This window comes from Atractosteus spatula, chromosome 13, assembly GCF_055471065.1.
Source record: "Atractosteus spatula isolate fAtrSpa1 chromosome 13, fAtrSpa1.hap1, whole genome shotgun sequence".
Taxonomy (NCBI): domain Eukaryota; kingdom Metazoa; phylum Chordata; class Actinopteri; order Semionotiformes; family Lepisosteidae; genus Atractosteus; species Atractosteus spatula.
In genome coordinates, this window is record NC_142718.1 from 9,222,135 (window position 1) to 9,366,313 (window position 144,179).

Sequence of the window (144,179 nt, forward strand, 5' to 3'; positions counted from 1 at the left end):
CATATAGGTCATTAAGGATACAAAGTGGTAATGACTCCCAATGGGATGCATTCAATATTGTTAAGTGCAATAAACAAATCACATTGTCAATGTAAGAGGAACAATAAAGAACAGTAGTGCAATACAACGTAATTGTGACTTAAGAAAGTAGCCGAAGGTTGTAATTGATATCTAAATAGATGAGTTTTGAACAATTGCTGAAAGGTGATCAGGGACTGAGAACTTCCAATTTTTGCATACTTCAGACCAAAGGGTACTGTATTTAATCCCAGGTTGACTGCTGTACTTTTGATAAGTATTTTGCTCAAATTTCTCCAGTAAATGCCCTGCTGTATAAACTCTTATGTTTGTTGTAAATAAGACTTGATTCTCTGATGACATAGCTAAATAAAAACTTAAAAGTTGTTTATGCCCTCTTGACTTTTTCAGCAGTACAGAATATGACAAGTTTAACTGTTCTGCATTAATTTTGTGTTAACCTTCAAAAGAAATGCAACAGCAAAAGACTAATTTGCAATGAGAGACAATTATTAGAGTATTCTTTTTCTTGTAAAAGAAATAACCTCACATTTGAAAATATGTGGTTTTATTGCATAGATGTTTTACGTTTATTCTGTTGCTGCTGAATGTGTGGGTGAATAATGACAGTGATAGTAGTCAGCAGGTGTACATCCATTTCCTGACCGGTTTATCCAATATAGGGTTGCAAAGTATATCTTTTAAAACAAAATGTTAATATAAAAACCAACATGCATTTCTGATGCACACAAGTAGGAAAAGTCTTTTTTTTATGTGAATGATGGCTGAATACTGAAACAATGAACAGCTTCAAAAGGACCTGAGATCTAGTTTTTGAGTTTCATGCATATCTCATGACATAACTACTGGATTAAAAAAGGCCTTCAGCAGTTTTTTTGACAAATTACATTTTTTCTTTTAGACACCGCGTTCAGGCTGGTGTAGTAACCAAAACAATCTGTATTTGGCATAGCATTAAATAACATTTGGATTATGAAAGGTTTTTTTTGGGCTCTACAGACAATTTGACAGGTGCACTTCAGATGATAAATATCCAATATTGGCTAGTCAATTCAGGAAGCAATTGGTGCTAACACATAGGGAAAAAAAGATATAAAGACTAGCTGGCACTACAATGAGAGTGTTTCTTTAACATGCCAGAATATCTATACATACATACAAGAATTTTCAGTAATTATTCAATTTAATCCCCATCCTCACAAAGATGCTGGGAGGTCTTTTTAATCCCATCTTTTACAGTGTAAGTGATGAATGTTTAACAGGGTTCTTTATTAATGCAGTCTTGATGTAATTTAGAAATCTTAAATTATTGGTTACGTCAAAGTAAGAGCACTCAAATGATTTTATGAGTTAAGAGCATATTTACTTTTGACCAAAAACATTTTTATTTTATACTATGAAAAGGCTTATTTTACTTGATTTAATATTGTATTGATGCTCTGCACAAAATAAACTAGAATAGTGAATGTCCTTAAAGTATTAAGCTTTAAGGGGAAGGCATAGAATAGACAGCTTGACATTGTGCAAATTAGTCTGTATTAGCCCTGGCAATGATGAGATTTAAAAAGAAGGAACTAAAGAGCAAAAAAGGATTTGTAGATGGCTAACGTTTAACTTGTCCTACAGTAGACGGTGGCATAGCACTACAGCTGGAGAAACAACTACAGGTATCTGAATATCTGCATACCTTAAAAAAGGAGTCTCGATTCCCAAAATGTTTTTTTCTTAAATTCTTTTGCAGAGGAATTATAATGACAACTTGGAGATATCTTTATTACAAATAAAAATATTCACAGTTGTTTTTGTGCAAACCATGAGATATGTGCAGAGTGTTACATAGTAGAATATCTATTCGAGTTTGAGAAACAGTCTATACAAACTTGCAGTGTTTCAATTTTTAAAAAGTAACAATTCAGAAAAATTATCTATTGCAGGTATGCAAATTAACATCCCAATTAACACTGGTATGAACCCAAATGCATTTCATGGGTTGCTGACATTTTCAAGGTACCATACTGAAGTACTCTTTCATCTTAAAAGTGTAGCTCTTTTACTTAGGAACTGTTTTATTCTAATTACAATCTGCATCAGGCATGAAGGGGATACCCATATTATGTTTCAAAATAAGACCAACTTTCTGTATTTTAACTATAAATGACTAGGACTCATAGTCATTTGACAAATTTTAGTATAACACTTTAGACCAGCCTAGTAAAGGGTCAAAAGCAAATAAACATACAACCTGTATGGCGTCTGCATACAACAAACTTAAATAATCAGAAGAGGTTTGTCAAGTTCATGTAAGGTACATATCCAACAATAAAACAATATATTTTTAGTAACGTATTGTTGGCAGACTTTGTTATTGAGTGTAATTGTGGCACACTCTAAAGCACACTTAAAGTTAGCAGAACACATGGAATAAGCACTATTTCCTGAGAAATTTTCTTCACGGGGGAACATCTGGCAATTTTGTAGGTAATACTCAGAATCTTACGCCTTACAATACCAAAGCACCGTGGTATAACCATAATACCTATTTCTACCCAATTCTAACCAAATTATCTGATCTTTTATGCCAGTTTTTAGAAGAGGTTACCATTTCAGACTATAACTACTGATGCTTAAAAACTCAGTAATTTCATAAGATATTGGCCCCTGTTGTAAAAAAAAGAGTAGCTCTGGAATCAGTCCATAGAAGACTGACCAGATTTTTAAAGGTATGTCAAAAACCAACAAACATCAAACAGTTATGACTACATGGGGATGTGTTTCAAGTATCTAAAATCCTCAAAGGCAACAACAGCCAACCTGATGGGCTTCTTCACATTTAGCAGTAGGTAAGTGAACCAGAAGACACAAATTGAAACTAAGGGAAAGTGTAATTAAAGCTAAGAATAGGTTTCATTTCTTAACACAGCTGTAAACAAGCTACCCAGCCACACAATTGAAGCAGACACCCCGGCTTCTTTGAGAAAATGGTGGCATGAGACTCCCAGATCAACTAATAACTGGCAACCAAACAAGGCAAATGGCCTAGAAGGTCTCCTCTTGTTTGTGACCTGTGCTTCTCTTGAAACTCAAAAGCAATTCCTAACAATAGTCAAGTGATACCTTGTGACACATGTCCATGTCTAGAGTTAAAAAGTGTAATGATGTCATTTCCGGTAAGTTAAAAAAAATGTTGATGTATTAGTCTTCACACACCACATTTTTAAACCATCCTTATAATTTTTAGATTATTTTCTAAGATTAATACAAGGTACTACAAGCAGGTTGCTTTTAAAGATTTTAATTTAAAAATACTGCTAAATTATTTCGTTTTTTTTTCTCTATACATAAACAGTCTCACTTATTTTACAGTGTAGTACTAAACTATTTTGTTAAAAAAAGTGCAAAGAGGTGTTTGCTACAATTCTGGACAATGCTGCAGGCAACACTGAAAAACACAACAGTGTTTTTTAACAAAGCAGACAGGTACAATGTAACCCTACTATGGTACAGTGGCAAGACAATGTCATTGCAGAGACCATGGTGCGCTTTTGACTTCAGGTTTGGACCTAGACCTGGCGCCAAATAACTATAGACTCTACCATTATGATTACATTTATGAAATTGGAAAAGTGGGCCATGATTTTAGTCGACTTCAGGTATAATTTACATCCACGTCACGTGCAAGTAAAAAAAAAACTTTTAAAACAAGCCATCCATTTAGATTCAGTGAAGAATAGTATTATCAGGAATGTCCCGACACTGTCACAGTGCTTTAATAAACTCCTAAATATAAATTGTCAGGCTACATTTAGAATCCAGTAAGAAGCAGCAAACATCAAACAGGGCCAGCCCGTTTAATAGTAATAATGCATTTTTGGTTAAACGTCGATGACACACAGCACCCTCTAAACACCTTGCGTGCAATTAACCATACTGCCACGGAGTCTTAAAAGCAGTAATTTTGTCGTTAACGAAAAAAAATCGCTGCAAAGTAAACATTTCAATTTGGGTACGTTAAGATATTACCCGAAAAGTATATATATATAGTTCGTTAGCTTCTTGAGAACAGCGACAGGGAAATCGTTATCGCTTCTTTTTCTGCTTTAAGGATTTCCTCCTTTTCACAATCATTTCATACAATTTGTCCATTCCCTCGTGCAGTCCTTCTCCAATAATGGCACAAGCTGGTTGGATATGGTATGTGGTCGCCGGGGTTAGCTCATGAAGTGCTAGCTGTTTTTCAATATCAGCTACTGGAAGAGACTTCGGCAGGTCCTGCTTGTTGGCAATCACCAAAAGCGGCGTTCCTTGATTCTCCGCGAACTTGGTGACTTTGTGAAGTTCTGTTTTGGCTTCCTCTAACCTGTCCACGTCCACAGAGTCCACAACATAGATAATGCCATCCGTACACCGACTGTAGGATTTCCAAAGAGGCCGCAGCTTTTCCTGCCCCCCAACATCCCAGAAGTGGCAACTAATACCTTTGGCCGTCCCGTTGCTTAGTTTAATCTTCTCCGTATTGAATCCAATGGTGGGCACGGTGTTGACAAACTCGTTGAATTTAAGTCGGTACAAAACGGTTGTTTTTCCAGCGGAGTCCAGACCAAGCATTACTATATGAAGGGACTGAAAAGCGGATATATTGGAAAAACTGTTTCCCATTTTTAAAAAGTATTCGGGTATTATATTTATGCCTTAACTGTATATAGCACCTCACTTAAAAATCATAAGTTTTCAATTAAATGCATTTGAGCTCAGTGAAGATTCGAAAATGGATCTGGTTTTCAGATGTTCAGAACAATGAACTGAATATTATAAATACAGCTGAATATAAAACGTGTGCTCATTCAATGAAGTGTTCCCTTGCAACGTCCTCATGAGAAGACCATACCACTGCTTATATGGTCGCAGTAGAGACAGTCCAGCGCTCTGCCATACAGCTCCCGTTTCAAAAAGCAAAACAGGGCAGATTGCGTCCCAGTTCTCCACACTGCGAAATACTAAAATCCCATTTTGGTTTCTTCCCAACCGACTGTGCTGTTGCAGAGCTTGTTCGGCGGGTATTTTTCTTCAGACGCTTCAGCAGAATCCCCTTCCTTTATCACCCTTTATCATAAAGGATGCAGTCGATCCAGTCTTGAGGATTCTAGTTAATGTAATGAGGAAGACAGCACCCAACAGAAAATTCAAATCCAGTCAATACTGTACAATGGAAGATCCTGCTTCCCCCTTTTAATCCAAAACTTGCGGTATTAAGATTTTATGTCACTTATATATTAAAACCGTAGCTTTCAAATTTCATTGCAAGAGGCACTCCGTACTCTTTAACAGCTGAGTACAAACTAACACGCTCTACCCTCTAACAAAGCTGCTGTTGCGTACATCACATCACTCCCTAGCCACGCCTCTTCTCCTTTGCAATTTTGATTTAAAGAACCAAGAAGGTGTTTTTGACACAAGGCCACACAGACAGGGGTTCTTAGAATGTAGTTAAGTGAACTAGTACACAATCCCTAAAACCGGTATGTACCGGTCTTTCACTATCGTGCACTACAATGACCATTATCTGTAACGTTTGTTTGATTCAGGAGTGAAGAGGATGCGTGTGTTTGTGTATGTGTGGGAGGTCTGTATCTGTTTGTATTGGGGCGGGGAATTGGGGGAGATTTCCTCCAAAATCCATTACCCTCTGAATGATCAATAAACAATAAACAAACTGCCTTTCCTATCTATTTTGCTGATGGTTGGATTGATTTCTTTCTGCATTTGGTTTGATAAAATTTGTAAAGGTTTAAATGTTTGATATTTACATTTGAACAGATTAACTGAACAGTTTGAAATAGAATTATGAGGCTAATTACCTTTTTAAAAAAAACTTCTAAAGCCCAAATCTGCCAGGAATTAAGTTGTAGCAAGCAGGATGCTGGTACTATATGAAGGAAGATGCCTGTGCCCGTGATAGTTATGTTTTTATTTTAGTAAACAAACTGAATTTTTTTAAACACCTAGACAAGTGAAAATGCACATATTTTTGTAAAGGCTACATGCAGCCAACTAAATATATTTACAGCCAGCAATACAATTTAAAAAAATATATTTTTCAAACGATAAGGTTTCAAGCCATGATATAAACAAGACTGCCATCTGCTGGTTGGTCAAGTAAGCGCTTTTCTGGATACTTCACTTAAAGTGCTTTAAGGGTAATAGGGACTCCTCCACCACCAGCAATGTGCAGCCCCACCTGGATGATGCGATGGCAGTCATAGTGTGCCAGTACGATCCCCACACACCAGCTGTCAGTGGGGAGGAGAACAGAAGCCTTCGGTAAAGTAAATCATAAAAGGTATCTTAAACTGTTTAATAAAACAGTGGGACAAAAGAAAATGAATCAAAACAAACAAATTAGACAAAATACCATAGACAATAAAGACCTATAACAACTCCTGGGAAACCACATACATACTATGTTTTGCTCCACCTGAGCAATCAATTAAATAATCAAACCTTTAATAGACATTTTAGTAGGTTTAATCTGAACTCTTTAATTGCTATTTATTTTAATTTCTAAATACAGTATGTAGAAAAAGGTGGTAAGGTGGGCACAGTGGTTAGCAATCTGCATGGAGTTTGTATGTTCACCCCGTGATTGCATGAGTATCCCATCCAAGGTATGTCCCGTCTTGCACATGCTGCATGCTGGGATAGGCTCCGGCTCCCCTGTGACTTTGTGTTGGATAAACTGGTTAGACAATAGATGTGTATGTAGAAGGGTGCCTTTTAACCATTGTGTTTCTTTACGCAACTTAAAAGCTTTAAGTGGAAAATTTTTTACAAAGATTCAAACTAAGCAGTCTCGGCTGTAATGAAAACGGGTAAGTCTGGAAGTACTCAGCACGAGGACTGAGCACCCCGTTGACCTACAACATAAAAGTGAATTTAGGTTTGAATGGAGTTTAAAACAAGTTTTTATTTGCAATTTGAAAACAGAGTTCCAAAAAATTGCTGATCTTTAAATTAAGAAACCCTAAGATCAATTTTTACTCATATAGCCATTTCTTGAAAGAAGCTAGCGTATCAGCTTCAGCAATATGGCTGGGTAGCTTGTTCCATACTCCCAAACTCATCTGGGTAAAGAAGTGCCTCCTGTTCTCAGTTTTCAGTGCACTTTCATGTAGTTTTCATTTGTGACCTCTGATCTGTGTCTCACTGTTCATTCTGAAGAAATCTGCTGGGTTAATTGTCAATGTCTTTGAGGATTTTGAATACTTCTACCAGGTCCCCTTGTAATCTTCTCTATTCAGCACTGCCAGTGCAGGACATTCCCTTAAGCCCTAGAATACATCTGGTTCTTCTCTGGACTGATTCCAGAACAGCAACAGTATATCTACACTTCAATGGGACCAAATTGTATACAATATTCTTAATAAAAACAACCATAGAAAAAAATGACCTACAAAAGCACTTTATCTGAAATCTCATTAAAAATGATCCACTATGATGATGACACTAGAAGGTTGCCATCACCTTCCGTTTGTAGTGTTTTTCAAGGGATAAATAAGAATGTCATAAAACCATACAGAAGAGCTTCTCTTGTCTTTCTCAGACTCATAAGATTCAACCATTAAGGGAGATTAGCCAGGGAGATTAGTTTTATGACAAAGAAGACACTTTAGTTTTTCTCAGATTTGACTTTATATTACAATTTCATTACAAATTGGTGTAATTTGATCCAAAGTAGCCTTTTTTTGTGAGTGTTTCCATGTTTCTGTTTGGAGAAAAGTATAAAAAAATTGAAAAGAATGAAAGTGTTAAAACACCCGTATGTCTTAAATTTGTAATGTTCTTTTTAAACAATGGCATAGAAAATTATAACAAGTACTATTTCTGACATTCACTAGAAATGTAATGTTTTTATGTATATAAAACATGACATAAGGGTAATATAAAATATATAAGTTACAGTAACATAAAACATTAAGAACCATATTGATTATTAATAAGCTATTGCTATTAACGTAATGATTATTGATTAAAATAGCCATTATGAGTACAATTCCATACTATTAAATAGCACATAAAAGAAACATTTACATTATAAGAACAGAAACTTCTCCCATCCACATAACTCAAACACCATAACACCTATCTTCCCGGTTCAATACTGGCTTGGAAATACAGATTCTGTATAACAAAGATTTTTGAGACATACAGTATATAAAAATAAAGAAACAAAATCAGTTCAGGAAATGTAATCATTCAAATTATACAAAGCTCCTAGTATAATAGGACTATGAAATGTATTATCACAATTTGAAAGTGCACTTTATTTATACATGTTGAAGACTGTATCACTTTGTGGATTTTAGCATAATGTGCTTGTAGGTTTTAGCAAAGCTTTGTATTTTTACAGAATATCCTTTTCATTTTGAAAAGACATAATATTTAAGATGGGCACTGGCTCTTTATGAATGTGTGTGCATTAGTAACAAGTCAGAAAAATCCCTACTTTAGCTTTTCAGCATGCACATTTCCATGCTAAAAACCCTGCAGGGTTATAGAAAGAACACATAGACAAATGAAAAAATGATAAAAACTGGAACTCAGACGAAGTGGGAAAACAAGTCAGGAAGAGAAAAGACATCTGACTACGTTCCAGCATGACGTAAGACAGCTTACATCTTTCCATAAGAACAATTGTCTGTTAATAAACACAACCAACTGTGATGCAAACCTATCTTTCTGCACACCGAGGTAGAAAAGCTTGCCGTTCCACTCTCGAACATAAAATGTCAAGATTTAAGTCAAAGTAGTTTTTAAAATCTACTTGGGGGGGGGATGGAGAGTAATGGGTAGGGGGTCCCCATTACCTGTAAAGTGCTTTGAGTGGAGTGTCCAGAAAAGCGCTATACAAGTATAAGGAATTATTATTAATTAATAATAGAACTATATAAAGGTACACCGGTTTGTAATGCTTGCACTTGATCTTAGTAACAAATTTGGGAAATGAACTTTTCGAGTATTAGGTCAGTTTCTGCTTTTCAGGAAATTGTTATCAGCATGAAACTATTTTGTACATGTTAGGAGGGGAGGTAAATGGGGACAGGTGATTTGACAGAGAGAAGTAAAAAATATTTAAAGGTATTGGAATTGTTTGTTTAGTATTGTTTAGGAAAATGTTTAAAATATTCCAAAATCCTTCTCCTCATTATAAATATATTTATAATGTTCCTTATCATAATAAAGATCCTGAAAATATAATCACAAAGCAGATTGCATTAGAGACCATTGCTTTGGGAAACTGGTTTCTGGTACCGTCACACTAAAAACGGCTTTGCTCTTCTCCTGTGAGCAGAGTGTCACTTCACAGTTCTTGTTCTGTCCTCCTACAGTAGATCGGTTAATCTGGATTTTAGTTCCTGGTTCAAACAAGATATTTTGTTTGTTTTTAACCCCATAAAAAGACTTGTCTGAGGTAGTTGTTTGACTTCAGGATCAATTCGATTTTGTTTTACAAAGATTTTAAGCCTTCTAGTTAAATAAAAATAATCTATTAGTGTTCTGTGTGTGCCAGAGGACAGAGCTGATAAATAATCCATATCCAGGAGAAATTTTTTGTTTCTGTTGGGTACTCAAACACTTATTCATACATTAATTGTCAAATTTTAATATTTTTCAATATTATTCTTTAAATAGTTTTATTATTATTATTTATTTATTATTATTATTATTTCCCCGTTCCAAAATATTCAACCACTAAATCTTCACAGAATTCTTAAAATCTCCAAAAGTTATTGACAAAGTCCACCCAAGGGATTTCTTCAGAATGAACAATGAAACACAAACCAGAGAGCATGAGTAGAAACTGTGAGCAAGTGCATTAAAAACTGAAAATAGGAAGCACTTCATTGCCCTGTGAGAGAAGGCCATTTGGACCATCTAATTCATTCCATAGTTAGTAGTTAAATTGATCCTTAGATCAATTTTTACTCATCCAGCCATTTCTTGAAAGAAACTAGTGTATCAGCTTCAACAATATGGCTGGTTAGCTTGTTCCATACTCCCACAACCATCCGAATAAGGAAGTGCCTCCTGTTCTCAGTTGTCAGTGCACTTCCATGTAGTGTTCATTTGTGACCTCTGATCTGTGTTTCACTGTTCATTCTGAAGAAATCTGCTGGGTGGGCATTGTCAATGTCTTTGAGGATTTTGGATACTTCTATCTGGTCCCTTCATAATGTTCTCTATTCAGCACTGAAACGTTTCAGTTGCACCAGTGTAGGACATTCCCTTAAGCCCTGGAATACATCTGGTTCTTCTCTGGACTGATTCCAGAGCAGCTTTATCTTCTTTTTAAGGAGACCAAATTGTATACTATATTCGTAATCATAACAACCATAGAAAAAGTGACCTTAGAAAGTTCTTTATCTTAAATCTCATGGAAACAACTTTATCTTACCTTAAACAATGGCTTAAATGATTCTTAAACTTCTACATTTGTCCTATGGTTAAGAAAAATCTCTTTATATATAAGTCAGTTTTGATCAACTGATATATTATTATAAACACCAATAACCTATGTAGCTTGTATAACATTTATAAAATGCTCATAGAGAACATTAAACACGAAGTAAAAAATGTGTATAAGATATTGTAGATTAATAAAAACATTTTTTGAATGTGTTCAAACTGTCATTTGGGCCTGGGTGGTCTGAAGGACCGCTTTAGACTACAGCATCAGACTATTTAGACTACATACATTCAGTGGGACTAGTGTGATGCAAGACATTGCTTTTTATTCTGCAGCTAATTAGAGTAATTTATTTATATAATAAATTCTTACTGAAGACAAACCAGATATGGGGATGTGGTTTTGACGCAAATCTGAACTAGCTGGCCCATCCCATTCACAAATACCGAATGAGAAAAAAAGTTTTCACCTAAATGAACTAGATTGTCTGGTAAGACTTGTGCTGACAGGCCTAGTAGGATTGTGTGCGTGTGTGGCTTTCTCAGGGGAGACAGAAAGAACTTGTTCCAGTTACAGGCCAATTCCAGAAGAATGTTCCAGTCACAGGCCAATTAATTCTGTACAAAAGTCAGGTTTTGTCATGTTATTTATGGAAGAACACACCTTAAAAAGTTTTCTCCCTAGGGCAGTACGTTCGTTTTATTTTTTCTAAACAGTAGAATGCTAAAATATCCAATTACCTTAAACTTGTTTCTGAAACTTCAGCCAGTTCTAAATGGTAAAGGATTGTAATTAACGTGGTTATTTCATGTCATATACCATTTATTCACATCATTAAGTAGAATACAACTCATAATCTAGATGCCCAAAGTTAAATTTCACAAAAAGGATAAGAAATGTTGGCAAAAAAGGCTTAAAACAGAGAGTTGGAAAATGAAGAAGGAAAGATTGATCACTACAAAACTGACTGATTTTGATTCTCTAGTATAGTTTTAATGTTGGCCTGTGTGGAGAGTTCTTCCTTTCATTGCAATTGAAAAATAGGAGGTTTGAACAAAAGTAAAATTCAATGTAAAATTCAAATTTTCATGCATTAAAATGTATTTATTATCTATATTCACAGCTTTGGAATTTATATGTATACTATCAACACACATACAAATAATATTAGCATTAGCCTGTAAATTACACAGTATCAAATGATTGCTTAATGAATTCATTAAAACTCTGTCTGAAATCTTCTGAACAGAAAATCAATAGCTGTTTTGTGATTGAAATTATGGGAATCACTTAGTTGTAAAATATGTTCATGTACAGTAGGCCCCACTGGACTTCAAATCAGTATTTGATCCTTGTATTCAGAACTTTGAAATTTACTAATCACTCTGACAATCTCAATATATGACAACCAATATAGATCCATGTAGATAGCATAGCTCTATTGTTAAATTGAAAAACACTAAATTTAGTAGTGATAGTATTTCCTTTGTGTTACAGAGCTAAAAAATGCATTGAATGATAAACCATTTCTACATTAGATATTGTCTTTATGAACCAAGTGAAAGCATGTTTTCTGTGTCATATAGTGGGGTGTGCATTATTAAGTATTCTCCATTGATCGGAAATGTTCTTCTGTTCCTGTTTCTGTTCTGTTTCTTCTGTTTCTGTTACAGAAACTTGATTGCACATTCTAGTTATTTGTGTAAAAATAATTTAATATTTATATATCGAGTATTTTTATTTTGTTTTCCATCAGAGTTCCTTAGAAACGAACTGTGACTTTTAGGAACCCTGAGGCACAAATGTAAGAGGACATAATGAACTCTGTGTTTCATTTGCCTGTGGAGTAGGAGTTCATTCCAGTACATATTAGAATGCTGAGACACCACCTCTTATCTAACAGGCAGGATTAGCAAGTTTTGTGAGACCTGCAACTTGTTCACTACAACTGCTTGTACTTTCCTTGTAGGTAATGCTGCCACCATCTGGACAGCCTTAAAATGGTCCAGAAAGCATCTTGCCTCTTCATACCATTAAATCAAATCAAATCAAATCCAAGTTTATTTATCAAGTGCACAACAATACGGCGTGCAGCAGTAGTTGCTGGCAATGAAATGTCTTTTCTGCAAGCTCACAAAAATCACACGAATCACAAAAATCACAAAATTCGCAAAAACACAAAAATCACAAATCACAAAATTGAGGTTACATTTTTTTAATAATAATAATAATAATAATAAACTTTATTTTATATAGCGCCTTTAAAGGTGGCTTCTCAAAGCGCTTTACAGGATGACAATAACAATAAATAAGAAGACTACAACAATAAATAAGAAGATTTCACAAGATAGGACACAATTATAATTACAACAATACAACAATAACAATAGAGGAGACCGTGGAAGGTGGTATTAAGAAGAGCAGAGGGGTGAAGAATGGAACCAGTTAAGTAAAGGCTTTTCTGAAGAAGAAGGTTTTGAGTCTGGATTTGAAGGAGTTTAGAGAAGATGACTCTCTAATATCCTTGGGCAAAGAGTTCCAGAGCTTGGGGGCATAGCAGGAGAAGGCCCTGTCGCCCATACAATGTAGACGGGCTTGGCGGACAGTAAGGAGGGCAGAATTTGAAGAGCGGAGGTTGCGAGGTGGGGAGTAGGGCGATAAAAGTTCAGACAGGTATTGAGGTGCCAAGCCATGTAAAGCCTTATAGGTGAGCATGAGGATTTTAAAGTCTACGCAGAATTTGACCGGAAGCCAGTGCAAGGACTCCAGGATAGGAGTAATGTGAACACTTGCACTAGACCTGGTCAGGATTCTGGCTGCCGAATTTTGGACATACTGCAGCTTGTTCAGAGTAGATTTAGATACCCCAGGGAGTAGAGCATTGCAGTAGTCAATTCGAGAGAATACAAATATGTTGATCAGCTTTTCAGCCACAGTTAATGATAGCATAGGGCGTAGTCTTGCGATATTTCTAAGGTGAAAAAAAGATGTTTTGACAGTATGCTGTACATGTGGGTCGAATATTAAGCCAGAATCGAATATAACCCCAAGGTTTTTCAATTTTGATTGAAGCTCAAGTACAGAGCCATCTACAGACAGGGTTACAGGACTGGCTTTACGAAGTTGATGGGGGGTACCAATGAGCATGACTTCAGTCTTGTCACAGTTAAGATGAAGGAAGTTTTGAGTCATCCAAATTTTTATGTCAGAGATGCAATTAGATAGAATAGAGACAGCCACATCAGTGTCGGGTTTGGTATGGATGTATATTTGAGTATCGTCAGCGTAAAAATGAAAGCTGAGGCCATGTGATCTTAAAAGCTGACCAAGTGGGAACATGTAAATGCTGAAGAGCAAGGGGCCCAGTATTGAGCCCTGGGGGACACCAGACTTGACAAGACCAATTTCAGACCTGTACCCATTGAGAGAGACAAAGTGACAGCGATCAGTGAGGTAAGACTTAAACCATTTGAGGGCAGTGTCAGAGACTCCAAACACAGTCTCGAGACGAGAAAGTAAGATGTTATGGTCAACAGTGTCAAAGGCAGCACTGAGATCAAGAAGGATGAGTATGGAAAGAGAACCAGAATCAGAAGCTATTAGGAGATCGTTGGTGACTTTGACTAGGGCGGTTTCTGTGCTGTGAAGTTGACGGAAGCCAGATTAGAGGGGTTCGAAAAGGTTGTTTGTCATGAGGTGGTTATGTAACTGAAGTGTGACAGCACGTTCTAGAATTTTAGAGAGAAAGGGTAAGTTGGAGATGGGGCGAAAGTTGTTAAGATTGTCGAGAGCCATGTTAGGCTTCTTTGGCACGGGGGTAATAGCAGCAGTTTTGAGGACCGTTGGTACAATGCCGGTGCTCAAGGATTCATGTATTATATTGAGGACAATGGGACAGAGAGAAGAGAAACAGGACTGGAATAAGGTGGTGGGAATGGGATCTAAAATAGATGTTTTTTAAATTGAATAAAACTCAATATGAGTAGAGTTGCTATGTGTCCATGGTGTATGCAATATATACAAGTAGTGCAGTTATGCTGAATACAATGAAAACTGTGTGTCCATGTAGCCATTACAGGTGATTTGCTAAAGGAGCTGCAGGTTGGCTATTTAGGAGTCTTATTGCCTAACATTACTACACTGCATCATTAGGTGTTAGTGGTTTGAGTTACAAGATGTTACTACAAATTTCCAAATTATAGCAGTAGAAAATCTGTTTGGGACTGCTGGGACTGAAGAGAGGCTTAAGACAACACTGAGTGTTGTTCTTCCTCCAGTGTGACAGAAAGAGGCACATCAGATCTGATTTTGAGAAAGTAATACTCTTGGATTTTTTGGACTGTTACTAGGGACTATGCTGTTCATTTGTTATTCTGTATGTGTGTCCCTTGTGGATACTTTTTTCCTTGTGTTCTGTGTATTAGGTCTAGAGTGATAACTGGTCATAGCTGTCAGAGGAAATAAACTACAATTCTGTACTGTAAACTAAGTGTCTTCTGCTGATCTGTGGATGCATTGTTGGCTCTGAGGGATACATGTATCTGTTGCAGGGAGAAGGGTCTCAGTTTCTTAAAACTGTTAGACGGCATAGGCAGCTACAGTTCCTGCTTGTGACAGTTTCTTTTTTTGGTTTTCCTTTTCTTGAACAAGCTTTACAGACATTTTCTTTCATATGTGAGGTTTCTTTATTTCATGCTCTGTAGCACTGTAGAAAATACATCTTGTGGGTTTTAATGCTGTGTCCCTTCTCTAGATACCATGGTTACTCACACAGTAAAAGAGCCTTAATGCTTTTGAGAACCCCCAGATTATAAAGTTAAAGTTAAGTTTACCCACTAGAAATGTTATTCCAGGGCTTTGTCTGTTGTTGTTTTAATTTTTGTGCTTCAGAGCTATTATTCAGTATTTAGCTCATTAATGCCACAGATCTCACCAATATTATGCACTTAAAATAATCTTTCAAATATACAACACCATCATGTGGATACAACAACAGTAGTATGATTTACTTTATTTATCTTTTGATACTGTTAATTATTTGACTGGACCAGGTTGTAAATCATGTTCTTCATTTGTGTCAGGCCTGTGCAAGGGTGTCAGCCTCAAATCGAATGATCATTTCAAACATGCTCTCATGTACTTATTATTATTATTTAATCAATTATATGTTTAAAATAATATTATTTTAAATTAAGAAATAAAAACGAAGGTAACAGCACTGTACAATAATGAATACAAATATAAGCACAAAATAAGATGTGCTTAATTTCTTAAGAAAATAGTATTTTTTTCTCATTGTTTTCTTGAGAGCATATAAAAAAAGAGAATAATTTTAAACATTTAAAATATTTAAAGCCAAGCAAAAGTAAAGCTCAAGTGGCTTTCTTTTGTATCTTAAATGCCAAAAAACAGAATCTATTAATTAAATCTTTTGTATTAATCATGCCTATAACTCGAAAATGAAAATGAATCAATTCTATTATATCAAACAAGAAAGAACAGATAGGCTCTATATCAATATAACCCATATACTGATCTGGATCTTATTAATAAAGAATCGTCTGTCTTCCAGAAACTTGAAGAAGACATTAAGATACAAATGGGGTAGAGCTTTGACTCTGGCTAAGGATCTGTGCTTGTGGCTGAAAGGTTGCCAGTTCAAATCCCACGGCCAGCAGAGGAATCCTACTCTGTTGGGCTCCTGAGCAAAGCCCTTAACCCCAATTGCTCCAGGGGTGTTGTACAATGGCTGACCCTGTGACCCCAAGCTTCTCTCCCTGCCTGTGTGTCTCATGGAGAGCAAGCTGGGGTATGTGGAAAAGACAATTTCCTAATGCAAGAAATTGTATATGGCTAATAAAGTGACCTTATCTTACATATTTCTGCTAAATTCTGAGCATGATAAATAGAATTGTCCTCTGTTCCCTTTCAGGTTTGACCAGATGGTGACACCTTATGAGACTGAGTTAGAAAACATGTTTCTGAGTTACGTTAACTTTCACTGTGGGAACTACATCACCTAGGCATTTACCTTTAAAGGTAATATAGTTAATTAATGAAAATTAAGAAAAGGAAAATGTTTAATTGTGAATTTTCTTTGTTGTTTCTGTGAAATACTATGTTCTACATTGCAATTTTTGAAAGGCTTCAAAAATAGAACATGAGAAGCATGTATAAAATCCAGAGTGTGTCCTCTTTACTTCTCCTGAATTAGCTAATCCTAGTATAATGCTCTAGATTGGTACTTATGATATTGGGGCTGAAAGGAAATATATTTCTAGGCATTTTCCTTCTCTCACTAACATGATTATGATTCTCAACACAAGTATGAGCAATGTCAAATTTATAAATCCTTCCAAATTGCAACCTTGAACTTATTATTTTGCAATGGTGACATAGGATAAAAGGCACTCTTTCCTGACATTCCCAAGTCAGTCAGGAAAGGGACTAATGCGGTCCATGCATTGCTAGTTTAAGCTAGTTCAACTGCTAGTTATTGCTAGTGAATGTGCAAGTCATGGTGCCTAACTGGTAGAATACCACTAGGGTAGGATGGATTAGAGTCAGTATAACCTCAGTTTGATACACAGAAATTCTGGTTTGCCAAGCACTTGTGAATTTACAGTACAGTAACATCAGTACAGTACAGAGACCTGCACTATTGCTCTACTAAGTACTAACTCTCCAGGAAGGCTCTGTGAAATTTGTAATGTCAAATGTGTCAAATAAAAAAGTCGTTTGTTGGGGGAATATAAGGACAGGTCTTCATTCTTCTCAATGTTGTATGAGGGTTATAGCTAATTGCACTTTGATTGATCTTTACATGGTTGGGATTTGACATATAAGGAATCATAATGCAATATGCACAATGGTTTGCATTGCTGCCTCACAGCACTGGGGCCCTGGTTTCAATTTTCGACCTGGGGTGCTATCTGCATGTCTGTATACAGTTTGTATGTTATCCCTCTGTTCATGTGGGTTTTCACCAGGTGCTCTGATTTCCTCTCACAGTCCAAATACATACTGATAGGTTATTTGGTTTCTGGGGAACTGGCCTGGTATAAGTGTGTGCGTGCTTGTGTCTGTGTGTGCACAGAGGCCGACTGGCATCCTGTCAAGGGTGCATCCTGTCCTGTGCTCGTTGCTTGCTCGGATCCATTTACCCTGTGACCCCCCCCCCCCCCCCCCCATGAATCCATTTGAACTTCAGTATAACACAATAGCTCATATAAAACAGTCACTGCAAAGGAACAAGTAATAGGTTTATATCTTGCTGAAAAGAGAAGAAAGGAAACACAACGTTTCGACTGTGGAGCCTTCATCGGGTGTGAGGGTGTGAGAGTAAAACTCAATGTTACACACGTGCAAGATAACTGCTTCTGTCACACCCGATGAAGGCTCCACAGCCGAAATGTTGTGTTTCCTTTCTTCTCTTTTCACCATGGAATAAACCAATTACTTGTTCCTTTGCAGTCTACGCATGCTGACACAGCTACCCACCTGAGCTGAAACAGTTACTGTGCAAATCCCATGACAACTCTGTTAACTAAAGCCAAGAACCTGTATTTAAAGAAAGAGAGAATTCTACAGAGGATAAGTCTTTTTCTAAAGATGAAATATACGATCTGTTTTATTTCATAAGTCTTTCATTAAATAGATCAAAATTATTCCACGAGTCAGATTCAGTGTTTGCTGCATAAACATTGTGTGACAATTAGAACATATTTTAACAAAACTATGCCTTCTTTCTCTTTTTTACTTTTGTAAACAACAAGACAGTGACTTTGGAAAGACAATATTTGTCAGCACAATTTCCATTTATGAAAATGTAGTCTCACACTGACAGATCAATTAATAATGTGTTTTCATAGCACAATCCCTTTGATATCACAAAAAAAATACAAAAAAATGACATCAGTGTCCAACCAAGAAGAAAATAATCTGTGAACTTACTTCCTTGTGAAATTTCAGACTGCTTCAGCTTCATACAGGACTGAGGGACAATAGCTTTTGTATGTCCATGCTCAACACTTCTTGGAGTTTTGGTGCTGATAATCGCATGCTTTAGAGTGTGTTATACATGCATGCCATTCAAAAACATTACATAATTTGGATTTATTTTGAGTCTTTACTTAACAAGCCAGAAAACATTTAAACTGTCATAGGAGCCTGTTCCAACTGCTGTGAAATGTGTGGTTAAACACCCTATGTGAGAGGGTATAATCCGGAAGTGACTGGAGTAGGACATTAGGGAAGACACAGTAGGATCAGGTCGGGTAGAAACACTAGGGGTGGTGACGGCCGTGATCTGGTGCATGGGGGGAGCGCAGGCGAACGAGTCCAAAAGGAAGTCCAATGGGGGAAATCAGGGCGCAGTCCAAGGTCCAGGTGCCAGGAGATCCATCCGAGACGAACACAGGGAACAGGGAACTAGGAATACGGATAGTTAAAGCCTTGACAAGAGAAGGCGCTCCGAGCCCCGGACTCAGTAGGTCAGGACACCGTGACAAAGCCTATGACCTTGGGACACTCCTGTGCCCGGTGGTAGGCGGGCTTCCGAGCGTCCGTTTTCCAAAGCTGAGCCCAGAACTACCCAGGGCTCAAATAGGGAAAAGGGGATAAGACACAACTGGGACAAATAAAACTGGGAACACAACGAAAAAGGTAGGAGAGCCCTCTAGAGGAGGGATGATGACCGTGACATAGATATGCCTAGAAAAAATCAGAAACAGCAATAGCTGACCAAAAATCTGATCAAAATGATATCGGAGAGCCCAGGTGCACCCAATAAAATAAATCAGATTGAAGAAGAAGACCTGAATGCATGAAATAAGAGAAACAAAAAAGAAGAGCAAAGAGATAAATCGGTCAGTTTAGTTTAGAAATTCTGTGGAAAAATAAAAATAAAGTGACCTTCTCTGACTGATATAGAAATCATACATTAATAAATGATACAAGGTACTGAAGCTTGAGTTATTGTATTTCAAGTTCCACACTTTGATATAAAACTAGAGGACATTGTGATATTTATATTCTATATTTGCTATTTTTAGTGGGCATTAATTGTTAAAAAGCATTAAAATAATGAAAAGAAATAAAAAGTGTATATAGTGTATATATGCTTGTTTTTTTTTCACTGAACAGTGCAACTCTTGCAAGAGTCTGCAGGATGCAGTAATGGAAATGGATTCGCCGTGATGTGTTTCAGTTTTAACTTATTTCTCTGATGGAACATTTTGCATCTCTGCTAATGGAGTGAAAGAGCATTGCAAAGCTCCTGTAATTAAGGACTCCAGGGTCTGCTTAGCACCCACAGAGAACATTTAGAATGATGGAAAGTGATGACACTTCCTTCATCAACCTGTAATTCACAGTGATTATTAAAAAAATAATCACGCTTTGTTTATCTCACTCCTTTTGTGCTAAGTGTAGCCCAGCACACTGCATATGGAGGAAAAAATACAGAAAAATTCAGCAGCTAAAATACACACTCCACAGTGAAAAGAATAATATAATATAACAGAAATATATAATGACACAAAACAAATAAATAGAATACAGTATAAAAGCAAACTAAACCTAGAAAACCTAAAAGTTAAGTACAGTAGTTTGAGTGAAGCATATAACAAAATCACAACTTCTCCTTGTCTTGAAAGGAGTTCTATAAAGAAAGATAATTATTTTTGCTACTGTCTGCAATTCACCCAGGAATTTAGATTTAAGTGATATCGACATAAACTTTCTTGACAAACCAAATTTACTGGCTAGCATTTACATTATAAATTTAGTGGTATGCTGTTGGATGACACCATGATACTTTGAAGTTGCTTCAGACAACGTAAAAGAACAAAAATGAGGCCTGGATCAAGAAAAAAAGTTGTTTTTGGAAATTTGTGATGTACAAGATGGGATTGCACAATGGGTGTTTTTGGATGTACTATAATTTGAGTGTAAAAACATCTTAAATTTGAGCAGGTTTATGATTAAATCTTTAGGAACTGAATGTGTGTTTTTGAGAAAAACAAGTTGTAATTAAATCTAAAAAATGCACATTTCTGATTTTTTTTAAATTGTTCTTTATCTGTACCAAAAATATGTTATTAAGCCTTATGTAATCTAAATATCAATTCCAGACTAGAACAAAGTACTTTAAAAGGGCTCACACCTGAAGAGTTTCCACGGCCAAAACGTTGTGTTTTCTTTCTTCTCTTTTCAGCATGGAATAAACCTATTACTAGTTCATTTGCAGCCTACGCATGCTGGCGCAGCTACCCACCTGACTTTAAAAAGTAAGACTCTTTTGTACGTTTTATTTTACAAAATCTGCATGATCCTTTTCCTGCTTCTTGTATATCTGTTCTACGTATATTATCACACAAAGCTCCATGGAAACAAGTACTATAACTCAATGTAGTTGTAAATCTGGTGTTTTTTCAAACCTTTTCTACAAGACATTTCAGATTATTTCAGGAATATTTATAATTGCAAACTGAATTGAATGAATGATGTCAGTGGTTATGAGGTAAATTTATTGATTCATATCTGTTAAATACAACATATCAGCAATTTACTAGGTTTCTTAAAATATTAAGTAAACTATTTTTAGAAGGCAGAATATAGGTTCAAAACACTTTAAATATTTTAATATATATTTAAACATAAACAAACTGGATTTTTATGGAGAATAAAGGGGACAAAATGCAAGCATAAAGGTACCTTAAAAGTTTCTCACATTCATGATTAATTGACAGTCTAATGGCTTGTGTATAAATAGAAAAAAAGGACTGTGAATGGTGGTGAATATTTGTTCTTTAAAATTAAAGTTTTAAACTTTAGCTTTAGTTGCATCTTTTCAGTAGCTTATCTACAGTATGTATGGTAGCTGCAACAATTGATTTTTACCTCTAGGTGGCACAAATGATTTTAAAACAAAAAAGAGGACACAATTATGCAGAAAAAAGAAATATCTTGGAAAGAAAGCATTCCACATGCTAGAATAATGATAAGAAAGTAGTTCTCTGGGTCTCATAATGGTTATCCCTTATTCAACAAACACTTGATTATTATTACAGGAAATTCCTTTCTATAGAGCATTGTTTATAAATAGGAAATATTTGGTGTGTGATCTAAATTATAAGGACTAGAAATGTGAGTCATGCCTCTGTGTTATTCTTGGATTTAGCTTATGATGAAATACATTTTGTAAAACAAATAACACAAATAATAATACAAATACCATCTACAGAACTAGCCCATTCATTTACAACGTGAAAGACAGAATTTATTTCTGTCCAGGTACAGGAAAATACAAAGATTTTTTTTTTTTAATTTGTAAGGCTAAATTGATGCAAATAAAGTTTTAAAATGATTTTTCCATACTATATACTCTCTCTAAATGGACTGTAAACCACACATTTTTCTTTTTGTATCTCATAAAGTGAAGTGCTCCTTATCAGTGGTGTTGTAATCCCTCAGACCTGGTAACTATGCATGTTGGCACTGTGAAATACTTTTATCAAAACTCAGAACTTAAAGTGCCCATCCCGCATAACAGTTGAGATGATCTGCCTCCAGATTCTGGTAAACCTCCCAATGTCTTCACCTTCGGCTGTGCTGCTGATGTGAAGGTGATAATACTAGATGAACGAAAGTGCGAGATTTTTTTATTGTTAATAGCTGGTTCTACAGTATGTGGTAAAAACAAGCAAAAAAGAAAGAATCACCCTGTAATAAGTCGTAAATCTGTTCGGTTTCAGTTTAGTTTTCTGAAATGTCATTCTGACATTATATGGGCTAGATAATTCACGAACTGATTTTATTTTTAAAAAGATAGAAATAATGTAAACTAAAAAACATTAGAACATTCAAACATTTAAAGGGAGCTACAAGAGCTACATTGCTGATAATGTTTAAGAGAGTCTGATAATGACTAGAATCATTTACCAAGAAAAATCCTGCTGAAATTTTCCAGTTTAAGGGAGCATCTTACACTGACAGGCGTAAGGAAATGAAACTTTTCAGTATTGAACAGAGCTAAACAGAGCAGAAGATTATGAATAACCTAATCCAAGCATTCGAAATTCATAAAGGCATTGACATATTCAATCTAGTTTGACTTCTTCCAAAAAAAAAATAGTAAGTACAGAACATTCAAGTGGGAACTACATGAAAGAACTTTTAAAACTTTAAACAGCTCTTTGGGGGTTAGAACAATCTCAGCCATGTTGTCAAAACCAGCACTCTGGCTACTGCTGGATGAGATTCTTGGATACAGTAGTTACTAAGTACTGTAACGCTACGGGGTTCACGTGGGCACCCTCACCTGCTGCCGCATCAGGTCGGCCCCCCACCGTCGGGGACTTGAACCTGGGCCTCCGGCATCACTCAACAGGGACCCAGCCTGTTGAGCTAAAGAGAGATCTCCCCCTAGCCCAGCGGCTGTGGGCCCTGCTATTACAGGGAAGGGCAGTGACGTCACCGCTCTGGTAAGCCGGCTCTTACACACTCACCTGTGGCCGTATGCGTTACAGTACAATATGGTATAATAATAATAATAATAATAATGGTAGAAGGATAGAATTGAAATTTACTTGGGTCTCACGTTAATTCAACGTCAGTGGAGCTCATTGACTATCTTCACAACCCAAACCAATATTAGTTAATATTTTGGGCTGCTCTAGACAGCCAGACTGACTACTGAAATTCCTCAGCGTTGTTAGAGGGACAAATAAATGCCAAGGCACGGAACAAAATAATAAATGCAAATCCAGCTTTGAAAAGTATGCTTCTTTCGTTTTTATTGCATAAGGAATCCATTAATGTACCCTTAGAGAGATGGAAGTTATCATAGCACCAGAATTATACAGAATTAAGGGTAAAATTAACATTCTAAACTGATAGAGTAACTCAGTTATTGGATGAAGGGTCCTATTGTTCCTTTTATTTCATATTATGTTCATGCACGTCTTTTAAAAACAAAATAATGGACTGATTCTGCACTCAGTGGCCTACTTAATTGTGCAGATAACCTACAAAGATGCTTTTTACATTATTTGCACTTTATTCCTTAAGAGCAAAGAAATATTTCAGGCTTTGTATTTTATGCCTACAATATAAAACGATCAAAATTGATTATGATGAAGAGAATTGTTGATAAGAATTAAACAGATCTGTCTGTATAATTATTATTAGTTATTAAACTGCTCATTATGGCAGATGAAACCAAAATAGGAAGTGTGCTAGCAGCCATATCACCCTGCAACTCACAACTGACAACCCACTAAAGCTCAGCAGATCGAGACTTCCTGGGCAAAAACTAAGGTTGCTCCTGGAAGGGGTGTTAGTGGGGCCAGCAGGGGGCGCTCACCCTGCTGCCTTTGTGGGTCCTAATGCCACAGTATAGCGAGGGGGACACTATACTGTAAAGAGGCATCGTTCTTTGAATGAGACATAAAACCAAGGTCCCGACTATCTGTGGTTATTGAAAATCCCAGGGCGTTTCTCGAAAAGAATAGGGAAGTTATCCCGGTGTTTATTTTGGCCTTTATTGATCATGACCTCCTAATAATCCCCATCTATGAACTGGCTTCATCACTCTGTTCTCCTCCCCACTGATAGCTGGTGTGTGGTGAGCATTCTGGTGCATCATCCAGGTGGGGGCAGGTGCAGGGGAGTCCCCATTACCAGTAAAGTGCTTCAGGTAGAGTGTATAGAAAAGCGCTATATAAGTGTAAGAAATACTTCTATTAATTATAACAATATTTTTATTATGTGTGTTCTTAAACAGTGTAAGAAAAGTACACAATGGTAATTTTGAATTGTATATCTCTTTTCCATTCTATTTTGTGAAAGAACAATTTTAAACTGCACCACTGGGTAATTAGGTCAGTGAGCGGAGGTTAGTGCCTCCTTCTCCTTTTCTTTATAGTACAGGTATTTCTTGGGGTGGCAGGGGGTGAAATCAAGAAAAGGATGTGGTTGCTAAGTGGCTTTTTAATGGGACGACTACCAGCAGAGGTGTAAATATGGAGCAGAAGTGAACTTGTCACTGAAACAAATACTGGCCAGACTCTGGTATCTGTCCTGGGAGCTGAAAGGCATGATTACAAGAGCAAAGGGCATATTAACGATGTACTGTAGTCCATGCTTTGTTTGTATTCTGAGATGAAGTAAAACAGTCACTGAACTGAAGATTTGGAAGACAAAGAAACAGTCCTAACTCTTATGGATTAGGTGTAAATACGTAATGACCAAGCTGAAGAGGTATAAATAAAGTTGACAGAGCAGAAGTACAGCAAGTTATTGGCAAAGTCTTATTGGGTTGCTCAAGCTTCGAGCCTGACAGACACATATTTAGAGACACATCTCTTGCTGACACACTGAAGTCCTTAAAGCTAATGCAATGTAGTCATTCTCCTTCTAGAAAACACAAATGCTGTGAAACCAGCATGTTTCTCCCCAGAAATCAAAACTACCATGTATCTGCCCCATTTGCATGAGAAGAGAATCACTTGGCAGGGTTGTAAATGTTGAATTTTAGTCTGAGAGTTGGGATCTGAGAGGGTGCCTAGTGTCCATAGTAGAAAACAAGTAATAAATAGTAATTCTGACATAGGACTTGAAAGTAAGCACATAGTGAATAAAATAGTTAATAGTGGATGGAAAAATGTTCAATTAAGGAGAACAAATAATCTGCATTTTTATTTTACAGCATTAAACTTCTTATGTCTCATATAATTTTGCTATATACTGCTACATACTCATATAATACTGCTATATACTGCTAACATAATCATTTATCTAATATCCTGGATAATAACTTTAATCACTAACTTCAATAAGTCTTTTGCAGGGAGCAAAAGCACTGATTTCTCAACTGAAGCAGGACTTAAATACAAAACCCTTCATGTGCAGGAATGCAACTATGAAAAGGGCAAGCTACTTAAGAAAATACAAATGATTGATCTAAGGGTCTTATTCGTCCATTTTTTCAAAGAATGCAGGATATTGACCTCTACAATATGGCTTGTTCCATACTTCCACAAATCTTTGCGTAAAAAGTGCCAGCTGTTCTCAGATTTACACATTTTTTCCACTTGTAACCTCTGGTTCATGTTTCACTCATCATTTGAGTGCAAGACCGAAGAGGTTCAGTTCTTTAGCCTGTCAGTGCAGGACAATTGTTTTAGTCCATGTGGTTGCTGTGTACAGTATGTACTGGTTCCAGAGCAAAAGTGTATTTGTTGTAACAGGATGGCCAAACTTGTGCATAAATAAATGTACAAGTTTGGTCACCCAGACCAGTTATAAATGTGGTCTAACTTTGTATTCATTCTACAATTTTAACATTAAATCTTGTCACTTACATTATAAACTTTTAATTCTATATCATAATATTTTGTTTGCCTTTTTATGAATCCCCCTGATTGTAAAAAAATATCTAAAGGCTGTGACAACATAAAAACCTACATCATTTTATAAAAATCAGCTTTATTTTCGATTTTTTATTAACAACTCATGGCTTTGCTGTCTGCATGTAAAATTCTCCATGTCTACAAAAAATACCTGCCAGTTTTTTTTTAGTCTTGAAATTTATCAAAATCTGTTTGCATTTTATTTGTGAATCATTTTGTTTTGATATAATCTATAAACCTGATTGTTTTACTAAGTATAACAGAATCTAGATAATTGATATGCTGCATACTAGGAAGAGACATAGTTCTAGTACATATCCCTGTAGTAATCTGCTAATTACCTGACCCCAGTCTGAGTACTCTTTCCTTATCTGTACTGTTTTGTTAACCAATTTTGAATCCAAACATGGTCAATTCCCCAAATGCCTACTGCCTGAAATTTGAGATGTAATCTTTTTTATAAAACACCTTGTGAAAACTGAAATATACCATATCATATATTCTGTGTGTGTCCATTTCTGTTGTTTATTTTTATAATTCCCAAACAGTAACACATATATATGCAGAATCAAATCTGTAAATAAATAACACAGTGCCCATGGGGCACAACTTTATCTTTTGTGAAAAACGTACAAGTTCTGTGTAATGTTGGAGAGAGACTACACGTATGGATCTCAGGAAGTAGATTGGTACATCTGACAGCTTTGTCAACTTAAAAACAATGAATATAAATTCAAAAATTAGCTTTGCACACTTAAAGTACATGCTCTGTTTTTTCCTGTATATTTATGTATTGATGTCTACAAGTGGTAATCAATCTGCACTTTTCCATGGTTTTCAACAATTTTTTTTCACTGAATTATGTTTGAGTGAATTAAATTTTAGTTGTGCCTTTGTATTTGTTTTTACATCTCCTTTATATCAAAACATATTTTAAGTGAGATATTAGACAATCATAGACAAGGGAATATGTAACATGAAAATGGGATGAACATATAAGCAAGCAAAACATTTTTAATGTTTTTTTTTAAAGATCGGTGAACATAGAATTTTTTTTCTCAGAAAACTTCTAGTATATAATGTTCTTCAGTATATTTTCTATTAGTCCTTAAAAAAGATTTAGACCAACATGCAAAAACTGCTTTCAGTTTTAATGCTTTCTATGATTAGTCAGAGGTCCCCCTCATATCTCTTTGCACTTTGGCAGATGGCAAAGCTTCTTAAGCAGGTAAGAACTCCTTGAAGATTAGAGGAAAGTGCTTTTCATTAACATAAAATGCAAAGCCTAAAGATATGGTTCTATTACTAAGAAAAAATAATCTCTGGATGTATAACTACATTGTACATGGGCTTGGGCTTCAGTTATAATGTGCTCTCAAAATGAGCAAACAAGCTTGATGCCAAAGCTATCAAAATGTGCATTCAAAAACCCACCAACAGCAGCAACACAAAAGAATTAAGAAATATTTTGTATTCCAGTACAAAAACAATGTTCTCCGATGCATTTTTTTGGGATCCAAATGACAACGTCTTCAAGATCTACTTTTTGGAAAAGAAAAACTAAATTATATATTTTGTACTGAAATCTGTCTTTCTAAACTTTATACGTATTCGTGCTCTACTAAAAGATGATTGACAAAAGAGGAGAAATGTATTTAACCAGTGTAATGGAGTTGAAATTAAGTGGAAATGGAAATTAAGTGGAAGTGGAGAAGTAATATATTAAACTTTGGATGGTGTGCTTGGTAAAATCTAGTATATATAATTGCTTAAATAAATTGGGTCACCTGAATAGGGAAATCTTGCCTACTACCATGTATGATACGTTTTCAGTCCACAAAATATATCCTAGATTTTATAATCACACCACAGAAATACTTATCCTTCCATCCATCCATTTTTAAATTGCTTCTTCCAATTCAGCATTGCAGGGGAGCCAGAGCCTGGTGAGCAACAGGTTCAAGGCAGGATAGACCCTGGACGGAATGCCAGTCCATCACAGGGCACATGTCACGGGAACTGGGTTGGTCTTCTGTGGAAGGTGATGTTTAGACCCTATGCGAGGCGGCAAATCTGGAAAAAGGACCATAGACAGGGTTCAGGGAAGACACACGGGGGTTTATTGGTGCTCACAGTGAAGTAGGGAAATCCATGCAGAAGTGTGGAGAAAATCCAAAGGCAAACATATCCAAGGATGTTCAAGGGGAAGTCAGGAAGCAATCCATAGGACTGTTCATTGCTGGGTGATCCATCAGGAGACACAGAAAAACAGGAACACAGACAAGATGAGAATCCAGAAAATATGGGGCTCTCTTCCAAGCCCTGGACTCAGTGAGTCGGGGAGCATAAACAGGCCTACTGTATGCCCACAGGCTTCCACCCAAAGCCTGGTGGTAGGTGGGCAATCGGGCCATCGTGTTCCAAAGCTGAGCCCCGAAGGCAGGGGGAGTAAACTTAAATAGGGGAGCTAAAACAAGGCACACCAGGAAATAATGTGGTAATAAATAAAAAGACTAACATGAGGAGGTTGGGGCACCCTCTGTAGGAGAGGATGGTGACCGTAACAGCACACACAGGGCAGACACATACAAACCAAGGCCTATTCCAAAAGCCAGTTAAGCTACCAGTATGTCTGTGGGCTCTGAGAGGAAACTGGAGCACCTAGAGGAAACCCACGTAAACAATGGGAGAACATAAAACTCCACACAGATATTGTGCCTCAGGAATTGAAGCCCAGGTTCCTAGCATTGTGAGGATATCCACTGCATCACCGTGCTGCCCTTAAAAATATTTTTAACACACAAGGGTATTTCAGGATATGAATACACATTGGATTTTAATGCTAACACTTTAAATTACACGGTTATGACATTTCTTTTATTTTTCAACATCACCCCCCCACCCCCCATTTAGAAACAGCTTTTTGCCATCTCACTACACGTTTTCATAATCCTGCTACAAAAACAATATGGATTCCTTTACAGCTTCCTTACTACTTAAAAAACAAAGGATAATTATTTTAGATTCTCTTATGATATCTTTAGAACTTAACTTATTTTTTACTGTTGAATATAAATGCTCTTTCAATACTTTGTTAGTCTGCTTCGTCTTGTTACTGGATGTACTGCCGTGTTTTTACTTCAACAACTGCCTGGCGTGTGGGAGCTCTGCTAACTTTTTATTACACTAATGGAAGATCATAAGATTTCAGAAAATATTTTTTCATTCTTTAAACGCTATTGTAGGAAAGGCAAATTCTGACCTGGCAAAAAAGTCTTCAGTCTTTTCCAGACTTGTCATCATCTTAATGCTCACTGTGATTAAGAGCTAAAGAAAATAGTCAAAAATATATGAAACTTCCAGTATACAAAATGAAAAAACAGGTTCATGACAAAATAGCACGTTCTGGTGAGTGCTAGTAAGTGAGGGCTGCTCCAGCAGCAGGGCAGAGACAGCCGGTGTAGTGCAGGTTTTCGGCGATAGAACGAGAACAGTCAGCGACGAGCTCTCAGATAACAGATGAGTGAGAGTGAAACAGCTAGAGAGGGTTCAAGGCAGGAGTGGACAAGTGAAGGCTGCATCAGCGAATGAGTGAGGGCAGTCTGGGAGGAGCTGTGAGAATCTGGATGAATAATGCTGCTCAGGAAGAGAGCTGGGTAGTGGCGAGAGTGAGATGGCAGGGAAGGGGTCTGAGGATCCAGGCAAAAGCAGCTAAAGACGGGTGTAACCCCGGTGTCCTGGCAAAATTTCTCATTGGCATTTATCAACCATGGCCTCCTTATAATCCCCATCTATGAACTGGCTTCCTCACTCTATTCTCCTTACCACTTATAGTTAGTGTGTGGCGAGCGTACTGGCGCACTATGGCTACTGTCACATCATCCAGGTGGGTGCTGCACATTGGTGGTGGTGGAGCGGAGTCTCTATTACCTGTAAAGTGCTTAGAGTGGAGCGTCCAGAAAAGCGGTATGTAAGTGTAAGCAATTATTATTATTATTATTATTATTATTAAAAGTCAGCCTGAGAGAAATGGCCAGACGGTGGGGTGAAAGGGTGTGTTGGCAGAACTATAACGATGCAACAGAGACAGTTCTGAATTATATGGGGGGGAGGGGGAATGGAATAACTGGAGCCCTGATTGATGATTAGGAGGACAGGATGAAAGAAGGTCTGAATGCAATAGTAAGCCTTGGAAAGCCATGGGCCCTTGTGAAAATGCTCCAGTTTCCCGGGGCAACAGCAAGCCAAGAGACACCACAGGATGACAGGATGGTGTTTGTAACAATAAATGAAAGGGAAAAAAGTAATAACTACTTTACAGCCAAATAATATTGTTATATCCTCACCAGTAAATATGTGGATTTGTTCTGTTCTTGTTTTAGAAATGAAAAAAAAAAACACATATTTTTGTCTCTTTAGATCAACTCATTTCACTGAGTGATACTGAATGATTAATGGGTCTGTTAGGAATCTGCATTCTCGTGTCTAAGCATGAGCAGAACAGTGGTCAGCATTGCTGCCTTGCAGCTTTGGAGCTCTGGGCTCAATACCTATTCCTTGCTATCTGTGTTATGTTTGTATGTTCTCCCCATGTTTGTGTGGATTTTTTCTGGGTATTCCAGTTCCCTCCCACAGTCCAAGACATGGTTACAGTATATGCTTCCTGGAAAACTGACCCTGGTGTGAGTGTGTCTGTGTGTACCCCACAATGGACTGGTCTCCTGTTCAGAGTGTATCCTGCCTTGCGTTCATTGTTTGCAAGGATAAGCTCCAGCTCCGGTGCAACCCTGTATTGGATAAAGCGATTGGAGGATGGATGTCTCAGCATTCACACACCAGCAAATCATTTAACTTTAATTTGGGGCTACATCATAGTTATGCAGGTGAGGTTGAACTTGTGACAGAGAACGTTCTGTATGAATTCAAGGCATTAAATATGAGGATCAGTTGGGGGCTGGGCAGGGAGACATCAATGAAAATGCAATTAACAGTAACTAATTCTAAAGTATTGTTCTGTATATCTATATAGTTTTAAAACACTAATTCTAAATACTAATTTCTTATTGATAGTAATATCTCTGTCTTTAAAATACAAGCTTTCTGTGGGAAAGTGCCAAACATCTTGAGGTCTGGAAAAGAAAATTGGTTTTGCAAAATGAAGCAGAAATTATGCTCACAAAAGAAAACAAACTTTCTACGTTGCCCCCTCAGTAAAATGACATCTGAGTCTCCAAACCCACTATTAAGGAGAAATGAGAGAAAAAATTGTTTCATCATTCTGGGGAAAATAAATCATCATTTTATTTCCAGCTGTGAGTGGGTGCATCAGTATTTTTCATTTTGTCAAAGGACATAGAAGAAGAGACAATTCTGAAACTTCAACAGTGCTGCTGTATGTTATTGTGCAGCTCCTGTTTTCAATGTACTGTAGATCAATACACTGAGAGATCAATAATCGTCTGCATTTAAAACCACCTAGTAAGGCTTTTTAAGTGTCCTTATTATTTTTATCTATATTTGTGTGAAATTATTAATAACTATAAACATTAAAATAGATGAGGTTCAGATATACTGTATGTTTAGCAGTTTAAATTTAATTTTGACTTTAAGCCGCACGGGTGGGGCCCACGTTACTAATGTTTTGAAAAATAGGACTTTACACCTTGTGACGCCACGGGGCATGGCCATCAGTTCAGGGAATGAAACAGGCATGTCCACTGACTGAGTGTCCCTCACAACCTGTTGGGGAGCTTTTTCTTTCAAAACTTACGCACACGCTCCTCTGAGAGTGGTGCTGTCATACAGCCTCCTCATTAGGGCAATTGGGTTAGAGATGTCCTTCAATGTTTTTATGAGCCTGCAGTTCACCGACTCTCAGGTTCAAAGTCTTATACTCTTACATGCTTCTGTTCTTCCATGACATCTTCCAAGATCATCTTGAGGTTTATTAAAGTTGCTGAGCCCTTCGCTCACAGATACCCAGGCTCAACAAACCTCACCTCTGGTTCTCTCTTTTTCAGTCCCTTTTGGGAAACAGCATTGAACAACCCTTGAATTGATCATTCCTGGTTGGCTGGACCTGCTCTACCACCTTCATTACCTTACTGGCAGGCTGACATGGCAACGACAGAGGCACCTACTCATTGTGAGTCTTCTCTGCACCTCGATGTCTCTATCTCAGTCTACTTCCTGATGTCACACAGATCTCACTCAGAGCCTCCTGCTCCTTACACACATCTCTCTCGGATCCTCTTATTCCCTATTTTTTACTCTCTCGTGAAGGGTCTCACACTCACAACACTAATAACAGTCTACTGCGCCTCAAGGTCATGCCCAGACTCAAAGTACTCTTATTTCATAACCTCCCCATTCCTCCTACAGATGTCCCAGGCTGTGAATTGGTCCCTGCCAGCACACCTTTCTCGTTCCCAGCCACCGCTGCCTTTACTCACAAGTCACACTTTACCAGAGGCCTGCAGCCAGTTAGACCCTTTCTCCTGTCTGATACCTCATATTGCCAGGATGCAGGACCTTGTACCACATTCCTGCTCTCTGAACTCCCATTCACACATCACTTCACATAAGTCACAGCTTCAGGCACAACTCTCTTGTGTGCCAGCCTCACTATCTTTACCCTAAAACTCACTGATATAGCTTCTGGCACATAATCCTCGCTGATTTCTCACATACCTGAATCGGTGGCACCCTCACACTGTTGCAACTGCATGCCTACCATCAGAGATCAGAAGCCAGATAGAGGGTTTTTCTACAACCCTCACACCTGCTCCTAACATGTGATGTTCCACTGCTTCAGCCCAGCCACTCTCACTACCATGCCTCAGCATGAGTAAGGTGGACACAGTAATCTACCTCTAACGAGAGCTCTGCATACCTGTCAAACACACCCTGTTTTATCACAACCTCTAATTAAAATGGTGTCATAGGTAACTGAACCTTCAGTCCCTATTATTTTAAATAATCTAAATATACACATTAAAACTTAAACATATTTATTTGACCAACTAACCTTAAGGTTGGTTTTGTATATGCTGTAGCAGATATGTTGTTATATATAGATATTAGACTTAATATATTACCATGTTTATACATTGTGGAAGATGTACAGCATTATATAATTCTGTCAAATTAGAAATACATTCTTATTATTGAGTTTAGCAGATGAATATAAATGGATAGCATACTTAATATTTCAGTTTTGCATTAACTTGCATTGCTGAGGAAATGACAGCACTGATCACTGATCACGGATCAGGATTGTAATAAACCCAAAAGGGATTGGTATGAGAGCTTTGTTTGATTGAGTTGGCTTGGATATGGAAGGTTTAGGAGGAAGAAGAATTCAGGGAATGTGTGTCTCGGCTTGGAGTGAATGAGAAATATATATGATGTAGTTGATGGAACACAAATCAGTGAGCAGGTGGTGGTAGAGTCAAACCCTAGATCAGTTGACATTGGAGTTCTGTGGTGAGCAGCAAAAGATGCTGTGCCGAGCCAGAAAGAGTAGCCTGTCATCCTAAAGTAGTATTGTTATGCCGGGCCCGACAAGGTGTTGAAATGGGCTTGGCGAAAATTAGAGTCAATGAGCCAAGATATGCGGCAGTCGAGAATTTATTTGATGGCAGCGCTGAAGATGACAAACAGAGCTGAGACTGAGGAAACAGCTGAGGCAGTAGCTGCGCAGCTGAAGCAGGCAGAACAGAGGCTGAGGGCTGAGGTCTGAGGTGATGAAGAAATGCTTAGTGGCAATGACAGAGGAACTGGAAACTGAGGATTAAGAAACACTGAGAGATGCTTCTGAGAACCTGAAACTGAGACAAACTCAAAGCAGGGTTAGTGACTCAATGTCTGAGCCCTGAGGAATGGTTCCTCAGGGCTTAAATGCTGTGCGAGGTTCCCTAATTGGCCTGATAGGCCCGACCTGATCTCATAGAGGATGGCCCCAATGAGTCTCCAGCATGTGTGAAATGCGCATTGGTAATTGGTGGATCTAATGCGGCGGTGCTGGAGCTTGTCGGGGCGTTGATGTTGATGAACAGTGAGTTGATGTTGTGTTGATGAAATTTGAATTGAACTGTACAGGTTTTTAACTTTTCCCTAGCTTTTAGTGGTTTTCTGTTTTTTCCATCTTAGAAACACTTCATTGAACAGTACCCAATTTTCATTCAGTTGTGAATAATTCTTAAGAACAAATTAATTTAAACAAGTAAACAAAATAAATTATTTATAATAAATACTGCACCAGGCTTTTGTAGTAATAAAAATAATACATTTAACTTTTATAAGAAATTATATATTATTCTGCATTATGGAATATTTATTCCTCTGTTTGTCAGAAGGTTATTTTTTTAGCCTGAAATAGAACGAGATTCCTTATTTACATGCAGAGTGGGACTGTTCATTGTGTTGTGTGATTCAACAACACCTTATTCCACAGTAATTGCTTTCTATTCCTATGCGGGCCATTGATTTTGAATGTAATCCAAGCAGGATCAATAAAATTAAATAACAGCAAAGCCATGCTAACTAGTTTTTCAGTACATAAAATGCTTATGCAGTTTTGAAATTGTTACATTGAGCAATGCATTTGAAATATTCCTTCAATTTATTTCTAACACCAGGTCACATATTTAGAAATATAGAACCTTCTTCTGCATACTGTATTTGGAGTATGTTTGTAGTAGAGCCATTCCTTCCAGAACAGACAAAGCTCAGCTGATGTGTAACTTTTTTATGTAATGAAAGCTATTACATACCATAGAAGCCATTAAAGTACAATACACAACTTTTCAACGACTTTATAAAAAAGAATTATATGATAACGTCAAGCAGAAGTCTTTTAATCTTGATTGAACTTGTTCTTCTTTTTTAACTACTTGAGTTAGTGATTTGTATTAATTTGTATTGTATCGATATGTATTTTTGTGCAACATTACAATTTATATTCAATTGACATATACACTGAACATCTAAGGTTTTTTTCTGCATTCATAATGAATACTTATTTTGTCTAATATTATAATTAACATTATAAGCAATAGAGCAAAGTGGTCAACTTAAATGTTTTGTTATTGTATATATATTTATTTCCATCTACCCCTCTATTTTCTAACCTCTTAAGCCAATTCACAGTCTCAGTGGCAAGCAACGGCCACAAGGGGGCGTGAACCCAGGATGGGATGTCAGCCCATTGCAGGGCGCACGAAGACACAGACACGCATACAATCACACCCGAGCCCAGTTAATTTACCAGTATGTCTTTGGACTGTGAGAGGAAACCACAGCACCTGGATGAAACCCACATGAATACAGGCAGACCATACAAGCTCCACACAGATAGCATCTCAGGTCCAGAACTGAAAACAGGCAACAATGATACTAACCACTGTGCCACCATGTTGCCCTGCCAATTTCTTGCTTTTGCTATTTTGCCTTAGATATGATGTTCAGATGACTAAATCTTTAAATGGTATACACACACATAGTACATGAGGTATGGTACACAGCATTTTAAAATATTTAAATCAGGGGAATAAAGCAGCTATTCTACAGGTGTTGCTGTGGTGTCTATGTTTCCTGATAGTCCCTTACATCTGAATAGTGCACGCCATCGCTTCCTCAGTCCATACTTAAAAATAGCTCTTGTGTCATCTTTGCACCTTTGAATACAAAATCATGTTTCATTAATAGATCAGAGCCTGGAAACCAACATTAGACAATATTTCAACATCTCTGGGGCAAATTTTGCACTTTGATGGTGTGTGCCTCTGGTTATTCTAACATCAAAGTGAAAAATTCTCCATGTTTCCTCATTAGAAATTCTCCCCCATTATTGAGGATGCAGGACCCCAAACTATTTTGTGGCCTGCTTTTAGAACCATATGCTTCACAAAACATATAGAACAGCTATAAGTATGTCCGGATTCCTCAATATGTTGATTATATCACATAAATCACTGAAACAGAGAGTACATACTGTATGAAACTAAATGCATTTCTTTATAATTCATTCATTATGTTAATGGTTTATTTCTGGTCCATGTCATAGAAATCCAGGACTGGAAGCACAGAGCAAAAGATGGGACCTTTCTGTATAATTGAAATTCCAGATTTTCTGTGGTAGTTATTTTGAACTCTTCTTTTTGGTATAATGGAACCTCCTTTATTTCTGCCTCCCTGCACTCATGCCTTGTGAGAATAATAAATATACAGACAATATTACATTGATGCACAAACCCAGATGTGTCATATTCTGTAGGTGGAAAAAAAAACTTAATTAAAAAATCACAGTCAAACTGGCTGCTGCAGAGTTTCTACTTCTAAGCAAATTTTAATTCAAAATAGTTCTTTTTAACTGTTTTTTTAACTTTATTTGACCTCACAATTTCTTATCTTCTCCAAACTTAATGTCATTTTAAAACCTTTATCCAATGTTATACAAAAAGTATTCATTAAGCATTCATACGTCAGCATGTTTTCTTTTAAAATAATTTTAAAGGATTATATGAAACATGTTGGTCTTATTACCACATTTATTATTTAATCACATCATGTATAGTGTGTTTATTACATTACAATCAATGAGAGGTCTGTATCATTACTATTGATTTACAGCTAAAGCCCATTACTTTGCCAATATAGTCAACAGCTGATAACCGTCATCTCCAAATCTAGTAATATGTGTTTAGAGAATTTCCTAGCTTTTAACTCTTTAAGAAATTCATTTTACAAAATAAAACACAAAACGTAAAAGATCTTGATGTCTGTGACCAAGATATTTTGGGGAATTCTTTATTTCAAGGACATACTGTCCATTAGAGAAATGATGGAAATTCACACAGCTTCTCTTAAGGCAGATGGACCGCCATGAATACAAATAGACTTTATTATGAAACTCTCTGCTTCACTGACCAGGAGGAAGTGGCATCAGTATCGAGAGCTCTTTTGGGTAAATGACCAAGCAGAAAAAAACAACTCAATCCGATTTGCATTGCATATCCTTTTGGGTTGAATACACGGCTTCCTTTTTGCAGCCAACAGCAAACAATGAATTACAATGATATGGCCTTATAATTCCATTCAGCTTATGGAGTGATTTCTTTACTCAAGCAAAAAAGAAGAATTCCACGCCTCATACCCCAATCAGATGCTTCTTGTGTCACTCAGCAATTTTGGATTAAATGAAAAAACTGCTGCGTCTAAAATGAACATTTATGCCTTTTCAGGAATCTGTGAGTTTATATGCAGGTTTTGCACTGCTTTATATTGCTTTTATTATTCTCAGTAGATTTCCTTGTATTGTGTTGCAGTAAACTATGATAATGCTAGGATTTACCACGGTACTTCTCTATTTTTATTTTTATAAGCTACTTAGCATGTTTTCTCACAAAATATTATGTTATCAGTGTCCTGGACAGCAATTCTCATGGAAAGCATTATAAACCATTGGAAATGTATGTCACTATGAACAAAAATGTAAACAATGGATCAAGTGTGCTTATGATATGGTAAACTTTAATGAATAACTGAATGACAAGGGGGTGGCATGAAGGAGCAGTGGTTAGCATTGGTGCCTTGCTCTGCTTGGGCCCAGTGATTAATACCAGTCCTGGGGTGCATTCTGCATTTATGCTGTATGTTCTCCCAGTGTTCACATATGTGACTTTTTCTCCCCACAATCCAAAACATAAACATAAACAGGTAGCTTAATTGGCTTCTGGGGAAAATTGGCTTTGGTGTGAGTGTGTATGTGTCTGTGATTGTGTTTGTCTACGCTGTGATGGACTAGCATCCCCTCCTTGGTGTATCCTGCCTTTCTCCTGTTGCTTGCCAGGATAGGCTCCAGCTCTGCTGCGATCCTGAATTGGAAGAAGGGGTTAGAAAATGGATGGAGTGAAGGATGAAAGCCAGTAAACTTAATGTGCCTAATTTTCTTAAGAGATGAATAAGCTTGTAAGGGCCTTGGCGTAAGAACAGATGAGTGGACGCCATCCGCTTCGTGTCGCTCATTTAGTTGATTGTTTCAAGAACCTTGCCAAGAGTAAGAAAGTGGTTATTCCAAGCAATTTTAGATGGGGACCTTGTAGTTTTAGAATGACCTGACAAATAGTATTATTAGTATAAATGCATACTAATTTACACTGAGTATACAAAATATTAGGGACACCTTCCTAATAATGCATTGCACCCCCTTTTGCCTTCAGAGCAGCTGCAATTCGTTGGGGGCATGGACTCAACAAGGTGTCGAAAATGTTCCACAGGGAAGCTGGATCATGCTGACTCCAGTGCTTTCCACAGTTGTGTTGAGTTGGCTGGTGGTGGATCTCTATTCTGAATAGATTGTTCCATCTCATCCCACAGATGTTCAACTGGATTAGTTACTGGGCAGGCCACTGCATTAAGTCAAATTCATTGTCATGTTCGTGGAACCATTCCTGGACAATCGTAGCCTTTGTGACATGGGGCATTATCCTGCTGAAAAAATCAAATTGCAGATGGATACACTGCTGCCATGAAGGGATGCAACTGATTGGCAGTGATGTTCAGATATCCTGTGGCATTCAAATGTTGCTCCACTTCTATCAAGCCATATCACTCTGCAACTCACAACTGGCAACCCACTGAAGCTCAGCAGGTGTGAGCCTGGTCAGTACCTGGATGAGAGACCTCCTGGGAAAAAACTAAGGTTGCTGCTGGAAGAGGTGTTAGTGGGGCCAGCATGGGGCGCTCACCCTGCGGTCCCTGTGGGTCCTAATGTGACGGGGACACTATACTGTAAACATAAAACCGAGGTCCTGACTCTCTGCGGTCATTAAAAATCCCAGGGCGATTCTCAAAAAGAGTAAGGGGTGTAATCCCGGCATCCTGGCCAAATTTCCCATTGGCCCTTACCAATCATGACCTAATAATCCCCATCTATGAATTGGCTTCATTACTCTGCTCTCCTCCCCAATGATAGCTGATGTGTGGTGAGCGTTCTGGCACACTATGGCTGCCGTCGCATCATCTAGGTGGATGCTGCACATTGGTGGTGGTGGAGGGGCATCACCATTACCTGTAAAGCGCAAGCAATTATTATTATTAATTATTATCAAGGGGCCCAATTGTGCCATGAAAACACGACCCACACCATCACACCACCACCAGCCTGTAATGTTGACTCATGGCATGATGGATGCATGTGGTTTTCTCCATGCCCTGGTCCTCTCATCAGAATGAAACACTAGGAACTGGGATTTATTACACCAGGCAATGTTTTTCCAATCCTCCAGCATCCAATGTTTACGTTTCTTAGCCCACTGCAACCACAGTTTGTCAAAAGTTGTCGTAAGGGTGTCGGCTGCCATACCCCATTCATGTCAAGGCGTATGAGTCTTTCAGCACCGATGTTGTACTGGACTGTCAGTTGACTGACTGTAGATTGTCTGTTGACCTGCAGAATTCATGTCAGCCTCCTTTCCCTTCTTTCATTCATGAGCCATTTTGACCTCTGGCCTGCCTTTGACTGGATGTCTTTTGGGTAGCAGACCATTCCTAATACACACAGGACACTACTGAGCTTAAAAAACCCAGCAGCGTAGCAGTTCTTGACACACTCAAACCAGCGTGCCTGGCACCTACTATCATACCACATTCAAAGGCACTTAAATCTTTCTTCTTGCCCCTTCTCCCTCACATACACAATCCACACAAGTACACAAAATACACAAGCCTCAATTGTCTCAAGCCTTAAAAATCCTTCTTTAACCTGTCTCCTCCCCTTCATCTACATGGATTGAAGTGGATTTACCAGGTGAAATCAATTAGGGATCATAGCTTTCACCTGGATTCAGTCACCTGGTCAGTCTATTTCAAGGAAAGAGTAAGGTCTCTTATGTTTTGTACACTCACTATATATTGATTTGAAATTGCTTAATTTTAATTTCCACCTCCTCCATTCTCACTGTGGAACTGCGGAATGAGTAATGTAGGGTCAGAGCAAATAATGAAGTGGGAAAGGTTGTCTCCAGTTCTAGATTCAAGTTATTTTTCATGAAAACCTCCTTAGATTCAAAATACAGAGGAAACAATGCTCTTGTAGCAAAGTTCTCAATGACAGAACAGGTAGAAGAAGATGTAACACCTGGGATGTCTCAACAGCTGTTCTGTCAGACAAAGACTGTAACAGAATGATGCCGCCAATCATCCTGGACTCCATGGCTTTGTACTCCATTGCATTCTCTACAATTTATAAATTGACACATGCACAGATGTTTTCCATCCCCAGTACATTCTTCAAGTCCTCCGGCTGTCAGCTAATGGCAAGGGGATCCGGATGTTTGGAAGATTCTAGTCCTGATTTGAGACAATTTGCAACAGGAAATAACAGATAATAAATACTTTTTTTATCTTAAGACATCATTAACCATTCCCCACACATTTGAAAGTATATAGTCATTGACTGATAAAAGAGGCAGAGAGCTAAGACTAATTTTGTTCTTTAATCTTTTGTTCTAACATTTTTCACATTCTTTTGAATAAGACATCTAATTAAGGAACTTCCTACAATTTTAGCTTCCACTTTTCAGATGTACAAACCAAACTGTACACAGAGGCGGCTTTTTTTATTCTTCGGTAGTGAAGACGTTTTTTTTAACAATGGTAATGACTTAAAGCTTCAGTTTTTGCATTACATAGCCATTACTTAGCACGGCTATCAATGCATTTGCAAGTTTCATTGTATTTCACTCGGCAGGAAGCAGCAATCTTTAAATACCAGTTGGTATTCGGAATTACATAGTTTCCTTTTTTAGTTTTAGAGTTGAACTAGTTATGTTGTCAAGTCTTACTCTTATTTATAGAAATTAATTGCCTTTGAAATATAACTAAATTCTGCAGTTGTTCTTTCTGTACTGTATACAGTATAACACTAAATCAGCCACTGAAAAGGTGTTCTTTGTTATGCTTAAAATAATCAAAACAATCATGAGATCACATTTTGGTGTTTTTCTGAGCCACTTGTATCATACTATACAATGCATATCTACGAATATTTTCTCATTATGATACATGTATGATACTTACATACACCTAGTGAAAAAATAGGTGTTACGTCCCAGTGTGTGTTCTGTGTGTGTTTTTTCTGTTATGTCCACACTGCTGACCCTTGATTGTTCTCCCTTCCCCATTGGCCCACCATTACACCACACTTTCAGTTGATGTCATCATCAATTAGCTCTCAGCCAATCAGAGAACATCTTATTCAGCATATAACATGGAGGTTTTCAGCAAGGAGAGGCCTTTCGTTTGACTTTGGTCCTGTTTGGTTTTGGTTATCGCTTCGCTTCGCTTCTGGTTATTGTTTCGGCTTCGTTTGTTGGTTTGTTTTGCTTTGTGTGTGTGTATTTTCGTATTGCTTCGGCTTTGTTGTTTTGTTGGTTTTTTTGTTAGTTTCTTTGTACTTTCGTTTGTTTGTGTGTTCATCCTTGTTTTGTCATTACCTTGCCCCAGTGTTACATGTTCAACTTTTGTGTTCTTGTGTACCCTGCTCCTGTTTATTAATCTTGTTTTCCCTTATTTGTCTTCCTGGTTCACTTGTGTTTTTGTGTGAACTTTTGTATATAAGGTTAGTTTAGGTTGTTGGGTACACTTACACACTTAGTTGATTTTGTATTAGTACACTAGTTTAGTATGGGTGAGTGCCATTTGTCTTGTATGGTTTTGGGTAGTCAGTGCAGGTTAGCTAGGGTGTTGAAGACGCCGAAGACCGTGTGTTTCGGGTTTTCTTTTGTAGTCAGATTAGCTTTCCCTCACTGTCCTAGCCAGCTCCATTTTGTTATTTTCTTTCCTTTGGCACCACTCTAGTTCCTTACCCTTGTTATCACGCTTCCTAGTCCCTCACCAAAACCCCCCTGCTTCCAAAAGAATTATCCTAAATGTTACACCCCTTTTCCCCTAGACACTTGGGGTCTTAACAATAGGTATGCAGTTTTTTTAAATCTGGGGTGGAGCAGTGGCACTGTGGCTAAGGATCTGTGCCTGTGACTAGAAGGTTGCTGGTTCAAATCCTGTGGCTCACAGAGGAATCCTACTCTGTTGGGCCCCTGAGTAAGGCCCTTAACCCCTGCTGCTCCAGGCATGCCACATAAATGGCTGACCTTGTGCTCTGGCCCCAAGCTTCTCTCTCCCCACTTGCCTCTCTAATGGAGAGCAAGTTGGGGTATATGAAAAGACAAATTTCTAATGCAAGAAATTGTATAATAAAGTGATCTTACAATATTTGTTATGTTATATCTCATGTTTTTTATAAACAAAAGCTGTAAATGCCAATAGGTACTAAATCGGTTCCTACATGGGTTTTTAGTCCCATTTTTCTAAATAATTATCTGACTTACTTTGAGGAGTTCCCTAGTGGCTCTGCCTCCAAATGGCCGCTGTGTGAACCTCAGGGCTTTGGGTGTCATCGGGACTAGTTGGGCTTCAATTTGATAGGGTGTATTCGTTGTACTTTGGAATATTAAGACTACTAAACTGATAAAGTGTACAGACGTGGGCTTCTACTTCATTTCATTTTCATACCACAATTACACTCCATTAAAAACAGATTGTATTGTTTCTGCTTCTATTCCATACTGAATAATAAGCATAGATATGCAAAAAAATCAAATATGCAAAAAATCGTATTCAATTATTTTGTTAAACAAATCATATCCTTTTTAAATATATTACTTGTCTTATCTTCAAATTCAGAATAACCTACATATAACAAATACTTTATAAAATGTCAAAGAAATAACACAAACTATGGTGTGAAGTTGAAACATTTATTAAAATCAGGATGACTGTGTTAGATTCAGAGAGTCTATGATTTTGAAAAATATTTTGCAGTAGGAGAATCACAGCCAGGTTAAAATTCACTGTAACATCAAATGAAATCCTTTAAATATTTTAAATATTAATTCCTATATATTGGTCATTGACCACTTTAGTGTCACCACTGATTTTGTGAACAATTCCATGCACTTTATCAGGAGAAATTCATCTCTTATTGTAAACCATTTCCTTTGTTTTTTTTTCCTTTTCGTTGTGTCATTCACTGATGCTACAGACTCTGTCTTTCATCTGCTACAAAAGATACAAATAAAGAAAACCCCTTTATTGTCATAGACTGTAAAGCCTGCACAAGCAAAATAGTTACCATGGAAACACTCCACCAAGAAAACTGCAATTTCTACCAGTACCTTTTAAAATTGCACTTGTTATTAAGGAGAATTCTTTGAGCTGGTCTTTTTCAAAATAAGGGTGATGGTTTCTCCAAAAAGCTTTGCTAGTAACAAATCAACTGGGGGCTTTGCTACATTTCAGGATTTAAGATTCTCTGGAAAACACTCCAACTATATTTAAATATCAGTATTTGTCTTTTTTTTATTTGCAACAAATTAACTTTGACTTTTTCTGACATGCTAAACAGTAGAAATGTAAGGGAAAGATTTTTTTTTCATTGAACATGCTCATGAGAATGCCTGTCACTGTCAATTTTGTTGTTGCAGAATCACAGGCTATTTGTAAGTGGTTGATATACAGTAAAGGTATTTTTAAATCAGATATATTGTGTATTGTGAGATGTACAATTTGTCATTAACAAAGAGTATTAAACAAAATGAAGTGAGAAAAGAGTAGAGCTGACATTTCGATAGGTGATACACTTTTATAACATGATATGCTTCGTTCCTCAAAGGACTGCTTTAACCATATAAAACTATATTATGAAAAAATATTTCAGACAAGCGATTTTAAAATAATTTAATTGAAAACCATTTCAATGAAAAATGTAATACTTGATTTCTGTTCGATATTGCCAAGAAAAGCACTGGTGAAATATACATATAACCAAGCATGACACAATATTATTTAGAATTTAATAGAAGTATGTACCATTTATGAAAAATAAAACTCACAACAATGATGATTACGTGGAATCTAGTCAGTGGTTTAAAAGTGTAAGTGTTGCAACTAGGCACCGACCCCCATGGACACTGTAGATGTCACAGACCCAAGAGCTTGGGCACCACAGTCCAGGGGGAGTGTCCAGCTCATTGCTCCTCGTGCGCTAGACGGAGGTCGAAACGGTCCTCAGGCGAAATTGCCTGAGGAAATCCGCAGCCAGGTACCAAGAACTTGGGCTGCCCAGATTGTTGGACTCCACAGGTTCGGTCCTGATTTCTTGCTGCCAGGCCCTCGGCGAAGAGGCCGCATGGGGTAGCAGACAGGATGCTTGCAGGTGGACTGAGAGACTGGAACACAGGGGAGGAGTTCAGGGAAAGCAGGTGCAGGACAAGCAGAGCCACAAGGGTCCGGAGCTGTGCTACTTATGTCAGGAAAGTTGTCCGAAGGCACACTAATGCACGCTCTTTGGGGGGGGGGGTCTCCTGCCGAGATAAGGCAAGCTGTCAGGGCCCAGAGACCAGACCGAGGGAGTCATCTGCTGAGTTAGGATCCAAAGCGGGGTTCTGGCCTCTCTTCTGCACTCAGCAGCCTGGAAGAGTCCTGGCAGAGCTCCCAGGTGGAGCTCTGAAACTGGAGACCAGGAACAGGAAAGGGCCCCACTGTGAACCTAGGAGGCAGTTGAGTCAATGTCAATGCAGAATTACCGAAGAGAAAACAAGCAGCGTTTAAATATCCCAGAGCACCTGCTGCCATGACAGTTCTCACTTCAGAAAAGTAATAATAATAATAATAATAATAATAATAATTGCTTACACTTATATAGTGCTTTTCTGGACACTCCACTCAAAAGCGCTATACAGGTAATGGGGACTCTACCACCACCAACAATGTGCAGCATCCACCTGGATGATGCGACGGCAGCCATAGTGCACCAGAACGTTCACCACACACCAGCTATCAGTGGGGAGGAGAGCAGAGTAATGAAGCCAATTCATAGATTAAAATTGATTAAAATCGATTAAAATCGATTCATAGATTCATAGATTAAAAAGTAGTGCGTAAGTTGTCTCCACAGTGATCAGGGCAGAGCTGACATACCCTGCTGAGGTACAGTGGGGTGAGAATAACATTAAGAACATACATAATAAATACTAAAACATAATATGTGTAGTTTATTGTGTAGTTCTACCCATCTCTGTGTTATCTGAGAGACAACTGTCTCAACTGAAAAAGTAAGAAAATTCAAATAAAGGCATTCGGGTTAGAATTTGTTCATAGCTTTAAAGCCTGTTTGAACTGGACCAGCAGTGTCAAAACTTCTAAACACTTAGCTGAGCCATATTTTGGATCAATGTGGCAAAGTCATTCTTTTCCGCTGTTATTTCACAGGGACCAGGGGGCAAGCAATTTCCATATTTTTGTTCAATATTAATTGAGTTGTCATCATACTGTGGATATGCAATAAGCTTTGATAGATTATATAATTTCTACACCATGAAAGGCTTGTTGGTAGCTTTCTATACTATTATGTTATCTTTTGTTAGTATAGTACTTAATCTAGAAAAATCGTTAATATTAAAGCAGTTTAATAGAATGTCATTAGGTGGACAGAAATATTAATGAACAAAAACCAGAAAATCCAACTGTTACTGATGAAGGAAAAAGACATTTTCCATGGCACTTTGATACATTAACATTGCTGCTCAAGTGAAACACTATCACACAATCTTTGAATCAGTGAACTATTCATTAATGATGACTTGACATGCAACATTATTAATACAGAACTAATACACCTCTAATACAATAAAGGTGAAACTACCATTGAAGATCTGCAAGATTTGTGTGTGGACTACTATAACATGTTGCTAGTCCTCACCATAAATGAATCAGACCTGCTCTGTGCTAGCAGTTTTTTAATAACCTTGAGATCCAGTGAATGCTACACTGTACTTAGAATCTAAAGATTATGTATATGTATATGTATATAAAACTGTACTTCGTGTGGCACAATAGTGTGGTGATTTATGAACATACATACATCAATTCCGTAACGGTGTCTTTGATCATTTTCAGCTTGTGTCTGTCTACCTGGAGTTCTGGTTTTAACATTCAGCTGAAACTATGTCACATTATGTACTGTACTGTTATGAATAACAAAATACTAAAGGATATAAAGAATTATGCATGTTATTATATTGTGTTGTGTTTTTTTGACGAACTTACGATGGAGTTTTTTAGCCTCATTCAAGTCAAGTGTAATCAGATTTATGCTATTTGTAATCTGTTTTCACTAATAAGAGATATCCTTCACACACCATTACCAGAGCCTTTGGCCGAACCAAAAACAGCTCGTGAGAAAACAATCCCAGGAGGTGTCTCCACAGTCAGGATCATTTTGCTTATGTCCATCAATTCTTTCCTAACACTCGACAAACAAAGTCATCTTACAGACTGATTTTTTAACCAGAACCTTTTATCCAAACTCACTTATTACCTCACATTTCAATCAATTTTATACAGTCTCATAGAATGGAAGAAAAGCTACTCTATCACAAACCAAAAAATATTCAACAGGATATACATTATATACTACACATGTACATGGTTTTTGTGGCCACTTTAGGGTCACACAGAGGGCATAATGTTGGCAAGAAATGTCTTCTTTAAGAAGATACCATTAATTCATCCATTTACTAATCACTTTATCCAATTCTAGGTTGCTGAGGAACTAGAACCAATCCCTGCAAGCAATGGGCACAAGGCAGGATTCAGCTGCACAAACAAGCACACACTCACACCAGGGTCAGTTTTCTCAGAAAAGTATACTGTTCACGGAAACCACAGTACCCGGAGGAAACCCACACAAACAGTGGGAGAACATACACGCAAATGACAAACCAGGAATTGAACCCAAGGCCCCAGTGCAACAAGGCAGCAATGCTAAGCACTGTGTCACAGTGGCACCCATTCTTTATCTTTTTGTAAATGCAATTCAATGTGCTCTTTCCATATGGTCTATCAGATTGTCACTGTCAGATGTCACTGCTTCCCCTTTCTTTAACCTCCAGCTTTTGTCTCCTTTGCTTTCCTTTGAAAATACATTTATATACAGAAAAGTGTCCAAAGTTCAATTTTCTGCTCTTCTCACATTACTTAGAAATTTGATTTTTTTCAGCAGAAAAATGTTTTATTTAACAAAATTGTTGACAAAATTAAAGAGAGTAATTATAGACCAATAAGTCTTACTTCTATTAAATGTTAGGTTATGGAGACAATAAATAGAATTTACTAATATCACTGTAGGGGACAATCAGCATTGAGATAGGAGGGGGATCTTGCTGATCAAATTTCTTTGACATCAGCTGTAATGATCAAACACAGAGCATGTTATAGCATTATGCTTGTAACAGGGCAGCTGCCATGTGGAGAGTTTGATTTAGTTGTGGTGTCTAGGGAACCATATATGGATTGACTTGTTAGTGGGGTTAGGACAGAGATAGGGGCAAATGTGTGCAGATGGGATAATTGCAAACATTTGGACATACAGCTAAGCAGTGCAGCTGCACGTGAGAGTACTGCGGCATCCTGCCATAGCTGACATTCTTCTGTGGTCTCTTTAAATGGTTGAGACAGAAACTCTTGAAATCAGAGCGGAAGGTTACACAGTGACAGAACATCCATCATGGAGTTTCCCTGTAGAAGGCTAAGACCTATATTCCAGCTGTGGAAGGTTAGACAAGTTTGAGGTTTAGGTGCACCTGGAGAACATGCTCTGCTTAGGAGTTTGGCTCTGTATTGAAAGGGAAGACAGGGAGGGAGGAGGAAAAGTTAGCTTTCCCTATGGGTTAACTCTGAAGATAAGAAGCTCTGGTTTTGCCCCAAGGTTATAAGGAACAGCAGTGCTCATATGACTGCCATGTTTCAGCATGTTGCTAAAAAAATTCCCTAAGAGGGAAAAAAAACACAGTTATCAATAATCGTTAAGGGAGTTGCACAATAAAATAACATCTGGTTATCATTTTCTGGACTAATGTATAGGACTTTGGCTTGGCCGATGTGGTTACGGGCTGATGCATATGGTATGAAGATCTACTGGTTATTGTTTGTGGAGGTTAGTGTGTTCTCAGGTTGGTTGTGGTGTGTGAACACATAAAGGTTTAACGTTTACAGGTTTGGTTATGGGCTCTAGTCTCTGTCTTATGGTTTAAAAAGTTTTCTGGTCTATACCTTCTCTTATTCCGTGTAGAACTCTGTAAAGCTTGGGATTTCACTGAAGACTGGAGTCTGGTCCTGCAGTGAGCATGCTTTGATTTCAGGTTTGGAGGCTTCAGTTTATAGACACCCCAGAAAAGCTAAACAACACGACCATAGAAGGAAACTCAGCTGCAGGTCTGTAAAAACTCCACAAGTTATATTCAAGTATAGTAGATGCAAAATTGTGAGTCACAGGCTGTGGGTGTCCAAAAAAAAAGGGCTGTCATGTAGCTCATGGGGGTGATGAATGTGGCTATAAAGGTGTATTTAGATTTTCAGACAGATTTCGAATAAGTTCTACATCTCCTGTTTTCACACTTAGAAACTACTAGGCCCAGTTTAAAGCATTTTTTTATTTGGCAAATGATTTGTTCATTAATAACAGTAATTAAGCTTTGTTTCTAAAGAACAAAACTCAATTTGCAAATTAATCATTTTAAATGGTATAGGGCTGTGTGTGTGGAATGTAGACATACTGGAGACCATTAGTGCTAGTCTGCAAGTCACAGCCTTTCAGGAGAGGTAAACACAAATTGGTGTTTGTTGGAAACTATACGCAGAACACCGCATCAGGGACCATGAGTTGACAGCAGCATTTTGTCTCCCTGTAGCTGAGGTGGCTAATGTTGTCCATAAAGTTCATAGGCTCCTAGCTGAGGCAGGCAACAACACAGTTGTTATTATCCATGTTGGCACAAAAAACACACTTTACCTGTACCACATCAGTGATTTTCTCAGGAATCCAGCACAGGACAAAATAAAACAATTTTAAGTATTAGTCCATCAATACAACACATAGATGAAGACACAATGTGTAGGAGAAGGCTTCGGCTTTCTTGGTCACTTGAAAACTTCCATTGTAAAGGAAATTTGCATTGCATCACAAATGTGACAAATTGCACCTGAATGTTTATGTAAATGTTTTTAGGAAGTAAATATATATCCAGAACAATACTGGAAACTGCTAGACACTTCATGGGAAATGGCTAATGTACTAAATGAGTATTTCACTCTGGTGTTCCATGTGAAATTAATAACTTGCCCTAGGGAGTGGAAGGACAAACTTATGTATTAGATAGTTTAAGCACTAAAAAAGGCAGAAGTGTTTCAGGTACAGTACTAGAAATAATTAAGATGAATAAATCCCCGGACACTGTTGGTGTCTTGCCTCAAAAACCAAGAGATGTTAATCAGAGAGCATTGACATCACTCTTCAATGAACAATCTCTCAAGACAGGGGTAGTATCCAGGAACTGGAGAATTGCTGATGTAGTAGACTGTTATAAAAAATAAGGAAATTGTATTAGTAATTATAAACCAATAAGTCTGACTTCTGCTATATGTAAAGTTATGGAACCCTTAATTAGAAATAAACTTGAGGATAACTTGGAAATATGATCCTATGGAATAGTCATGGATTTAGAAAAAGAAGATCTTACATATCTTATCTGATAAAAGTTGAACAAGCAACAACAGTAACTGACACACACAAAGCAACTATTTAGGCTTTTATAAGACTTTTGATTAAGTTTTTCATGAGAGATTAATTCTAAAATTGCAGGTGGAAGGCATTTGGAGAAATGCTTGTGTCTGGATTGAGAATTGATTAACAGAAAACAGTACAGATAAGTGGAAAATGCTAACACAGTTCTAGGACCACTGCTATTCATAATTTAGATTGATGATCTAGATTCTGATACTGTATACGTAGTAAAATATTTAGGTTTGCAGAGGGCACTAAAACTGAAGAAGTAGCAAACATTGGAGAAGCTGCAAATTAAATTCAAAACAATCTTGATAAAAACCAGCAATTGGAAAACAGCTGGCAGATGACATAGATGACATTTAATACAGCCTAGACAAGTGGATATTACATCAGATAGTAAATATAAGCTGTATATAAAAATGGAAAATTCTGAAGTTGAAGATATGAAAAAGACTTAAATATTTGTGTTGACATATGCTTTACAACTAGGCAATGCGGGGAAGCTATACAAAAGGGCAAAAGGCAAACAAAATGTTAGGATATATGCTGTATCTAAAATCATATTCTTTAAATCAAGCTATATAATATGATAAAATTATGTACTGCATTAGTAATACTACATTTAGAATATTGTGTGCAAGTTTAAACATTGCAATACAAAACATATATTGCAGCTCTGGGATCATTCCAGAGCAGAGCAGCCAAATATATTCTGAGGCTTAAAGGAATGTCCTACACTGACAGGCTAAAAGAGTTTAACCTTTCTAGTCAAAGCTATTGACAAGTAAACTCAGTTGGCTTCTTCAGATTCAACAGTGAAACATGAGGTCACTAGTGCAAACTACATGTGCATTTAAATGTGTGAACAAGTGGTACCTGGGGAGAGCATAGGGTTGTTTAGGATGGAACAAGCTACTCAGCCATGTACTGTAGTTGAAGACAGAAACCCGATTTCTTGCAAAAATAGCTGCTCTTATGTTGTTTTAAGAGTTTGAATTTAAAAGCCATTTATCCATCCATCCATATCTGTCCGATATGCTTGATGTTGCATGGAAGCAAATGTAACCAGGTGATAAAGTGTGTGGTAAATGCCTAAGCATTAGCATCCTCGTGTAGGTTGATAGTGCCCTGCGATACTTGTGTCCTGTGCCACCATAAGGAATCATCTGGAAGTCACCTCCCCCCATTGTATATTAATATTTAATTTTCAGAAAAAAACATAAACAAGAGATCTTATGGGTTAATTCTTAACAAAAGTGTATCACACCAGACCAACACCATCAGGCCTGGGAGGAACCTGTAGGACATCACAACTGACATGCGGTTTAGTGTTTGCAACTATATGAATTATATGAATTCACCTTATATGTCAGTGCCAACTAGATCTATACTAGCCAACTTTTCTGAACCCAACTCTCTGCAAATTAAGTTAACCTGTTGCCCATGCAGGCCGTGTATAGTACAAGCCTGTTGTTGGGAATCACTAGGACAGGGTTAACTAAACACAGTCTTCTTTTCCATTGAAGATTGACCCACTTCAGGTTTATAAGTTGAAGGCTATCAACACAAAATGATACACATAAAAATTAGATATTACATATTGTGTTATTCCAATGAGCCAGTGTAAGTAAGTGCTCTCAAAATAAGATGGCAAGTTCAAAATATGAAGTCCTGCTGTCATCTTATACAGTATGAATCTTATCAATGTGAAAGCCGAAATGGTTCCAACTATAAAGCTATAAAGAGTATTCTTCCAGTTATGTTGAGTGCATTTAGAAGTACCTTTCTTAAAAGAAAGAGCTGTTATTAAAATATTGTCTTTGCTTGGAGACCACCTTTTAGCTACTCTTTCAATGGGTAAACAATAGTTATAACTGACATGAAATTTAAACTACATACTGTATTATAGTAAATGTAATGATCCATTTGATAATGAAATATTAAAATCGGATTCACAGCCTGCCCTTTAAATGGCAACAATGTGACTTTTGCTTGATGTACAGTATGTACTGATGCAAAAAAGCTTATCATATGACTGAATTTCACATCCATCAGAATAACACAAGACCATTATATATTATATATCATGAACTCTTTGTACACAGGGGATTAATGATAGAATGTAAATTGCAAACAAAGAAACAATGACATAATAAAGAGGTTTCCTTGTTAGCAGAAGTTTGTGATAACACTTACTTTATCAAGAATACCCAAAGAATCTGTGCCTTTCTGTCCATGTATCATTTATAGAAAATAATAATTAAAGAAAATATTTTGTAATAATGTAGTAATATTTTATTTCAGTAATGCAATTTTGTGTACAGGAATACTATGCAAAAAATTAAAATAAAGCTTCCATATAACTATAATAAATATAATGTCCTCATGTTCATTGTAATTCATTGATACAGTACCTATCGTAGTTAACCAATGTTAATTTCTGAACAAATATTAATATGTGTTAGAATGAGTTGTTTGCTTTAAAGGTCACTTTGCTGTTCTAAGTCACTTTATATTTGTTGGGATTTAAGATTCCATCACTAAGGGCAACAAAATGTACGCAAACATAACTTACAATTAATTAAGTCTCCAACAGCTCTGCTACAATCAGTTTTTGTTAATGGAACATTAGGGAAATGTGGTCTCCTTTGGATCTCTGTACAGAGATCATGCAGAAAAGCAAAAACTTTTCTTATTTATTTCCTCATTAAAACAAGGTTTCCCAATCTCTTGGGCATGAGAAACTACAGTTTAAGCTATTGCTTTAAAATAGTACTAGATTTAGATTGTGGTACTAATTTATGTCACAAATAGATTTCACTATTAGTGACATAAATTTGAATTTAAACAGTACATGCTAACCTCATATAAAATATTAAAATCAGCACTGCAGGCTAACACCCTGAAAAAATCACAGAAAGGTCTTTCTAACCAGGAGGAAAAAAATATTGCAAAAGAGTCACTTGCCTTGCCTATCTAAGTCAGGTGAGTCTAGTTACTCAAGGATGCAGAACTATTTTAATTGTCTCTGAATACACCAGTATTCTTCAGTTTCCCTTTGAATGATACATTTTGTCATTTGTGACATGGCCCTGTGATGGACTGGTGTCCCATCCAGGGTGTGCCCTGCCTTGCTTCCTTTACTTGCTGGGATAGGCTCCAGCTCCCCCACGACCCTGAATTGGATGAAGCGGTGGGAGGGTTAAAAATGACATATGCACTTTTTAAAACGCATTTTCCAGCAAAACTTGAATGCCCAAACTGAACACTTTTTTATGCCCAACAGCCTGTGCTTTCCGACTGAAGCGGATACTGAGGAAGGCCTCTCAGGTCAGAGGAAGGACTGGGAAGGAAAAATTGTGAAGAGTAGGTATTAAATATGCTTTTAGTTCTTAATGTAGTGTAAGGCAGAAACGGTAGATGGAAACAATAAATTGTACGTGATTAAAGCCGTGAGCAAAGGTAATGGAAAACAGTTTGGCTCTATCTCCTATGGTGATAAGAGCGAGCCGTTATGAATGTAGTACATCAACATTATGAAATCAGCACAGACTGGAAATTAGTTAAGGGAAATCTGAGGTTTTTCCCAGGTGCCTCAGCACCTTAAGATCTAATCACATTTCAGATTCTTTTTGTCCTCTCTCTGCTGTTTCTATGCTTATGAATGAGTTATGGAAATCAAATTACAGGGATTCAGATCAGTTCTTTAGTCTTCCTTTGTCTCCATTGTGTTGCGTAGGATGTAAAATGAATGGAGCTTTTGGACTTTAACAAATGGCAAGGAACTGATGTTAGTAGTTAGTTTTTACTGAAAGCAAATGTAAATTTCTGCCGATATACACCATTCAAATTAAGCAGTTTTATTTAATCAAAACATTGTTATGAGATATTAATTTGGTATCCTAGGTTCATTCTAAATTAGAGATTTAATTTTTCAGTCACAATTTCACTCACCAGAAGTTTTAAATACTTGTAATTCAATAATTCAAAAATAAATGGATAATAATTCAAATCCAGAGATGCTAAAATTGTACATTAGGCTTTTAGTTTGTTACAATTGATTCCACATGTTGGTGTTGATTCCAGTTTGATTCAATATCGATTATAACAAACATTGATTCCTCATGCCACATCCAGAGAACAACATTCCAGGACTTACAGGAATGTCCTACATTCCGACAGAAAAAGTACTAGGAGGTGACCTATTACAAATATTCAATTCAATTCGATTGAATTGAAAAAGTACAGAGGTCACCTAAGAGGTGACCTGTTACAAATATTCAAAATTCTCAAGGACAGTGACAAAGTAAAGCCAGTGCACTTCTTCACAACAATCAGTGAAACAAGATCCAGATGACAGAAGTGAAAATTAGGTGGAATTTAAATCTGAGAAGAGGAGGCACTACTTTATCTACTACTTAAGGTTTGAAACAAGGTACCCAGCCAAGTTGAAGTTAAGGTTAATGCCTTGACTTCCTTAAAAAACAGCTAGATGTGATCCTTCAATCGATGTTATCTTTTTTTCATTTGTAACCTTTCTTGTTCTGAAGTTATTGAATAAATGCTACATCACAAAAAAAAACATAAGTTATATCAAGTGCATTGATCCTAGGACTACCCAGTTTACAATCTGAAATGTTCTGGGGAAAGAAGCAAACATTCAAAAGCAACACCCCTCAGAAATTAGCCTAGAGACAAAAAAAAACAGATATAAGCAACTAAAAAATAACCTACTGTGGGTTTTGGTAGTACTGTACTAACTTCCACAACTGGTATGAAGAACAATTTTTCAGCCACATGTTGTTATACTGACCTTATATGCCCCAGGGAGTGCAATTATTTCACTTCAAAGCATTACTTTATGTCATCTGTTTACATCATAGCTGAAAATATTTTAATGTTTTCCAGCCCTTGTTATTTCATTATACTGTTTTCTTGGTGGACACTGTTATACTGTATAGCGTTTTGTAATCATTTTAGCTATTTTTTTATAGTGATCAAAATCAGTTGTCAATTTATTTTTTAATTTAATCTTGAACAAAAAGCAAAAAATCAATGCTTCAGTATGGAATGCTGTTAAAGCAAACAAATTTATGTTAAAATGAGCTATTATACAGCCTTCGTATCAAGCTTAAATGCCTATTTCAATTAAACCCTTCGAATAAAAAAGAGTTTTTTCCATATAATTTAATCTTTCTACATTATTTAAATAATATATTTCTTTCTCTTGTTAAAATGAAATGGGCACTTTGAATCCTAAAAGAATGTCTTTAATTTGCTGTACAATAAACTGCATTGCCACTTATATCACTTGTGGTGAATTCACTTATGGGGGGGATCAAACCTCAATCAATTATTCCGAAGAAATCTGTGTGCACCTCTCCATACCTTCGAAAAACTTTAGGTGCAACTTCTTTAGCCTGCCATTCTATAAAGATGTCTGTAAATGATGGACGGGCATTCTTAACTGGGAAAGCACAGCAAATGAACCCTTTGTTATTTCAAGTGAGTACTGCTTGTCTAACATTTTTAAATCTAGATGTAAGACTAAATTAAGACAAAAAATTTGTGTTATTGTAGTAAATACCATAGAAGAGAAGAGTTAGTAAGAGTTAGAGTTTAGTTCTGTATAGGCAACTAAACCAGTTCTCCCTTAATTTTTTGCACAAACATTTTTAATCTTGGCAAGCATGTTTCATTTTAGATTGAAAATATGACTTGCTTCTCTGTGCATTATTGTGATAAACAGGAAAGAACTATATACTAAAAATATTTCAAAATGTGCAGCCACTTTTTATTGAGTTTATGGAAAAGAAATACAATCCAAATTTACTGAAGATTTTCTTAAATGCTTTGAGCAGAAGCCAAAACAAATTAAACAGACATAATGACATCGCTGATTGTGTTCACAAGTATATACAAGATCAAATCTCTGAACATGTGGAATAAACCAGTACAAGGTGAAGTTGTGATGCAGCAATGCCGTGAAAACATGTTTTAAATTAGGCCACCAGGATAAATGAATAAAACAAAACATAACAAAATGAATCTATGATACTAAAATACACTTTAAACCAGGTGTTTACATTTTTTACAAAGGGACTTAACACTATGTAGTAGTGAGATTCAATTTATAATATTGTTTTTGCACAGTGTACAAAGCCTAGAAAAAATCCAGAAACTTCAAATACAGGATTTATGCGGATAAAAATGTATTTCTCCTTGACATTACTGGCTGACTTTATTTAAAAAGCGGGTAGCCTAAAAAAGGTTAAAAACCTTTATTTTCAAGAAGCTCCAGTACAAAATATACAAAAATGCAGTTGTAAAAAGCAGGCTGAAGTCATAGAAATAGAAGCTCAAAAATAGCGATCTATGACATGGATGTTCTTTTAATGAGAACTAGATAGGAGGCAGACAAAGTTGAGTGGAGGTTCTTGATTGGACAAAGAGCAATTTGGACTTTTATTGGTTTAGGCTAAAAATAACCAAATTATCACCCTCACTAGCCATTTCTGAACACCTGTTCCAAACACTTTTTTAATCAAAATGCAGGATTGCAATTTCTGTAATATTTTTATCTGAAATTTGGTAGGAATAACTGTTGCACTAGTGTATACATATATTGTTTTCCCAAACAAACCTCTACTCATTTGTTATGCAGATAATGTGAAAAGGTGTCATAAAGTGGTTAAAAGAAGACAAAAATGTGCCACTTAAAAAAGATTTAAACAATTACATTGACAACCATATTGATAATTAAAAAACAATATTTTGTTAAAAAATACTGAGACCACTTAATTTTTGGCTGGGATATCACAGGGCAAACTATGTCCACGTTTCTCATGAGGGATCCAGTCTAACAGTGGGCAGGAGCGCAGGCATTTAAATAGCAAAGTCATCCTGAGTGGAAGGGCTGAAGGCTGAAGCCCTCAGTGTGTCCAGACAGTTGACAAGTATCAGCGTGCCTGTCAGGTGTTTCCAGCGCTTAGTGATTGGGTTCTTCATTTTGTCCAGGCCTAAGTGCAGCTCTTGGATCACATCTCGGTAACTGTCGCCAATCTGGGCCGCCCAGGTCAGCAGAAAATCATACGCTGGCTTCCACATTGCCTACGACAGAAATACAAGATTCATTTAGTGAGTGACTTATAAGAAGCATTATCAATCAGTCAGGCACAGCTTGATATTGTTATTCAGAGATGCATCGTTTTCTTAATTGAAAATGCATGGTCAATATTGAAAACTGCATAACCCCTTCAATCTGCAATGGAAAAACAGTGCTTTATCATATTAATTTAGGGTATGAAATTGTGCAATCTTGAAGTAGATAAGTCGGGGAAATGAGAAAGACCCATTTTATTAAAATAAATGTGACAACAATGAGTCATAGGTTATTTCATATCTTGATAAGCAATGACTACTTTAAGCATTTGGTTTCTTAATATGTTGAATTACAATGCGTATTCCCCCATTCCTTTATATAAAACACTATAGTGTTTTAACACAACAAATCCAAAAAGTAAATATATTTTTTTAAATATCTTAACACCTTCACAAAACTAGAGGAAATACTGTCACTAAAGAGTAAAGTTAAATTGGAAGATGTCTAGAATGTCAGTCAAAAAGGCCTTTCCCTGAGTTTTTACTTCATATACATGGAAAATAAAAATATCTTGGAACTTTAAAAAAAATGCAAATTTGCAACCGATTTATTTCAATATTTATATATAATTAAAATATGTTGTAGAAAAATATTTGGAGAGAAGTCTGAGCATATGTACGTACTATTTGCATACTGTCATATATCCCTGTAGTCTTACCTCACTGTCCACCACTCCATTTTTGTCCCTGTGTGGAGCTTCGTAAGCATCCATTTGCTGTTTGGACACCTTTGCCAGCTTCTCAGCTAGCTCCCTCCACCTGCCAGCTATTTCCACAGCAGTGGTGAGCAGCACAAAGTCCTGGATAAGCCTGGCAACCAGCCCCTGGCAGTCCATCTTCAGCAGGGCCTGAACAACCAAAAGCATAGTGTTGACAAGTTGTACAAGGACCAAGTGTCACTTCAGAGATTCAACAGAACTGGATGGAATTGTCCAATTCTCCTACATCAATTCTGTATCACTGACATGAGGCCAGGCTACTGAGACTTGCATGCATGTGTCATTTCATCTTTCATGTTTTGCTGCATGTGCGTAATCTCGGTCTGTGATGCTGATTTTAATATGCCTGTCTGGGATCTATATTTGAAGTGTGTTAACCAAGAAAGTCCTTTTCACTCTTTTACTACAACAAAGATCACAGTACACTTTGATATGGCTTTCACCTAGGCAGAATGACGCAGAGACTTGGTAATTAAGTGTAACAGTATGAAAATTCAAAGTACTGTTTAGCAGTACACTGCTAAATAAATTAACAGAAAGGTTAAGTTAATCCAAACGTATCTGTAGCACAACTGGCAGATCTTGGAAAAGAAACCAGGCCTCTCCGGTTAAGAAAAAAAGATGAGCAAAAAGACTGAGTTACATAATAACAGATATGTTAACTGCAGTGGAGGGCACATACTTTGCAAAGCAAATCTTCCTTCTGCACTCAATTATACTTGTTTTCTGTATTCAAATGTTATGATGCCAGCCATGGTTTACAATTGCAACATCACTTATGCTACAAGTATTTTGTGCCAAGTATCCTTGTTATTTTCAAACATGATGATTCTCTAGGACAAATATTTGTCATCCATTCACAAATAAAGTACAGTGTGATGATGCTGGGTTGGAGCCAGTGTGTAAAGCACTGCCAGTTATATGGTGTGAGCCAGCAGAAGCTCTTGCGAATGAAGATCACAAGGTCAGAGATTGTATCCATTCATTTCTGACACAGTACCACACTGAGGAAGGCAGTGCCCTGGGCAACAGGCTGATTTGAAACATTACGGTTACAGGTCGGTGATAGCTTGGAATGTCTGGAATGGAAGACATGCCAGTGCAAGCAGAAATGGATGAGCAAGCTTCTCTTTACTTCAGGAAATTTGAAAACAAATGGGTTTCAGGAATGTCCTTGAAACAGGCATTGATAGCAGTCAGGTTATGACTGAGGAAACACAAACTATATCCTTTATTAAAATTATAATACATAATAACAATTGAATGGAAGTTTGATCAACTTCTATAAGCTGTTGTACAGTGTGAAGATGTAACATTTTCAATATTGTTTTGCTTGTGAAGCTCTGCTTCAAAGTAACAGACTATGCATGACTTTATGTTAGGTGTATTTACATCATTTTGATTATTGCAGCTTTTTAACATGAGGGTACAGCTTGTAAAACAAAGCTGCTATACTAACTGCTATAAAAACGTATTATATATTGAGGCAGTGTATTTGTAATTGTACAATAATAAAAAGCTTAATATCATGTTTTTAGAGTCCAGTAAATGTCACTGCCTAGTCATTTTTCAGGGCAGGAGGTTTCCTCAAGAAGAGATAAAAAAAACTTATCCACTCTGCCACTATCATCCAGTTTTCTGCAAAACACTGAACATCTTAAATATTAATTTATTATAAGCTTTTTTTCTGGATTTTAAACATGATTATTTGAAGGATAAGTAATGTGTTGGGCACTTCAACAGAAATTATTAAGTATGAAAGGCACTGGGGATGGAACAGACATTTCATTTGGTACATTACTTTATACCAAAACATAGCTAAGGCTAACAAAGTCACACCATGCGAATTCAACCAGAGAGTCTCAGATTTAGTTCACCAAGGGACTTTTTTAAGGGGGAAACGAAGATAAACTAGGACATTTATTAATTGATTATACACAAATTCTTACTTTCAGTAAGATACAAGTTATTCAATCAGAAACATCCTAATCTTGTATTTAACGAAGCACAAAACCCCCTATTAAACAAAATATACATGCTTTCATCAAGAGACCATATACCTAAATTAAGAGAACATATTATTTCATTGTTCATTTGTTCATTAGCAAAGTATTCATGGAAAAAATGTGATTACAAAATTGGTTCAAGTAATATACTTAAGCATAACTGCTGACCTTATCATCCTAAGAAATAAGAGCACAGACAGCACATAAAAAATATACCTGGGTTTCGCACATCATTAAAAAATGTAAAAGGTGCTCCCAATCTTTGCATAAATATACTAATTTGAATAAAATAAAATAAAAACAAAAGGTACTAAGCAAACAAAATGTTTACCTAAACAAAAGGTATTTGTTGATACATTAAAACTTACATTATACTCTATTAGACTGTTAACAACTTTAGTTAACTCTAGTCATCCTATATTATGCTACCATAAATACTCCGAATTGGATAATGCGAGCAGGATGACTGAGGAGGTAAACAAGGCTAGGCTGCAGAGATGCCTTTGGAAGACAGTTCACACTCAGGTCACAAATAAAACCATGTTGAGCTTAGCCCTCCCAGGAAATCATCTCTTAATCTCTGCATATTTTAAAATGCTATGCAATTCCCGTCAAAGACATTTGGCAGCTCTCAACTCCAGTATCAGGTCAATGACTGATAAGCATATTGGCACTGCAATATAGCCAAATTCATAAAATATTCTAGCTGTTTACCTTTCAGAAAAGCTAATGCTTTCTTTAAAATAATACATTATTTAAGGGAGGAGCTGAATGCAGAGTCCAAGTTACGATATTTTTTCCCCCACTTTCAAAGGAGGAAAAACACTTGACCTACTGTATTCCCTTTTTCTGTAGCTGAAACTATATGTGCTCTTGCATTGTACCTGAGAGGTTATGGGTTGATATCCTAGGTGGAGCGCTGTTGTCATACTTGTGACCAAGATACCTCATTTTCTTTAGTACCCAGCAGTATAACTTTGTGAAAATAAAAGTAATTTGGGATAAAAGCATCATCCAAATAAAGCTGTAATAGTGCTGAATTAAATATTACCATGTTGAACTCATGCACTTTCTATAGACATAAAAGACTATAAAATCTATTTCAATTCCTTGGCTTAGAAAATGTTTACATTCTTTAAAAGTTACAATATTAATAATCCAAACCATACACATACACAGGTGTTTTATGTTTTTATGTACTGCAACCACCTTGATTTATTCTCAGACTAATGTATTATATAATGTTTCATGAAATGAACTGTGGTATACCTTGGGAAGCTGAGCAGAAGCCTTGCAACACACCTCCTTTAATGTCCCAAAATGGTGCTTTTGTTTCATTAATAACAATGTACAGGAAACATCTGTTAAGTTACAATTTTCTATATTGTGAAAAACACCCCCCCCCCCCCACACACACACACAAATTTGACAATTCTTTCCCAGTGGTTGACTTTGAAGGGATTCTGGGATTTCTTTTAAGAAAATTCCCTTATTATACAAAGATATCATTTAATCAATAACTTGTAACAAAATAAGAAATGCTACATAAGGTTTTGCAGCTGTTTAAGGTTAATGCATATTCGTGTCACACGACATATGCTGCAGACTCTTAATAGCTAAATTGTATCCACAGTAATTACATTAAGTGGCATAACAGTAAACAATAGCACCTTGCAGTATTCTGTGGCACTTCAGCATGCCCAGTTTTATTTGTGACCTGAGTATGAACTGTCTTCCAAATGCGTCTCTGCAGTCTAACGTTATGAGCAGAAGGATGAAGTTAACATTATCCAAGTCTGATGATGTGGTATAATGTAGGATAACTAGAGTTAACTCAAATTGTTAACAGTCTCCTGAGTATAATGTTTGTTTCCATGCGAGTACAAATTAATACCTGCTGTTTATTTAATTCAAATGAGTATTTGTAGTATGAGGTGTCAGGTATGTTTTTAAATGCTGTCAATGCTTTCATTTCTAAAGATTTAGAAAGAGTGTTTTTTGTTTGCTACTCAAGCATGCACACACCAGTTATCACTCCTTTAAATTCTCAAATCGACAATTCTATAAATAAACTAAACAATGGAACTGGAAAGTATAAATGCAAAAGTGGTTGTAATATACTTCACATAAAACCAGATGATCATAATACCTCTTAAAATACTTGTACAGCTTTCCAGCTACTGTAGACCACACAACAGTACATAGATGCTGCATGTGCATTTCAGATTTAAAATTCTTTATTTTAATAATCTGCTTTATACAAGAAGGTTACACAACAGCTTTTGTTTAGAGTTGCCACCTCTTTCTCCCAAGTGAAATAAGCTTGGAAATCCACCAGGGAAAATAAAGGAAAATAATTCATTTAACATACCTCTGGTTGCCAGGAGCAACATTAAAAACCCTAACCTTTCGTTTGAAGCCTAAGTTGTGTTTTCTTTTAACCCAAGTCCAATACCTTTTAGCAGTAGAATAAATGCACCTCTAGAGAGAGCTGCTTTTATTTATTATTCAGTCTAATTTGTATACTATGAGATGCCATTTTCTATTGCTCGACATGAGATGGCAGCTTTAATAATAATATTTTGTGTGAATCTCCTTCACACATTTAAAACAGTGTCACAACAAAGATTATATGTAGGTTCTTTCTTTACTTTTTTGACACCGTGTAGTAAAGAAAGCCAGCTCTGAGTCAATGAGCAAACATATACATAGTATATATTTCTGCAGTGATATAAAAACCTAAAATCGTGAACATACAAATAAAAACAAAAGCATTTCTATTTCTTTTGAGATATTACAATGAGCTCAAAAAAAATATAATCAAATTAATAATATACGCTGCCCTGCAGAAGTATTCTTCCCCTTCCAAAAGTGATCCATTTTGTAGAATTACAAAAGATAGACATGTAGAAGATGTGTAGAAACATTTTTTCAAGTGAAAATTTACAATTAAAACCTGAATGCTCAAAACATGAACACATGCATGGGCAAAAAAATAATTATCAGACAAAACTGCACAGAAAAATAAAACCCTACGATGTTTATTGCAAGTAAACATCTTAGTAATCACCTAGTTGCTATGGAAAACCTAAATTAGTTGAGGTACACAAAAAGTTACATTGCCACATAGTTATTTGCCCTCTGCTTGTGTGCAATAATAATGGTTTACACATTATTTCAGAATAAATATACCGGTTTTGGTAAGGTTTCTCCGTTAGGCAATGAATTTCATGTATGCTAACATTGAGCAATAACTGGAAAGGGATATCCTACCACAAGGAACTCCCTATATCAGGCTGTCCCTCCAAAGTGAGAAGCAGTACAAGGAGGGAACTGGTCAGAGATGCCGCCACAGGTAAGTGTGAAAGGGCTAAATTATTCAATGGCTGAGTTGGGAGATAATAATCCAACAATATACAAGATACTAAACAAACATTCCCTCTATGGCAGAGTGGCAAAATGTAATCTATTCCTGAAAAAAAAATAAAACGGTTAACACCATCCACACATTCAAGTAGGTGGTGGCAACATTACAAGGTAAAATCTCATCTGTAGGGAGTGGGAAGCTTTCTGAGATTGGTGGGGGGGAAATGGATCAAGCAAAGTTCATTCAGTTTGCCAAAGCAGATACATAAACCTAAAACTAGGACAACATTCACCATAAGTCAGGAAATTTACCTCTCAGCAAGTACCCAAAGCACATAGCTAAAACTACAATGGAGTGACCACCATCTTGACACATACTGATACAAGCTTACAAAGAAGAACCAACCCAGTGTGCAAGGTTGGCAGATACATATTTCAAAAGATTTGTAGCTGTCAAGTATGCTTCCAAGTATTGACTGCAGGGGATGAATACCTATGCTATCAAAACATTTTAAACAAATCCCATTTGGAAGGAAACAGAGTACAGTGCAGTTATGATCGAAATTAATTTAGATTTTACATGTTCTGTGCAAGAAAAACACAGCAGTACCTTGAGAACAAAGTGCATAGGTGTTATACCACTGAATTATAAGAAAATAACGCAAATGTGGTTTGTGTTTCCTTTTCTTTATATCTTCCAGTATTTATGTATGTATGAATTACAGTATTGAATCTGAAGACTCTGCTCATTGCTGTTACTTATGTCTCAAAGAGGAAGTATCACAGGGCTTCTGTAGTTGTCAATCTGAAACACGTGGGGCTTTGCTAATGACCTCAAAGTGCCGAGTCAGGCTTCTCATTATTGCTGTCAAAAAGACTAAAAATAAATTCTGCATGGTTGCCTTTCTGTGTAGACCATATTTTTGCCATCTGTCACAGCTGACAGATAAGTCTGAGAATGAATTCTCCCAGAGAAAGGAGAACAGTAGTAACAATGTGACCTGCATTCCCCAAAATATAAAAATGCCTCCAGCCAACTAGAACAGCATTTGTTTTATAATCGATGTTGTATTCAGAATGTCACAACTGAATTCATCAGACTTAATAGGAACTTGCTTTGTACTATGTATCAGAACAACTAACTAGTTCAGAAGGCTATAGTAGAACATGCTAATAACGGATTTATAATACGACTCAATACATTTTGTGTATTCTTATGCAAAAGTGTATTCAGACACATTATCTGTCTCTGAACACCAGCCATCCATCATCATCAGTCTTGACCTACTGCATATGATGTGCAGAAAGGATTGGGGATTAAGGTGCTTATTTACTTAACAGATAACCGGGTTTCCCTGACCCAATAAAGTCTTTATAAATATAATAACTCGAAGGTGATTTACACAACAGACACCCATACAAAAGGGGAGTAGAATTTGGTCTCTGGGCCTGTAACTAGAAGGATTTAGGGACATATTCTGCACTGGGGATGCTGTTGTATCCTCGGGGAAAGTAGTGCACTTAAAATTGATCCTGAAGTGTCCAGCTGTATAAATGGGTAAAAATATAATTTGCTATGGACAAAGTTCAAGCTAAATAAACTGGTAATGATTAAACTTTAGTCTGTCATTTTTCTATGAAACATCTGTGGTAAATTTAAGTGATTGGTTTATAAACCAAGAGTCATGAAGAGACATGTTTTCTAATGTAAAACAAAATGTCTACACTCCACATATAGGTACATATAGATACTACCGTATCTAATTTAAATTCAGAAGGTTAAAAACATTAATGGTGTTGTTTGTCAAAAGGAAAGTTCTGAGACTCACTTAGATTCATGAGAGCAAAAGCTCTAACCAGGTTAGAGCTCTAAACGTTTAACATTACAAATTATAGGGACAGTTTAATATTTTAGAAATATCAGTTAAAACCAAAACATATAAACATCAAAATATCCAAACAAAATCAGAGGCTTGGTAAAAAGTCCAAATCACATTTTCATTGATAACCTTTCAAACTTAGAAGTCTATAAAATAAGTACCCAATAAAGGTTTTTGGTTAGAATGCAGTTAAAGCCCTGTAGTGCTGTGATCAATGGTTGGAGCTGTCATTAGGTGACTGTAACCTGGATTAACCTAGTAGTTGGAGTGAGTTTGAGTTGGTCAGGGATTCCTTGGCTTGGAAAACAACAGTGATTCCCAGAATCTGTAGTGCATCCTTATGCTATAAATGATTTCATCAAGAAAAATACTAGTCTGCCATTCAATGCTTACTCTACTGAAGCTTGCAGTGTGTCAAGTGATCAATAGATGGGCATGTTGAAGGAGTACAAGAACAGGTCCCCTCTCTTCCTGTGCAGGACAGGGGACAGGTCAGTAAACAGAGCTGATTCATAACTGGAGATGTATTATGAATAATGGCCAAACTGTGTGAAAAGAATGCACAATTTGAATTAAAGAATGAAAATTACCATAGCAACTTATGTGACAATGTTAGATTTTTCCCTGAAATCCAGAAATGTACTGTTCGATATTCAAGAGACAGTTCTGGGGCCACTTAAGTCATGCAATGGGACCATGGCTACCTACCTTTCCTGTTAATTCTTCTTTTAACCAATAACAAGCAAACATTCTAGTCTATCATAATAAAAATCCTGTAAGTATAAAAAAATACTTCAGTTACTCATAGTTCCTCAAACAGCTTGAGCAATTCTTAGCTCAGTGTTAACCAGCTGTCTTGATTTCACCTTTTCCCCCACAGAACTGCTATTACAACTGCCATGTTTTGTATGGTATACTATGTGCTTGATGTAGCATTTTTAACATTTTGTCTCCCCTAGAAGGCAATAAAATCATAGTAAAGTGCTAAGCTAGTAATAAGGTTAGGTTTTAAACAACCATGAATTTTAGTGATAATACCTCATTAAAAATTAAAGAATTTCCTCCTTCCACATAAAAAAACACGCACTTGCCATGAATCAGCGTCACAGAGCAACTGAAAGATCATCAATTGTCTTGCCAATAGAAACTGCTCAGATTTCACTTCATTAGTGCTACTTCAGAGCTTCTGTCACTTCACCTTTTCTGTTTCCTGTAGATTTTTGAATATTTCTCACAGCCATAAGCACAAAATTTTGATTTTATTACCAGTTCTTCCACGTGATATGCTAATACATATGGATCAGCTGAATGCTTTAAATTATTAAATGTAAAAACTATGTATAAAAAAATGCTCATATTAAATGCAATGGAGTCACCGCAACCAAAGTTACAAGCTAAGTTCAATGCCTTATTTAGATCCGTGTTACAATGGCCTTTTATTTGAGCTATTACTTATTGTATTCTGTGTAGATTGCTCTTATCTATGATGAAGCTGAAGACCGTTTGAAATATTCCACCTAAACTGAAATAGATGTCAAAGTGACCTCTCTGGCCAGTCATAAATGGAAAAGAGAAAAACAGAAGTGAAAGCTCCTTGCTTTTGTATGAGGGGACACCTATGAGGTAAATTAGATTTTATATTAGCAATAAATTTCACAGCATTCAGAACCTCTGCAAATGCTCCTGTGATAAATCTATAGGCTTATACAACTAACCCTACATGTCAAATATATATTCTTAATTCTTCTGAATTTAAAGATAATAACTACCTCCTCTAAAACAGCAAGGGGCCAAAAGAAAATGGAGTTCATCTAAAAAAATATCTCAAGCATTATCAAAAAACACAACTACAGCAGACAAAAGTCAATTTGGTAGAGGACTAACTGGCCCTGAGAACATATTTTTGACAAAATACACTGCATACGACATCTCATGAAACCTCACAATGGACTAAACTGTCGATTCACTATTGTAAGCTTTGCAGCATTTGCTTCACGTGCTAATTTTTCATCACTAGTGATTGTTTAGTAAGCCATTTTCAGACAACGTAAAAAGTTTTAAATGGACTGAGGTAAAAAAGCAGGCTGAATTAAATGACAGTCACTGACAGATTTATGTTTTACTTGAATTTTCAATGCTCTCCCAGGAACGAGCGAAGGTTATGTGCATAATCAAACGTTCTTTCCTTTTAGCAATACCAGTATTAAATGTTCTCAATTTGCTTTCTTTGTGTTGAGCAGACTGAAGAGGCATTCCAGGCAATATTCAAGTACATCAAACAATCAATAAATGAGATGCAATGGTGTACCAGTCATAAATCAAACAGCTACCATGGTGCTAAAATACAATTCTAAACATACCCTTTGCTGTCATACACGAGTATGAAACAGTTCTTCACCTAAAGGGCAGGCAGTCAGAAGCAATAACCTTTTTAAGTAAAACAACTAATTCATATTTATGTTTTCACTCTCATAGTTTGGTTTAGCTGATCTGTGTGGCATAGGTTATTTTTGTCGGCTTTTACATTTTTTTAAATACACTTTGTACACTTACCATTACTGTCTTGTGTATATATTAGAATGCCATGTATAGTTAGGCTACAGATTGACATAAATTATAAGAAATTCTCCACTGATTTTTATAACTGTCTTGTAAATGCTGGGTTTTCCATCTATCTCTTAGGTTAGCTCTCAGGTCTTATTTATGCATTCATCATCATATTCTATTTTAAAAGTAATAGCCTATATTATTTTTCTAAAAAAATAAAGAATTCACTACAAGAGCTCAAGGCTAGCAAGTAACTATTGCATTACAGTAAGAATTGAAACATAGCTTGGGGAACAATGACAGGAACAGATTCAAAATTAAATTATGCACATTTTTTTAAAAAAATAGAAGGGGTGGTGGTGTAAGACTATATGTGAGACATAACCTGAAAGTTAAAGAATTGAAGCAAAAGTGCACAGGAATTTTACAATCTATATGGATTAACCTGGGAAACTAAGGGCTAGATTCTAAGGGCTTAACAACAGGTGTATGCTGAAGACCACCTGATGCAGAAAGTAAGCAGCTTACTGTATGAGATCAGGAAGATATGTAGCAGAGGAGACACTATAGTATTAGAAGATTTTAATTTTCCACAGACTCGTAAATTGTGGTGAGGAACAAAGAAGCTAAAACTGACATGGTCAAAACAGTCAAGGACTGTAAAATATAAGTCACTTAAATTAATATACAAATATGTATGATTCAAAACTTTTTTTTCATTTCTTTATACCTTATTACCTTATATTAGGATTTGTTTAAATCTCCAATTTATTTAAATTTAATCTCCCACCTTTTGAAAAAAAGGTTTATATATTTCCATAGGATGGAATTTTATCATTTATAGGAACTGGGCGAGATGGAATTATGCAAACCTAAAACTACCGATGGACAGTAATTGCATATTTCTTCTTATTAAAAAAGTTTTTAAATGAAGTGTAAAGTTTGATCAAATAGGGCATAGTATGTGATACATGTTCCTTCAACAAAAATGAATGAACTATTACAAAAATGAAAAAAAAACATAGTTCATTCAAAAATGGATGAACAGTGATTCTACCAAATCACAGGACTAAGAGTCATTAACATGGACAAACTCGTAATCTGTTTAATCCTTTTGTCCAAATACTGTATATACTGTACATAATACACTTTTAGTCAAACACAGCTTTTCAAAAACAAACACAAGTTTCAGCATTGAAGAAAAAAATAATTCAGTAGCATAGAAGAAATGGGTATTTCCATGTGATATGTATGCAATTTTAGGCTGAAGGAAATAGTAACTGGTAAAAAACAAATGTATTGGTGACATGCACTTAATTCAGAAATCCAGCTTTTAATAATAACAGTGTTACATTCACACAGTATCGGTGCAGTACAATTCTTAAGTGCTTCAGCTTTAGAAAACCTGCTATTAATTAATTGTTCTAAAATACCATTTGTGTGAATGATTCACAAAGCACATTCTGAATACTGCAGCTTTGGACACCAGTGTAATTTAACAAACATGTTCAGCATTTACCTCTGCTGTAGAAATCTGACTAAGCCTCAATGCCTGAGGGTCGAAGTGAGTGATAAGATAAGCCTCTTTCATCTGAGACATCACAACATCACATCACTTTCAAGAACCGCTTATCCAATTCAGGGTCACTGTGTCCTGTAGCCTATCCCAGGAAGCATTGGGGGCAAGACTGGATGCACCCTGGACAGGGCACCAGTCCATCAGACACAAACACGCATACATTCACACTAGGGGCAATTTTTACAGAAGCCAGTTAACCTCCCATCATGTTTTTGGACTGTGGGAGGAAACCAGAGCATTCAGAAGAAACCCAAATGAACATGGGGAGAACATACAAGTTCCAGCCAGGTCCGGAGTTGAACCCATGCCCCAGCGTTGTGAGACAGCAATGCTAACCGCTGTACTCCCCTCATCAGAAACATTTTTTTAAAATATCATTCTGAGCCACTTCATGGAATTTTCAGTATTTATAACCAGCCTCATTCTTTTAAAATTACACAAGTACATTAAAAGGAACGGTGTGTATGAACCAAGCTTATATTTTCATGTTATTCGATTACAGAAAATCTCCAACTTAAAGCTAGAATTTAAATCCGTTAGTTTAGGGAGATAGCTTTTTGAACACTGATGAACGTGGTTCCTTTTGTGTATCTGATGCCACAGAAATTTGTTGATGAACTTTCAAGATTCTGTTACTAATTATCATTAATTAGCGAGAGGTGAAGTGGCAGAACAGATTATGGTAATACATCAAAGTTACAGAAAAAGCAAGGTCAAACTAGAATCGTATACAATATCCTGTGCATATTAAACCATTTCTTGCATAAATCAAGACTTACATAAAAATGCACAAGCTAAACTAATGGAAATCAGCTAGTCATGGTCATTAATGACAACAAGGGACAAATATCATCATCGTGCATCACGTCTGCTTCTCTGTTCTTCTTTCTATCTAGGTATGTTCCCTTCTAACTGAACATTAAGGCAAAACTAGATTTTCAAGAGTTAACTTAATGTACTCCAGTCCATTTAAATTACTGTATATATCATCACTGACTGATGTTATTGTCCAGTTCTTAGTGGTATTCTAAAAATTGAATAAATGTTAGAAATTGATCCATAGGGAATAGTGAAATAGGTAACACATCAATTCTGAATATGAATATTAATACTGTGTAATAAGAAATTAAGTGATTTTTGCATAGTCAGGACAATTGTGTTTACAGTCAATATTTTTTCTTTGTGTCTCGTTTCATTCATGATGCCTTTTTGTACCTTTTGTAGAGAGAATCGCATGATTATAGATCAATCACTGGAAAAAATAAATAGTTTATATCAAAGGAGGGAGAACCCTAAAGCCCATTTCTTTATGCTTGATATTGCAAAATTTGGTATTTATTTCAATCATCACGAAGATTATACTTTTTAAAAATTAGATTCCAAATGTTAATTTCATTTTTTTTTTTAAATGTGGGTACAATTTCAGGAGTGGAACTCAGGACTTGAATTATACATACATTTGTTGCCCCAAAACAGCATCTGCCTGTTTTTCCTTTGCTTTTTCAAAGTAGGACTAGGCACCAATAACACACCAATTTCAAAGGGCACAGGGAGAGATCAGCCAATTTTTACTCAGTCCATTTACGTGAAGCTGGCACACAAACAATGGCAAATATCAATTAGCGAAGAAAAAGGTTATCACAAGGTAATCAAAACAACAGGCAGCTGTGAGGACAAATCTTTAAAGCAGGGGTAGGAAAATCTTCATCACAAGTATCAGTTTTTATAGATAAACTTCAGTCAGAGCAGAAATGCAGCTGAAAAACACACTTTAATTAGTTCAATTAAACCATTAAGGGTAGAATGAAAACTGGAAACAAACGCAGTATTTCAATATTTTCCACTATTGCTCTGTTCTGGGAACTTACAGAGTTCCTTTATTTAATTCATATACTGTAAATGTTAAACTATAAAGCCTTAATAAAAAAGAACCCGTCTCGTGTGATTTTATTCATTACCTATCCAGATGTCTCTTTTTGCTTTTGAAAGTATCCAATTCTTGCAATGACGCAGTTCAATATGGCTTAGTGTTCTAAAAATATTCATTTACAGTCCATTTTTCCTAATACACGATTGCCTTTGAGCCCCTTGTCCAGGTCATTTTTCATCTCACACCTTTTTGGAAGCCTTTTATCAGCTATTTATCACATCAATGATTTTATTTTAAACCATAGGGATTTTCTATGAAAAGGTATTTTGTAGATGTTCCTCTATTTGTAGCAAAGACACAAGACACTAAACAAAAGTACCAGCAACATGTAAAATAGGCTTAATACCAGAATAATCCCTATAACTGAAAATAGAAGTAAAATAGTTCTGATTTTTTTTATTTTCACATTCCAGTGATTGTCGGCTGTAGGATTCCTTTTAGTAGAAATTGTAGAATGCCATAACTTTAACTTTAAATCAATTTGCCCTTACTTAATGCACAGCCTTTAGAATTGCTGTAAGAAAACAAGGGCAGTGCCTTTAGGAAATTTGGGGTGGAATTGCATAAAAAGAAAACCCATATTCTGAACCTTTTAAATTAATTCAGCATGAAGGCCTGACAAAAATCAATCTGATTAATTTTATATATGCCTAGTCACTAAGTAAATCACATTATACAAACCCCACTGACTTCATCAGAACTGAGAAAAAGTGGCAATGTTGCAATTTGCTAGATCTGAATCCTCACTCTTCAAGACAAAAACAAATCACTAATTTTCTGCTTTTATCTGTCCATATATGTAGTAATGATAACTGATCTAGAGTAATGGTAACAGATCTAAAGGCTACCTGATCACCCATCTGTTAAGAAAAGCCAGTTATTTCAAGTGATGGTTGTGTCCACCCCTGAACTTTAAACAGATACACGAGGGACAAGGCAGGACTACATGCTGAATAAACTGCTAATCAATCACAGAAAATGTATGCACAAGCACAGGGACAAATTAGAGACACAGAGTAAACCAGCCAGCAAATCTTTGGAAGGTGGGTGGCACCTCCACAGAGATAACCCAGACAAACTGCTACAGACTCCCCACAGAATATATCCTGGTCCAGAATGTAACCCAGGATTAGCTGTGATGCAGCAGTGCTAACTGCCATTCCACTATACTGCCCATTAAATAATTATGTGTCCATTATACATTTAAATGCAGCTATAATCTCTGCTAGCACCTGTGAGAGTTAAATGACTATACAAAACAAAAAAATCCTATTCACTTTTGGGGATTATAGCTTTAAAAAGTTAATGTTTATTTAATAGCACATGCAATATAACTTCACATAAATTAAAGGACTGTGTTTAATTCCATACAAGCAAATGCATCTGGTCTGTGCCTAAACAGGTCTTACCTAAATTATATTTGTCCCACACCAATACAACTTTAAAATCTATAAATACTTGTAACCACTCTGTTTATAACTTGAATTAAATTATAGCTTTCATAAACTGCACTAGTTTTCTTGTGGGGTATTTTTTACTCAGAGATCATACATGTTCTGCTCAATGTATTTCTGTGCTTCAGTACAGAATGTCATATCATTTTTTAAACGGACATTCACCTTTTAAAAACACAAGTCACTTATTTTATTTTATATTACTTGAGAAATGTAATATAACAACACATTTTAAAAATATATATAATTGCTAGTTGTGTTTTTAAAACCCCGTAATTCTGAGTGCCAACTGTTAATCAGGTCAACTCACCATAGCAACCTTATCATCAGTACTGGATAGAAACAACAGACAAAAATCCTCTAAAATGTACACTGTAGTCTTCAGGGGTCACAGTGTAATGACATATTCAGCAAACACTCACTAACGTAAGATCCCACCCAATATTAGCACTCTAGGACAATTGTGAGGTGCCCCATGTGGTATATATCAACCAGACAATGACAAAGTGTAGATCTGAACCAGTAATCCCAGGACTATAAGGCACTGTCAGCTCTGTGGAGGCTTTACCTGTACATTGGATCCTAAGATTAATTCAGAAAAAAATGAAATATCTGTAGTGATGAAATCTAAACGTAAATTGAATTTCCTATGTTAAACCATGTGTACATCTATTTTTTGCATGTTTTAAAATTCCGAAGTGCAATCGAACTACTATGCAGTCATACACACCAGACATTTAACTGATAGAGTACGGTCTATCTGAAATTCTGCATTCACAAGCTGTGTAATCACTTACCTATAATTTCTAATTCATATTCTTTATGGTTAAAAATCATCTAATCTTATTTGCATGCTCTCATGCAAATGCGCACGTGCAAAACACCTTGATAAGGTAAAGTAATCGGTAATCTAAACAGCTGAAGCTGAGAGGAAAAGAGGGTCGCAGCAGAAAGAGTAAAAAATACTTGTGTGCCTTGGTAATGCTGGACAAAATAGTTTTATACAAATCAAACCAAAAGGTTATTTAATAGCTTTAATGTTGTTTCTGTCTTGTTATTCATAGCTCAGAATAGAAATAGTTTATTCTTTTACCAAAGCTATAAAAAGCCTTAAAAAGTTCCTTTGATCTGAATTCTATACTGAGACGCACTAATAAAAACAACACCTATTAATTCCAATACTCATTTGTTATTAACGCCTCTCGGTATATAAATCTAATCAGATGACAAGCAGAGCCTGCATTGTCTGAAGCTTACCAACAATCTGTTAGCCAACATGATTACACAAACAGATCACATCTAAACCCTGAGACTGTGGAGTACTTGAGACACAATTAGAACACGCACTGCAACTACTAGCAAATGGAAGATTAACAACTTGCGTTGCAACCCTTTTACAGTACAAGGCAAACAAACTATTTGGAAGGTATTTTTTTACTGGATAATGTTATACTGTCTTGTGCTAATTATTTTATTGGGGATGAAGTCATATCCTTAAACCCAGTTTCATACATTTATCAGAAAATCACTAAAAGGCAGCTGTGAAGTGAGCTTAGTTACATATGCTGTCTGCTACACAGTTAATGACTGCAGCACCGAAATATTCTGTTGTGCTTCAAATATCCACAATATATTAAAATAACTGCTGTCAAATATTTCCTTAAATGTTTTGAAGACAGTTTTAAAGGCATGAATAACTTAGCAAATAGAAAAAAAAATCTTTATACTTACGGTCATGAGCTCCTTCTGAAATGACTTCTTTTCTTTGTTGTCTGCATTATTGCAATCCTCCTTCAGCTTCTCTAGTACAGAAGCTACCCTCTCTGGCTCACTGTCCAGATCTGCTCGGCAAAAGTATGACAAAGGTAGATTGGTATAGCCAAGAGCATCAGAGAATGCTCGCCAGCTTCCTATGTTTTCCATCAGAATTGTCCGCACTGAAGCATAGATATACGTTAAGAACTTGCAAGGCTTTAGAATCTGCTCCAACAAGGTTGAGGTTGTGAGATCAGGTCCACAGAAAAAAGTAGGTTTCATTTTTCCAACAATCAGAACATTTTTTGTATGGACAAGCCCAGTCTTTCCTTGATAGTACCCGATATACCACTCTTTGGTCCATAATTGTCCCTTTAATTTGATTTTCTCCTCACTCAGCAAAGCAATCACATCTCCTTTCTTGTACTCTAAGAGGTACTGATTCTTGTTTTGTCTGACTACTGTCTTTAGTAGCTTGCCATATTTTAAGCTGTTAATGCAACGGTCCTGAAATACTGGATATTTGGTTGTGGCAGCCAGGGGAGACAATATTATCTTCCCGATTTCCTTTTTCTTCAGGAATCTCCTTTGCCCAGTAGTCCGAACACCTGTTTTAGGTGGTGGCTGAGGCGTCTGCACACAAAATTGTGCCAGAATGCATTCCTGGTCATCTTTCACTTGGACCCGAAGAGTGAAGTCAGAAAGATCTTCAGCATCACGGGATGCAATCACATAAATGAGCCGACTTACTTTGCCCAACTTAATCTGAAACCCGCGTACAATCCGAGCTTGTTCATTTGCCTTGACTTCGTAATTAGACATGTTTGAGTACATGCCTATTTGTAAGTCCTGTGGTCTTCCCAAAACAAACTGGTGCTTTCCCCACAGTTGTAAAGCCACTGGTGGAGCACTGTGTGCCTGCTTCCCAACCTCACTCACTAACAAGGTTTTTGGTGCACAATCATGTCCAAAAATTGCCACAACAGTTTTGAAGGAAGGGTGAATGTGTTTAGGCCCATAGACACCAAGTGTGACTTTCTTAATAACATGGTCCCAGACTGTCATGGGGGGAGAGACGTGCTGTGCTTGTACTATCACAGCTACATACATACAAGGCTCCAAATTGTCCAGCTGAACTTGCACAGTGTCCCCATATATGTATGCTTGGGGCACAGGAGCATAAGGCCCTTCTTTGCAGTCACTTCTTACACACAATATCTCTGCTGTTTTACTGCTATTCTTTTTTATATCCACAGACACTTTCATTTCCAAGGTTATGAAGGTCTTGATCTCCATGTTGTTTAGCTTTATCTCAACAACAGGACTCACAGTGGAGCATTTGTCATTGTTGAGCTCCAGAGGTGGATCAAGCAGAGCCTTCATAGAGATCTGCTGGGTGTCCCCAGGTGCTACATGGCCCTCAGGGACATGAATACTGATGCTGGTGTCAGGCAGCTGCACAGCACCCCCTGAGCTATCCAGCTTACAAACTATATTGGTTTCCACTGGCTGTGTCTGTCCCCAGCCTGGATTCTGCCCCAGAGAATCTAGGTCATGACAAGACCTTGCAAGTTTCCTATGGTTCAGCCAAGCAGTCCTAAAGTCCTCCCTGCTTTGAAACTGTTCAGGGGAAGGAGCCTTTAAGCCAGAAAAGAAACCACATGATACTCCGGTTGAACCAGACTGGGCCTGGAGGATGGAAAGCTCTGACAAGCTGTATGAGCGTTTGCTTCTGAAGAAAGGGTTGTCCCTCCTGAGTGGTTGGTTTATCTCTAGGTTTGGGCTACAGGGAGTAATATCAAAAATGCTGTTGCTAAAACTATTGGTGGTTGAAGAATCAGCAACAGGGACAGGTGGAGCCAGGGAGTCAAAAAACAGCAAATCCACTGTATTTTTCACAGCCTTATCACTGTTCTGATCAAGGGCTGTTTGCAAGGCTCCATTAAGAAATGGATTTGTAGAGGATCGGTGTGTGAAAGGATTGCTGTCATACGGTTTTGTAGGGTTCAGGACAACTCCTGTCCACTCTCCAAGGAGGTCCAGTTCCTTGGCTCCCTCATCAGCACTGTCACCAAGATTGTCTATCATCCCACTGTCACTAAGGGATGAGTTCCGGTGGTTGACTGGTTGGACATATGCTGCAGGGATATAACCCATTTCTGTATTGTTGTGGGCATACCACCACTCTCCTCCTGATGTGTCTAGCACAAAGAGGCGGTCACCCTTGGAGAACTTCAACGTAGTGAAGCTGGTAGGACAGTAGTCCTTGATGGCAACAACCTCACGAGCAGTTCCAAAGGAAGAGGAGTTATCCAGCCGTAAGGCACTTGGAGAAGGCACTGTGAAAAAATAATTAAATACACTCTTAGGAACTAGGGCTAGATCACAGTACAGGAGAAGCCTTTATGCTTGTCTAATGTATCACGATGTGCAACATCATAATTTGCAACAGCTAGATTAGGTTTTATTTTTTATCCTTAATCATAAGCCTCACAATCCTTTAGCTGTAAATCAGCATCAGGCCAAAGGACAACACAGGAAGCATCAACAGCCAAATCTGACTAATTTAGATAATAACCGCAAACAATTCATGGAAGTACTGCCTTTATCTCATATTTCAATTATGTAACAGAAGTATGTATTTTTTGTAAATATGTTTAGACTTCAATAACAATGCTACAGAGAGAAGAGCTATTCATCTTATTTGTAAATTATTTGTTTTATTTCATCTTAATATTTTGAATTACTGTTCTCAAAGTAAAACGTCTTTCTTATACAGTATACTGAGACAGAAGTCAGAATTGTAGCCTCAACCACATGGCCCAACACTGTGTAAATATAGTTTAGACATGGCTTGTACTTGTGTCATAAGGCTCAAGCTTTCCTGTTGATTCTGAAGACGATTAGACTTTGTCAAAGCCTTTGAGGATTTTGAAAATGTGCACCATCTCCTCATGCAGCCTTCTCTTTTCAAGACTAGAAGATTCAGTTCTTTCGTCTGTCAGTGTAGGACATTTCATTTGGAACCTGGAAACATATCTGGTTGCTCTTCTCTGGACTGATTCCACAGCAGCAAAATATTTTTTCTAATGTGGGGACCAAAACTCTACACAATATTCTAAATGAGGTCTTACTATTACTATAAGTTAAAGGGGAACTGCAATTCTCAATTTCTATGACTGATTACTAAATCTCAGTAATAAATTCATTGACGGTATAGATTTCACAAATTTCGAATTGAGCACAAATTTTATGAAAGCACTGTAAGTCGGCACGGGTGAGAACGGGAATTCGCACGAATTGCAACGTGAAGCGGCCCTTCCTGCTCACTGTTCTCATCATTTCAATGCAGAAATATTGCAACGCTGATCTATATGCAGAGTTAACAAATAAGCAGTATTTGTCAGCAGAAGGTGAGAGCAATATTTCTATTGGATGTAAAAGAGATGTGTTCACAAGCCTGCTTGTTTGCAATGTAATAGGGCCGCTTCACGTCACTGGAAGTTTTGTTGCCTCGGTCTGAATTTCAGAACATGGTGCTGCACAAACCAGGAAATTCTGTCAATTCTGTGATATAAATTGGAGTTTTTCCTCTTTACTCTATACATTTTAATTTCATTACAGTTTGAAATGCACTCATCAATGCTGATTCTTTCTAACACCAAAATATAAAAACAGCATTTCAGCTCCCCTTTAACAAAAAAATACATTTACAATAATGATAAATGTAATGTATAGTGAAAGACAAGTTACCTTTGACATCAGTAAAATTTGGCTCAGACACTCCATCACTGAGGTCTATGAGCGTCCCTTCAGATTTACAACGTGGGAGCACGTTGTTATTGTTGGTAGCTCGAATTCTGTGGGCAGCCATGTCCGTCCTTGTCCAGGGAGACTATTTTTCCATATCCATTACACCCATGACAAAAGCAGTCATTGGAAGCATTTCATTTTGTCTAAAATAAAAACAGAAAGAACGAACTGAGATCAGCCACTTAAATGCATGGGACAGCACTTCTGAAAGAACAGATTCATTATAAAAGTGCACTCCATACTGGCAAACCCAATGAAGCAGTTTATAATCAGCTTGCAAGGAGATAATAAAGCCTAAAACACTTACACAGATTAAGTGCATCATGTAGTGCTCTTCTTCCCCCAAACCAACATGCTGAATATTTTGAAACACTTAAAATGGTACTTAGCATGAAACATGACTGTTAGATGACCAAAATAATAATAGATCTAAAATTCAAAGAATGTTTCTAAAAGATGTAGAAACCAGATGACCTCTCTATGCGTGTACAAGTAAATACAAAGACCATGAACTTCATGTATGTGCAGTTTCATAACTGATTAAGATCACAGTAGAAAGAAGGACAAAATCCAGTCTACTAAAACCACGTAATGTGTAATTAATGAGTAGTATGCTCTGCTGGCCCCTGGTCTTACTATATGGTCTTACTTTATGTGCAGTACATGAACAACACCAGTGCTTGAAGGCTAGAATTCAACTAGTTTTCCCGTCTCTTGTATTCATAAACAGCAGAAGACCTTTAAAAATGTGTTGAATAGGTCTAGTTAAGCTAATTAATAGTTTTAATTAGGTCATTAATAGCAGAGGTGGAATGATAACATATAGACATTGAGGATCTACAGAGCTAGAGCTGGGCACAACTAGATTATACAGTTCATCATGGCAGTGTTGTGGTCCTTGAGTCCATTGTCTTCTCATATATACTCAGGTTTCTTAGCTAAGTGATGAGCTGAGAAAATGATTGGCAATTTAATCAGTTGTACATTAAATTTGTAGATGTACATTACATTTACTAGATGAATTTTTACATTCTAGCCTAAAAATTGTATATTTACTGGATGATTTACATTGAGTCCTGAAAATTGTAAAGCACTCTTAAATGAAGTAGGTACACTGTAAACTTTTTAACAGCACAAACATCTAAGCATTTCGGCAGCATTTCAACATGTATAGCTTGGTATACTGTAGACTGCATATGTGTGGTCAAATCAGGTATGAGCAAAAATAAACAATAGGTTACTGAAGATTGGTTTTGTGACAAGGCTTCATTTGTGAAACAGTGGCTGGAGACAAAAGAGAATGAAATATTGCATCTGCTGATACATGTAGATCCAAGAGACTATTACTAATGAAATAGTTTTTCCTGTTCTCATACCTAATGTTACATTGAACTGCTTATCTGTCACTTTTGCTTGATATAAGTATTGAAAAATTACCAGGGTTTCCAATTCCAACTGTACAATACAGAACTATATTCACAACCATATGGTACACAACCATATTCCTCTAACAGAATCAAAATAGTGCCACTTTAGATGTCACGTCTAATGTGGGATGTGCGATGGCCATTGTGTACCAGTGGCCCAACTACAAAGCACATCAGGTCGAGAAGTGTGAAACAGGTTTACCAACTTAAATAAGGTAGAACTTTAGAGATGTCATATTTTAGAAGAGGAGAATGTAGTCAGGACATGGGGGTTATTCTTGCAAAAAGCACAATGGGATCTTGAATGGTTTGATGACAAGAGATCTGATTATTATCACTGATCAAAATACTGTTGTTATTAAGACCGTGAATAATAATAATAATAATAATAATAATAACAACATCACTTTATTAACCCTTTACAATTTCTTGCATTAGGAATTATCTTTTCACATACCCCAGCTTGCTCTCCATGAGACACACAGACAGGGAGAGAGCCTGGGGTCAGAGCGCAGGGTCTGCCATTGTACGGTGCCCCTGGAGCAGTTGGGGTTAAGGGCCTTGCTCAGGAGCCCAACAGAGTAGGATTCAACTGCTGGCTGCAGGATTTGAACCAGCAACCTTCCAGCCACAGGCGCAGATCCTTAGCCATGTTAAGGATGTTAACCTTTTGTTAGTATGTGTTACTTTTTGTGTGACAGCATAAGGTGAGTGAAAAGAGGAAATGCAGGATAAAGTTGTTTTCTTTGAAAGATGCACTTTGTTTAAATTGCAAGAAATGAAAAAAACACTACCCTTTATTCTCAAGGGTGTTTGTGGGGAGACAGCTTTTGTTTTTGGTGTTAGATCTTCCTGTTTGCACCCTTTGAAGTTAGTTGTATTGAACATTTTACCCTGTTGTTTGGAGGAATTTTGCAATATGATGCCAGTAATTTGGGGATTTCCTTTTGTTTTCTGAGTTTGCTGTCAACATCATATTTTTCCTTGTGTGTGCAGACCTTTTTCAGGACATTGATCTCTTGGATTAATGGACACATTTCTTTTTTTGTCTTATCAATTTTTTTATGCAGTCTTTTTATGGAATATATAATGTTCCTAGTTTCCTGCATTTCTCTACTAGGACAGGACTACAAAAAATATAGTTTCATGGGAATTGCACATAAAGATTTTTCTTTTTCCTCTCCTTTTACTTTACTCTGGAGTCTCATTTATGAGTTGTGAAAAGCTTTAAAGTGTTTATCACATACATCTTTAATAATTTGTCTATGGTTATATTTTCTATTGATTTCTTTTTTTTCCTCTTAATTATACTGCCTTTGGGTTTCACCTTATCACATTTTACACGACAATATAAAGGCAAAAGAATGGTGGTAACATTCAGATAGTCAGGAACATGGTTTAACATTTCATGTAAAGGATAAACTACAAAAGGAATTTTTGGTTCCTTTTAGTATGGATTTTATCTCTGGCAAAAACATGAATACTAAAGTAACAGTAAAAAAATGTGTTTATTTAAATATTTTTTATTTAAAACTGTCATCTACAAATTTACTGAATTTACAAACTGTAAGAAACAACGGCACTTTTTTAAAAACTTGCTATGGAGATGAATGGACAATTAGTGTCTCTTCAGAGGAAAAAGACCTCAGATAATACATAGGTTACTATCATGTGTATTTTTACTCATATGAAAATAGTTCACATTTTCTCTTATAAATTGCAGAAAAAATGGCTCATTCTAAATAATGTATCTGGACATATACATTGCACTCAATCTAAGTTCCCAGGGAGTCACATGAAATTAGTCTAATTGACTCTTTCATTTTTGACCTATGACAAGCAATATGTCAATAGCTTCCTCTCTGAGCTACGTGCCAAGCCAACTGTTACATTGAAATTTAGCATAAAACCCACATCTATTAGTACTTCCCGGCACTGTTTGTACAGTACATTAAACCGGTTTGTGACTTCACCACTATGCATGTTTAAAAAAATAATAAATTTGTTGACCACGTAACACAATGAGCACCTCCCATATTTGCACACATGCATGAGCATGGTTCAATGCATAAAGTTCCTGTACATTTAATAATTTCAACTACATAACCTGGCTTCCACAAACTTCCAACAAACAACAGCTCAAAATGAGAACGTATCAGAGTGACCAGAAACAGCTTGTATAACACGTCTATCAGAAAAAAATCTGTAACAGCAAGCTTGAGGCACAGACAACAGTGTATGATACCAACTTGGTCAATATTTTTATTTTGCTGTTAAACATATACAGCAATGTCCAAAAGACACTGAAGGATTCTATTGTTTTTTGTCATCTTTATTTATTTTATTTACATGCATTTTGCATACTGGTTCTAAATTCAACATTCACAAGAGTATTACTCAAGTATTATTGGTGTAGAAAACAATTCCATTCAGCAAAAGTAGTCTAATGTGTGTGTTCTAAGTAATTAAGTTAAAAATTCTTACTTGTACTTATTCTGTGTCTAGGGGTAAAGGGGTGTAACATTTAGGATAACTTTTGGATGCAGGTGGGTTCTGGGGAGGGACTTAGGAAGCTTGATAACATGGGTTGGTGCAAAAGTGATGATTTTAAGGTGAATAAGTGACTGGTACAAAATCGGACACAATAACACACAAGGTAAGGGAGCTAGAGTGGTGCCAAAGAAAAGAAAATAACAAACAAAATGGAACTGGCTAAGAAAGTGAGGGAAAGCTGACCTAACTACAAAAGAAAACCCAAAACACACGGTCTTCAAACACCCTAGCTAACCTTCACTGACTACCCAAAACCATACAAGACAAACGGCACTCACCCGGACTAAACTAGTGTGACTAATACACTACGTGTGTGGAATGTACCCATCAACCTAAACTAACTCAATACACAAAAGTTCATAGTTCACACAAGTGAACTATGAGTAAAAATGAGAGTAGACAAGTAACAGGGTACAAAAGAACACAGAAGTTGATACAATAACAAGTTTGGGCAAGGTAATTGCGAAACAAGGATAAACACAAACAAACGAAAGTACGGGGAGATGAACAGAAACCAACAAAAGCCAAAGCTATACGAAAATACACACACACAAAGCAAAACAACAAAGCAACAAAGCTAAAGCTGAAGCAAAAACCAAAAGAACAAAGCCGAAGCAAAAACCAAAAGTGTAATGAAGCAAAGCAAAACTAAGCAGGACTGAAATCAAACGAAAGGCACCTTCCTTCTGAAAACCTCTATGTTATATACTGAATAAGATGAGTTCTGATTGGTCGAGAGTTAATTGAAGATGATGTAATACAGAAACAATGGTGTAATGATGGACCAATGGGGGAGGGAGAACAATCAAAGTGTGGAACATAATAACAAAAACACACATGGACCACACACTGGGGCGTAACATTCTGTATTCTAGACTTATTCATCTTCTTAATGAACTGATTTCAAAACAATATGCAGCTTATTTGTGTCACTTCAGGCAGATGGATTAAGCCTTGTCCTCTGGCAGCCCATACTACAGCAAGTAGTTTAACTCTTTTGTAAACTGGAATATTACTGGTACATCAAAGTTGTTCTTTAAGATGTGAAACAGACACATAAATCATGTACCGTATAGATATGCCTTAAATGCCTGTACTGCCAGTTGGCACAGAATACTCAAAACCAATTAAAAAGCCAAAAGCCTGCACTTATTTACATTAAGTCAGAGAGTACTGAAAACAATGACATTCCACAAAGAAGATACTCAGAAGGAAACAAATGCTAATGTTCTAATTGTCTAATTCATAAACTATGCCATCAAATTGCAGTAGAAGTCCTCCTTACTTCCTAAAGTACATTTAGCATACTTTGACGAGCCTTTGTACTCGTTATTAATTATAAAACAAAATTTCAAAATATATGTCTTAATCTTAGATGACACAATGGGGCCAAGCACCCTTCATCCAGAAATCATATATAGAAAGAAAACACTTTCGGCTTTATTATTCCAGGAGGCATACATGACATTAAATCCAATTTACAAACTGTCCAGGTGGAATAAAAAAAAAAATAGATCAAACAAGAATTCATTTTCCATGTTATTATGTTTTGTTTTCAACTACAAAAAAAAAACACACCGATTGGCTTGCTTGTTTGTTGCAATTAGTCTCTGTAACTGCAAGCAAAGACATTTGCACAAAAAATTACTCATTCATAGAGCACGCGGAAAGGCAAAAACCACACTGATACTAAATGGAAACAAGTTCTACATTAAGGCTCATTGGTCATGCAAATAATGCAGGGTGGAGGGTATGAATGGAAAAAATGGTTACAGCATCATCATATTAATACTCAAAAATGATGTTTAGCTCTTATTTTAAAATCTTGGACTATTTTAATGACGAAGTGTATACTCTGGGCTCAAATACACAACAATGCTCTCTGCAATGCCATCACTTTAACAAGAAACATAAAATTCAGACATGACAAACATGGCTGGAACTGTAGTGTAGCTGTAGGCACCACTGCATCACAGGTTTTGCATCTCACTTCAATTCTGTGTGACCATTCTCCCTATGTTTGTGTGGGTTTTTGTTTGGTACTTTCCTCCTTCCAAAGATATACTGGTTAGGTTAATTGAGGTCTCTAAATTGTACTCCTGTGCATATCTGCATGCACATGCCCTTGTGACGGAATGGGATCTCATCCAGAGTGAAGTCCCGTCTTATACCCTATGTTTCCAGGAAAGGCTCTGGTTTGCATGCCAGATCTCTTGCTAGGAAAAATGCTTACTGATAATGGATGCATAGAGCGAGAGAGGACAAACCAACCAAATTCCACTAACTAAAGCCCCAAAGCAATAGGAATGATTTTCATGAAGGTACTGCATTTCAGTATCTGTGAATTTACATAGTGATTACTGAGACTAGCCAGCAGCTATATCACCCTACATGTCTCAACTGGCTACCCACTGAAGCTAAGCAGGGATGAGCCTGGCCACTGAAGCTAAGCAGGGTTGAGCCTGGTCAGTACCTGGATTGGAGGTCTCCTGGGAAGCTATGCTGGAAGTGGTGTTAGTGGGACCAGCAGGGGGCGCCCACCCTGCAGTCTGTGTGGGTCCTAATGCCCCATACAGTGACGGGAACACTTTACTGTAGTGGGAGTCGTCTTTCGGATGAGACGTTAAACCGAGGTCCTGACTCTCAGTGGTCATTAAAGATCCCTGGGCATTTATCGATAAGAGTAGGGAGTTATCCAGGTGTCCGGGCCAAATTTCCCCCCTTGGCCTTTACGGTGGCCTCCAAGTTGTCTTCATGTATGATTGGCTTGCACTTGCCCTGGGATGGACTGGCACCCCGTCCAGGGTGTACCCTGCCTTGTGCTCGTTGCTTGCTGGGTAGGCTCCGGCTTTCCGCAACACCGTATGGTATAAAGCGGTTTGGCAAATGACATGACATTACTGAGACTATCTGACAGGATACGTTGAAGTAAAACTGGCAGGAAGTTCAAACTGCCTGTGTGTTTCCATAGTTAAAAAATCTGGGAAAATGAACTTGGCCAAATAGAACTGGCAACTGCCAGCGATTAGAGATGGATTTCCAGTTATTTCATCGTGGCATCCAGTTTTACAGGCAATCTGTGGTACAGAGTTAAGAAATTAATCTGGGAAGCAAGCAAAAGACATTCATATTTGCCAACAGTAACAGGGTGCTGGTTTCAAACACTTAGTATTTAAAGAACAGCTGTAGAGTAAACAGAAAACAGAAACACCAGAACTGAAAATAAGAAAAATTGCTTTGTTCACATTTGGAATATTAGATTTTAAGGAATTGTGTCCTGTTTATCCGAGTATGATTAAAAACAAGTCATGAGCTGTCATGTTGTCTAATAAGCATATTGTGTAAATACTGTGTGAAATCAAGCTGCCATGCTTCTAAACTGCTGGCAAAACACAATGCTCAAATTGCAGTAAATGGCCTCCATCGGTCATGTAAATGTTAAAAAACCTCCACCTGCTAATTCTCTCTGCATCCACCACTTGTACCATCATACTTCAAATTCCTGTGGAGAACCCTTTTTACTTTTTAAATAGTAAGCAGATAAATTTGTTGACTGAGTAATATTAGGCCTTGGGATAACATATCATGGGATTACACAAACCCACCAGGTGCCCAGTAACTGATTTTTCAGTTAAAATTGATTAGGAATCTTTATCACTTTAGAAAGTTATTTTTTTTCCCAACATAAGGAAAGCAAAATTTGTATACGACTGTATACAACTATTTCACAAGAGAGTAATGAAGATAATGAAGAGAAGCTGCCTGGAGAATGAGATGTTCTGCTTTAGTAGCTAGGAAACTATTCCACAGAAACCAAGAAACTGGCAAAGTCCATGTCCTGATGCCACACTGGCCCAGAACACTTGCATCCATCTGATTCGTTCATGTAAATGCTTTCAAACTGGAGTAGCAACAAAATAAAAAAAAAAGAAATATTTCACCTGAAATCAAGAAATATTTAACCTGTGCATTAGCAGAAAGACTATAGCTGGCTGCCTGCCAGAAAATGATCTGTGTGCTTCCAGGCTGTTAAGAACCAACAACTGATTGTCAAGATACAAAATTGTCTTCCTATGTAGATCAGATACCTTAGGTGGTGGAAGAGACACCAGTGGAATGTTTTATTCAATAATGAAAACTGTTCTGGAGTATGTAGAAGTATTGCCGTGACCATTATATCCACACTGCTAAATCCAACCAGTAGAAAGGTCCGATGTAGGGAGAAATAATATTTAACACAAAAACACCTTTGACACACACTGAGGACAAATGTACTGATCAGATATACAGTAGTCTTTAAAACATTTTCCTGACTTGACATTTTCCTGATTTCAATCAGTAATTTTATGGTATCAATTTTTCAAGATCATCAATGGGAGAAAAATGCAACTGGTCAACCTTCACCAGCTGGCTATAGTGCCACCAGAAGAACAGCAGAACATCCCACATCAGGTCTGTGCATCAAAGCTACCAGGATTGCGTTAATGTTACGTTTGTGATGCTTTCCTGTGTATCACACTGTACATCATAACCTTCTTTGATCTGTATTTTTGCTCACAATCAATCAGTGATTTTGTAAAATACCTACATTAAAAATATTTTGATTAAATCCATTAGACTATAGTGTTGCATTTCTTTTGTACACCTGCACATAAAGGCATTAGTGTCTCATCCAAAACACAGTCAAATACTACTGTGTTTACAAGGATATCTTAAATATTATAAGGTAAACCTTTTTAATAGTTTTTGGCATTAAAACAGAATGTTGGATTAAGGTTCTTTTCATTCCATGTGTGCTTAATAATGGGATTCAGATAGATTAAATGCATCATTATCTGTAGTGAAAAAGGAAAAGAACTGCCAATTTTTTCTCAGAAAAAAAAATCAACATTAATGCAGTTGATAACACACTGCACATTATTATTGTGAAAGGGGGTAGGCAAAGGGATGAACACAACAGACATCATTTTGAAAGAAAATGATGACATTCATCTAAAATCTCAGTCTCATAACTTCCTTCTGTGAAGTCTACAGCAGGACTAGTCACAAGTCAAACAGAGTTAACCTTTGGAAATCCATTTAATCGAGACATATTATACTACCCACACCTGCCACTCATACTTACATTAGTTGTCAATCTTTAATCTGAGGTGCTGTTTTTCAGTTTTAGAGCCTGAAATGAAACCCCAATAACATATCTACATTTCACAGCAAAACCATACAACTGGTAGTTTGAAAAGCTCTTCCTATTTCAACTGAAGGCTTCTACATATGCACCTTGATCATATACAAAGTTTATTTTTCAAATTCAATCACAATAATACAATTCTTTTAATTACAATGTCAAATAGGTAATTGCTAAAATGATTAAGAAATTATTCTGTTTAAATAAATCAGCATTTACATAAAGTTAAGCAAATATATGTCAATAACTCTATTTTGCTTTTGTTTGGTTTCCTACTTCAATATGATATGCATTTGTAGTGATGAAAAGATTTGTAAGTCATGCATGTTACCCCACTACTAAACTCACTGAGTTACTTTTCCAAAGTATACTCCAAAAAAAGCTCTTAACAAGTTGGTGTTGATCTTTCTATGTGTAATCAATCACAGCTAAACCCAGGCTTTACTTGTAAATTTTCTAAAACTGGTGCTGCATAAAAACTAAATGCCCTTCCTTCTAATTTGTCTATATAAAACATTCTTTGTAGAATCAGGCAAAACCAAAGCAATTGAGCTTGTATGCTTGTATGTAACAGTCCCCTGAGGTCTTCTTTACCAGGGATGTGGCATAGTTCAGTACAACTAGACATCAAAGAGGGTTTCCTACCAGAGGCCTCAGGGTGCCTCTACAGTAATTAAGGATACCCAGACACACAGAATGGAAAAAATACTTTTGCCACTACAAGATAGGAAAAGAAACTACAAACACATTAGTGATAAGCTTATTTTTTAGATAAAGTTCTTATTTGAATTTCTTGCTTTTTTAGGTAACATGGTAGCATTTAGTATCTATATATACTTAGGCGAAACCATATTGAAGTAGGATATTCACTGAAGCTAAGCAGGTGTGAGCCTGGTCAGTACCTGGATGGGAGACCTCCTGGGAAAAACTAAGGATGCTGCTGGAAGAGGTGTTAGTGGGACCAGTAGGAGGTGCTCACCCTGCAGTCTGTGTGGGTCCTAATGCCCCAGTATAGTGATGGGGACAATATACTGTAAAAAGGCGCCATCCTTCGGATGAGACGTAAAACCGAGCTCCTGACACTTTGTGGTCATTAAAAATCCCAGGGCAATTCTCGAAAAGAGTAGGGATGCTACCCCTGTGTCATATTGTAGTAGGATCACACAAGTCTTTTCTAAACAAAACCAAACTTGTCATTACAGTGCATATTTTTTAAATGCAGTTTCTACTCTGCTGAGCGATGCATGGAGTCATGATGCTAATTCCTCACTAAATTACTTATGTTGGGTAGATACAATTAATCTTTTTCTCTCATTTTAAGGAAATCTGATTTTATTTAAATTTGGAACTGCTATGCATTTTGTGTTTTGTGTCAAATAGTTTTTCAGAAATATGTACAATATAATTTGCACATCTTAGGATTTCTTTGGATACATATGCAAAATTAAATGAAATATTTATGGGTCATTCTATGCTGTGTTGGGGGAAAGGAAGTATTTAAAAATCGGTTCCACACTGCAGGAACACTTCACAGAGACTAGAGCACATTAACATTCTCCTAACTTTATTTTTTATTTTTATAATATTTCTTTCTCTGGGCACACCTATAATTTCTTCAAAATGTTTTTTTTAACTTCTACCTATTACTGAACAATAAGCATTTCTTTTAGGTTTCCAAGTGAAGCACATTTAATCTGTAGTATTTACCACTTCTTGTCTGTTGTTGTCAGGGTAAGTTTTCATGGACCCAAAAAGAAAATGCTGGGGTGAATGGTTACATCATCCTGTATGACAGAATCTACTCCTTTCTCCAAAACAAGAATGTGAATACAGCAAAACAATTTTTTCAGGAAAAACCTCTAAGTATTTTTGGAGAGAAAATCTTTTTAATGCTCCATCTACATAAAAAAGCAGCATGCCAAAACAGTAAACAAAGTCATTTCAGTATCATACGGAAATTTTCAAATTTGTGACTATTTAACAAACAGGTGTGCAGTCTATGACTCAAATGTTCCATTTACAACACAAAAATTGTTTGAGAATTAGTACTGTACATTTGGTGAATTGACAATTTTATTCCTCAGGAAGTCAGTGTCCAGCACAATCACAAATGGAAACAGTTACGAAAGACAATTCATTCACAAAAATGTGAAAGAAAATTACCACCTCGTTTTCTGCATTCAAAAATCATCTAAATACGATTTGCAGTTGTGTTCACTGCCTTATAGTTTCCCAGAGCTGCAATCTCCAATCTTATGATGACCTGCTGTGACTAAGTGCCACTGGGTCTGAGAGAAAGCTGATCACACTGTCCTTGTGACCATGTTCGTAGACCACAAGCCTACAAAATGCGTCACTGTGTGTCTTTGGAAAGCATCCAAGGATGAGCACATAAAAAATTGAAAAGATCTGCTGTTTATAGGACTTTAAAAAGATAATAACACTTTCCATGGCATACACTGTAAAGATTACAGCCTATATTCTAAAATAAAAACTGCATTTCAAAATATTCTTTAGTAATATAATCATATAGCTACTGTATGATTATATTGACTGTATGATTATACTATATATATATACAGATTTAGTTCCTTGTCTAGTATTAACTTCCTTGTCTCGAAAACATGTCCCTGTCTCAAATAGAGATTTTCACCAGGATACAACTGTTATCTTGTCACTAAAACAAACACATTTGGCTTAAAATGTATTTCAGAGACACACTCGGATGTATACACAAAAATATAAATGAGATGAGGTGCAATATTTTGCAGCAATAAAGAATGTTTGGAATTTTCAGAACTTGAGGTTGCCTAAAATGGGTTTATCTACCCATTTTACTTAATGATGCATATTTCTTCACAGAAGTGTTTGTAGATCTGCTCTGCTAACAGTCCATTTTGAATCATAAAGAGAAAGAGAAAGTGAAAGTGAAAAGAGAATGACCTTTCTTTTCAATATTCCTAATCAATGAAAATAACCTACTTTGATTATATATGAATATTAATCTGTATCCAGTACTGGTGTATTTTTAGCAATACTAAGCCACTCGTATGAATTTCATATGAACGCATTTTATCCTCATCGAGTCCCACGTGGGATTCTCAAAACTATGTTTGTGTGCCGTTTTTCATGAACTTATTTTTCTCTATTGCTTCACTGTTAGTGAACCTGTAACACCTCTTTACAAAATGGACTACCAAAACGCTTTTAAGTACAATTTTATCTGCAGCTACCCATATATAGAATATACCCGTATATGTGCTTAAGAAAACATTTTCTTGTGTCTGTTTTGTGATGATTTGAAATTATTAATATAGTATAAATACACAGGATACTACTTTTCTAAAGTTGTTTACTATTTAGATTGTTATACCATTATTAGCCTAGGTATTAAACTGCATTGTTGCTGCATTTTCAAAGCAGACTTCTTGCACTTCGGAGATAAGCAAAACATGCTCTCGCATTATAGCCATTTCTTCGGTTCAGGGAACGGAAGTGGACCACTGTGAGGTATAAAGGCATATAAAGGTAAATAGTATTAGAATAGTATAGTAATATATTATAGTGCAGTGTATATTATTATATTTAACCTATATAATAATAAAAATAAAAGTAAAGGTAATCTAGTAGTTTATACCTTTAGACATATAAATATAAATGCATCTCTTTTACCTGGTTCCAGAAATTAATTTTATTTAATGTCCATATAGTAACCTACCACAAGATAATTCTAAACAGTCCTTGGCATTTGCTTTTCACATTATCTTTTGTTATCCACTCTAAACCCAAAGGCAAGACAATGCTGTCACTTTTACACATTTTGACAGGAGCTGCGTCAGAAAATCTGCTTAAAACTGTAACTTAAAACATACCCTGTTCTTTCCCACAAAGGAAAGGAATCTTTGCAAAACTAATCGATTTAAATGTAAATGGTATTCCAAAAAATAAGGAATGATTCGGATCCATTTTTCAAACTTTGTATTTTGTATCACCATCTATTGTCTCCTCTAACTGTGTATTCTGTGTATTATCGTGCATATCTTGTGGTTTTTTTTATTGTTGTTATAATTCTGTAAAGTGCTTTGAGAAGCCACCTTTAAAAGAGCTATAAAATACAGTTTATTATTATTAGAGAACACCTCCTTTTTTGTGAATCTGTTCTGCTTCTCACAATGCACTGTTAAGTCTATACACAGTTCTCTTACACATCTTGTTGAAATGCACACCACCATTCTTTAACCAATGCCAAACCAATAAGACACCCAGGTGGCTGACTTAGTGCATTTCCTTATAAATGAATCCACAGCACTGAGGGACACCAACTTCATGTGGATAACCATTTTGTGACATTATTCAATTTATTTTTTCTAATACTAACTAGGAATATATTCCTATTTATATATACTTTTAAAATAAATTTAATACAGTTATAGTCGATACAGTACATTAATCCATAGAAATGAAGTATATTCTTTCACACTAACCATAAACTTGGTAATGAATGCATTATCTTATTATTCTTTTTCATGTGAGATAAATTTAGTATATTTCAAGATTGCTTCAGTGAAGAGTTAAGTGATCCAATCTCTGGATGTAGGTTTATGTAGTTTTTATTTCTGAACCAATTAGTACCAAAACAGTGTATATGAAGTCATTACACTGCAGAAAAAGTAAACCAAAGCATATGTCTGTTTTTTATTTCCTGCAGAAATGCTCAGTTGTTGTTGCCTGGTAACATAACTTCAGGAAAAACTGTCCATGTTTTTGACACTACTACTACAAGAAATATATTTCTTAATATACCTTGGGTTTTACAGATGAAGGCAAAAGAAGTGAAAATATTTTAGTTCAAAAGCCATGGTAAGTACCCATGATCATATCACATAGCTTATGTAGAAAAGTGTTTGGTATTGTCTTCATTATTCTGACACGTTTAGAACCTAGAGAGAGAGAGAAAAATTGGTAACACCAATGCAAAGTGACTTAAAAGGGTTTAAGACCACTTCATGCAGTCTGTACAGCCTACGTGCACCATGGTATAGCATTTTTCAAGAAGAAAGTCAATCAACTCATGCCTGATTGCAGTAGGTAGAACACATGGTCTTGGGCATTATTCCACAGTATCTCATAAATATTCGACAGAATTCAGATGTGCTGAATGACAAAGCTGTGACATATGGATAACGTTGGCGTCATGCTCATAAAACCACACAAGTTCTATAGATGAGGGATAGCAATTACCATTGACCTTGCCTTCTAAGGGAATGAGTATACCCAAACAATGTCAGGAAAATGCACCCCACAACATTATTGAAACAGCAGATCTCTTCAATGTTGCAACCAAACAGTAGATCTAGAACAGTTGCAGTAGAGTGCTTTAGGTTAGTATGACACATGTTCTTGTTGAAAACATGGTGTATGACCTGTGTCCTCTAAGTTGTGTGTCTTCAGACTGTCAGCATAAAATATACACTTAAGCCCTCAAATATATCTAGCTTCTTTTTTTATGTGCCAATTCCACAACTGCAATACCTTTTTATAACATGGTAACCAGGAATATGCACTATATTCTAAACAAGGTCTTACCTACACAATTTTAACAGCCTTGAGATAAATTCTATGCTTTTAACTTTATATCCTAACATTCTATGCTGTTTAATGCTTCTTTTTTCATGAGTAATCTCTTCAAGCTTAGTGTTTCCTATCTTGTATAGTTTATGTTTTTGCTACCTGCATGTAATACTGCACTTGCCTGCAAGTGCAAACATCATCAGCCAGCAGTCTTCCCAGTCTTTAATTTTATCTAAATTTTTCTGGATTTCATTTGCTGTTGCAAGTGTTCTCTAATCTTACTTTTTTACTATTGTTTGAAAACGTGATTGGTTTAGTACCTATAGGGGGAGGCATGGTGAGACAGTGGTTAGCATTGCTGCCTCACAGCACTGAGGCTCTGGGCTCTACTACCTGCATGGAGTTTGTGTACAGTATTCTCCTCATGTTCACATGGGTTTCATCTGGGTGCTCCAGTTTCCTCCCACAGCCCAAAGACATACTGGGTTCTGGGAAAACTGGCCCCGGTGTGATTGTGTGCACGTCTGTGTCTGCCCTGCGATGGACTGATATGCATCCGTTGCTCTCCCACAACCAGGTATTGGATAAAGCGGTTCGAAAATGGGTGGATATACTGTACGTTAGGAAGAGCAGTGATCCTAGATCCTAGTCAGATCTCTGTGGTATGATTTAGAATCGAATACAAGTCATTTGGTGCTGTTTTTCTAAAATCATGGTGGCAGCTCCCTAGAATCAAATTATCTACTGCATTCTTTATTCTTAAAGAAAACCAAATGGGGAGGACCTCATTCCACAGCTTTTAAGGCTGTACTCGTTCCTGTGCGAAATTGTTACAAATAGAAAAAAAAAACTGAATCAGGCAAAGTTAACAACTGACTTTCACATTCAGAATACTGAGCACTGTCTCTAGGTTCAAAGTTTCTGTGGGGTAACAACTACAATATTAAATATTCTTTCTCCTCCAACCACACATGTAGTTCAAAGTCTCCCTTATTTCATTCTACTGTATTGGCATTGACAAGTTTACTGAATAAGGAAAGAAAAAAAGGCAATGTATTTTATGTCTTTCAAAAATAAAAAACATTGGAGCCATTGTTCAAAGAAACAGAAATTGGTAAAGAAGAAATTGTCTCTATACTGTCTATTTCTCACCATAAAGGATTCAGAGCCAAAGCAGTTTTACTAATTGAGAATTGAGCTTTCATTTTGGAACCTGCTAACCTAAGGCTAATTAAGAAAACAAAACAGAATAAACTTAGTGTTAATTTAATACGAGTTTGGTCCAAAATACATAACTTATTAATTGTTGAGATGGCGACTTCAAATCTCCTAAAGGCTAAAGGCCTGTTAATTTCCTTCCTTTTTTTCCTACAGCCTGGATGACATGTTTTTCAAAATCACTTAATCTCTCTCCATGCAGAAGAATGACAACATTAATTTCCAGATCAAGTGTTTGTGAGCATGTTAATTGTAACAAAAATATCTGTCATCCTCCCAAGATGGAGATCACATGTCTTTGTGCACTACCTACTCATGCGACAAGGACGGTTAATTTAAACAAACATAGCTTTACACCAATAAATCAATTTCATACAAAGCTAATTTCACATCTCTTTTTTCTAAAAGTCTAGTTTAAACTGTAAAATATTAGTAAACTAATATTTACTAAACTCTCCTGTCAGGAATTTAATCAGGCTTTAAACACAAACGCAGCTTTAAACACAAACTCAATATCAGCAAAAACATGAATGCTTTTTTCAGCATCTAAATCCATCTTCAATGTCGGCGCTCCACAATAATTAACTTGAGCTGCAGTTCCGCTAATGGTTATTAGTTCATGCCTGCCCCGGTCCTTTCAGCTGGCACTTGTACAGTTTCCACGGCTACGACCTTGCAGGAGAAAAGCATCTTGGGACTAGCTGTTCTGAGAACAATGTTTCTTTACTTACATAGCCTGAAAATGAATACCTTCCTCACAGTATTTTTCTGAAAGCAGAAAAAAAGGCTGAGGTTGAGTCATCTTCCCATTAATTAATGACTGAAAACAAAACTTTTACAGTGAGAATAAGTTTGTGAGTAATATGTTAAATGCCTTCCTCCAGAGCAATGATTTGGTCAAACCCACAAAATGAACAGAAAATATGCTGAATCGTTTTGGAAAGTATATATTTCTCCTCTCCAGAAGGATATGGAGGAGTCCTCCCCTTGCCTTATGTGTATGCATCTCATTAATAATTAGTGATTAATGTAACCATTGCAACTTATAAGGGGCTGAAACTTTTTTTTTATCTTTGAATCCACAGAAAGGCTTCAGTATTCTGTAGTAGGTGGAAAGGAGAATAGGCCTGAGAATGAGTAACCTGTTAGAAACCTATTACACAACATTGTTGCCTTCAGGTCTGCCTGTGCCAAAATTTAAATAGTCTATCTAGAAGCAAATTCATTGGTTTGAAATGCATTATTAGTCTGTCATCAGTGTGTCTGCATTGTTCAGTGAGCTTGTTTCTCACATTTTACCATCCCAAGGGCTACTGTAAAAGTTATTATATTGCTGTGTGACAAAACCATATTGGCCTTCTTCCTTCTGGGTCACAGAACATGAAAAAAAGCCTTGTCCTGACATTTGCTTTGGTTCTCATATCTTGTTAAATTGCATTAACAAGACAATCTTTTTGCCTCTGCAGCCAATATGTCAATTGCAAATGAGGACTGGGCTATATGTGGGTTCTTATCTCTAATAACTGGACTCATTGGAAGCAGATCAATCACTCCCCTCAAAGATAGTTTAGGCATGCTATAGAAAGAAAGCACACCAAGGTCAAACCTGACAGTTAAGATATCAGCAAGAAATAAACATTTATGCTGTATTTCTGAAAAACTGCAGTTAATATACACTGCATACTGTATATACATAAGACAATGGGTTTCATTGTATTGTTTAAACAAACACAGCATCCAACAGATAATGTTACAGACTGCACACACACAAATTTAATTAGGACTGTGCATCTCATTAAAGGCTGGAAATAAACCTAAAACCAACTTAATTGAGAAGGAAAACTCAGCATTTCATCTTTTTCACTCACTGTTAACATTTAATTTAATGGTTTTCATGGAACAGCACTTGTTAATTGTATGTTGATCTGGCATGATGTTTATCCATTTAATGTGGTGACCTACAATTAACTACTTATTTTTTAACACTTATTAATTACATAATTCCTGAAACAACTACAGTCTGCACCTTTCTTTCTAGGAATCATGCAATTGAAATTCCTGATCCATTACATACTTACAAATACGTTGTTTGCATTTTCTGAATAAATTCTTTTAACCCAACATAACTGCATCCAAGCTCATTTTTCAGTAGTTGAAAAACAAGTTTCAATAAGTAATTTCATGTACTGTATGGAGTAATGAGCAGGGTAAGCAAAAACTTCTCATATCACAACTTAATTATTTAATAACCTAATCTCTAACCTATCCAAAATTTGTGCAAATCAAAATATATAATATATAAGTATACAGCCCTGCAGTGCCCATATTAGAAAAAGCTGTTGATGTGTCAGAATTTATGACTAGTAGAAATCTCAAATTATCAAAACAATCTGCAGCATATGGGAAAACTGCCCTACAGATTTTGCTGTTGGATGTGAATTTATGGGCGAAAGCAAAATTTTAAAGGACTCCTGAAAGATGATGAAAAAAGCAGAGCCTCATATATGAAGGAACAGCCACTTAGTTTAAAATGATGGTTTCTAAATAAAAGTTGAACAAAAGACTACACATGAAGGATAAATTGCTAAAGTTTTATTTTTTTCCTTTCTGTGCAGATTCTTTTTGTAGAGTTTTGATCATACCCTGTCTAAAGATCCAAATGCAAAAGAACATAGATCACAACTAAGTATCAACAGACAGGTAACCCAAACAAGCACAACTGTGAAGCACTTAAATATAGACAAAATCACCCCAAACAATATTATTGGTTTCCTCTTTCCAGTGCTCTTTTTGATTAAGATCACACATTGCAAGGAGATCAGTATACAGTAGATGGCTAAAAGAAAAGTGGTCTTGCTTTCTGACTAAAGCATCTCTATGGCTTTCCATCTTTCATTTCACAGATACCAGGGGAAAAACAAACAAACATCAGAATTCACCAAAGTCAGGCAAAAGCAAGCATCTTGAAAAAGGTCTTTATAACATATATTCCCCTAATAAGGTGGCACAGTGGTGAAATGGTTAGCATTGCTGCTGTGCAGCCCTAGGGCCCTGGGTTCAAATCCAGACCTGGGGTGCTATCTGTATGGAGTTTCTCTGTTCTCTCAGTGTTTGTGTGGGTTTTCTCTAGGTGCTCCAGTTCCCCCAGACAGCTGAAAAACATGAATTGGCTTTGGGGAAAACTCTTCCTGGTGGGAATGTGTTTGTGTCTACAGGTGTACCCTGCCTTGTGCCTATTATATTCTGTTGCTCCAGCTCCCCCACTACACTGAATCAGAGGAAGTGGTTAGAAAATGGATGGATATTCCAAAAATAATTAATTTATTATGATGTTTTACTCGTTATACTCATATGCTGAATACTGCAGTTGTGTGTTCTAAAAAAGTGATATTCATATGGCTGTTACTTGCTCTAAATAATAACATTCAGCATAATAATTTTAAATCCTCCAATCTTGCGTGTAAGATTGTATGTCCTGGGACATAGAATGGAATTTTTTCCCACTCATGTCCTGGTTTGACTCATTTTTACAAACGTTAATTAAAGAAACAGAGCAGGTGCAGGTTCTGGTCTTTTCATTTTCCCAAGTAATGTAAGGTGGGCAACAACCTAATAATGTTCTTCAATACACATTTTTGTACCTTTATAAATATTGAATAAATATTAAAGATATACTATTTGAATTAACATTTTAGATAATTAAAAAAAAATGTAAAATCTTTTGTTGGGGCTTAAATTAAAATCCAAGAAAAAGGTAATGGGGTGTTTACTGTGAGAATACAGAAAAAAAATATTGAAAGATGTTTCAAAGACTGCAAAACAAAAATATTCAAATATTTTAACAAGTCTACAATCTGTATAAAAAAAGTATGTTCTTTGTAAATTCTTAGAAGATCAATAAGAAAGTCCTAACAAACAGTTTGTGACCAGTGTTTTAGGATACTTAAAAAGGTATATTCAACATTTAAGTGCTCATTCCCTGCCATGTAAAAAAAATTACATAATTATACCAACGACCTCATTTTACAATTTTACAAATACTGCCGCATCAGTATTGTAACAAAGGGCTGACAAAACCAGCAGCCTGCTTTATAAAATGAGATTGCATGCAAAAGTAAATATCAGTGAAAAGGCACTGGTGTTTTCTGGCTCTCCCCATTAAATCTTCATCCAGTTTTAATCTTCAAACCCGCTAGGGTTGCCTGGACTGACCACTGCCTTATTCGTGCCATATGTCATTGTTTTATTAATCCCTCTGCTACAGCGATTTAAAGCTCTTATCTATTTGGACACTATGACATGCACTGTACACACAATTTGAACTATTCCTTAAGTTGTAGCAAAGCTTTGACATGAGTTAAAGCTGTGCAAGCTTTACAATTAAAACCCATTAATACTTGGTCACAAATGGAATTTCTCATGCTTTGTGGTCTTGCAGGGGTGGTATGATGTTTCTTCCTGCCGTTCCTGGGGGTAGCTCAGCTTGTGTTTACGAAGCTGGGAGGGTAGGTCCCAAGGCAGGAAGCGTCTGAGGAGGGAAAACGAAAAGGAAATGCCTTCCTGATGAGGAACTCCAGCCAGATTCGACTCTTTATTCTTTTCTCTATTGTGATTAAAGGATGCTGCCTCCCAGTTTTTTTCCCCCCAGCTTTGGCCTTTTTAAACAAGCTATGCCTCATTCTAGTTTAAAAATAGGGTGTTTGTTTACATATGAAATGATGTTAGTAACATTATTATGATTAATAATAACAATATTAACAATAACAATGGTATCATATGATTAATAAGAAGAAATAAGTACCTTCAGTACTTTGTGATTCATGGGTTGACTGAACGTGAGGTTCACCAAAAATTGATTTATCTGATTAAATAGTGTGTGCATTGTTCCACTATTACCCCCTAAAGGGGGATGCCGCTTTCAAGAATCAGATTTCATTTTAGACTCAATGCTCAAAAGATGTCCTTGCTTGCTATCTGTCTAATGTCACTCAGAGCTGGTAGGTAAGTCACTTCCTCCATAAAAATGTTATATAGTTTCAGGAACTGTAGTTCAATATTTTATATACTCTGATATTTTTATTGAATGCCCTGCAATACTTTATGCATATTGCTGGATTCTGTTTCCAGTATTATTTTTAGAAGCATGAAGTATGTTAGACTTGTTACTATTTCATGGGCCATGAATGAAGTGGGTCACAAGAGCCTCTCTTTGATCCCAGAATATTGTCATCATTGCTTTCCTGACCTATGGACATTGTTTGAAGTTTTTTTGGTGCTGGTGATAACGAGGAAGTCATTCCTCGCACCACTGGGTCAAAAAAAGCTCTTCAAGGACAAGAACGTCACTGATGACAAAGAAGTTCATATGACAGTGCTGGGGAGGCTCAGCAACTAAACATAACCTTGTGAATCAGTGACTGGAACTAAGCTAAAAGATACAACAGTCTCCTCTATTAATGAAGTGATTCTGGTATACAGATCGAAAACGTTTCACATATCAAAGGTTATTTGTGCTAAAAGGATTGAAAGAACTAAACACAAGTGAAGACAATCACAGAACACTTTTAATACGATCCCAGGCCATTTTACTCAGCACCTACTGTACATACCAGGGCTCTGAATATGACTTCATGACTCCTTAACAAAATCTCTGGAGACAAGTCAAGACTCATGATTCCATTTTAAGACAGCTTTTAGGGTAACTAGTGCTATGAACTCCCACACGCACATGATCCATCATGTATCCTGCCTCTGGCAAGTACCTCTACTAATAAAGTAAAGTATTTTAATTGGACTGCTATTGCTCAGAATTAATTACACATTAACTGTAGTTACTCAATATTGCCGTTTTCCGGAAAACGACCTTGCTCAGAAACCAGTGTTATCTCAGCATCCACATTCAAACTTTCCACAATTTTTAAAAAAAGCATTTTTGCTGGTCATGGGAGACAGGCACTAACATTTCAACTTTCAAAGTGATATGCATCCAAATACTTGGTGTGTACAGAAATCTTCATCTTTATTTATGGACAAACATTATGGAACAGCTTGTGGCTAAAAGTATCCTGAGCCTGAGAACTCAAAGCCTGAGGCAGTTAAAAAAATAAAGAAAATAAAATCAGTCAAAGGTCATTATCAGTTATGCAATGTTAATTAGATCCAGCTGGAAGGCCTACTTGTGAAAAATGAAATACTAATATTTTAAGATTATTTAGTTTTTTTAAACAATGTTGTATGGCACCAAAAAAGTACAGAAGTAACAAATATAAGAGGATAAATTCTAATGGCAATAGCCCTTTTAGGTCAGTCTCTGGAAAACATTCAAGACAGAGACTTTCAATACCTGTTGTTCCCAAAGTACAGTTAACATGAAATCCAGAATCGATTTTCGGCTCCCCACTGGCTGGGAGTTTGAGTACTGGTGTTTGCAGGCAACACAAGCCAATGAAAAAACAAAGCTGACTGTGATAACTGCAAAGAGTTTCAGCATACAAAAAAATGTGCTGCCTAGAGAGCTGCTTGTCTGTGAATTATTATCTGTCACAATCTCAGAGAGTGCTTGATGTCATTACTAAAATCTTGACAGATGAAGAAATCAGATGGGAACTGAGGAGGAATCTGAAACCTTGACTGGCAACGTATCAAATATACTACAACCTGCAACCAAGGAAGGAGATGACATTTTGCTGCTTTTATTTATCCACTCAGTTTTTTTCACACAGACTGAGAATCCTCCAGGCGTGCCACATGCCGGCGATGTTTTCGTAATTAAGTGATAACATGTCTTAGATATTAGTTTCAAGAAATCCATCAGCATTATTGGTACATTTCAAAGCTACAGACAAGATCTGTGTATCACCTGTGTAGCCAAATTATATAAATGAGGTCAATAAAAGCTAACATTTAGTACAGTTCTTATGAATCACAGTTTTTTGTGCTTATTATATTGTGTTTAAAAAAACAAAGCGCACTGAATAAGTATTAAGGTAGAATTTGTTCCGGTTCTCCGAGTTGCAGTATAAATTGGTATGGGATATACAAATAAATATTGTGGAATACAAGTGAAACCAGTATAGATGAAAAGCATTCAGATTTCAGACTACAAACCATCTACTTTGTAAAATAGGACCAATTACAAAAGTGATGGCTTCTGAAACCAAGGTTTAGTATCCCCATCTGTTTTCTGTTAGGGCCATCGAAGGCACCAGAGGAAACTGAAGTTATTAAGAGCACAAAGCAGAATGACTTACTGCCTGGATTAGAAGTTGATTTAAGTGAAGATTAGGGTACTGGGACCTCTACCTGGATGTCCAGTTTCATATTATAGATGGGACACAGTGGTTATATTCTTGAGCACATTATCTCTCCTACCTTATTTCAGCACAAATCCCCAAATGGTTAAAAGCTTACAAATCTAAGTTACTTTGTATAGGTGATAGCTTACCAATAGCTTAATACATCATGCCTTGTACTGTATATTTGAATTGCTTTACTGAAAGCTGTCTCACAAAAAAAAGAAAGTTTTAGATTACAATATGTGGTGATACTGATAGATTACGATATCCACCCCAACAAACACAAATGGATTAGAGCTAGCATAACTGGGTCTAGCACACAGCACTGTCAATGCAAAGGATGTCAAGAGCTGACTGTTCTTTAGAGTGGAATTTATTGCTCCATAGCCTTGAAACTCAAGAGTGAGACTTCTTTTTTGCTTTTTCAAAAGTATTCGTGCGGTGTGCAGGGGGCCCGCAGACTTTCACATTTCTTTTCGGCCAAGTTTCACCTTGCAAATCACGCTCAGTGGTTTATAAGATGAAGACCACACTACTTTGATTTATTTTCCAAGTATTCTCCCCTTCTTCTTATTGTTCAAAAACATGGTAAAATGACAACTCAAAGAACCAAGAAACGTTGAAAATGTAATTAAGTGTAATATTTTCCTTCATTTCCTATCAAGGGCAAAAGGAAAAAAAATGTATAGCTGTCTGAATCAGAGTAAACTATTTTTTTTCAAACAATTTTTTTGCTCATTGATTAAATAAGGCAATTAAAGACAGTGCATCCTACTGTGGAATATCTAGTTTATTTCTGAGAGATTCAATTCCTGCAGCCGTAGCATACCCACACAGATAAGCAGAAACTGTGACAACATTCCTTGACAATTTTATTTGCCTAATCTTATCACTAACAAGTCTTCTTTAGGGTCCTCTCCATTTTTTTTCCATAACTTACAAACTAAAACTTTTTAAAATGGAAGAATATTTGAAAGACTCATTGGAGTAGTTTTACTACATTATTCCCCTTCGGAAATGCTACTGCTGCAAAAACCACTTTTCCAAGGGGGAGTCCAATGAAAGCTTTTCCTTTCTACATTTCCCATAAATACCACTCTGTCCAGGAGGAGAATGTCATGTAATTTAAAGAGTTAAGCGAGTGAGCACAGGATAAGAGTGGAATGTGTGTGTTTCACACTTAATGTGCAAGACTTGACGTCTCTGTAAAACTGATCCTCAGCATGCATCCTTGCACAAAACCGGTCATGATACAAATGGCATATGTCAGTGCTTAGCCCAACCCATTAGCAAACAACTGCCTCAGGCCTTAAAAGGCTGGAAGCTGCTATTTTTAGAGCTATAAAAAATAGCCTTTTATTGTCTTTCAACATTTAATGCTCAAATACCATAAACACAGACTATGTTTTTAAACTAAAAAATAGCCAGTTAAATGACACAGGTTCCTGTTTAAAAAACTAACATGAAAAACAACAGCCTCCCAAAATAGGATCTACTTGGAGGTCAGGAGGCCCAGAGTCTGGTTACCGCAAGTCTAACCCCAAGACATGACATATTCTAGTGTGACCAAGATTTCTTCTTGTAATTAAAAGCTGACCAATTTTCCCTTTGTTCTTTTACCACTGTCCCCTTCCACAGCTTCCCAAAAGAGCACCAGTCTACTAAACAGTGTGCACTTCAAGAGCACTTACTCACTTCCAATCAGATCTGTGCAATGAGCCCGAAAGCTCCCAACACAAGCGTACTTTCCAGTAAGGAACAATGCATAATTGCATAGCACAGAGGCTGCATGTCTCCTGGGGAACTCCCTGAGGACTCGAACACACCTTCAAGATGTCGACTCTCACAGCTGGGCAGTGCTTGAGAGACAGGCTGCTATTTGGCATATAGGCCTGCGCTCTGCTATGTCAGTACTGGGATTACTATGGGAAAGGAAGTGACCAGAATTATAGCATATATCCACAAATGATACAAACTTGTCTAGACTCAACAGTTCAATTTGATCTCTGCAGAGGCTCCATTTAAAGTACAGTTAATATATTTTAAACACAAGTAGTATAAAGACAAGTTAATGACTCAAACTCCAACAAATGCCATGTTAGAATATAGCCTACATATGTGTAATTTAACACTGACAAAGATAATTAATATTCACAACTGAGTTTAAAAGCTACAGTATTTCAACTTTATACGTCTTCTGTTTCCTCATACAATCCTACTTAACATATAAACTACCTTACTAGCAAAAATATAGTTTAGGGACTCCTTTGTGCGTGTAAGAAAAGCTTAGTACACAAACATTGTTGGTGTTATAGGCCAACTTAGAACTTCTTCTAAACGTCTAAACTTAGAAGGCAAGGGCTTTAAGTAGAAATATCAACCCAAATTACTCTGAGTGTATATAATGCACAAAATATAAAGACAGTAACAGGACATATAACTTATCAGAAATATAATAAACTACATATGTAGAACACATAGGCCAAAGAAATTCTGTGTATAATTTATCTTTCTTCTATCTCATTTGCAATAGAATTGATTAATGTTGTCTTATTAAATGATTAATAAATTTGTCTTGCACAATGAGACTGCAGCAACTTTGAAAGACTTGTGATTGTTGGGGTGCATTAGACTTTCCAATGTTTCACAAACAACTGTGTCTAAGGTGGTGTCATGAAGGATATACAAGGGAAACATTTTTGCAGGTTGTTACGCAATATTGCATAGGATTAGAAAAAGGTAACAGTCAGTGGAAACTTATCTTTGTGAACAATGCATCAATTTAAACAAGGCAAAACGAGTGAGCTACTGCTGATCAATTGATTTTAAATTTCAACCTGAGGTGCAAGCAGCCAGGTTCATCATAGTGGGATACTTCAGTAGAACTGAAGTGCACGAAGCTGGAAATATACATTTGTGAGTCCAGTGGCATGGTTTGGGTGCACTCATTCTCTTAGAAGGCAATGCTAATGTCTGTTTAATGGAATCGAATGATCATCTTCACCCTATGTTACAAATCTCCATGATCTCCCACAAGGCTCTGCATGGTTTGGCACCTCAGTACCTGTCTGAGCTACTATCAGTACCTGTCTGAGCTACTATCATCCTACTCCCCACCCTGCAATCTTCACTCTTCTAATTCTCTTCTCCTGTCCATCCTCCAAACCCGTCTACACTCTATGGATGACAGGACCTTCTCCTGTTATGTCCCAAAGCTCTGGAACGCTATCCCTAAGGATATCAGAGAGTCACTTTCCCTAAACTCCTTCAAATCTAGATTCAAATCTGCCTTCTTTAGAAGGGCCTTCACTTAATTGGCTCAGTTCTTTACCCCTCTGCTCCTACTGTCTCCTGTATCCCCGTCTACTGTCTCCTTTCATTGTATTCTCATTGTGCATATGTTGTATTTTTTTTCACTGTTGTTGTCGTTCTGTAAAGTGCTTTGAGAAGCCACCTGTAAAGGCATTATATAAAATAAAGTTTATTATTATTTCTTCCCCTTAGGGAGGGATGACTTCCAGGACGACAATGCCCCCATCCACAGAGCACGTGTGGTTACTCGATAATTTGATAAACATGTCACTGATGAAATGTCATACATATCTCCTGGCCTTCTCAGTCACCAGATTTAAATCCAATCAAGCATTTATGGGACTGGAAAACAGTTCCCAAGACAGTGTTTACCATCTCCCTTAACCAGGTGTGACTTGAATGAATTGACTTTCTCGTAGATTTTTGGTGCCTCACCACTCCTGCAAAACTCCAGATGTGGGTAGACTCTATGCTGTACTGGCAATGCTGGGTGGTCCAACAGCATATTAAAGTGACTTTACATTGGTGTTTCTATTTTTCTCTCCACTACCTGTGTGTCAGCTGGAATTAATTTGCTGTCCAGGGTTTAGCAATCCGCCCTTTCAAGGTGTAGGTTTGTATAAAACATTCAATCATCTAGGACACTCTAGCAAAAAATCGGGTTTATCAAAGCTGGGATTACCTTTTCTTTTTTACATTTTATCTAAACCACAAATCACTTACAGGATGAAATGATAGAGCTATTTTTCAGTGGCTATATGAAAGCATGTAGTTTGAAGTCATACTCTGTAAATAAAACATACTGTGCATGGCACTCTAATGCAATATTAAGAATTAATGTGTTTTAAGCAAACGAGCATAAAATGTGTGGTACACACATTTCTACACTTCTCAGTGCCACAGAAAAAAAAATTAAGTGGGTTTCCTCACTGTCTTGATTTAGTAACAATAGTATTTATTAGTGATAAGGTTATCCTTAAAAGTATCCTACCATTTGATTGCATCTAGGGATTAGGGAAATGGGGCACAGCTATTGAGCTACCCTCTGTTGTATTCAGATGGCAAATAGAAATATCACACCAATTGTTTCCTAATGACATGGGAGGGAGAGGTCTATTTAAACCAGATAGGCTGAAAAGCCTCCTCTCATTTGCAAACATGTTCTTAAGGAAACAATGAAATTAAAATTGCAATGAGATCTTCTTACTGGTTTAAAAAAATCTAAATCATTGATATCCAAGAAGAGAAATAAACTTGATGATCGTACTGTTTTTGAATATTTCACCTACCTTAAATTTAGAATCTATTCGTTTTGCTTCAAAAAGGGGTACAGCGTTTTAATTAAAGCATTTGACTGTCTTTTTCTAAATAAAATGAGCTTTTTTACCGCTTAATCCAAAATAATTTCAATGCTTTAATATTTTCCTTAACTTGTAAACCATTAACCACCTAGGCCACCTAGGAACCGAAGTAGCCTCAACAGTAACCGAAATGAACAGCTTCATCTGAGCGTTACACCCCGTATACATCTTGTTGACTACACAAAATATGGAAAAAGGACAACTAACTCAGCAGGAGGGTGAAAACAGAATTTCAAAAGGTGCTACTTCTTATCAATCACATGACTAAGTAAAGCATAGCCCGATCTGTGAACAAAACACCAAAAGTGTTTTATTTAAATAATTTACTGAATTGTCCACATCGTGCTGCAGCTTGTACATGGAATGTCATCAAATTTATTTTGCTGTATATTTAGGCAATTATTTTCTGAAAATGTCAGCTTTAGTCCGGTTTTTATAAAACAGTTCCAAGTTATCTTTTAAAAGCAAGCCTTCAAGTTTCACTTTAAAAAAAAATAACGATACAATTCTGGGAGCATAGTTTAAGACGTTTCAAATTTGAGGCCAAGTATGCATGGGGTCGCTCAGCTACATGCGAATTCCAAACGGAATTTACACCACTAGGCTGGGAAAAAAAACTTCTGTATACTGCCATGGAAACAAATTACATACACTTGAGGTTTGTCACGTTGGAATGATCTTAAAAATATCAACAAGCCATACATTCCTAATACGTAATGTGATGAAGAATCACTAAGTTGACAAAAAAAAAACCCATGCGTATTCTAAATTGAAAACTACTACAGTACAAAAACACTAGACGTGGACGCAATGTTGTCACATACTCCCAACATTACGAGAAGCACGCGAAAAGGCTCATACATATAACCCACAAGGTCCACACACACTTCTACATCAAAGTAACTTTTCAAACTGATAATGTTTTAAATAGATTTATTAATTTGTACAATTGAACAATGAATTAAGTAGTCGAATAACCACACTGGATACCTCTGTTCACCCAGGGATTCAGTTCATTCATCAATTAACATAATAACATATTCCAGCAAATAATAATTTTATATTGATGTTAAATTAATTGAAAATGCGGAGGTCAGAAAACTAAAAATATAGCCATCATAGTTTTCTCGATTAAGAATGTCCTAACCATCCCCACCAACACATACAAACCACCATTAATGTGTGTTAACGAAGGTTGTCAAAATTCTCTTCAACTAGCTCGCTAAACATCTAGAATACAGTACAAGTCCAATTCAGTCCCCAAGTTATATTGTATCACTAAACAAAAAACCTTTAGCACAAACCGTACAGAACAAATGTGCTCCTTAAAATCTTTGCCAACACTTTTCGAAACAAGATCGCTCACGTAAAGCATATTGAAAAAGAAACAAAGAAATAAAAAAAAACTGAAAACAACGTTTTACTTACCGAAGTAAAATTTGATAACTAACGGTGAATACATCCAACTAGGGACAGCTTTCGAACGCAGGTACTTCTGATATCACTCCTTTGTGAGTCTCCACTATACAGTACTGTGCTTACAAAAAAGCAGAGGCTTCGTGATGTCACTGGGAGGGAGGGACGGGAACCAGCGGTTCCACTGATGTCATTCAATCGGGAGTTTCAGATTACATTTAAATGTTCCAGTATAGTACAAACTAGTAATGCAAACCACGATCCAAGTTATGTTTCCTACTTATAATAATACGGGACACAGAAAAATCCCTGAGCTCTAAATATAATTGCGCGACCTTTATTTTTCTCTGTCAGAGCTCCTCGCGAACTTTCCTATTGCCCCTGGGAGACCTGGTGTATACAAACGTGAAACTTTGAAATTTCGACGTGGACGTGATTCAGTTACAACATTTAACGCTTTGTGCTGTTGGCCCTTGGGTACTCAGCACTCGGTGGTGTTTAGTCAGCATTATTCAGCTCACTGTATGAAGGCTGCACATTTTTAATCATACCAGTTAAGGAAGTCTCCAGCTGGATATCTAACCCCGTGTTTACAGTATCAGCAGTAAACGTGCACAGCTCTGAAAAAAGTGAGTGGGGATAAATATCCCTTTTTTAAGTCGAGCAAAACCTCACGCGTTATATTAACTGCAGTATCATGTTTTATGGGACAGCAGCACATCCCTGATCCTGTCACAGAATGTGTACATTTAAGTGAAATGTTATTATATTTATAGTTCTCTCTCAGGCCACCACCATCATTTCACATAATACGGATAGTTAAGTTATGTTGCTTGTGCAGCTCAGCACCACATTCATAAATGATAACTGAGAACTGTGAAATGGGTGTTCAGTGGAAAAGCTGATACTATCCCAAATGACAGGACATTGTGTTCCCATTGTATCGCTTATTGCAGTAAATGGCTAACACTGTGTAAATGGAGAAGAGGTATGCATCTAACAGCTATTTAATTGCACGCCATCTTGAACAGTCTAGTAGTTCTTGCGGATACTTGTGTGCTCTGCTATATTTGCAGATGATAGGCAGACCTCAGTTCACATTCTCTTCACAAGCATTCACTTTGAGTTTAAACATTTATGATGCACATACTAAAGATTGTCTGTTAGCTTCTTTGAAATTGCATAATTATTCAGTTATCAATAAACAGTGAGTTGTAATTATTGCTGCTCCCTCACTCCTCTTGTGTCCTGTCTTCTCTTGGGTCACCTTCTTTGGTGGAGTTTGTATATTATTCACATATCTTTGTGGTTATACTTGTATCTCGGTTTTCGTTGGTTGCTCTGGTGTCCTTTCATCTTCTCCAAAGCCATGCTGAGAAGGTTAATTGGCACTTTTGCGTGTGTGTGCTTACTGATGGTTTCAGTACTGATAAACACACAACAGCGACAAACTAAGTGTGGGCAAGAGAAACACTTACGGGGGAAATGGTCAGGCATTGTGATTTGATTTTCATCGCATAGAATGCAACCAAATTTAAGGACACTATTTACCATTGAAATTTGAATGCATTTGCTTTTCCCCATTGTTTATACTACCTGTGTAGCACTAGTGTTCTGCATATAATGGATTAGGGCACCTTATCTTAGTCATTGATCTTCTCTTTTCAGGAGACAATTTAAAAGCAAAAGTAGTAGTAGTATTAATTCCTTACACCCTATGTACTGTATGCCTCTTATTCTTGCAAAAGAAAGCTCCACAGCCAAAGCTGTGTCTTCTATCATTGGACTTTTCAGTGTGGAACTAACCTGCTTGTTGCATGATGTATTTCCCAGAAATATTAATACTTGCCTAAACAAAGGCTTCAAATGGATTAAAAATAATCACAGGATGTTTATTACAAGAACAAAGGCCTTAACACATTATCTTTATGTAAATATTGTTTAGATCACTCTTGATAAAGGAAAAATAAATATGTCTGTAAAAACCGAGCACTACAGTGCTGCAATAAATTTTAGTTTAGCATACTGTATTTTCTTTAGCTGCTTAAGGGATACCTGTTTTGAGAAATGGGTGTATTTACATATAAACGCAGGTAGGTTCAGTTCAAAATTATAGCATCACATTTGTATGTACAAAATACACAAAAGGAAGAGTTGATAGTTTGTTTCTTTATATTTCTTCAGATGAGGATGAGGAAATTAACTATAGTATGTCCATGCAGTCCAAATAATCTGTACACAATAAGAATGACATAGTGCTGTAATCAACAAATGTCTGGAATAAAATGTGCTGTTTGGTAAAGCCCAATAGCATTCCAAACATGGGTGTTGTGTAAATAGGGTTATTCAAAATCACTGACACCTGTAATGTGGGGTAAAAAGGCAGAAGTCCCTCCACCTTCTACTTCATTGCAAGCATCGGAGTGTGCAGAGCAGACTCTTAAAAGTGCCACTACTTTATTAGTTTCAACAAAGGGTGAGGTTTTACAATAGTTTAGGTTTGAATTAATACTGTTTGAGGTAATGCAGTCGACGTACTCGATGTGACACATCACATTGAGTAACACAGCACATCTGTTAAAAATGCTTCTATCAGTCACATCCAAAAAACAGTGACAGCTCAATTCTGGGATATACAGGATATATGCTGAAAATATTAATGACAGTATGAGGAGGATTTTATACTATTAGAAACTGAAAATATGAAGACATCGTAAGAGCTCTCACAGACACCTGTGACCATACAAGGGTCATGGCACCTTAAAGTTAAACTTGTATTATCATAAACAGCATATTTCTTTTAATATTTTCAGAAAGTATTGCACATGCAAGTGATCTCCGATATCCTCTATATCCAACTGTTAAATTTGTTTTAACAGTAGTGAAACTATTATAATTGAAAAACAAACACATTAAGGTATCCTCCCTGAATGAAAGAAAATAAACATTTTCACAGAAAAAGTAGTAAACCTTCAAAACATTTTAGCTGTTAGTGTTCCAATAGCATGCTCATTTCATTTGCTGCTGCCCTAAATGTTAACATATAATCCTTTAAGTAACCACTATGAGACTGCCTAGCTGACAAAAAATATTTCCAGCATTGTATGGCTGGAGGTTTTTTTTGTCTTGCTAATTAACTTTTTTATGTTTGCTTCTTTATATGGAAACAGATTGTGCTTGTATAAGAGCCTACAATAGCAGAAGTGCTTAAATTAATGTTATGACTAAGACCAGGAAAACAGCTTTTGCTTTAACATTAATGAAAAGTATAGAGTAGATTGTACCAAGGCAAATACTGATTGTATAAATACTTTATAAATAACAAAAATAAGTATTTTGTAGCTATTATGATGATATTTGTTATATGCATGGATTCATATTTCATTTGAGGATACTGGACACATATATTTATAACAAAATTTGAAACACATTAGTGTGAACTAAGCAAATAGGATAGATTTAGGGTGGATAAAAAGTATTTATATTTGTACTATACTTGTTGTTTTATTGTTGGGATATTGCACAAGGAAATTCAATGTTGTATGTTAATATTATCATGTACTGTATTTATCTTATGTATCCATTTCACTCACTGGCAATCCTTGTTTTTTAATCATATGCATGAATAAATACATAAGATTAAATGGATTTGTGTTGTGTGAAATTTCTTATGTATTGTGTACCTTTTTTAATAATAATAATAAACTTTATTTTATATAGCGCCTTTATAGGTGGCTTCTCAAAGCGCTTTACAGAATGAGAACAACAATAAATAAAAAGAATACACAAGATAAAACACAATTACAATATACTGAGGAGACCGTGGATGGTGGTACTAAGAAAAGTAGAAGTAGAGGGGTAAAGAATGGATCCGGGTAAGTAAAGGCTCTTCTAAAGAAGGTTTTGAGTCTGGATTTGAAGGAGTTTAGAGAAGGTGACTCTCTGATGTCCTTGGGAAGAGAGTTCCAGAGCTTGGGGGAATAACAGGAGAATGCCCTGTCACCCATACAATGTAGAAGGGCTTGGAGGACAGTTAGGAGATCAGAATTAGAAGAGCAAAGGTTGCGAGGTGGGGAGTAGGGCGATAATAATTCAGACAGGTACTGAGGTGCCAAGCCATGCAGAGCCTTATAGGTGAGCATGAGGATTTTAAAGTCCACACAGAATTTGACAGGAAGCCAGTGCAAAGACTCCAGGATAGGAGTAATGTGATCACTTGCACTAGACCTGGTTAGGATTCTGGCTGCCGAATTTTGGACATACTGCAGTTTGTTCAAAGTAGATTTAGAAACCCCAGCGAGTAGAGCATTACAGTAGTCAATTCGAGAGAACAAAAATGTGTTGATCAGCTTTTCAGCCACAGTTAGTAATAACATAGGGCGTAGTCTAGCGATATTTCTGAGGTTAAAAAAAGATGTTTTGACAATATGCTGCACATGTAGGTCGAATGTTAAGCCAGAATCAAATATCACCCCAAGGTTTTTCAATTTAGATTAACGCTCAAGTACAGAACCATCTAAAGATAGGGTTACAGGATTGTCTTTACAGAGTTGATGGGGGTGCCAATAAGCATGACTTCAGTCTTGTTACAGTTGAGATTAAGGAAATTTTGAGTCATCCAAGTTTTTATGACAGAGATGCAATTAGATAGAATAGAGACAACCACATCAGTGTCAGGTTTGGTATGGTATGGTTTGGATGTATATTTGAGTATCATCGGCACAGAAATGATAGCTGAGGCCATGTGACCTTAAAAGCTGACCAAGTGGAAACATGTAAATGCTGAAGAACAAGGGGCCCAGTATTGAGCCCCTAGGAGCATCAGACTTAACAAGACCAATTTAAGAGCTATACCCATTAAGAGAGACAAAGTGACAGCAATCAGTGTGGTAAGACTTGAACCATTTGAGAGCAATGTTAGAAACTCCAAACACAGTCTCAAGACGAGAAAGTAAGATGTCATGGTCAACGGTGTCAAAAGTAGCACTGAGATCAAGAATGATGAGTATGGAAAGAGAACCAGAATCAGAAGCTATTAGAAGATCATTAGTGACTTTGACCAGGGCAGTTTCTGTGCTGTGAAGTTGACAGAAGCCAGATTGGAGGGGTTTGAAAAGGTTATTTGCCATGAGGTGGTTATGTAACTGAAATGTGACAGCACGTTCTAGAATTTTTGCAAGAAAGGGTAAGTTGGAGATGGGGAAAAATTGTTAAGATTGTTGAGAGCCATGTTAGGCTTTTTTGGCACGGAGATAATGTCAGCAGTTTTGAGGACCGTTGGTACAATGCCAGTGCTCAAGGATTCATTTATAATATTGAGGACAATGGGACAGAGAGAAGAGAAACAGGACTGAAATAAAGTGGTGGGAATGGGATCTAAAATAGATGTGGTGGGTTTCATGTGTGTAACTAGCTCATTGAGGGATGCTGAGTCAAGAAGAGAAGTTGGAGAGAAGGGAACCAGAAAAGTTTGATAAGGAGGGAGGGGGTATGGAAATGATATGCGTAGTGGAGAGAATGTGATGCCGGATGTTGTCAATCTTGGAGCTAAAGAAATCTAAGAATGTGCTGCAAAGTTGTGATGAGGCAGGTAATGTGGTGGGGCAGTTTGGCTTTAGCAAGCTGTTGATGGTGGAGAAAAGATGTCTGGGTTGTTATGGTAATTTTCAATGATGTGTTAATCTGCCCTCAAAACTGGGACAATAAAGGAAGTATCTTTTCTGCCAGAACTAAAAATCTCAATCTCAATTTTTCTAGATTTTAAGAAGACTTTTCAGAATGTTTGAGCATTTGTTTTTCACTTGGAAATTGTCTTATATAATGTGATTATGGTCATTAATGGTAAATTCTGATTTAAAATGTCTTCATTTCAGGCTGTTAGGCAACCAAATATCTAACTTTGGAAACAGGATGTGTGGACTTTATACGACTGTAGTACTTCCTTATTTCCCCCTGTGTACAGTCCAGCAAACCACACTATTGGCAATTCCAAACTGGATTGGTATAACAAAAAATATTAATTTATCCTAATTTAAAAAGATAGCAGATGTTACTGCATAAGAAAGAGAACAGAAGATATAAGGAGAAGCAATAACACAGTAACAGGTTACAGCCTACAACCAACATTCCCCTTTGGATTCATCTGATGAATTGAAACCTACTGTATCAGGTATCAGACACTAAAGAAATACAGACAGCATTAAGGAGTGGACCTTTCTCACTGTAACAAATTTATTGTAATTATCTTTAAGATGTATTGCCTTTTATTGTTCTCTACTATGAAAACATTTTGACAATTTTAAGTGTTATGGTTCATATATTGAAGGAAAAAATGGAAAATGGAAAAAATGTACACATTTGTAATTATGTACAGTATATGTTTTATTTTCACCAGTACTTGTAGATTATGCACTGCTGAATTTTGGGTAAGACCTAAAACTTGCAGTAACATGAATGTAAAATTACAACAAAAGTATATTTTTTTTGCCTCCACTAAGGCAAATTCCTTTTGTGTGAGTTCAGAAGCTTCCTGCTTCAACATGTTGTGAGTACCTATTTAGAACTGTAGGCATGTGGGCACAGATTTTATAGAATTTATTTCAGTTGAATACCATAAAAAATACCATTTACCTCTGGTAGTTAATTCTTTTAGGGCAGCACAGAGGTGCAGTGGTTAGCATTGCTGCCTCACAGAGCTGAAGCTGGTGATGTATTTCTACCAGATAACAAACACAAGAAAATGCATCACTTTGATAAGTAAAAAATACTGACTTTCATAAGTGGCACAATGTTCCCAGCTAAAAGGCATCACACACGAAACACATTTCTGAAACTTAACACCCATATTTCTGAGACAGCTTTTTGATTATACAGAGAACATTATTATAATCCCAGTACTTACTTCAGAGAAACAGATGTTGTTTCCCGCATGGTTTAATGCTTTTATCTCAATTTCTGTACAACAGGAATACTATGACAGTTTTCAGTTTTATTACCAATTATTATTACCAATTGCATTAACTTTACAATTGTAGTTGACTGTGATTGTATATTGTGCTGTAGACTCATGTAGTTCAAATGCAGTTCATTTTGCTTCTAGATAATGACTGATTTTTATTCAGAATTCTCTGTGTTTTTTCAAAGTGAACTTTTTTCAGTTATTCTATGTATGTTACAGAAACATCTTACTTTATCTAGAGCTCTAGAGCTCTGGAACAAGGAAAGAGCTTGAACTTATCACACAAAATACAGATTCTATACTGCTTTACTGACTTACTGCTGTTTGTAATGTGGAAAAAGTTAATTAAAATTCAATGGCTTTATTTTAGTATTGTATGCCTAAACATGCAGTGCATCATGGTGTGGAATTTTGACTTCTATTCAGAGGCTTGTTTTGGTTTATGGTACATTAAAAAAAACTTGAATCACAACATCAAAGCAAATTTAAGAACTTTTGAACAGGTATCACTAAACAAACGTTCAAAACTTTTCCTCTAGTTGCGTTGCACAAATATTGACACTGTTGAAACTAACTTCTGTCACAGCACATGATCTTGATAAAAAACAAACCAAAAAAGGGCTGTAAAATAATTTTGGCATGAACAAGGTACAGTGACTATAGAAAGTCTACATACACTTTTTTAAAGCAATGCATTTTGTGGCACTACAGTCTGAAATCAAGACATGTTAAATCAGAATTTATTTTATATTTATTTATACATTGTAACATACAATCTCCAAGTAAAAAAACAAATGCTCAGACATTCCAAAAAATAATTAAATGAAAACCTCAAAAATGAGTCTGCATTTGGTGGAAGCACCTTTAGCTTGAATTCTGTTTGGATAGGTCTGTACCAATGTAGCACACCTATATTTGGCAATCTTAAGCTCATTCCACTTTACAGAACTATTCAAGCTCAATAGAATTGGCAGAGAACCGTTGAAGGACTGTAACTGTAAGTCATTACACAGATTTTCAACTGGATTAAGGTTAGGGCCCTGACTCGAGGATGTTTACCCTTTTGTCCATTTAGAAAGCATTCAGAAATTAACTAGTGCATATAACATTTTTGTCCCATGTTGAAAAAAACGTTTTATCCAGGAAATACTTCTAAGATGGAAACAAAAATACCCCATATGTTTTTTTTACATGTGAACAAAAGTTCTAGCACATCTAAATGATATATCGAGGCACCGGGGCTTGGTTAGCATTACTGCCTTGTGGTATTGGGGCTCTCGGTTCAATTCCTGGGCTCCTATCTGCATAGGATTTGTATGTTCTTCCCATGTTAATGTGGGCTTTTGCTGGGTGCACCACTTTCTCCCACTGTCCAAAGACAATGATTATTTTCTATCAAAATAAACTTTATTTCTCAATAATAAGTTCACACACATGCAAAGCCATGCAATCTCTACTATTTTACAACTGTGCCAAAAAAAGATAATTGCCCTTTATCAATCAGAGCAAGTGGATGTTGGAGTCAGATGTGCATAATGAAAGAGTCCCTCCCAGCCCTACCACTTGCTGTTGTCCAAGCCTTTTCCCTGTCCCGGCTCTGGAACTATGGTCATCCAGTCCTCCACAGGAGCTCCAAGGAACAGGGATTTCCTCTTGAGGAGTCCCTGTACAAGGCCCATAGTCCTTTCCAATGCTCCTTCACCCCTGAGAAGCTTCATTTGGTGATGTCATGCATCATCCTCCCTCTGAGGTTCGCAAGGATTATCTCCTCCAGCTCCCTCGCTCCCCACTTTGTGTTTTGCTGGATGAGAGTGTTCCTTGCGTTCCATAGTCCTTGTTTCGTTAGGGACACCAGTTGTCAAAGCAAGTACTATGTCCCTTTGCCCAATCCGGTCGGAGCCAGCCCCAGCACGATGCAACGGTAGCTGAGTACCACTCTCACTCCCAGGAGTTGCATAGTGTTGTCCATTCTGCCCTACACTGCTTTGCCGAAGGGACAGCTCCAGAATACTCCAGTGCTCCTGCGTTTCCTTGATGAAACACATGCCTGGAGGGCAACGCAGGTTCCTGGTGAGTGAGTTTCTGTAGAGGACCTCTCTAGTCGCCAGCCTCTGGTGCATGGCCATTCAGTTGAGGTCCTTTAGCTTATTGTCCGATTCTTTTGGTTGCGTCCTTTCCCAGACTTGTCTGGGAACCCACAGTCTTTCTTTGGTGACCAGTTTCCCCCTCACCTCTTTGTACAGGGCACTGTGTTTGGTGGAGAGCTCTGGCTGTCTTGTAGCCTCATACCTCCTGCTCAGCTCTGTCGGCACACAGGGGTTGTACATCAGGAGCGTGATGGTCCTATGTTTCTCCTTTCATGGGTTCCACCCTGAAATTGTAAAGTGGTGATTTAGATCTGAACTCCCTACATTTTGTGGTTACCTTCTGGTAACTGTTGTCAGAAGCCAGGAAAGCCTCCATGTATAGTATCATTCCGATCAAGTCTCCTGGAGGAAGTAGATTTCCCCCACTGGGAGTCATAGCAGTCCCTGGAGGAGAGTCACCATGAAGTGGCAACGTGTTGTCATTTCCTCCCCTGTGTTCTCCCATTGGAATCACACTGTATTCCTGGTGTTTGCCATTCCTGCAGAGGGAAAAAACACAAGGCTCCAGTGGAAGACAAGAATAGAGGAAAGGAGCCCTGGCCCTGTTTCACTTGCGGTTAACCCAACCAGGTTCAGGCGCAGGAAGAAGCACAGGGAGAGAGCCTTCATTGGTCTTGAAGAGGAAGATGAGTGCTGCAGGCAAGCCACACATGCAGGCCCAGCAAAGAGACAGGAAAGGCAGAGAAAAGAGAGAGCAGATAGCTCTTCCAAGCCTCAAGGAGACAGCAAGTGTCTCAGGCAGGCCACAAGCACTTACTACCAGCCTAGAGGCCAAGGAGGCAGAGAGAGAGAAAGGAGGGAGAAGGAAGAGGAAAGCACTGGTTCCCACCCAGCTGTTCTGCTGCTTGGCCTTAATATAATGGGCTCAAACCAAAGCAATACCGGCTTTCTTCGGAATTCTTCAGGGTCTTCGATCACCTTCTAGACCTTTGGAAATCAATGCTGCCGTCAAGCTACACACACATGATCTAAACCAAAAGGTCAAGACAATGACAGATTATGTGGCTTCTGGGAAAATTGGGTGTGTTTGCATTCCTGTGTTGGAATTCTGAAATGGATGGCACTAGAGTTAAGACAGCCCAGGGTTCGTTTCTAATTGTAAAATTTCATTTTATCTCATTGTAAAATAAGAAAGTTATTAAATAGGATACAAAATCCAATTTTTACGTCAGCAAGGCAGGTGGTTATGTGAAATCCCATGACTCCTTAGTTTATGGCTGTGGAATCATGGGATTTCATAGACAAATAGAGTTGTATGTCATCAGCATGACAGTGAAAGTTTGGATTGTTTCCTGATGATGTTCCCTGGCAGAAACATGTACTGTATAGGAAAAACAGTGTTGCGTCATGCACTGACATCTGCAGTACTTCACGCTGCTTATAAATAAATAATTTATAAGTAATGTGAAATTACTAATAAATAAAAAAATATTTATGTGAGCGTACACAGGTATCACAAAGAATGTTATCAAAATTAACAACTATTGTGTCAAACAAATGACAGTAATGTCCGTGTAGCTGAAGTCTTCTTTATTACATATGCATATGGGAGCCTAGCTCTTGCAGCTCAACGAGTGGTCTTTTTATACAGTAAAGTCTGTAAAACTTGTTCATAAAACGGATTTGACATTGGCTGTGCATGTGAAGAACAGTCAAGCAAGTTCCTCATTGTTTTTGTAACTCTGCCAGGAACATATGGCTGTTATGCCTTGCAACATAACATACGTTGACAATTCAGCATATATAGACAAAAACAGAATTACATACCTTCACAACCATTGGAGTAGGAAGTTTCAAGACACAACTGTTTAAGATATAAAAGACTTATCAGACAAAGAATTAAGAATAATTCCCTCACAAATAATGTAAAGAGAAAATTCTCTAAACTTCACACTGGAAGAAGAATAGTCCTGTGGTTAACCCAACCAGCTATAAACAGTTATGGATTGAAATGTTTGGATTTTAACTGAAGCAAATGTTAAAATTCATCTGGGAAATCCTCAACTATTGTTAAAACTGCTGTGCTAGTCAGGTAGCAAATATTTTGTATTAATGGTGAGTAAAACTGTTGAAATACATCAAAGCCTAACATGATGGTGACACACCTGTTATCCTATCAGGATTTATTTAAATAAATTACCTGTGTGATAGCACCTAATGAAAAAGATCAGTGAAATTTCATTCCACACGAACAGTGATAGTTTTAATGGGAAACTTATTTTTATTTTCTAGATTTGAAACGGTTTCTATGTTCTTTTCAGATGCCCCAAAATAAGTGATTTAGATTGACGTAGCAATAATCTGTGACACAGACACTGTGAGACTGTAGCCTGTACAGTGCTCTTATACAGTATATTCTCTCATGGCATAAAGTATCCCCCCACCTAGGGGGCAACATATCTCTCCTATAAAAAGCAGATGTTTTCCTGAAATAGCTCCAATTATTAAAAGTGCATTTTGTGTGCTGAACAGAGTGTTCCATGGGAGAAGAGCCTGATAAAGGATTCCTCCCCTCATTGAGGTGTGGGGCCAGAAATGATCAAATCCTGTCATAGTTTTCATGCATTGACTGGGATAAAGATTCGCTTTATTTTCTCTGATTGTCTATATCATATATTGTAAGTGTCAGAATGTACATTTATAGTCAAAACTTTGGCAATTCTTCCATCTTAACTTCAATATCAAAACCTTAGTCCCCCAGGAGGCATTTTACAGAAACTGCTTGGCGTAATCTTAAAATTTCTGACTATGTAATCTCCTATTATAAGCACCATAGTAACAGGCAAACTAAGAGGCTTGAATATGTTTGAAGTCTGAATGGTGAATTGGTTGTGTGAGAGCTCTAATACGTTCACCTAGAGACCATTTTAACTGAGACCAAGAGGTGGTCTGACTTGGCCAAGGAATAGACGCTGAATTGGAAAATTATGCCAAATTAAGACAATTCTTGGTCTCTGTTTTCTCTGAGTAGATGCATGTGGTCCTCCAGTTCACATATTGTTTCCACTACCTTTGGGTTAGCCAGACATTTTTTACAAGTAAAACTAACTTTAAAATCAGCAGCACTTACCGTACAGAACATGTTATATGACTCACAAAGCATGGCTTTGCCAACATCAATGTCATAGTGTGGATTAATATATATAACTAATTCCAGAGGATTAGCACACAGAAATGTACCACTACAGTCAGTACACTCGCATTATCTATCTGCAGTTTGTAAGGAAAGGTCTTCCAGTTTTCTGTATTTCATGTTAAATTACTACTTTTATTCTCTGCGGTTATACTTTAGTAGTGTCTTGAGAGAGCTTTATAGTCTCTAGATATACTGTATCTACTAGAGGAGCAATGATGAATTTTTAATAACTCCTGACACTGCTTAAGATTGACTAGAGAAACATCTATGGGTCTCTAAAAAATCACATGACTTGAAAATTGAATACATGCATATAATTATTCAACACCATATTCGTTGACATTCATAGTACATTTTGAAAGACTGTTCTATATCTTACAGAATGAAAACAAGTCTTGACAAGTCTGCAGTGTGTGGAGACTGATGTTATAATAATAAAAACTGTGGTGGTAACCCCTATGGTAACCCCATACCGGACTGTTCTGGAGTAATGTGTGGAGGAGTAAGAAAATACTTACAGTACATGCTTCAAGAAACAGGGCAATACCATATTAGATTTTCTGCAGTTTACTACATTTTACAGGCACTTGATATATTGCATTAGTTAAAATATACTGTACCAGCACAACATGAAGACAAGCATTAAGTAGAATAAATGTTAGGTTTTGTTTGTGACATCATTTTCAACATTGTAAACATATTTCTCATATGATTGTGTTCAGGGTGCAAAAGTACACATCTTTATTACCAGATCTGTGGTTTCATTTATTATGATTTCATAATCCAGAGCTGTGGAAAACAGCAATGCCACTCCAATACTTTGTACTGTACGGACATATTATAACCTCTCATATAATAATGCAGGTTAGTGGTTTAGTTTTGCAAATTTATATAAAATGTGTCATCTTTCTAAAGTGACAAGTGAAGGTTTATTCCATGCTGAAAACAGAAAGAAATGAAACACCCGAGGAAGGCTCCAAAGCAAAAACATTGTGTTGCTTTTCTTCTCTTTTCAGCATGGAATAAACCTATTACTTGTTCCTTTGCAGCCTACACATGCTGACGGAGCTACCTACTTGAAAACCTTTCTAAAGTCTGAATCACTGAGTTTATAATTGTTAATAAAAGAAGCATCTGAAAGAATAAGCTTGGCAAGGACTTGCCATTTTGTTTAACAATGATGTACTTTATATTTTGTGACTAACTAGTAAAAGTAGAGAATCTATAATCTCTCTACTTAAATCTCATAGGGGAAATGGTAAACCTGAAGAGGGTAATAATATTTTGTTTGACACCACTTCAGTTGTTATAATACAGATTTAATACAGAACCCCTTTTTGAAACAAAACTAAAGATATTTCCATATGGATTTCTCACAGTAGAGAGGTTAAATGTGTCAGCTTTTATAATAATGCTGCTGATTGTGTTTGGTTAAGGAAGGGAGTGCTCTCTCTGTCTCTTCTTTGCAATGAGAACACAGACAGACTAGAAACCTCTTTTCACAAGCTTCCTGTGTTTCCACGGCAACAGCATAGCTGCTGCGCTCCTAGCTGATCAGTATTCAGCTCTTCAAATGCAAAGCAGAGCAGCAGTTGCTCAAGTACCTCTCTACATAAATGGGTCCGCTGAACCCACACAATAAAATATATAGGTAACATCATAAATCAAAAGCTGTTTTCATAAAACTGAAACATAGTATGAGCTACCAGTTACAGGTCTGAAGAGTTATTTCTTGTATATGACTGAGAAAAAAAAGTGTCTCATTTCCAGCTTCTAAACTTCCTAGAATTTAGAACCTAGGAGGTGGTTTAATAAGGTTTAGTTCTTTCACATAAGTTCCTGTGAATTCTCACCAATATTATCATCTGTAGTGCTGGCGATCCACTACCTGATGGGGCTTTTCCTTTTCCTTTGTTATCTTTGTTATCAGGAACTTTCCGGAATTAAAAAGTTGCCACATTCAATGGAAACAATGTTCACTTTAAACTGTCTCCTGTTTGCAGGCCATTTTTCATTTCTCACACCAGTTGTAATTTTTGTAATGACTGCATGGAATTGCCAGTAAACAGGTAATATGCCGTGCAGAGGATTTTTCTTTGAAATACTGTAGGTTGTAAGTTTATACTAGTGTATAAAATTTTGGTATATCCTTTTACTGACTACTGTTATAAAGACTACATGAGCCTGTAACACAATCTGAGTCTTATGATTTCAATTCATTGCTGTTACTATCACCTATCAATCCAACACATACAGCTATAGATGCATACAGTATATGCATATAAAATATACTTGTTTAGAACTTTAGAATTCAAAACAGCCTCATACATTTCATTTTGCATTGGTGAATCCTGCAGGAGATTTATAACACTATAGAAAATACAAAATGTATCTCTAGTAATTTATAGGAATTTTGAGCAAAAAGATTTGAGTAAAAAGTGGTATGATGACTTACATGAATACATATTCAGTACAGAGCTTTTCTGAATCCATATAGAGTCCTGCAGTGACTACCATTCTAAATATCTTGAAGAACATTGTTGCATTTACCATTTTCTCCTATAGGTTTAAAAATCCATATGAATCATTCAAAAAGTAGCAAAAAATGAATTAAATAAAACAAAACTATCAATCTATTTCCTTACTGCTTTATCCAATACAGGGCTGTGGGTGAACCCAGCAAGCAACGGACTCAAGGCAGGATACGCCCTGGATGAGACGCTAGTCCATCGCAGGAAACGCAGAGACTCACACCAGGGCCACATTTCCCAGAAGCCAATTAACCTACCAGTATGTCTTTAGACTGTGGAAAGAAACCAGAGCACCCAGGAAACCAGGTGAAAACAGGCAGAATATACTGTACAAACTCCAAGTGGATAGCACCCCAGAAATTGAACCCAGGGTCCCAGCGCTGTGAGGCAGCAATGCTAACTACCACTTAAGACTAAACTAGTATGATTATAATCTAATGGAAATATAGACTACAAGCATCTTTTGTCATAAGAAAGACACAAGGACAATGTGTGCTGCATTAGCATGGTGGATATTATTTCTATATTTAAAAAATGCTGTAATGTCGACTAGAAAAATAGTAGCATATGGTGTTCTGTAATGCTAAATTTTTGTCTTATTTTTCTTATTTAGGTTTACTTTTAAAAAAGATGGCTGTTTGTTAGGATACCTCGCTATTTAATGATGTAGAATTTGTATTTGCTTTAATGAAAAATGCACACACCAGGAGGAGCTTTGTATGCTGTACCTTTTTGACTAAGACACCTCTGCCCTTAAAGTATCAATATTAGAGCTGTGGAGAGAACATCTTGATAAAGGGTTTCATACATTAAGATATTCAGCAGGTCTGATTAATGAAAACTACACTCCCCTCACATACCTTCCTTTCTTCATTGCTTTGGTGTTTCTAGAGATTTAGGCAGGTGTGCATAGTTTCAGCTAAGAAATCACTATAGTTACGGTAACTTTAAACAAAACTTCCAAAAATTCCAGCTAGCACGGTTTCTTCTTACTTGGAGTTTCATCTCAAAGACCGATTTGCAGAAATCAGCACTGCCTGAAAAACTGAAGCCTCCCGGCAGACACATAAATAAAAAATACACAAACTCTCTCCCAGGGATCTTGCTGTACAAACAGCATGGAGATACCTTAAAATGGTTTGTTCAGCAGAACACCAGGAGACTCAGGTGCAGCCACAGAAGATGTTGAGAAAATAATGCTGGGTTTAAAAGCCATAAAAATATAACAACAGAAGCTGAAATGGTTAAAAGAGTTAAAAGACACAGGACATTTTTGTGCAAGCTGAAAATAAAACCAGATGTTCTGTAGCTGAAAGACACAGCTAAATTAAAAAAGATGAAGAATTTAGTATTAAGCATCCAGGATATACATAGGTGATTGCATGTGCATAGTATTACATTATGGTAGCGAAAACAAACTACTGTATATACGCAAAAACACTGAGTTTCATGAAGCTCTATAAGAGGTTTGACACATCACTTACAGTATATGTTAAATAATGTGAGGAAGCAATAAAAGGCAAAACAGAATGCTGGAATACATAATTAAATGTGCAGAATTTAAATCGATGGATGCTATATTAAAATTAATGAATATTATGCATTTCAAACAATCAATCATATAATTAATAAACAAGCTAAGCATTTATATGCGAGAGTCTTTGTCACTTTGTCCACAGTGTCCTCTATAGGCCATTTTATGGGCACTGCAGCCCCTCTAAAGATAGTCTGCCCCAAAAGTTTTTGAAGATATCATATAATCATATAAGATATGAGAAACTATAATCAGAAATAATCTGATTATTAAAATATGCCTTCACACTACAGTAGTGATATGAACAAAATCCAGACAAAATGTACAAATATTACCATAGAAATGATTTTTCAGTAATTGATTTTAATGCCTCACCTTCTTTGTTATTTTCCATTAGTTCCTAATATCGGAAATTATACCTCAGAAAACAGAGAAAAAAAATATGGTTAAGTGCAGATACTGTACATTGAAATTCTAATTGCAGAACAGCTAGAAATACAGTATGAGTTTTTGTAGGAAGTTTTAGATTTCAAACCCTTAAGGACGGCTCATCTTGAATTAAAATGAATCTCTTGAAATCATACGCTGCAAAATGTTTTAGGAGCCTCTGGGCTGTCAGTCAGTTTTTTTTTCTTGTTATCTTCCTTCAGACCTCTGGCTACATCTCTGCCAGGGCCTATCCTGTGTTACCACTCCCCCTCTCTGCATCTCTTGCAAAACTCTTGCCTGAGCTGCAGAGATTCCTCAGACATATTATAAATTATTAAATGTTACTCAAGAGTTATTTTCCCAGAAGGCTCCATTTCATAAAGATTAATGTATGTGAGATCTGAAAATTAAATTTATGCAGATATCCAAGATGTCAGTGTCGAGCGTCACATATCATAATGTGAATCAATGCATCTCTTCAAAATCTTGGTCATATTCATGTTTAAATACATATTTCTTCAAAGGAATGACAGCAAATATGATTGAGACCGCCTATAGTCAGATTTATAAAAATTGTGATCTACCAGGCAATTTCAAATTAAAAATCCTGTTTATGCTTGCAGGTTTGACAGTAATTTCTTGTATCCGAATAAAGGCCACGGTTATTAGCAGATACATAAAAAGTTCAGATTCAACCCAAGCCTCTTTGTAGTTACAAATGTAGTCACTGCTAAACTTCTAAATTAATAAATAAAGCTCTAAGACTTGGTGCATACTGTTAATCTTTTTCTGCTTCGTCCAATTCATGGTCACGGGGGAGCCGGAGCCCATCCCAGCAAACAGCAGGACAAGACAGGATACACCCTGGACGGGACACCAGTTCCATTGTAGAGCAGACATACAGACACAGACACAAACACAGACATGCACACCTGGGCCAACCTTCCCAGAAGCCAATTAACCTGCCAGTATGCCTTTGGACTGTGGGTGGAAACCAGAGCACCTGGAGGAAACCGACAGGAGCAGGAAGATTTCAAACTCCACACAGATAGAACCTCAGGTCCAGAACTGAACCCAGGGTCCCAGAGCTGCAAGGCAGCAATACTATTTACAACTATATACAACTATACTATATACAACTGTGCCACCCAGACATGAAAATGATACCATGTAAGTGTTTTACTGTATGTAGGTGCTTCATGAAATGCAGTGATTACCATCATGCAGTATATTTAGGCATATTTTTTTACCTATATGTAATGCTTTGTATTTTTTATATTAAATATTATCTGCCAAGAATTTACTCAGACTTGAATGTTGTCCACTTCTCTTTACTCTGCAAAATAGTCATTCTGATTGAGACTGCATAAAAATATTAAAGACGCATCCGGTGTGCAAAAGCTGCGACCATACAACTGTCTTTGACAGTAATTATTAACATTTATTTTTTCAGAAGTTGCCCTTATTTATACAACTTGTACAAAGTGTCACAGTAAATGTAAGTGTAGTATAAACAGACTCATAGACTCATGGTAAAATGCAAGTACAGGCACAAGATATCATTATAACAGCACAAACTTGTATACATTACATCCACTGCCAAACTGAAGTATATTTTTGCATATTAATTTTACTGCAAACTATAAGAATAGTTATGGCCATAAATATACTAAAATACATTACATTTTTAATTAACAAACAGCTGCTCTCCATATGGTGAGTTCTGGAATTAATACTGTTCCTGCACATTTCCGATTCTGCTAGTATTACTTTTATGAAAGCTATGGCGAAATCAAAAAAACAATTTACGACATCTAAAAATGAAAGTCAACTGAAAGTAGCATTAAAAACTCAGCAACAAGAATGGAAATTAGAATTTTAATTGTTTTAAACAGAACCAAGTGGTTTTGTTGCAGGAAAATATTAATATGTTTCATTTCATTAAGTAAGGTTAACGAGCATTGAATTTGCTAAATTAAATCTGGAAATTAAAATAATAATAATAATAATTAAGGGTGATTTCACACATTTTACCAAATCCTTCAGTATAAAAAAGAAAGAAAAGAGGAAAAAGAAATTCACAATTCACAATATGGGTCATGCAATTTCTTTCAGCTGGTAAAAATAAATTTTTAACTTCATCAGTATTCCAAAAAAAAAAAAACATTGCATTCTGCTCTATCCAAGGTGATGTTCTAATACATAAAAGTGAACAAAAGCAACAAAAACGGTCTCTAAATTGAATTTCAATTCTATTCCTCAACACCACCCTAAAGCTACAACACAAAGCCAGAGCGTTTTATTTAAACTTTTTCACACTTCAAGTAAATTTGAGATATGAATAAATAAACCTTCAGGATTTTTTTAAAGCTAGAGAACGCTCTAAAGTAACCACAAAATACTGCATACAATTTTGTTGCAAACAAATAAAAAGTATGGTATTCTTGACCAAAAAACACCATCATTAACACAAAATACCAATGAAGCGAAGAATAATGATATAATACATGAAACTCCAAAACTACAGAAAAAATAACATTCTGGTCCTGAAGGGTCACATTATCTTGTTTCCATTCTACCTAACATCTTAAAAACGTAAAATAATCAATTACTGACTGAATCAGTATAGATTTCTATTTTTTCCAAGTGTTTCTTAAAGGTTGTGCCTCACGACGGCCTGGATTCTTTAAAGATCTTTTTTAGGCTCCCAAAGAGAAGTCTATTATATAATTTGTAAGGATTTCTTTCTGCTAGGCAACCAAGCAACTCCTTAAAAAGCAGGTCTACTGTGACTGACAAACCATTAGAATTGTAACAAAACGTGGTGTTGTGCAACACCCAAGATGGTAGCTTAACCCATCTTTGAAAACCATTACAAAAGCTACAGTTTAAGCCTGAAGATTTGCTATCGTAATATTAACACCTTTAACATACCATATAAACCGTTTTGAGAAACATGAACTCAAACAAACTGCTTCTGCTTTGCAAAACTAAAGTATGATTTAATAGGTGACAAGACTCCCAGTGAAGTGGATAACATCCACATTTCTGCTATACCTGAGAATAGGGGTAGTAATATTTATTAGTCTCTAACATCAGAAAAGTGTTTCTGTAAAAATCTACAAATTAAACACATGGTATGTGCAAAGGAGAGAGCTTAGTCAGATTTACTGTAGCTCATTAAAATGTTTCCTAGTATAGCTCTGTCTATAACTTACATTTAGTTGAATAATTAAAAAATACTTCAATTTTTTACTTAGTTTCTGAAGCTCATAAATACTATATTGTTCGTTTACACCTCTGTCTTGTTTCTATTTCTCTGTCCAACATACAGAACGATAGACAAATGCCCAAAGAATGGCCATTGTGCTTGCTTAAATCATGAGCTCTCATTAATAGGTCAATGATGAATAATTCAACCGTTGACAATTCAAGAGGCTGGAGACAGGGAGCAGCTAAAAATGTAAGAGCAAGCAAATACCACAATAATTTAAACCTGCACTAATCTAAACAAAAAAGTGAATTAAAGTGCAAAAAGTCTAATACAATAACAGTGTAACTAACAATGTTCCATTCTTCATGAAGATGTATTCGTCTGAAGTCAAAACTGGCATGTAATGATCCAAAACTATGCACCATCTTTTAAAAATGTATTAATTTACATTCCTGCAAATGGTTACTGTTACACCTTGTCTGATTTTAGAAGACAATAACCAGGCACTATTGATACTAGAGTATCCCATTCTGCAAGTGAGCACATACTGTAAATTAAAACTTAATTTTAAACCACATACCTTATAGTGTTCAGTTTACACTTCATTGAGAAGGGGCTGCAAACATTATTATATAATTTTAACATACTCAAATACCAGGTGGTTATTAACAGCATCGATAGCTTTTATGCAGTAACAGTTTTTAAGCATGTGCCTAAAAGGGTTGAATATTATACATACAGTATTATAGATATGTAGTCCCTTCAGTGGTTAATTTTGTGTTGTATTCACAGCACATACAAACATTAAGTAGATCATTTAGACTTAACATTTAAAAAACAGGATTGTTGTTTGTGGAGGTCAGGGAATGGCTGGTAATGATGACAAAAACTCTTTTTACATAAATGTAAACCACACTTTTTTATTGTGGTTTAGGTCCTCTTCATAGTACATTTAATGAAATAAAACAGCTTTTTGAATCTCAAAGGTATTTTCAGAAATAACACGAGAACAGGTAAAAGGAAGAACACTATGGGAAGTGAGCAAATAAAAAATACATGGAAGTCTTAATACGAAGGATCTCATCGAGCCATTTCTTTAAAGATGCCAAGCCACTGTATTTGATAAAATGACTGAGCAGCTTGTTCCTGGCTTGATTTTCATTGTTCGCTCTAAAGACATTCAATGGGATGACTTTGTCAATGCCTTTGAGGATTGGGAATACTTGTATCAGCTCACCTAGTAGTTCACCCTGTTCAATGTTAAAAAATATTCAGCTGTTTAAACCTGTCAAAGCAGGAGACTATTTTGAAAACCATGGCTGCTTCTCTCTGGACTGACTCCAGAAGGGTCATATTTTTTTTACAGTGTGGTTAGCAATATTGTACACTGTATTCTGAGATTTTACTAGTACATAATGCAATTGTCACTTAACATTTCGTATTTTAATTTCTACACTTACAGCTGTTTATCTTAAAACTCTGTCCGCTTTTATAATTTCTTTCCCACATCATATACTGTAGAACAAGAAAATCCATCAATCCATCCATCCATTTTCTAACTGCCTCTTCCAATCCAGGGTTGTAGAGAAACCAGAGCCTATCCTGGCAAAGTAGAGGGTGCTAAGTGGGATACACTCAGACACAAACATTTGTTTCACATCATGCACAAACTCACAACAGGATCAATTTTTCCAGACGCCGAATAAACCTACCACTATGGCTTTAGTTTGTAGGAGGAAACCAGAGCGACTCACAAAAACAGGGAGAACATCCAAGCTCCACTCAGATCCTGAATTAAGATAAGATAAGACAAGACAAGATCACTTCATTAGCCATGTACAATTTCTAGCATTAGGAATTTGTCTTTTTCACATATCCCAGCTTGCTCTCCATGAGACACATAGACAGGGAGAGAAGCTTGGGGTCAGAGCATAGGGTCAGCCATTGTACAGTGTCCCTATAGGCAGCTGGGGTTAAGGGCCTTGCTCAGGGGCCCAACAGAGTAGGATTCCTCTGCCAGCCACGGGATTTGAGTCAGCAACCTTCCAGCCACAGGTGCAGATCCTTAGCCATAGAGCCACCGCTCCACCCCAACACTGTTGCTGTAAACACTGTAAACCCAGTGCCCCAACACTGCATGGCAGTGATGCTAAGCACTGCACAACTGTGCCACCCAGACATGAAAATGATACCATGTAAGTGTTTTACTGTACGTAGGTGCTTCATGAAATGCAGTTATTACCATCATGCAGTATATTTTGGCATATTTTTTTACCTATATGTAATACTTTGTATTTTTTATATTAAATATTATCTGCCAAAAGTTTACTCACGCTTGAATGTTGTCCACTTCTCTTTGGAATTTTTTCGCGGTTTGTGCTTATCATCTTGTTTTGGTTTAATCTGCAAACTAATCTACAACTAATAATTCCTTCCACTTATATAGTGCTTTTCTGGACACTCCACTCAATACACTTTACAGGTAATAGGGACTCCCTTCCACCACCACCAATGCGCAGCACCCACCTGGATGATGCAACAGCAGCCATAGTGCGCCAGTATGCTCACCACACACCTGCTATCAGTGGGGAGGAGAGCAGAGTGATGAAGACATATCATAGATAAAGATTATCAGGAGGCCATCACCTGGTAAATGCCAATGGGAAATTTGGCCAGGACACAAGAGTAACACCCCTACTCTTTTCGAGAAAGGCCTTGGAATTTTTAATGACCACAGATGGTCAAGACCTTGATTTTATGTCTCATCTAAAGGACAGCACCTTTTTAGTATAGTGGCCCTGTCATTATACTGGGGTATTAGGACCCACATAGACCACAGGGTGAGCATCCCCTGCTGGCTGATGTAATACATCTTCCAGCAACGTTAGTGTTTTCCAGGAGGTCTCCCATCCAAGTACTGGCCAGGCTCACACCTGCTTAGCTTTGGTGGGTTGCTATTTGTGTGCTGCAGGGTGATATGGCTCATTGATTTAAATTAAAAAAGCACCCATATAAATAACGATCTCAGTGGGCCGGATATCACACCAATTTAAGCATCCACCCTATATCTGTACACTCTGTTTCCTATCCAATAATTAGTTCTTAATCCCCAGCCATTGTCTTTAGTGAATTCTGCTAAGTATTAATCTTTCATGCAATTTTTTTAAAACCTTACAAACATCTTAATACACTATATCATATGCTCTGTCTGTATCTGTTCCTACGATTTCTTGTTCAGAGAACTCTACCACATAAATTAAAGAAGAGAATGTCATGTAGATGTAGAACTGGATTATTAATAATTCTTGTTTCCATGACCAAAATATGAATAAAGATAGAGTCTTTAATTACTTGGTTCACGTTTGTCACTTTTTTGGTTGATGAATGCCACTCAAAGGGTATTACTCCATCTTGATTGACTATCTGAACAGTTTTGTCAACATTTAAATATTGCTACTTGTTTCTTGCAATACAATTGATACCACAATAATTTTTTTTCTATTTCCCTCAAATTTAATACTAAATTTTACTTGCTCCCAGCATGTGGCATGCTGTCACTCAGGGTGAGATATTCAGTTACTATATTATCCATTACCTTTCATCATCTTAAAGCTTTTTACTAACATCTCTGAGACTCATTTCCTCTTCTTTTACTGTTATTGTATTTCTGTAATGCTAAACATTTATTATTTTAGCCTTCATTACAGTATTCTTTTCTTTCTCTTGCTTAGCTTTTCTAATATCCTTTTTACCCGAGCTTCCAATCTTATGTACTCAATTTCTTTAATTTGATGCTATTCTTTAAAATTATTATGTGAAGAGTTTTTTTCCCCTTTATATATTTCTTGTTTTACTGCTTACGCAATTTTGTAGCTTTTGACTTAGTTAGTTTAGGAACAGATTTTTTCTATTTCTTCATGCAGAGTATCATTAAACTGTTTTCATTAATTCCTTTCTGTTTCCACATTCATCATATTGCACTTTACTACTGTTAAACTAATTTCTTCATAGCCTTCTTTAATTGCAAAACTTAGGTTTGGACTGTACCGATTCAAATTATGTTTTAAAGCATATCTTGCCATGATCACAGTTCCATTAAAGTTCTGTCACCTCTTTTTGTCTTATTTGATCTTAAATATTAAAAACGACTAGATCAATATAGGCATTCCTCTTGTAGGTTTGCAGATGATCTTTGGATTCTTCACCTGTCCTTTCCAATGTAAAAGTTTCTGAATTACTTTTTAGATCCTTTTCCCACACCTGTTGGTGCCCATCTCTTTCAGATGTAATCCATTATATCGGTACAAACAGTTAAATCCTTTTTGAGCCATCTACAGTCAATGTCAACACATTTGGTGTCACTGAGTAACATTCATAAAATTAAATTCTTCCCTATCCATTTAATTTTTTTACAAAACAAAATGTTTACATTTATCCATCAATCGATTTTCTACCTATTTATCTAATGCAGGGTAATGGGGGAGCCAGAGCCTATCCTGGCAAGCAATGAGTGCAAGGCAGGATACACCATTGACCGGACTCCAGAGCATCACAGGGCAGTAAACAATTATTTAGCATGGAAAATCCCATTAATGACTCAATCAGAAAAGTGTTTTTTTCTTACATTTGTTTTCTGTAGAAATTGATTGTGTCACACTCTTTAATGCTGCTTTCCCCCATCTATACTAAAAACTAGTATTTTTATTATGGCTTTAATAGTGCATGTGCTGCAAAAAGGGTAATAATTTGCCTACTGCTTGCCACTTTAGTTACCACGGCCAATTTATAAAAGCCTAGTTCTCATACTTGGATTGCTTCATTAGTGTGCTACATTACAATTTATTACAGTGCTTAAGGTCATCACTCTGTACAAACTCAATTTCGGTTCATTATTTAACATTTTACACAATACATACAGTGCCTGTAGAAAGTTCAGGTGGGTAGCTGCGTCAGCATGCGTAGGCTGCAAAGGAACAAGTAATAGGTTTATTCCATGCTGAAAAAAAGAAGAAAGAGAACACAACGTTTCGGCCGTGGAGCCTTCTTCAGGTAGAAAGACTAAACATCCTTCCCAAATTAGCACATTTTGTGGCTGGACAGCCTAAAATCAAGACACATAGCTCAGAAATTATCAGAATCGTAACAATTGAATGCAGGTGGTGGCTTGTTGTGTGGTTGTGTGGTTAGGCCACAAAATGTGTTGCTTTGGAAAGAGTATGTAGAATTTCTATAGGTACATTATGTGTCTGAATGTACAGTAATACTGAGCACTCCCAGAATGAAACTCACTGGACATACCTCTGTCAAATATTTTTTCTCTACAGCAAGCTTAAACCCTCTATAATGTCCATATTAATGGGGAATATGATGAGTTTTGTTGTTATTTTTTGGGTGTGTAACTGACAGAATAGTCAACTGAAATACTAATATACTGCACTAATGAAATAACCTTTAGCAATCATATGCTGTAGGTAACTACAATGTTATAAAGTTGAAAGAGAAGCAGAAATGCAAGCAGTTTAAAAAAAAAATAGTATATCATAAATGTGGGCATTATAGTTAGTACACCAGTAGCAATTGTTTTAGCCTGATCAAGGTAGAAGAGACTTTATTATAATCAGCAAAACTCCACCTTCTCAATGTTGAACCTGTTTGCCTGCTAAGTCACCACAGTAATCTTCACTATTCAAATGTTGTTTCAAATGTTGGCATTTTCTTATCCTTTTTCAATTAAATGCTGTGAAATTCCTCATATTTTCTGACAATAGTCAGTAAATATCTACTCCCCTTTCCCTTTGGATAATTTGTCACTCTGCTTGCTGTCAGAACTGCACCATGTGAATCACACTTTACAGGAGGCTGAAAAACAACTGTGCCACTAGAGAGGGGATGATGAGAGGCTCAAAGGGATTAATTTGCATTGCGAAGGATAGTCATGGTGGAAGAGGATTGGCTGGACTTCAGAAAAACAAAGGAATTAAAGATCATTGGGAAGAATCTGGATCTAAAGACTACTGTTGAACTGTATGGAGAGGTCAGTGCCATCTGGCATTCTTGCTCCTAAAGATTCTGCAGTATTTCTCTGCAAAAGTAGCAAGTAATTTGTGTAGTATTTTCCCAGGATTGAACACATAAGTAGACCTGTTTCCTAGGTGCAGGAATTTTTCTCTCTTTGCCCATTGTTGCTTCTATGGTGAGACTTGTCAGATACTTGTGTACGTGGTCTATACAGCCTCAAAGAAAAAAGGTTAAATGAAAAGTGGGAAGAAACAAGCACCCCAGGTCTACCAATTAACACAATGAAAATGCCACTCGGAATGCCTTAAGTGCAAATTCCTTGGCTGCTTTTCCCAGAATGAAAAAGTATGCACTCAAGTGATTTTACGTGAACAGCAGCTAAAGTTACAGAGTTCTTTTTCTTTCTTGGGTTCATACGTTTTGAACAATGTGAGAATTTATAAGATATTTTATAAGACATTCTAAACAAGATTGAAAACAAATTAGAAAAAAACATTGAAACTGTTAAATAGTTGATGTGGGGAACTAAACGAGTCTTTATTAGAATTTGTGATAAGAACTACAGTATGTTCATAAACTGTTGTTGTTTCAGATTAGGTTTTTTCTAAATTTAGCCAACCTACTTTAGAAAGATGCCTTAGGCAGCCTGCAATAATCACCAAGGTTAATGACATTGTAAATTTGTTACAGTGTAGGCATAAATATAAATGGTTTGCATACATATTACAGTATTAAACTCCTGTAAACTACTTTGAAAAAAGTATTGTTAGCATTTCCAGAACTGTTATATCTCAAGAATGCATTTTGACCATCTGATAATTGATCTGATAATCTGAGGACATAAGAAAAAAAATCAAGTAATGTAGGATGTTTATCTTTTATCAGATTATAAATCATTAAAAGATGAAAGCAGCACCAGTGACATATCCCTTCTTAAGTAATTCATAAGATGTTCTGGAAATTTTGAGAGGGCTAAAATTAAATGCCTAATATACAGAACATTAACTATTTTATATAATATGGTGGATTAGTTACTCATACTAACCTAGCATGTTTTGTGTGTAAAGACCTTAGTAGGTATGAAATATTTCAGTATTTCAGTTTTAGGTCTGTGTATTACTGGAACATAAGAGAACATAAGAGTTTGTTTCCCAAAGGAAATAATTCACGTTACATCTAACGTCACGTCTAGCATTCTGTAAACCATATCTTAAGGAAATAATTCATTCAATGAAGACCTTTAGGCAGTAGAAGACACCACTTACTCATGTTTAGTTGAAGATTGTAATGTATACAGTACATAGTACCTGCTTAAACTCTAGTATTTCTTATTGTATTACTACTTTCTCGTGGGAACACATTTCTACAGACTGTAGGATACTAATCGGTAATACTTGGAATGCAGGATGGTATCACTTATCTGTAACAGAAAGACAGAACCTGTTGGGAAAGAGTGATTTTTTTTCATTGAGTGCTCATGGGCTGCAAAGAGGAATAATGGGATTGTGAATTGCACTGTTCTGTTTTTGCCTCCTTTGTCTAAGTAACAATGTAAGAATGACAAAGATGTGCACATTTCTTACAGACATTGTAAAGTGCAAGCACAATTCAGATGGAACTGTTTTTCTTTGCTTAATTTGAAAACAACTTATTTTGAACAATTGAATTGTATTCTTCATGTTGTTAAATTGTATTAATCAATCAGTCAAGTATCAGGGACTTTTTTTTACTTTATTTTCACTAATTAAGTTTTCCTAATGGGTACTGTATATTATAAACTACATTTGCCAAAACAACAACAGGAAGATAAATAAATAGGGAACCACAAGTTAAGAAGAAAAGGTGAAGGGTGCTGATTAGTCAGAAGGTATGCTGTTTTGTGCAGTTTTATACAATACAGTATGTAGACATCATTAAATTAAGAGCTGAAACATTAAAAACAATAAAAACATTTGCAGGTTCAAATGAAATACTAGTTGTGTTCAGTATTTAGACCTTTAGACACAATTTTCACAAGGTTTGATACACAACCTAATCCACACATTAAAATCAAAAACTAAAACAAGATGAAAATAGATCATTAATATGAAAGAAAATAGAAGAGACACAGATGCATACATATTCCATACATGAATTTACAACTTTTCTCTAATTTACCAATCCATATGAAAATGATGTCACCTTCTTGTTCTTTTGGTGACTTTCTCCAGCTTGTCATGTTTTACTCGGGTTAGTGGTGTTGATATCATATCTTAGAAGTTTCAGGGAAACTAATGCATTACAGCATAATGGATGGTCTTTGTCTGAACAGTTCATAGGGGTTCTGATGTCCTTTTTCCAAATTAAAACTTTCTTTTAAATGTTTTACAGCAGAAAGGTGACCCTCCAGGACATGACTATCCAATTAAGAATGATCAATTAACTTAAAAAGTATTTGACCCATACAGTCTATTGATATAAATAAATTACACCTCTTCAGTTACTCGTAAAGTAACTAAAAAGATTAATATAGCATCACAATTAATCTGAAAGTAAACTTTTTACATGAATTTACACCTTTTCTCTGATTCACCATTCCGTATGAAAGTGAAGCCACCTTCTTGTTCTTGTGGTAACTTTCTCCAGCTTGTCATGTTTTACTCGGGTTAGTGGTGTTGATATCATATCTTAGAAATTCCAGGGAAACTACTGCGTTATAGCATACTGGACAGTCTTTGTCTGAGCAGTTCATGTGGTTTATGATGTCCTTTTCCCAAATTAACATTTTCTTTTAGGTGTTTTACAGCAGAAAGGTGACCCTCCAGGACATGACTATCCAATTAAGAATGGTGATGCAGACTAAGTTTAGGGCACTTTTTCTGGTCCCTTTTCCAAAATGGGTGAACAGAGTGTATCCTAAAAAGACTATTCAGTTGCAGTTATACTTTTGTTCAAACTTTAATCCTTTCAAACCCTCTGGTAGCAATCACTTCTATTGTTAGATTATCATTAGGAGTTTCCAGACATCAATGGTCTTACTACTATCACCAAATAATGGTCAACAAAATAATTGGAAAATATTCTGAGGATGGAAGATGCCTACGTATGACATCTTTTGCTGCGAGAAAGCATGACACACCAGTTTCAACATATATATTTGATGGAAAACAATCTTGATCCAAAGCGTAGGGATAAAGATGTTAGGAAGTCTCACTGTCCTGGACAGTTCTTCAATTGAGGACTTCTTCTTTGAGGATTTCCAGAATTCTAAATTACTGCAGAAATCCTAACAGGTTTTCAGGTTAAGTGACTCCAGGACTCAAGGAGCCTTTTGTACTGCACTCTGCTGACCCTACATTACTCATTGCCTGGATTGCACACTGATTAAAATCTAAAGAGATTTACCCTGTGAACTTTCTCAGAAGTAACACAACACTCCTTTTGTACAGTTTGAGCAATCATGTGACTGTTTCTTGAGCCTTAGATCAAGCACATTTTCCTAGATGGCTCCACAAATGTTCAAAGAGGATCAGGTGAGAAGGGTATCCATGACATTAACTGTCTCATTCTCATGCACCAATAAAGCAGCTGTTACATGAGCAGTGTTGTCCAAATGGAGTTTTGTCCCTTCGGGGAGAGCCCACAAGCAGGGGAAGTCCCAGGATTTGTACCATATAACCACAAATTCAATGTACTACTAATCTCTACATTTGATTACTGTAAGGACTAGACATCCCAGGCCACATTATCACAATGCAATTTAAAAATTAATGTCTTATGAGTAGGATAATAAAAAAATAATATCCCAGTATAGTGACCAGGGTGGTGCCAACATCACCAAATGTGAGATTGAATGTGATCCTTGCTACTTCATCATAACTTATCCCATCACAATGTTGCAAGAGCAGGAATTTTAAATCCAGTGTCCTGGCTATTTTTTAGCTTGCACAATCTAGCCTACTTAATTTTCCCCTTTGATTCAACTGAGATTCTCAAATCATGATTTAACATCTAGCAAGATTAAGAAGTCAAAGCAAAATGGCTATGATGATGAACTAGATTTTTTCAGTAACTCTGGTTTCAAAGCCCTATATGAGTAACACCACTTTTTTGCAGGAGACAAATACTATACAGTCAAATTCAGTTTGGCTTTTCAGCAGCTATGAGGTTTTCTCAAGCTTTTGATGAAATAGTGATGTTATTTAAAAATATTAATACGTTTACAAAATTTGAATTACAATCCTTTTAAAATACCAGAATTATGGCTAGATAATGATTTGATAATTAACACTGGTGTTATAATTTGAAAATCCCCTTAAAGTGTCATCTGAATTCACATACACATCAGTATCAGTATATACTATATATTTAACAGTGGAAGCAGTGTTCAGATTTGAACATACTGTATATCATATCAAAATGTGTCTCGCAAGCACAAATGTCACATTCCACTGAGCAGTACAGGGTCTACATTTATGCTGTAATATGGAAGAAGAAAGAAATGTTACTTTACAACAAAATATAGAAAATTTCCCACCAAATTAATTTTTGGCATAAAAAGTGTAGAGTGCCCCAAAGCCAGACATGATACTTTGAAGTACATTTTAATCAGTTGTAGATAAGTCACTGAAAAATTACTGGCCCTCATTTTAAGATAGCTACAGTAGAATCCTAAAATCACTGAAAAAATATTAATTTCTGCCTAAAAGCATTTCATTCTGGCACAAAGTTTCTGTGGATTTATCTGATAAATACAACTTCTTCCTAAATAAACAATTTAGAGGGGAAGTACCTGCAAAATCACACATCAAATACATTTAACCAAACTGGTGTTCAAAACCTTTTCTATGATAATCATACTGTATGTACAGTACCACAACATCTCCATAATTCCACCCTGTCAGTCTGAAAAAATCAGTCCTCACAGTGTTGCCTGGAGAGTTAGAAAATATACCTCCCTTTAGTACAAGGAGAGGTACATGTACTGATGCATTCAGACTGTTCCAACCATTGGTTCATGTTTGATTTGCTTAACAACCTATTTTCTCCTTTACCTTAAGACTATGCTTCCTAAAAGAAGGCAAACTAGGCCACATAGCTAGACTGTTGTCATGGTGAAAAACCATGTTACCATTTTCTCTTCAGATTTCAGAAACTAAGCAACGCTGGGTCTGGTCTGTACTGGGATAGAAGACCAGACTGCTGCTGTAATTGGTGACCCAACGCAAAATACTGGGTTTTTTAATTGGATATACACAACAGATAAACAAACACTACAGCCATGATACTGTATGTGACATCTGGATCTCGCCAAGTGGATCCCAAATTTAACCTGGATCTCACCTTGAAAAAGAGATAGTCACCTCAAAGAAGTGAATTTGAGATGGCCTGTCTGAAAGGATAGGATAGTCCTCACATTACATTATCTTTGTTGCTATGTTTTACCTTTAAGCCATGTTAAACAATATTTCAAACAGCTGTCACCTGAGTAAATTGCGTATTTTTAACATTTAGGTCTTTACCAAGCCTGTAAGGGAAATTCACCTTAAAAAGATGTACTACAGCAGATTAATGACATTGTTCAGAAATGAAACTCTGACAAAATATCCATATTCACTTTAAGAAGTTGTCTACTTAGAATGTTTGGGTTAATTACCTTTATCATTGAGGGTTTGACCACATGATAAAAAATGGTCATATGTGGAAAAAAGGATTTAATGAGAATGTGAATTACATTTGGCACATTTGCATTATGGGTAATTTTTTATGGAGAGAAAATAAATATCTGAGAGCAAACATGCATAAAATGCATATTGATATTCTTATGTTTACCTTCAGGTGATTACATTTATTCATGCAAAAATATAATATGGTTCAGATTCTTCAGTCACCTCATCTCAGTAACAAATAATAGTCTATATGTAAGGGTTTGTTTTTTCTTCACTAATATTGAAACCTTTATTTCAGCCTTTCATAACTACGAGGTATTCTATAGCCTAAAACAATCATTCCAATGCCAAAGTGAACTCAATTAGTCATTTAATAAATGTAACTTGCACACAAATTCCACATGTAGATGAGCAGTGATGTATATTGACACTTACTGGAAGCACAACTTATTTTTTTCAAAAGGGGTATGTATTTCAAAATGAGCAATTTATTTGACAAAAATGAATTTTGCTTGGATTGAAGAGATGAATAACACTGAAATCACAAAAAAAGGAGCAAGAACATTTTAAGCTACATCAGCCTATATAAAAACGAGTAAAGTGAAAAAAATAAGAAAAGGCCATCTGCTAGTAGCACATACTGTAAATGTCCCTTACAATTCAGCTAAAGAAAGCGTCCAGTGTGTTATATGTTAATGTTAAATTTAATTATTGTTTGCTTGTTCTACTTTCATGGATTGACATTTGCTGTGAAAAAAGTACCCACTTGAAGAAATACTTCTTTAAACATCCACATAATTGGTAACAACTGACAAGTATAATTTAGCCTTTTATATTAGGTAGGGTATTTTTCATTATTTTCCAAAACATCCAAACACATTCCACTGCCTTGGCAGGTCGTTTATATGGTATTTGTACAATTTAGATAAGTTCATTCTCCAAGCCTGAAATATAATTGGAAGGTATCCATTCAAGTGCACACTTGTTTCAGATTGAATATCCTTAATATGACTGTATACGATGTTTGTGAGCTTGTTGAATGAAATATGTTTTCTTTTGTAATTAATCCAGGATGTAAGCAGTCAGTTTTTCAAGTAGGTACTGTAGCTGCGTCAGCATGCGTAGGCTGCAAAGGAACAAGTAAAGGTTTATTCCATGCTTAGAAGAGAAGAAAAGAAACACAACGTTTCGGCTGAAAAAGGCTCCGCAGCCAAAATATTGTTTCTTTTCTTCTCTTTTCAGACAGTTTTTCATACATTTTAACTCGATGCATTTGTTGTGCTGTATGTGCTGTGCATCAGCTGTGTAAGGTAACTAGCATGCATTAATTAATTTTGCACTTTTACTATATGTTTAATTAAGTTTGTGACTCTCATATCTAAACTAGACTCTTGCTCTTACTTTAGACTAGAGAGAAGTACTGTATGTTTCCAAGCCTCATACATCATTCAGTAATGTTTTCAGCTACTCTAACACTACTGTAGCTGGTGAATTTTAATTGCCACAATGTCAGGTAAAAAGTAATATATTTAGAATTGTGTTTTAATACCATATAGCACATTGCGCATTGTTCAGGACACACAGTTAAGTTTTTGATAAATGAGCAGTCAGATTTAAATCCGTCACACTGTAATTTTCTTGTAATTCTGTGATATTTACACTTTGAAATACATGTATTTACATATAGATCACATGACTGATATAATACAATTACAATATCAATTATAAAATCTATATGTAATTACATGTATTTCAAAATGTAAACAATATACAATTCCAAGGTATTTAAAGGGTTGAACAAATCCAGAATCTACCCTGGTGGTCATAAAGCAAGACAGCATCATGGATTGGATGCTACCCTATTGCTAGGCATCCAGAACATGCGCATTAACAGTTAAGAGTCACTGTTAAACTGAGCTTGTCAAGAATGGTTTTGAAAAATCTGGTAAGGACACAACCACATAATTCAATGTGTTTTCTTTGAGACAGAGAAAGACAGTCTCACAGACTGATTTTAGTGCAAATACACTATGACATTTTCATTCCTACTACACCTGTGTACATTCTTAAGAGAATTTTATCTTATCACACCATTTTCTAAAAACATACATGAAGAGAAATTTGTTAGTATAATGTATATAAACACATACTGCATATAGCTTGATATACAGTCTAGCACATGAATTTCAATTTATGTTCATAATAATTTATGAAAGGTTCAACATACCTTTGTGGCATCTTTTATTTTTTTTATCTACAATACTATTATTTGCTTCTTATGCTGGGGATTTTCGTAAGCCTACTTCTTGCAAACTGAATCTTGAGAGGTGAAATACTGAGAGACTTACATTGCTGTTCCATCTTTGGTTTATGGTTTTATAAAATTCTTCTTACCACATGAAAAGGATTCACTTTGCCTTGTAAATTATACATTTTAAATTGTTCACTTCCCATGTAACAGATGGAATGTACATTATATTCATCCATTGATCCATTATCTTTCTATTGTGAGGCAATCCAGAATCTACCCTGGTGGGCATAAGGCAAGACAACATCACTGTTCAACTGAGCTTGCAAGTCTTTGGGATGTCTGGGAACTGGGATACCATGGATATGAGGCTAACAGTGCAGCAAAAATCAGACTGAAAATCTTTCAGTAAGCAGCACTGACTTTCACGTCACCTTGTTGATACTTGCATGCCTGTCACGATCTTCATCCCTCCTCTAGAGGGCGTTCACCTGCCCCTTGTTCCGTCTATTATTTCAACCTCATGCCTCTGAAGCCCAGGGCTCTGCATTGGAAGTATGACGCCCGGAGGCCCGCCTAGCATCAGGTGGCCCTAAGGCTGTGGCTTGAAAGCATAGGCTTCCGAATGGTGTCCTAATCAGCTGAGTCCAGGGCTCAGAGCGCCTGGCCTCGTCACTCTGTTTTTAACTTCCTTGTTCCTGTTCCTGTCCCTGATCCCGTTCCTGGTTTTAATCGTTTGTCTTGGATGGATCTCCTGGGACTTGGACCCTGGACTGCACCCTAGTTTCCCATTTGGACTTACCTCGTTTGGACTTGTTTGCCTGCGCTCCCCCCATGCACCTGGATCATCGGCACCGCCCCTTGTTCGCCATCCCTTCAATTCCTCACCGCGTTTTCCTTGTAGCCCTTTTCCAGTCACTTCCGGATTATACTGTCCGCACAGGGTCCTAAACTACCCACTCACGGGAGCCGGGACCGGCTCCCGTTACAATGCCTGAATAAAAAGTTTACAAAAGTGAACTCTAAGAGTAATTGTGATTGTATTACATCTTGATTACTATCTTTTGCCATTACTTAGCAAAATTCTTTTTCCTATTAATATATGGTTATATGTTTTTTAACCTTATTTTAATTATTCTTGTGCTAAAATTGCTTCCGAGTAGACAATGAAGGACTACAAAAAATAATAAGTTGAAATGATTGTAGTTATTGATTATGCATTACAAATATCATTTCAAGTTACTTTGTAAACACACTCTTTTTAAAATGAAACCCCTTTTTGAATCCAAAACAATAAAAACATTATCACCAACAATAATGGATTAAGAATAGCAACTACCTTTTAGATGTGTTTTGAAAATGGTTAACGATTATGATTATCCTAAATAATGTTTGGAAGTAATTGAAAGAAGTAAATAGAATAAATCATATACTGACACCCAACTTTTGTGCCTACGGTTGTTCACAGACCTTCATTCCTAGAATTGTAAAGAACTGTAAATGTCTGATACTATATGGGTGGAGATTACTGCAGTATTGTTTAAGGTTGTTTATGCTCTTGCTTCTGTTATTTTGTCTCTTTTCCAGATCATCTTCCAATGAAAATAGACCTGGGATGGAAGCTGAGGTGTTTTAGGATTACTGTAATGCAAGTTCTTCGTTTTCAAGGGAACTTGTCTGTCCCATTGCTGCTTGTCCCAGCTGAATGCCCTTCTTTTTTAGAAAGATTGTCCTTGTGGTCCTCTTTGTACTAATTCTGGATTGCAGTTAAAATGAACCCTTCTAAGGATAAAAAGTTTTCTTCTGGCCCTCTAATTTAAACTAGCTGTCTATGGTGGACTCCAGTGTGTGTCACACAAGCCAGGAATAAAAGAATAAAAGATTATCCTTGTGATAAACAAGGATATCCCTGTGAGCTGGCAGAGGTGTTGTTTTGCTTGAGCAGTAAGAACATTTGCCTTTTGCCCTAAGGTACCTACAGTAATTGTCTTAGGTAAATAAGTAAATAGCTTTGCTTCCAGTCAATGTATAAAAGATAATTACTTTTGCATAAGTTAATACGACAGTGATCATAAATCCACTAGCTCTAAAACTACAATGCTCTATAGATGTTCAGGTAGTACTGTATTTGAAACATTATTATTATTCTTTTGAGGTCTGTAGTTTGATTCTACTATTCAGATCATGAGACATATTAAAAGCCAGGATTCAGTTTTGACAGACGTCTAAAATTGCATTCTATGTGTTGCCATGATTGGCTTAGAAACAAAAAGCATGGTGATTTGGGGGGGAAATTCAGCTTTAAATATTGTTTAATGACAAGAAATGTGGCTATAGCTATGCTGCAAATAAGTCATATTCTGGAACTATCCTTGTAGTAATTTTAAATCAGATGCAGGAGGTGTTCAAAGCAGAAGAACCTCATTTAGAATAATTTCTGATAATCATATTAAAAAGAGACCTTTGCTACTGTGAAGTAGTTAAAAGGACAGGGTAACTCTTGGTTTCAAATAAATGTTATAATTGCACATACAGGTTCATAGGGCTGAATGTTTTTTCATCAGAGAAGAGTGACTTAATGCAGGTATCAGAATGAACAGTAAAACAAAGACTTAGACTTAGACAAATAAATGGGTATTAAAAAGAATTTAAGACTTTTTTTAAGAGAATAGGACATATGTTGAATGAAGAATCATGAGTGTTCGGCGCAAACTACACAGCTCTGCTGTTGAAGATGATCCCTTTAGATCTTTAAAGTAATGTAGTTCAATGAGATTAACAAAATACAACAAAAACCCAAGGGACAAGGTGACCAGAACTTTTGAATCATAAGATCACAAGTTGATTTAAAGGAGATTAAATGACAGAGAAAGCAATTAGGCTTTTGGACACGGCCAAGGACTGTGACAGTCTTTTTAATTATCTTGATTTGTTTTTAATCAACTCTGGAGTGCTTTATTAATCCTCAATTGTATCTTGATGGTTACAATCTCAGTGCACTGCTATGGAGGAATTGAAAGAGAGCAGCTCTTTCAACATTCCAACAAGTAATCGATAAGCTTTAAGAGCCCTCATGTTTAGAATTGCATGTTCTTCTTATTTGCTTAATTTCAATGTATGAAATAGAGATTAGGAAAATGTAATTATTATTAAAACTGAAAATCCAAA

The 144,179-nt window shown here is 36.5% G+C and overlaps 2 protein-coding genes across 2 annotated transcripts; both read right to left on the reverse strand.

Moving 5' to 3' along the window:
• Positions 1–1,785: 1,785 nt before the first annotated feature.
• On the reverse strand, positions 1,786–5,385 carry arl4ca (ARF like GTPase 4Ca). The gene has a single exon (XM_088930735.1). It carries the CDS (start codon positions 4,693–4,695, stop codon positions 4,117–4,119), a length of 579 nt encoding a protein of 192 aa, XP_088786861.1. The 5' UTR covers positions 4,696–5,385; the 3' UTR covers positions 1,786–4,116.
• A 49,987-nt stretch (positions 5,386–55,372) lies between these two features.
• Positions 55,373–107,268, reverse strand: sh3bp4a (SH3-domain binding protein 4a). Its single transcript, XM_088930981.1, has 5 exons — positions 107,161–107,268; positions 77,751–77,953; positions 73,974–76,336; positions 57,421–57,609; positions 55,373–56,710 (listed from the first exon to the last, which is right to left on the reverse strand). Exons 2-5 carry the CDS (start codon positions 77,869–77,871, stop codon positions 56,486–56,488), a joined length of 2,898 nt encoding a protein of 965 aa, XP_088787107.1. The 5' UTR covers positions 77,872–77,953; positions 107,161–107,268; the 3' UTR covers positions 55,373–56,485.
• Between the last annotated feature and the right edge of the window lie 36,911 nt (positions 107,269–144,179).

Excerpts from the sequence above, each read along its gene's own strand:
- sh3bp4a (XM_088930981.1), bottom strand. The coding sequence starts at position 77,871 with ATGGCTGCCCACAGAATTCGAGCTACCAACAATAACAACGTGCTCCCA. Across the intron at positions 57,610-73,973 it reads TTCAGAAGGAGCTCATGACC|GCCCTGCTGAAGATGGACTG; the intron begins GTAAGTATAAAG and ends TTGGTTGTTCAG. Across the intron at positions 56,711-57,420 it reads ATGGAGTGGTGGACAGTGAG|GCAATGTGGAAGCCAGCGTA; the intron begins GTAAGACTACAG and ends TTTCTGTCGTAG.
- arl4ca (XM_088930735.1), bottom strand. The coding sequence starts at position 4,695 with ATGGGAAACAGTTTTTCCAATATATCCGCTTTTCAGTCCCTTCATATA.